Source organism: Pseudonaja textilis, chromosome 12 (genome assembly GCF_049901715.1).
Source record: "Pseudonaja textilis isolate UNSWEBS1 chromosome 12, rPseTex1.2, whole genome shotgun sequence".
NCBI classification, from domain to species: Eukaryota; Metazoa; Chordata; class Lepidosauria; order Squamata; family Elapidae; genus Pseudonaja; species Pseudonaja textilis.
The window spans coordinates 19,396,624-19,538,558 of NC_142001.1; the positions used below are offsets into that span (position 1 = coordinate 19,396,624).

At 43.3% G+C, this 141,935-nt stretch overlaps 3 protein-coding genes across 16 annotated transcripts in view; 2 read left to right on the forward strand and 1 right to left on the reverse strand.

Moving 5' to 3' along the window:
- Positions 1-37,016: 37,016 nt before the first annotated feature.
- On the forward strand, positions 37,017-99,032 carry ATP11C (ATPase phospholipid transporting 11C (ATP11C blood group)). Of its 6 annotated transcripts, none has more exons than XM_087941179.1 (30): positions 37,017-37,503; positions 59,421-59,540; positions 60,923-61,012; positions 63,094-63,174; positions 63,420-63,527; positions 64,268-64,396; positions 66,419-66,522; positions 66,712-66,762; positions 67,902-67,966; positions 68,208-68,289; positions 68,962-69,112; positions 69,218-69,415; positions 70,534-70,674; positions 71,496-71,653; positions 72,555-72,626; positions 73,721-73,794; positions 74,613-74,716; positions 75,572-75,753; positions 76,916-77,167; positions 78,916-79,090; positions 79,674-79,776; positions 80,717-80,862; positions 81,726-81,785; positions 84,449-84,576; positions 85,060-85,195; positions 85,466-85,531; positions 86,810-86,913; positions 88,543-88,696; positions 93,854-93,952; positions 96,742-99,032. In XM_087941179.1, the coding sequence occupies exons 1-29, from the start codon at positions 37,477-37,479 to the stop codon at positions 93,947-93,949; spliced, it is 3,357 nt and encodes a 1,118-aa protein (XP_087797305.1). In that variant the 5' UTR covers positions 37,017-37,476; the 3' UTR covers positions 93,950-93,952; positions 96,742-99,032. The 6 variants fall into 6 exon arrangements, with proteins under 6 accessions (XP_087797305.1, XP_026572468.1, XP_026572470.1 ...); XM_026716685.2 differs by lacking the exon at positions 37,017-37,503 and adding an exon at positions 53,694-53,903; XM_026716688.2 differs by lacking the exons at positions 37,017-37,503; positions 93,854-93,952 and adding exons at positions 53,694-53,903; positions 91,917-92,005 and having other exon boundaries at positions 96,742-96,839.
- Positions 99,033-100,783: 1,751 nt separating this feature from the next.
- On the forward strand, positions 100,784-139,819 carry MCF2 (MCF.2 cell line derived transforming sequence). Of its 8 annotated transcripts, XM_087941182.1 has the most exons (31): positions 100,784-101,403; positions 106,001-106,069; positions 106,956-107,070; positions 107,373-107,463; positions 113,348-113,467; positions 114,320-114,436; positions 114,869-115,022; positions 115,221-115,341; positions 116,104-116,218; positions 117,047-117,166; positions 117,294-117,485; positions 118,164-118,355; positions 119,652-119,823; positions 121,973-122,068; positions 123,161-123,249; positions 123,466-123,554; positions 124,253-124,319; positions 125,968-126,083; positions 126,179-126,248; positions 126,442-126,534; positions 127,301-127,393; positions 127,584-127,709; positions 129,288-129,509; positions 131,535-131,627; positions 132,111-132,189; positions 132,500-132,563; positions 133,511-133,617; positions 134,439-134,551; positions 134,858-134,970; positions 135,108-135,208; positions 137,920-139,819. In XM_087941182.1, the coding sequence occupies exons 1-31, from the start codon at positions 101,298-101,300 to the stop codon at positions 137,958-137,960; spliced, it is 3,456 nt and encodes a 1,151-aa protein (XP_087797308.1). In that variant the 5' UTR covers positions 100,784-101,297; the 3' UTR covers positions 137,961-139,819. The 8 variants fall into 8 exon arrangements, with proteins under 8 accessions (XP_087797308.1, XP_087797311.1, XP_087797310.1 ...); XM_087941185.1 differs by lacking the exon at positions 135,108-135,208; XM_087941184.1 differs by lacking the exon at positions 121,973-122,068.
- Positions 139,820-141,106: 1,287 nt separating this feature from the next.
- Positions 141,107-141,935, reverse strand: part of LOC148124799 (coagulation factor IX-like) — a 10,722-nt gene continuing 9,893 nt past the window's right edge. For both annotated transcript variants that reach the window (XM_026716692.2, XM_087941189.1), the window contains one exon: positions 141,107-141,666. In XM_026716692.2, coding sequence (XP_026572477.2) covers positions 141,119-141,666 — 548 coding nt within the window. In that variant the 3' untranslated portion in view covers positions 141,107-141,118. The remainder of the gene's footprint in view (positions 141,667-141,935) is intronic.

The window sequence follows — 141,935 nt, forward strand, 5'->3', positions numbered from 1 at the left end:
CTTCTGAAGAACTTTCCACGAACGTGCAAACTTTCTCGATGAATTGATTGAGATGAACATCGCAACACCGGCAAGCAAACTCTTCTGTATAAAAATCAAAATGTGTCATTTAATTTTAATTTGATTTGCTTTTTTTAAACTTAACTTTATTCTTTTATTTATATTAATGTATCGTATTCTGTATTCTTATTTTATTTTATTTCTTTTTACTTCATTTCATTTATTTTTTTTATTGGATGGATGATGGCTGCCCATTCGGACAAGGAGACAACTCCAAACCACGTCTCCCCTTCGGCGCTGTCGGAACCCGTCACCCAAGAGAGATTAATTGATTCAGCACCTTCGCAGGTTGTCCTGACTTCTTCTCTCCTCATTGTTCTCTCCTTCTTGCCCCACAGTCTTAAAAAGCCAGGAACAGCCTCTGTAACTGGGACTTCGTGGACAATGGAAAGCTTTGGGAGTGGGGGGGGGTTTCATTTGTTCCTCCTCTCCTTGCAAGGGGAGCCCCCACCTCGCTTCAGTGATTTGTAAACTAATTCTTTGCTTCATTAGTTTGTATTGCTATGTGTTGCCCTATTCAGCCACCAGATGCCAACAATTGGTATTTAAATTCCACCCCATCTAGAGCACTTTTAGTAAGGCTTTCTGCCCTGATGATAATCTGTAGGCAAATTTACTTATGCCCCAAACCAATTAATGAAAGGTGGGTTGGAGAGAAGGAGGTGTCACACACTAAACTGAAGCAGAGTTTGTTTAATTGTGATTTATCTATCTATCTATCTATCTATCTATCTATCTATCTATCTATCTATCTATCCATCTATCTATCTATCTATCTTTTTGGAATAAGTCACAATTGACCTTTCATGTCACTCAGCTGTAAAAAAAAAGAAAAGAAACCAGTTTACAAAGCATATTGGTAAGGATTCCGGGCTAGGTTTAAAATCGCTGAAAGCACAACAGGATGCCAAGAAGAGGGAGACTAAAATCTCTAGTGCCGTTGGCTTTGTGGAATAAAGATAGCTCACTATGGCTTATTCAGCAGATCATGGTTAAACAGCGCTGGCTGGGAGATGTAAAGGAGTTGCTGGCTCATCTATCTTTCTATCTATCTATTTATATCTTCTATTATCTATGTAATCTATCTCTTCTCTCTCGATATCTAACTATCATTTTTCTATTTTCTATTATCTGTATTTCTCTGTATTTTCTCTCTCTCTCTCTCAATCTATTTATTTATCTATCCTATCTTTCTTTCTTTCTTCTCTCTTGATATCTATCTACTTTCTATTATCCATCTCTCTCTCTCTTGATATCTATCTATCATCTATCTATTCTATTTATCCATCTATCTATCTTTCTTCTCTCTCTTGATGTCTGTCTGTCTGTCTGTCAATCTATCTATCATCTATCTATCTATCATCTATCTATCTATCTATCTATCTATCTATCTATCTATCTATCTATCTATCATTTATCATCTATCTTCCTTCTATTATCTACCTCTCTTCTCTCTCTTGATATCTATCTGTCTATCTATCTATCTATCTATCTATCTATCTATCTATCTATCTATCTATCTATCATCTATCATCTATCTTCCTTCTATTATCTCTCTTCTCTCTCTTGATATCTGTCTGTCTATCTATCTATCTATCTATCTATCTATCTATCTATCTATCTATCATCTATCATCTATCTTCCTTCTATTATCTATCTCTCTTCTCTCCTTCTCTCTCTATTCTCTCTATTCTCTCTCTCTTCTCTCTCTATTATCTATCTATCTCTCTTCTCTCCCTTGATATCTATCTATCTATCTATCTATCTATCTATCTATCTATCTATCTATCTATCTATCTATCTTTCTATCTATCTATCTATCATCTATCTTCCTTCTATTATCTATCTCTCTTCTCTCCCTTGATATCTATCTATCTATCTATCTATCTATCTATCTATCTATCTATCTATCTATCTATCTATCATCTATCTTCCTTCTATTATCTATCTCTCTTCTCTCTCTTGATATCTGTCTGTCTATCTATCTATCTATCTATCTATCTATCTATCATACCACAATGAATTTAATTAATTGTCCTTTGGAAGGCAGTGCTCCCTGAGTTGCCCATTTCATTTGCCACATTAGCTGGGTAACCAACTTCAGGCTACGGAGCCAATAAAATTAAAAGGGAAACTTGGAAGAGCCGAGTCCTCCTTTCTTATTGCCCTGGAATCTTTTGCGCCCCTCCCTCTCTGTCCTTTCCCCCTCCTCATCTCCCTTGACTAATAGGTATCATTTCAAATGTTTGACAAACTCCCACGTCTCGGATAAAGCAGCCCTTTCCTCTGACATCCTGGCTCTGATTGAAATCATCTGAGTGCTGATTTTATAAATTAGGCCAGAAACGAGAGAGAAAGGGAGGAAGACTGCCCTCCCCCCAACCAATGGCGGGCGACCACGCGAATTCCACTGTTGTTAATACTTCATACTTTTATGCTTCATTAAACCAATTTCATGGATGTATGACTCAGAAGGGAAGAGCAGGGCAGCTCTTTAAAAAGAGGCAACAATGGCTTATTGAAGGAAATGGGCCACGAGATTAAATTAAGTGCGACTTGAGAAATATGGAAATACAAAAATAATTCACACGTCGAGATGGAGGATAAAAAGAAAATGATAACTTTGACTTTCGGGTTCCAGAGAGAAGGGTGCTCTCCCCTCCTCTCCCTCCCTTCATGGGGGGGAGGGAAGAGATCATCTGCTAATAAATATTGGGGGGTGGGGTCCCCCAATTGAATGCCTTCATTGAACTGGGAATCAGAGAGCTCAGGTTGGTTCAACCTTGGAGTTTATGACAGCTCAATAAGATGACTACGGAAAATGTCCATCCAGGAACTTCTACTATAAGGGGCTGGTTGTTGGAGATGATGGTGAAAGTTGGACAATAGACAATTCCTCTTTTTTTCCAGTTATCTGGAAGCTGTGCAAGGCTGGTATCTCTATTGTGCTATGGATAAGAAGAGGTGGGAAAATTATCTACTTGGGTCGTCCCAAAGGCGTCTTTCCAAAAGACAACTGAACTTCCTTGGGTTTTTTTTTTCTTGAAAATGTTCTTGAAAAGCAAAAAAAAAAAAAAAAAGTGCCAAGATTCATGCAAATCTCTTTCTCCATTTCAAAAGAAAATGAGCTTTTATCGTTTCAGGAAAGAACACCGGAAAAATGAGAGAAGAATTGCGGATGAAACCTTGTGTGCTACCCAAACTTCTGAAGAAGTGTTTCTCGTTCCAACTGAGCACTTTGGATTTTATCATTCTTCATTTCCCAAAGATCTGAAAAAGATCTGGATGAGACAGAGCAAGACTAAATTTAGAATAGAATAGAGTAACAGAGTTGGAAGGGACCTTGGAGGTCTTCTAGTCCAGCCCCCTGCTTAGGCAGGAAACCCTACACCACTTCAGACAAGTGGTTGTCCAATCTCTTCTTGAAAACTTCCAGCGTTGGTACATTTACAACTTCTGGAGGAAAGTTGTTCCGCTGATGAATTGTTCCAACTGTCAGGAAATTTCTCCTTCCTTCTAAATTGCTCCTCTCCTTGGTAAACGTTAGTTATCCAACGCCTTTAGAAAAATACCCTCTCTTGTTTTTGACATTTTCCAATACCTTCTCCCGTATACACACAGACACACACAGACACACACACACCAAGCAGCATCCTTTTTTTTTCCCTTCCTCTTTCTGGCTGTCTCTCTAAAAACAATCCAAGTTTTCTCTCTCTTTCTCCCTCTCTGGTGACTAAGCTCTGTTTGTTTCATGGAACACGGAACATGTCCATACAAAGGGAAACATTCATGGAAGTAAGAAGCTTATGCATGCACATGGTTTTCTCTGTCTCCCAAAAGAAAAAAGCAACTCTGGAAGGTCTGCCATCTTAGCTTTTGGTTCCACAATGGGAACTTTGTGTAGATCAGCAACTGGGAAGGCATCCAGGCTCTTAGATTAGCAACAAACACACAGAGAGGATCATGGGTACTCTCTCTCTCTCTCTCTCTCTCTCTCTCTCTCTCACACACACACACACACACACACACACACACACACACACACACTTTTTTCCCTCATCCATTCTGACTCATTGCACTTCCCATGGCTTCCCATTTGCCATTCGGGAATCTGGAGGATCTTTCTCTTTTCACAAGTGACAGTTTCTAAACTCCCTTTTTCTTTAGGTCTTTATGAAATGAAGAATTATAAAATTGAAAAATGATAAAAGCCAAGGTGCTAAGTTGGAATGAGAAAAGGGAAACAATCTTCAGAAGTTTGTGTCTCTCTCTCTCTCTCACGCACACACATCTATCCGTCTGTCTGTCTATCTAATCTATCATCTATCTATCTATCTATCTATCTATCTATCTATCTATCTATCTTTCTATCTATCTCTATATCTTATCTAATCTAATCTTATCTATCTATCTCTATCTCTCTGTATCTATCTATCTATCTATCTATCTATCATCTCTCTTATCTATCACCTCTCTCTCATCTCTCTATATTTATCTATGTATCCACCCATCCATATCCATCTATCAATCTACCTCTGTCTATCTCTCTCTCTATCTCTCTATCTCTCTCTCTCTATCTGTCTGTCTGTCTGTCTATCTATCTATCTATCTATCTATCTATCTATCTATCTATCAATCTTCAATCTATCTATCATCTCTCTTATCTATCACCTCTCTCTCATCTATCTATATCCATCTCTATCTATCTATCTATTTATCTATCTATCTATCCAACTCTCTATCTATCTATCTATCTATCTATCTATCTATCTATCTATCTATCTATCTATCTATCTCCTGTCAAGGTACACTTGAGAGGTGCTTTTTTTTTTTCTTTTTGCAGTGGCAGTCACTCACAATACATTCCAGGAAAAGAAAAAGAAAAATGAGGATTTGATGGACGATTGGTTGTCATGAGAAGAGGAAACCATCCCAAAAATGTAACAGAGAAGAGTGGCGGTGTCATTCCAAGAAGAGTGGACAGTTTTGGTATCCTGGAGGGTTTTAGGATGCCGATGTAAACCCTGGCTGGGTTATTGTGAAGTTAGAAAGAGGAGAAAAGGCAGAGAATTTTTTGTAACAGGGGCTGGCGGGGTGGGGGTTTCTAGTGGTTAGAGCTGATCTTCCCCACTGTTTGATCTCACCGGCCTCCTGGGGAATTTCCTCTTGATTTCTTCCTAAAATGTTTTGCAAGGCATTAAGAGGCAAAGCCAGCTGGGAAGAGTCCTTCCTTACCCGGAGGGCAAATGGGGTCGGGCTAAAAAGAAAAAAAAGAAAAATAACTAACAATAAGACAAACTAGACAAAACTAAGGAGGAGCTAGAGAAGAGTGAGTAGAAGAAGCCTTGAGTTGGAGAAGGGAAATAAACAAAAGAAGAACTATAGCACAAAATAGATACACCATCAGAAGGAATCTGGGCTCACCTTTTCTGACCGATAAATTTCATTCGAAGGTTTTGTGAGTTGTTGCTTGTTTCAGCACAGAGGTAACTGTCAAAAACCTTCTAACTTTTAATTAAAATTTGTTAGTAGAAAAGATAGCCCTTATTCTTTTCCTCCTCCTTCTCCCCTCCCCTCCTCCTCCTCCTCTTCTTCTTCTTCCTTCTCCTCCTCTTCCTCTTCCTTTTCCTCTTCTTCCTTTTCTTCTTCCTCCTCCTTCTCCCCTCCCCTCCTCCTCCTCCTCTTCTTCTTCTTCCCTCTCCTCCTCTTCCTCTTCCTTTCCTCTCTTCCTTCTTCTTCCTTCCTTCTCCCCTCCCCTCCTCCTCCTCTTCTTCTTCTTCCTCCTCCTCTTCCTCTTCCTTTTCCTCTTCTTCCTTTTCTTCTTCCTCCTCCTTCTCCCCCTCCCCCTCCTCCTCCTCTTCTTCTTCTTCCTTCTCCTCCTCTTCCTCTTCCTTTTCCTCTTCTTCCTTTTCTTCTTCCTCCTCCTTCTCCCCCCCCCTCCTCCTCCTCTTCTTCTTCTTCCTTCTCCTCCTCTTCCTCTTCCTTTTCCTCTTCTTCCTTTTCTTCTTCTTCCTCCTCCTCCTCCTCTATAGACTGTAGGGTTTAAAAAAAAAACTCTTCACATTTTATATGTTTGTTGGGGAGCGTAGACAGATGATATTATTTCAACGTCCCCTTCTCTACCTGCATTGTGGAGTTGTATATTTTTTTACCCCTGTTGCAGTGCTGTTATAAAACCTGCTAAGTTGATGCAGAAGAAAACACTTCAACTGTTGTAATGCCCCGTACAAATACTCTTTGTCTGTCTGCTCCCCCCACAGCTGCATCCTTGCAAATTTGGTATGCTTGTTGAGTGTGGGGTGTGTTTTCTCTCTTTGCTGGGGGGGGGGGGAATCCTTGGTTGCATCATGGGCTTTTACTGCAGAATTTGGAAAGAGGGAGAGAGAGAGGGAGGGAGGGAGAGAAAGAGAAAGGAAAGAAAGGATGGAGGGAGGGAAAGAAGAAGAAGAAGAAGAAGAAGAAGAAGAAGAAGAAGAAGAAGAAGAAGAAGAAGAAGAAGAAGAAGAAGAAGAAGAAGAAGAAGAAGAAGAAGAAGAAGAAGAAGAAGAAGAAGAAGAAGAAGAAGAAGAAGAAGAAGAAGAAGAAGAAAGAAAGAAAGAAACTTGGTGTAATTCTGGGCCAAACCAGAAATTCTCCAATTGGGCTGCTTGATCCTACAATTCCCACGCAAATAGCAAAGTCTGATGTCTTATTAAAATACTCCCCCAGAAGCCAACCTGCTCTGCCCAGTTTCAGTTGAAATTGATTATTTTAATACAAAATTCCTGAATGAAAGAGGTTCTTGGCCTTTTCCTGGGCTGTTGAATAATGCATGTGAGAGAAGGCAAACATGAGCCCAGAGCTCAGCTGTGGGAACAATGGGCAGCTCACAGAGCTAAGGGGGCGCATCAGTTTCCCCAACTGTCAGTCCCAACAGCCTGGGAATCATACAAGGAAACAGCTGCCCAACGCACCATGAAAGTGACCAGGGCCTTGGTGAGAGATGGACACGTTTATACATCTGAAAACAAAATATTGATTTTTCATGTAAAGACAGAATGCCATGGGTTGAGAGAGAGGGAAAGAAGGAGAGAGGAAAGAAAAAGAAAGAAAGAAAGAAAGAAAGAAAGAAAGAAAGAAAGAAAGAAAGAAAGAAAGAAAGAAAGAAAGAAAGAAAGAAAGAAAGAGAGAGAGAAGAAAGAGAAAGAGAAAAAGAAAAAGAAAAGAAAGAAAAAAGAAAGAAAAAGAGAGAGTAAAAGAGAAGAAGAAAGAAAGAAAGTCACAACACTTCACCACCCCCAAATAATCCCAATCTGTTTAAACATGCAACTCTACAGACAGAGAGATGCTAAAAGAGGAGGGGGGGATTTTTGGGGGGGAGGGGGAGGGTAAATGCTTAAATAGGAGTGAAGTGCACTGATTCTAATTATTTCAAGAGGGCAGCGTGACATTCCCTGAGTTATTTATTTATTAATGTGTGTGCATCACTTTTCCACTTGATTTGTCCTCGGGGCATTTTGCATTTTGTCTGCTCAGTGTGGGGCAGACAATCTCTGTCTGATGTATTCAGGATTGGAGAAGAAAACTTCTCTCAATAGTTATCCTGATCAGCCTGGATTGGGCGGGGGGGGGGGGGGGAATCTTTCTCCTCCTCCTCTTTCTCCCTTTCCTCCTTCTCCTTTTACTCTTCCTCCTATTCCTCCTCCTCCTTTTTCTCCTCCTCCTCCTTTTTCTCCTCCTCCTCCTTTTTCTCTTCCTCCTTTTCCTCCTCTTCCTCCTCCTCCTCCTCTCTTTCCTCCTCCTCCTCCTCCTATTCCTCCTCTTCCTCTCCTTCTCCTTCTCTTCCTCCATTTGCCCCCAAATTTTTTCTATGTTTTCTTAAAGTTTCATGGGCTTAAGAAGAAAAAACAATAGAACATTAAAGTAAAAGATTAGATAACCAAACCACAGCTCTATTGCACCAAGGTTCGATACCTTTTTCGGGTAACTTTTTTGTCATTCAGGAAAGCCTTTGGAGAAGTCCTTTATGCCCCACTGAAGATTTCAAGGTCAGCTCCCAATTCTGCTGACACCTGGCCATCCATGAAGTTTTCCCACAGAAGAACTCAACCAGGTTTTGAAAGAAACCCAACTGCTTTCATCCTTCCTGGAACTAGATTTAAGCCGAGTGGTTAGTAAGGATTTCCTGTACAGATGACACACATTGTGGAAATGTGAAGGGATTAAAAAAAGAAGCGAGTAAGCAAGGAACAGAGGATTTGCGATGACCTCAGCTAGAAAATAACTTTCTGATTTTAGTTGAACTTCTCATCTTCCTTCGTTAAGACAATGTTGAACACTGACAAAGAGCTTCACAAACTTCATTCTCTGACTCAAACAGTCTTCCCATTGTCCAACTTTGGTCTGTAGGATCAATTCTTCTAGCACACTTTATACAACCCACACATTTGCCTATGGAGATTCTCAATCATCTGAAGAAGAAGCTACTCAGATGAGAAGTGAAATGTTCCCAAGGGGAAAAAAACCAAGGTAGTCCAGTTGCCTTTTGGAAAAGTACTTTTGGGGCAACCCACATGTTTGATCTTTGTAGCTTGGGCTTGTAGCATTCATGCACACCTGTGACAGAAAAGAGAAGAGGAGAGGAGAGGAGAGGAGAGGAGAGGAGAGGAGAGGAGAGAAGAGAAGAGAAGAGAAGAGAAGAGAAGAGAAGAGAAGAGAAGAGAAGAGAAGAGAAGAGAAGAGAAGAGAAGAGAATTCTTTATTGGCCAAGTGTGATTGGACACACAAGGAATTTACCTTTGGTGCAGATACTCTCGGTGTACATAAAAAATACATTCATCAAGAATCATAAGATACAATACCTAGTGATAGTTGTAGGTTGCTAATAAGCAATCAAATCATACGGAAACTAAATAAAACAATATACATTGCAAAGATACAAGCAGCATGATTATAGTCATAAGTGGGAGGAGATAGGTACCAGGAAGGATTAGAAGAAGAATAGTAATAGTAATAATAAATAGTACTAGTTTAGTAAATAGTTTGACAGTGTTGAGGGAATTATTTGTTTAGCAGAGTGATGGCATTTGGCAAAAAAAACCTGTCCTTGTGTCTAGTTGTTCTGGTGTGCAGTGCTCTATAGCATCATTTTGAGGGAAGGAGTTGAAACTGTTTATGTCTGGGATGTGAGGGTTCTGTAGATATTTTCACAGCCCTCTTTTTGACTCGTGCAAGATACAGGTCCTCCATGGAAGGCAGGTTGGTAGTCATTGTTTTTTCTGCAGTTCTAATTATCTGTCTGCGTCTGTCTTGTTGGGTTGCAGAGCCACACCAGACAGTTATGGGATACAGATGGGGCAACCAGATAAATGGGAGGCGAACTCTTAACATCTGGAAAATCACCACCTACCATGACTAAGAGTGGCCTCCAAACTCTCAGAGAGCTGCAACTTGTCACCTTTTGCAGGTATTTCACTATCTATCCACGATACTCCTCTGGAAATTTTAACCTTTAGTACAAAGGCTTTCCCCGTGGAAAGGTGTTTTTTTTTTTTAAACAAAACTTGTCACATTTCAGTTTTTGTAATGGTAGCTCCTTAAGTTTCAGCTCTCCTTCCCATTATTCCTGTTTACCCAACAGACCAGTAATCTTTCTTAATGTTGCTGCAGAAATAAGGTGGACAGTTATATAAGGAACGGCCATAATAACCTGGGCTATAATTTGGAAGCATATAATAATGCTTTCAGCTGAATTCAGCATGTAAAATATCTATATTTTTGCTGCTCTCTTAAAATTGTTGATAAATATGGCTAGTTGAGAGCCTAACAAGGAAATATGGTAAATTGTTGCCCTTACATCTATTGGCGTGTGTGTGTGTGTGTGTGTGTGTGTGTGTGTGTGTGTTTTAAATTCACAATCCTCTGGAGCAGAGCTCCCCAAACTTCTGGGAGTTAAAGTCCACAAGTCTTAAAGTTGCCAAGTTTGGACACCTCTGCTCTGGAGTATCATCAACACCTTTGGGTTGAGTTTATCTTCTGTCCTGAAAGTAAATGAATTGAGGGGCTTCATCATCTACAATCTTAGCCTCAGGTCTGTGGAACTTACATGGAGGACGGAGAAATTACGACTTTATTTTCACTAAGTTCTTCTTACAGTTGAAAAGTTGACACTCTGACATGCTATATAGATTAAAGGTCAAAATTTGATAGGTGAGGTTGAAACGCGTAAGGATAAAACTTGGCTTGATGACTGCAATTTATTCACACCTATAGCATAGTCCTACACAGTATATACTACTATAGGCACCAACACATCAAAACAATAGCCTGTTGTGCAATTGTCAATCACACTGCCTTCCAAAAGTGGCAAAATTTCTGTGCCATATGCTTGTTTACTTTCTTTGGAAGGGTGAGGAGATCCACATCAAACAAAACAAAAGAAAAACTTATTTCCTTCCTTGGCTGTCAAACCAAAGATGGGTTGAACTTTAATTAACTTAATGGAAGTAGCCAACATAACATTTTACACATTCCCTCTCTTCCCCTCCCTACTCAACCCCTCTCCCGGTTCGCAGAGGTCATATTGACATCCATCTTCTGGCATTTCCTTGCTTCCTAGATAAGATAAAGGCCAGAGGAAGCCTTTGGTTCCAGGTGAGTGCAAGACCTGTCTAAGGAACAGGAAGAAGATAAGAATGTTTGGTCCAGGTGGGAATTCATCCGGCACTTACCTTCAAGGCCCCCAGGGGTTGGTTGGCTGGGAGAGCTTAGGGCTGCCTGTTCAGCTTTGGTCTTGTAGCAACTAAGTTTTGGAGCTGGAAGGAGCTTTAAAAGCAATTGGTAGCTACAGGTATAGGTGTAGGTGAGCTAGAGATGATAGAGATAGACAGATAGACAGACAGACAGACAGATAAGGAAGGAAGGAAGGAAGGAAGGAAGGAAGGAAGGAAGGAAGGAAGGAAGGAAGGAAGGAAGGAAGGGTAGATAGATAAATGGACAAGATAGATAAAGAGAGAGAGAGAGACAGAAAGAGATGAGGAAGGAAAGAAGGAAGGAAGGAAGGAAGGAAGGAAGGAAGGAAGGAAGGAAGGAAGGAAGGAAGGAAGGAAGGAAGGAAGGAAAGAAGGAAGGAAAAGAGATAGATAGATAGATGGATGGATGGATGGATGGATGGATGGATGGATGGATGGATGATAGATGATAGATGACAAAGAGAGAGAGAGAGAGAGAGAGAGATGATAGAAAGATGACAGAAACAAAGATGAATATAAAGGAGACAGAGATGGAAAAGCACAAGAAATCTCCAACCACAGCAGGCAGGAAAGGATAGAGTGACTCCAGAGCCTTAGGCTAGGTTTGACCACATTCCTACCGTATGTTTGAACCCAACCCCTGAAAGTTCAAGGATAGGTTTACCTTCTCAGAAAATCCCCAAACTTCATTTGCACCAGGCTAAAAATGTTGCAAACATGCCTCTCTCTCTCATTCTCTCTCTCTCTTCTTTCTCTTTCTCCATGTGTGTGAATGTGTGTGTATCGAAGTTGCTAAAAGTAACTCTTTCTTTCTTTCTTTCTCTCTCTCTCTCTCTCTCTCTCTCTCTCTCTCTCTCTCCTTTTCCTGTCTCTTTCTCTCTCCTCTTTCTCCTTTTCTCTCTCCTCTCTCTTTCTCCGTGCATGAACTTGTATTTATTGAAGTTCTAAAAGTAACTTACTTTATTTTCTTTCTTTCTTTCTTTCTCTCTCTCTCTCTCTCTCTCTCTCCTTTTCCTGTCTCTTTCTCTCTCCTCTTTCTCCTTTTCTCTCTCTCTCTCTTTCTCCGTGTGCATGAACTTGTATTTATTGAAGTTCTAAAAGTAACTTACTTTATCTTTCTTTCTTTCTTTCTTTCTTTCTTTCTTTCTTTCTTTCTTTCTTTCTTTCTTTCTTTCTTTCTTTTCTTTCTTTCTTCTCTCTCTCTCTCCTTGCTCTGTCTCTTTCTCTCTTCTCTCTCTCTTCTCTCTTTCTCCCTCTTTCTCTCTCCCCCTCCCTCCCTCTCTCTCTCTCTCCTCTCTCTCCTTTCTCTTTCTCCGTGTGCCTGAACTTGTGTGTGTATCGAAGTTGCCAGAAGTAAGGACCCTTTGATAAACAGAATAACTCACAACCTTGATCAAGATATACCACAAAAGTAGCCAGCTATTGTCAGTGATCACAATAGTTAATGAGAAAAATGTGTTACCTCGATGGAAAAAAATATATACCAGTATTACTTGGATAAAGTACAATTATTACAGCCCGGCAAGGGGAAAATCTAACTAGAATTTTCAGCCAGCTTTTGTTAATAATAATAATAAAAAAGGACAGAATACTCTGATGAATGCCACTAAATGGTGCGGTGCTTGCTGAATTCTTTTGTCTGTAGAAAATGAATACCAAATTACCTCCAAAGTCTCAAGAAATGTGTTAACCCCCAAAAGTGGGGAAGGGGGGAATGAGGAGGAGGAGGAGGAGGAGGAAGAAACAGAGAAAAATCACAATCTAGCATTTGAGGGAGAGAGAAAGGTGTTTCTTTTTGACTATATAGCGTTTGCATAGGCTGATTTATATTTGAACATGCGATATATTCACCATACTATAGATTTTTCTTTTCTCCTTTTCTTTTCATGCGGCTGTTGATAAAAATAGAATTGCCAACGTCCGATGATGGATATGGCAGGAGGAGGAGGAGGAGGAGGAGGAGGAGGAGGGAGGAGGAGGAGGAGAAGAAGAAGAAGAAGAAGAAGAAGAAGAAGAAGAAGAAGAAGAAGAAGAAGAAGAAGAAGAAGAAGAAGAAGAAGAAGAAGAAGAAGAAGAAGAAGAAGAAGAAGAAGAAGAAGAAGAAGAGGAGGAGGAGGAGGAGGAGGAGGAGGAGGAGGAGGAGGAGGAGGAGGAGGAGGAGGAGGAGGAGGAGGAGGAGGAGGAATAATAATAATTACTGAAGAGAGAGTTTATCATTTTGGAGGGAAACAAGAGATATATTTTCCAGATTTCTCTATTGTTTTTGTTTTTCCTTTTTGGGGGCACCTCTCTGGTTAACAAAGTCGGGGAGATCTGATGGCGTTAGTGAAAGAGAGGGAAATTTCCAATCTGTTGCACACTTGTGATCCAGTGAAAGGGCTATTATTTCCCTCGGGAGAAAGGGGAAGGGTGTGTGTGTGTGTGTGTGTGTGTGTGTGTATGCATGTGTTGGGTCGCACTTCAGTCAAAATGGTACCCTGACAAAGCAAAGTAGAACCTCTTCAGATAGGAGGGAAATATTTGGCAGGGCAACAGCTGTCCAAGCGTCTAATTAGACTGTAGTTTCTCTTTTTTCTTTTTTTAAAGAACTCATTTCTGGGGGGATAGAAAAGAAGACACCCACAGAAATTGAGGGGAGGGGTTGCTTTTTTAATTATAACGGGCAGGTGTCCTGCTTGAGTAGGTCAGGTGAAGGAGGAGGTACACCTGCCACCGGGCCTCCACCTCTTTCCATGCCAGCATCCCAAACAAAACTCCAATTAAATCTGTGTAATTTATTCGAAGCCTTTTCGTCCAAAATAAAGCTGGTTATGGGTAGTCCTCCACTTACAACTGAAACCGAGCCCGTCGCTAAGTGAAACATTTGTTCAGTGAGTTTTACCCCGTTTTAAGACCTTGCTGGCCCCATTGTTAAAACCCCCATGGTTGTTAAGTGGCCTTATCAAGTGGTATTAACACTTCATGTGATCGTGATTCTATCCTTCTGTTTGTTCTATCAACGGTTGGATAACAGAAGCAGAAATTAGAAATTGGAAAAAAAATGCTATTATGTATGGTTTATGTTTAAGATATTATTATATTACATACTATTACGTTAAGCAAATGCACCCAGACAATACGCTGTTCATACAGTATTAAGGCACGTTAAGGAAAATACAGTATATAAATAAATTGTTAAAACAACACCAAAACCAAAAAAACTGCCCAGCTTCTTCTCACGCTGTTCCAGATAAAATATGGCCTGCTGTGTGTGTGTGTCTCTCTCTTTCTTGAGGGCCTGTGGCTAACAAACAGGCCCTTGTCCTTTAACTTTCTCCAGGCCGTGGTTAATGATTAAGTGGATTCAAAGGGTAATTCTCAGCAATGAGGTCTTCCTCGGCTGAACAGATGTTGGGAGTGTTTTAAGGCCATCTTCAAACTTGGTTGGCTGGCCTGGTGTATTGTTCCCATCACGCATTCCAGGACCACCTCTATGGAAATCAACATGCTCCTAAGGTGAGCATCAAAAAGAATGAAAAATACACGTTGGGGAGTTCAAGGTGTTGGGTGCCGTATATTGACGGTGTACTAGGCCAGAGTATATCCTGCATGTTCCTTAATGAGGAGGAAGGAAGAAGGAGGGAAGAAAGGAGGGAGGGAGGGAGGGAGGGAGGGAGGAAGGGCAGATAGATAAGTGGACAAGATAGATAGATAAAGAGAGAGAGACAGAAAGAGATGAAGGAAGGAAAAGAAGGAAGGAAGGAAGGAAGGAAGGAAGGAAGGAAGGAAGGAGGGAGGGAGGGAGGGAGGGAGGGAGGGAGGGAGGGAGGAAGGAAGGAAGGAAGGAAGGAAGGGCAGATAGATAAATGGACAAGATAGATAGATAAAGAGAGAGAGACAGAAAGAGATGAAGAAGGAAAGAAGGAATGAAAGAAGGAAGGAAGGAAGGAAGAAGGAAGGAAGGAGGAAAGAAGGAAGGAAGGAAGGAAGGAAGGAAGGAAGGAAGGAAGGAAGGAAGGAAGAAGGAGATAGGAGAAGGAGGAGGAAGAAGAGGAAGGAGGAGGAGGAGAGAAAAAGAAGGAGAAAGAGGAGGAGAAGGAGGAGGAGAGGAGGAGGAAGTAGTAGTAGTAGTACTAGCAGTAGCAGTAGCAGTAGTAGCAGTAATAGTAATAGTTGCTTCAGATCAAAAGAATGGTAAAACGGAGCCCAAAATAAATGTAAGAAACTATAAGGAGAACGGAAGAGAGGAGGGGAGGGGAGGAGGAGGAGGAGGAAGCGAAGGGGAAGGATGAAGGGAAAACAATCAAAACAGATTTGTCCCGTGTCTGTAGAGGTGCAACGTCTCCATCACTCCGAAGAGATGGAACTCATGGCTGAAATCTTTGCAAAATGTGAATTTTATGCCGGGCTCCGTACTTTGCAGGGAGGCCGGAATCTTCTCCCCATCATTTCTGCAGCTTTGTCTCCCTGCTGGAATTCTTCATTGTCCCACCTTTCAGCCAGCACAATAGCCTTGCTCGATTAACTGTTACACACATGCATCAATTAAAAGATCGTTTTCAAATCTGATGGATGAGCCCCGGGGCTTTGGTTCATTTTAGCCACCAGGCGGAAGAAGAGCCCAACTCTCTGGGAGAAAAAGAGGGAGGGAGGGAAAGAGAAAGAGAGAGAGAGAGAAGAGAGATGGAAAGAGAGAGAGAGAAAGAAAAAGAGAGAGAGGAGAGAAAGAGAGAATAGGGAGAGGAGAGAGAAAGAGAAAGAGAGAAAAAGAGAGCGGAGAGAAAGAGAGAATAGGGAGAGGAGAGAGAAAGAGAAAGAGAGAAAAAGAGAGCGGAGAGAAAGAGAGAATAGTAATAATAGATGACTATTTCAAAGGCTCTGCGTCTCTGGTTTCTGAGTTGTAGTAAAGTTGGAAGAGCCCTCCAAGATTTTCTAGTTCAACCTGCTGCTGAAGATTTGATTTGATTTCATTTGATTTGATTGATAGGCCACCTATCTCACCTTATCATCCTTGGGTGACCTCTGTAGACTTGAACAAGAAATTATGACATGCAAGTCAACAGCGTATCCCTTCTCTTCCCACCCTCCCATTTCACATAAACCTCTGAGCAGTAATCTGTTAATAAACATTCATTAATGGATGATTTTTTAAAAAAAAAAAGTGGCTTCTTAACGTGACTTTAATTGAGATTGGCCTCTCCAAGTGGTTATTGCTGCCAGCATCCACTGCCTTCCTTTTGGTTGCCTCCTGATGTCCTTTCTCAGATTAACAGAGTGGGAAGGGACCTTATAGGTCATCTAGCCCAACCCCCTGCCCAAGCAGGAGAAACTGCACCATTTCTGACAAATGGCAGCCCAGTCTCTTCTTGAAAGTCTCAAGTGATGTCATTTCTTGTAATTTAAAGAAACCCATGTCTCGTGATTTCCTCCTTTCTTGGTATTAATCAGCCTATTTGCCAAGCAAAACCTTGCAGTTACTTGAAATAAAAATCCCAGTGGCTTCAATAAAAGATAGTATTTAAGGTCACCTTCCTAATAAGCCTTCTTTCCCAAACATCCTATTGTGATATTGTGAACTTCGTCTCTTGTATTCTTACAATTTATATGGACTGTTTCCTAGTATGATTTGATTGCTTGTTGTACCCTCTGACTTTCCTTAAGTGTTGTCCCTGATGATTCTTGACTCTTGATGAATGTATCTTTTCTTTTATGCACACTGAGAGCATTTGCACCAAGACAAATTCCTTGTGTGTCCAATCACCCTTGGCCAATAAAAGAATTCTATTCTATTCTATTCTATTCTATTCTATTCTATTCTATTCTATTCTATTCTATTCTATTCTACTCTGAATTCTATTCTACTCTGAATTCTATTCTATACTGAATTCTATTCAATACTGAATTCTATTCTATTCTACTCTGAATTCTATTCTATTCTGAATTCTATTCTATTCTATTCTTATTGTACCCTATGACTATTATTAAGTGCTGAACCTTATGATTCTTGACTCTTGACAAATGTCTCTTTTCTTTTATGTACACTGAGAGCATATGCACCAAGACAAATTCCTTGTGTGTCCAATCACACTTGGCCAATAAAAAAAGAATTCTATAAAAAAAGAATTCTATATTCTTTGGAATTGACGAATTCTTTTCTTTTCCCCCCATTGGTTAGTATGGTTAGTAAGTGGTACCGATTATTTCTGGAACTATCTGTTGCAAATGGGATCTCTACCTCGCCTTGTTCCCCGGGTTTCACACAACGAAACAACTACAGCTGTATTAAAATTCAAATTTTGGAACTTGCAAATGCGGTGGAGATCCATCCTGGGCTTCGAAAGAGAAGGGCGAGTCCTGGGGCAGAGAAAGTTAACAAGCTGTACAAAATGTCCTCTCCTTGTTTTTTGGTTTTTTTTTTTTCTCTTCCCCAGATTATTTCAGTTTGGGAGGAGAAAAAGAAAAAAAAATCTCTCAGTGTTGAAAAGGAACTTTTTTGTAGCCTCAGGTTTGCATGTAATAACTGGTTAATCAGCCAATTAGGGGGGGGGGGGGACAATTGCAAATTGAAAAGCAGGCAAAAAAAGGACACACACACACACACTCACACTCACACAAACAGAAATAGGAAGAAAGGAAAAGAAAATTAGTCAAGGTACAACCTAATCCCTCCGAAGGGATTCTCGATGTGAAATCTGGAAGAATTATGCTGATAATCATATCTGAATTCATTTTCACACTCTTTTTTTTGTGTGTGTTTTTTTGCTTGTTACTTGTCAGCCTGGTTCTTTGGCCGATGAGCTAGCTATGACTGCCAATTATTTCTCTGAGCGCACTCACGTTTTTGGGGGTGGAGGAAACAAAACATATACACAAAAACTGGGAACTTTTTTCCCCCCCACAATGGATAGCATTCTTTCCCGAGGAACACCATCACGGCGGAGGGCGAGATAAAGTCTGGGTGCCTTTGATAAATCTATCCCAATTTGCAATATACAAACATCTTCCTTATCTTGCTTTTTGGCAGCAACCGCTTCAAATGAAGATGTAAATTTGGTGCCTCTGGAAAATAAAATCCCACAGATAACTCTCATCAAATCTGGGGGACTTTTGAGTTGATGCTCACTTTTCAAAGAGAAATCTAAGTCACTAACTTTGGAATCATTCACAGGAGGGGAAAAAATACCACATTTAAACTTAATTTCTTGACGACTTTATGGAGTTTTGTAACCTTGATGGATGGAGATGGGAAACCTTGGAGAACAAAGAGAACAAAATAAGGTCGTAGATTCTACAGTTTGGGGGTTGCTGACTTTTTGAGACCACACTTACCTAGGTTTTCTAATAAAATATATTGGAGAATCCCATTGGAAGGCAAACCCACTTACGGTTAGGATTGGGTCTCCAGGAATTTGGAGAGCAAAATGGACATTGCTAATGGATTCGTAGAGCATTGGCATGCTTAGAAGGATGTTGTATATAATCTGCATTGTATCTAGCCATGTTTCTCAGCCTTCGCCATTTTAAGATAAGTGGACTTCAATTCCTTGAGTTTCCCACCTGGCATGTTCCCTAGTTGGGTAATGAGATGTCTGCAAGAAAGCAACCAAACTCAGAGAGCGCCAAGGACCCTATAGTAGGATTTATCCTCCCCCTCCTCTTCCACTCCAAATGCCCCCCTCCCTCCTGGCACTGATGATGCTACTTAGTTGGGTCATGAAATGTTTGCAAAGCAAATATAGATTAAAGGAGTAAATAAAATTGGCATGTTGGTATACAGGTAGGACCAACGAGAAACTGTTGAAATCAAGAAATTGCCAGAAAAAGGAGATCTATGTAAATATTCATGTTTAATTTATAATATATATGTAGTTATACTTATATTGTATACTGAAAAATATATAACACATCTTCTCTTATGGCTATGGAATAGATAGCACAGTACATAGACTATAATTATGTAGATTTCTCTCTGATTTCTCTCTCTCTCTCTCTCTCTCTCTCTATCTATCTATCTATCTATCTATCTATATATATATATATATATGACATTTTTCTCTTCTGAACCAATGACCTATATGCATGAATCATTTTTTATCAATATTATTAAGGCACTGCGAATTAGTGTTACCAATACTATGAATAACTGTCAAGTATTAATTGTATGTATTGTATTTATTGTACTGTCAAAAAATGATGCTGAGAGATATTGACACATCTTCTATTGTAGAATTTTTTGTAAATTTTTTAATATTTTGAATTTCAATAAAGTGTTTAAAAGAAAAAAGGAAAAAAAGAAAGAAATGTCTGCAAAGCAAACAACCAAGCCGAAGCAGCGTCAAGAACCCTCCTTTCCTTGTTTCCTTCATAGCTGCATTTATTTATGTATATCAAATTTATACGGCTGTCCTTTTGTGATTTTCTGGCAAGGAAGGTCATGGGGCAGACAGGAAGCCGGATTGGCTTAACAACCGGGTTTAGTATCTTATGCACTGCAGGGGATCCAATTCACAATGGCGGCAAGAAAGATCGTAAAAGGCAGCCCAACTCACTTAACGAAGGTTTCGCTTAAATTTTGGGCTCGATCGTGATCGTAGGTTGAGGACTACCCTTATTGGGTGGATATGTCTGAACCCATGCATGGGCGCACACTTACACACACGACAAAGTGAGAGAAAAAGAAAGAAGGAAAGAGAAAGAGAGAGAAAAAGGGAAAGAAAGAAAGAGAAAGAGAGAGAGAGAGAGGAAGGGAGAGTGAAAGAAAAAGAGAGAGAGAGAGAGAAAAGGAGAAAGAGAAAGGATGGTGAGAGAAAATGAAAGAGAGAGAGAGAGAAAGAAAAAGAGAGAGAAAGAGAGAAAGGGGGAGAGAGAAAGAGAGAGAAAGAAAAATAGGAGTCAGAAAAAGAGAAAGAAAGAGAGTGAGAAAGAAAAGAGAGAGAAAGAGAGAAAGGGGGAGAGAGAAAGAGAGAGAGAAAGAAAAAGAGAGAGAAAGAGAGAAAGGGGGAGAGAGAAAGAGAGAGAAAGAAAAATAGGAGTCAGAGAAAGAGAAAGAAAGAGAGTGAGAAAAGAAAAAGAGAGAGAAAGAGAGAAAGGGGGAGAGAGAAAGAGAGAGAGAAAGAAAAAGAGAGAGAAAGAGAGAAAGGGGGAGAGAGAAAGAGAGAGAGAAAGAAAAAGAGAGAGAAAGAGAGAAAGGGGGAGAGAGAAAGAGAGAGAAAGAAAAATAGGAGTCAGAAAAAGAGAAAGAAAGAGAGTGAGAAAGAAAAAGAGAGAGAGAGAGAGAGAGAATATTTAATTAGAAAAACTTCTCTTTCTTCTCATCTTCCTCAACTGTGCAAGACCAAACTTAGACAACAAAGTCCTCCAACTTTTGACGAGCGGTGAAAACCTCCCAAACACATTGAAGCCTCCTTCACACCCCCACACAGAAACATACAAACACCCCCTCCACACACACACACACACACACACACACACACACACACACACACACCATGGAAAGAGCTGGAGGTTAAGCCTCCCGGCCCAGCCCATCCACAGGCTGTAAGTTCGACCCCAAAAGGAGGATAAAAGGTTGCTCTCCCTTCTTCCCTCCCCCTCTCCTGCCTTCTGAATTTCAATGAACGAAACACCTCCCCCCCCCCCCCCCTCGACCCAAGCAAGCCCCAAACCATCAGGATCTCTTCTTCTTCTTCCTAAGGGACGAGTGGAAGAATTTATTTTTATTTTTATTTTTTTCTCTCTTTCCCTCCCTTCTTTTCTGGCCTGGGTGAAGCCGCTAATTAATGCCGAGTGTTCCTTGCGGCAAATGCTTAGCGCATAACAAGTGGAGCAGAGGCGGTGGGACAGGAGGCCAAGCGGGAGAGAGAGAAGGGGGGGGAGGGAGGGAGGGAGAAGGAGAAAGAGGGGGAGAAAGAGAAAGAAAAAGTGAGGGAGAGAAAGAGAGAGAGAAAGAGAGGAAGAGAGAAAGAGAGAGAGAAAGAGGAAGAAAGAAAGAGGAAGAAAGAGAAAGAGAGAGAAAGAGAGAAAAAGAAAGAAAGAGAAAGAAAGCGAAAACAAAGAGAGAAAGAGAGAGAAAGAACGAGAGAAAGAAAAATAGAGAGAAATAGAAAGAGAGAGAAATGGAAGAGAAAAAGAAAGAGAGAAAGAGAGAAAGAAAGAAAGAGGAAAGAAAGAAAGAAAGAAAAAGAGAGAGAAAGAGAAAGAGAGAAAAAGAAAGAGAAAACAAAGAGAGAAAGAGAGAGAAAGAGTGAGAGAAAGAAAAATAGAGAGAAATAGAAAGAGAGACAAACGGAAGAGAGAAGAAGAAAGAGAGAGAGAACGAAAGAGAAAGAGAGAAAGAGAAAGAAAGAGAAAACAAAGAGAGAAAGAGAGAGAAAGAGCGAGAGAAAGAAAAAGAGAGAAAGAGAAAGAGAAACGGAAGAGAGAGAAAGAAAGCGAGGGAGAGAAAGAAAGAGAAAGAGAGGAGAGAGAAAGAAAAAGTGAGAGAGAAAGAAGGAGGGAGAAAAGAGAGAGAGAGAGAGAAAAAAAAGAGAGAGAAATAGAAAGAGAGAGAAAGAGAGAGAAACGGAAGAGAAAGAAAGAGAAAGAGAGAAGGAGAGAGAAAGAAAAAGTGAGAGAGAAAGAAGGAGGGAGAAAGAGAGAGAGAGAAGTGCTCAATGTTTGTGATGGCCCTCTGGAAGTTATGGGGAGAGGAGGGGGGGAGTGAGACCCCTCCTCCCTTTCTGGTCCTCCCCCCCCCGCTTCCACCTCCCCAACTTTACTGTCTGTTAAAGCAGACCTTTTGAAAAGAGAAGCCGGGCACAAAAGCTGTCAATCACGGGCTAACCCTCCGAATTGGAGTTCACAGGGACTCCCGTGACAGTCCTCCTCCCCCGCCCTCGCCCCCGCCCTTTCCTCATCCCCTACCGCCTTCCCTTCCCCCAATCCCGGGCCCCTCCCAAGGCATCAATCTTTTCTCTCTCTCCCCCGTCCCCGTCCGCCCCGTATGCGCCCTCGCGCCCATTGTGTGGGGCTGCAGGTGTTTAGGAGGGCAGCCGCATCTCCTCCCGATGGATGGAGAAGCGACGTGGGACAATCCGGGCCTGTGGGAAGAGGGGGCGGATCTGGGGAGGGGGGGGGGGGAGGAGGCCTTCGGGGAAGTGGGGAGAGAAGAAGAGCAGACAGATGGTGGAGGCTTTGGGGGATGTAAAGTCATTCCCAAGAATTGCCTGCTACTTTTAACTTTCTCCTCCTGGACTCTTCTTCTTCCTCCTCGGGGCAATTCTTGCCGTTTTTTTTTCCCCCCACGGGGCAGAATTTCTGCCCAAGTTTTGCTGAACTGGGACAGGGATTTTTGCAAAAGTAGACCCACCCCTGTCTCACCCCCCCTCCCTCCAAAGAAAGTTATATTCCTAAAAAAAAAAAAAAAACTTTTTAAAAAAGTTGCTCCTGTACCGCAAGGGGGGAAACGAAGCATATATTTTAGGGTCGAGGAACATTGATTTTCTTTTTAAAGGTTACATTTATATTTACTGAGAAAGAAATAAAGGGAGGCGAAGGGTAGATCTATTTCAAGGTCCTTAGCTCTCTTGTCAGCTAGCTGTACCCATTCTGGAATTCAAACCCCACATTTTTAGCTAACTGGATCGTATAGTTTAAGTTCCAGAGATCGTGATGTCTGTTTCTTCTTTGATAGCTACACCTGGAACTCATATTTTTAGGATAGTGTGCAATATCTATATATCTATATATCTATCTCTATCATCTCTATCATCTATCTATATCTATCTATTATCTATCTATCTATCTATCTCTACGCTCTATCTCTATATCTCTCTATTATCTATATATCTCTATCTATCTATCTATCTATCTATCTATCTCTATCTATCTATCTATCTATCTATCTATCTATCTATCTATCTATATCTATCTCTATGTATCTCTATCTATCGTTCTATCTCTATATCTATCTATCTACATCTACATCTATCTATCTATCTATCTATCTATCTATCTATCTATCTATCTATCTATCACTCTATCTATCTATCTATCTATCTATCTATCTATCTATCTAATCTACATCTACATCTACATCTACATCTACATCTATCTATCTATATCTGCTGGAAGTCGAGGTCTCCCTGTATTTTAAGTCAGAGAGTGCCTATGTCATTGGCATGTTTTTCTTCCTATTGTTGTAAAGAAATGTTGCTTTCAGGCAACTGAGGGCCCACTGCAGAATTTAACTGCTTTCCAGAAAGATTCCCTGTGTGTGTGTGTGTGTGTGTGTGTTTGTGTGTGTGTGTGTGTGTGTGTGTGTGTGTGTGTGTGTGTGTGTTCTTCTTCTCCTTTTTTTGCACACTCCTTGCAAAAACCGCAATGGCTTCTCTTCGAAAGTAGAGAAAAAACCCTCAGTTTTCCACCTCCTTTTTTTCCTCCACATTGGGAGGGGAGGAGACACCTTTTCTTTGTTTTTGCGCAGAAATTTGCACAGGAAACTTGTTTTGCACCAAGCAAAGAGTTTTTGCTGCTTCTTTGTGCAAATTGTCAGGCTGTTCCGCTTTGACAAAAAAAGGGAAAAAGGAAGCAAAGACCCTCGAAGGATCTGCAAACTTGGTGGGATGGATGCTTGAGGGCATCTCAATGGGTTAAAAATTCAGCCATAGGCCCTTCAAATTTATTTCTGCAGGTAATTAGGATAAAGCTGTAATTTTTCTCTCCCTCACACACACACACACACACACACACACACACACCAAAATAAGTTTTGAACAATTATAGAGACTGCTTTTCTTGTTTATAAATACTTGTCTTATTTTGTATCACAAATTCCATTCCTATATTGAACAGGGTGTTTTCTAGGTGTCCAAAGTGTTAAAATATACACATCATCATGATAATTGTGTACATACAAACATATATAAAAGATAATATCAATCATTATTAGAAAGTATACGATCTTCCATACTGACAACGATTATATAACCATTGAAATATTGACTTGTTTTTCTGGTAGCCGAAAGGAATCAAGAATGAACTACCTATGGCTAACATGCGTTTATTTGCTTTATTTATTAAATTAATACTGTGTATAGCACACCGTCGAGCAGCTAAAATCACGCAGATGCAAACCAGAAGAAAAACATAATATACAGAAGCCATTTGTTGTTGTTGTTGTTTTAAAAAAAACAAATGAGGACCGAAGGACCAAATCAATTGAATGTATGTATGTATGTATGTATGTACGTATGTATGTATTTGTGGGTTAAAAATGCAGTTTTCCCCATTGCTGCAATGTTAGAGTTGAAGAGCAGGCTATTGTGGGTTAGTTCCGAGGGCCCTGTAACTTTCCTCAAATGCACCTGTTGCCTTATTGCTGCTTAAAACATCCTGAGGGTGCTTTAAAAAGAGAAGAAGAAGAAGAAATAAAACGGAGGAAGGGTTGCTTTGGAGCAAGGAGACAAAGGGTCTCTTGCAGAGATGACAAAGAGGCAATCTGCATATGGATGGATCGGTTCCTTTTCTCCCACCCAGAGGGGGAGAGAGAGAGAGAGAGAGTGTGTGTGTGTGAATGAGTGAGTGTAGACAGGTCTATCCAAAGCATATTCTTCTTTCGGATTTAAATTCCTTGCCAGGACAGTGGCAGGAATTAGGTATAGCTAATCCGGTGAAAAGAAGGACTAGGGGTGACATGAGAGCAGCCTTCCAATATTTGAGGGGCTGCCACAAAGAAGAGGGAGTCAAGCTATTCTCCAAAGCACCTGAAGGCCAGGAAAGAAAGGATGGATGGAAGGATGGATGGAAACTCATCAAGGAGAGAAGCAACCTAGAACTCAGGAGGAATTTCCCAACGGTGAGGACAATTAACCAGTGGAACAACTTGCCACCAGAAGTTGTGGATGCTCCAACACTGGAAGTTTTTTTTTTAAAGAAGAGACTAGGCAGCTCCTTTTCTGAAATGGTATAGGGTCTCCTGCTTCGGCAGGGGTTGGACTAGAAGACCTCCAAGGTCCCTTCTAACTCTATTCTGCATTTTATTGGTGTAGGTCTGGATCTTTTCATTCCCCTAAGTAAGCAGCCTTGAAGTCTGGGAGCTTCTGCTTCACGAGCTCTGAAGATCTCCAACCAATTATTTGCTGCTGTTGTTAATTCCAGGTATATCCCAATTTTCTTTTCAAATGAATATAAATTATGGAGCTACCTGTCTGGTAAATATTCCCATAGTTGCAGAGATGCACAACGAGAGAAAAAGAAAGGAAGAAACTCCTATTTAGGGGGGAATGTCAAAACCCGAACTAATTTCTCCTATCCTTTTTTTTATACAGGCAACAAGGGCTCTCCATCATTAAAAGCTAAAAGCAGAAGAGCAAGCCATTTCATGCAAGGATCCTGGCCAGTTAATCTCTCTTCAGGATAAAGAATTGAAAGCTAAGTTTCTACCCCTCATGGGTACTTGATTAAGGGCCGATCACAACTTATTTTGCTGCACACTTGTGCATTTTGTGTTTGCAGTTTGCAGGGGTGGTTAAGTCCGACATGTTCCCCTTGCTGGAGACCAACTCAAAGCCCCAAGAGAATCGATTCACATTGGATTGATTGATTGAGCACCCTGGGAGGCGGGCTTCACCCTCTACCTAATCTTCTCATCCTTCCTGAACAAGCCAGGAAGGCAGGAGACCCCTAATCTGGGTTACAGCCCCCACCAGTCAGGAAGCATGAAATGCTGAGTTACAAGGTGTTTAATGGAGCATCCACGAGAGGATGATAGCATCTTTCCATACAGCAAAACCAGTCTTTTCCTGGGAGACTTCGTGAGTTCCGTTTTGCTAGTCAAAAACAACCTGGTTCAGGTTTCACGATATTTGGAGAGAGTGTGGGGGGTGTGGGGGTGTGTGTGTAAGCACAGGCCTGGCAACAAGTTATTTGAACTTTGCAGCCATTTGGGGAAGGGGAATTCCGAATGATTTCCCTTAAGCTGATCCATGTAAACAAGGAGCTGCTGATCCAGTTCTACAGAGGAATTATTGAGCCTGTCACCTGCACCTCTGTAACCGTCTGGTTTGGTTCTGCAATCCAACAAGACAGGCACAGATTCCAGAGAGCAATTAGAACTGCAGAAAAAACTAAATACTACCAGCCTGCCTTCCACTGAGGACCTGTATACTGCATGAGTAAAAAAAGAGGGCTGTGAAAATATCTACACACCCCTCACATCCCGGACATAAACTGTTCCAACTCCTTCCCTCAAAACGACTCTATAGAGCCCTGCACACAAGAACAACTAGACACAAGGACAGTTTTTTCCCCAAATGCCATCATTCTGCTAAACAAGTAATTCCCTCAGCACTGTCCAACTATTTAGTAAGTCTGCATTACCATTACTATTAATATTCTCATCGTTCCTATCACCCATCTCCTCCCACTTATGACTGTAGGACTGTAACCTTGTTGCTTGTATCCTAATGATTTATATTGACTGTTTCCTAATATGATTTGATTGCTTATTGTACCCTATGACTATCATTAAGTGTTGTACCTGATGATTCTTGACTCTTGATGAATGTATCTTTTCTTTTATGTACACTGAGAGTATTTGCACCCAAATTCCTTGTGTGTCTAATCACTCTAGGCCAATAAATAATTCTTTCTCTTCTCTTCTCTTCTCTTCTCTTCTCTTCTCTTCTCTTCCCTTCCCTTCCCTTCCCTTCTCTGTTCTCTATTCTATTCTATTCTATTCTATTCTATTCTATTCTATTCTATTCTATACATGGAAGGATCTGTGAAGCCCCAAAATATTTGCACTATGGATCTTCTGGGATCCCCAAGGAGCCATGTGAAACTTCCACCATGCGCCCATTGGAGATTTAGTCCAGGAAGCCCCAGAGCTGCTTCAACAGATTTAATCCTTCTCAGAAATCTAGGGATTAATCTGATGAAGGTTGATTGGTCTAATTGTCAGCCATCATCTTCACCATCACCCTCATGTCAAACTTGATAAAGAAGGACATCCTGGAAGAAGAGGTCCCCACGTATAAAATTGGTTCGAGGCAGAAGGGAGCCGTTGGTGAAGACATTTCACTACCATTGGACGTTTTTATACTGCTTTTAATTGAAGCAGGATGTTTGGATAAGGTTCTCTTTGGAGGAAGAAACCAATAATAAATCTGCGTACATAAACATTATTGCTTCTCCTTGCGAACACACCTAGACTGGGCTCTCCTAGAAAACATCAAAGGGTGTGTTTGGGTGATGTATCAAAAGTTTAGAGACAGAAATAGTTTACTTTTCCGACTATTTTCTCCCCAAGTTGTTTCTGTTTCTTCTTCTTCTTCTTCTTCTTCTTCTTCTTCTTCTTCTTCTTCTTCTTCTTCTTCTTCTTCTTCTTCTTCTTCTTCTTCTTCTTCTTCTTCTTCTTCTTCTTCTTCTCTCCTCCTCTCCTCCTCCTCCTCCTCCTTCCTCCTCCTCCTCCTCCTCCTCCCTCCTCCTTTTCCTCCCCTTTTCCTCCTCCTCTTCTTCTCCTCCCCCTGCTCCTTCTCCTCCTCCTCCTTCCCCTCCCCTTCCCCTCCTCCTTCTCCCCTTCTTCTTTTCCTCCTCCTCTTCCTTCTCCTCCTCTTCCTCCTCTTTTTTCTTCTTCTCACAGTACAAATCCATCCGACCCTAAATTCTGAATGCATGAAGACACTATCAGGTCATCCGTTGCAAGATAACAAGATCAAATATATTCATTACTTTTGCAGGGTATTTTTTCCTTCCGCTGCACCTTACCAAAACCTTATGAGAGAGGCAGCAGGCCAAGTGAATGCAACGGGCCTCTACGAATCCTTAAGAACGGGAGTTCAATTTCATCTACTGAAGAGCACTGGTCAACTCTGGAGAAATTCTCTCCTCTCTCATTTCATCAGTCAAAATTCTCATTTCTTTTCACCCAGCTTCAACCTCAGCCAGTTTAAATCAGTTGAGAAAACAGCACCCTCTAGTGTCCACCTTTTGCCTTAAAGTTTGACTCCATTGTTATTTTCCTATTTTTGTTTAACTTTCCTTCCCCAATTGCATGTCTCCAGCACGGTCAAAATTCCCCAAACATAAAAAAAAAAATCCAAAGATGAGTGTCTGCAACACCCACATAGATTCTGATGCACTAGGAACACAATCAAGCAATGCATAAATCAATATCTCTGTATATTTTCCCCTAAGAAGTTTGGCAGTTTCAGTTAAACAAGGAAAACTTAACAGAAGACGTGGTTTTCAAAATGCTTGTCCACCCTTGATGTTCATTGGCCAATGTTCAGGCATTTAGCATATTAAAATATGTTCTAATATTTTATTTATATGCCACCCAGATTCTCTCTGGAAAGGAGGTGGATAGTTTCAAAATCTGATTAAGAATGATAGATAGATAGATAGATAGATAGATAGATAGATAGATAGATAGATAGATAGATAGATAGATAGATAGATGGATGATAGATAGATAGAGATAATAGATAGATGATAGATAGATAAATAGATAGATAGATAGATAGATAGATAGATAGATATAGGTAGAGAGATAGATAGACGATAGATAGATGATAGATGATAGATAGATAGATAGATAGATAGATAGATAGATAGATAGATAGATATAGATATAGACAGACAGACAGATAGATGATAGGTAGGTAAGGTAGAGATAGATAGATGATAGATAGATAGATAGATAGATAGATAGATAGATAGATAGATAGATAGATAGATAGATAACAGACAGAGAGTAGACGGATAGATGAATGGATGGATGGATGGATGGATGGATGGATGGATGGATGGATGGATGGATGGTGAGAGAGCTTAGATGAGAGAGAAGGTAGAGATTAGATGGATGAATGGATGGATGGAGAGAAAAATTAGATGAGAGAGAGATTAGATGGATGGATGGATGGATGGATGGATGGATGGATGGATGATAGATAGATAGATAGATAGATAGATAGATAGATAGATAGATAGATAGATAGATAATGTGACTTGGTAATGTAGCTTTTTGAAAGAGGTTTCAGGATTTAAAATGTTTGCAAAGAAGTACAATATGCCAAAATGTTACTGACAAAATGGGAAAAATAATTATGCCTGAATCAAAAATTTGATTATTATTATTATTATTATTATTTTGGTGTAAAACAAATACAACTCTCCAAGCAGGAGGTAAATATAGCTTTTTACTGTCAGCAAAGAGGACCATGGAGACTGTTCCTTGTATCCTTTTGACTGCAGGCTCTTCAAACTGGACGGTGAATGAGAAAAGGCAATTAAAATATCCAGTTGATAAGGCTCTTCGCTGATCATTCTGTTCTTTTTTTTCTTGTTCCTGGACCCTCGGCCTATCCTTCCTTCCTTGGTTGCCATTCCTTGTTCACTGACAGTCCAGCTGTTCGGTCCATTTGGATTTCGGTTAAAATAAATAAAATCAATTGCCATCATTAGTTTCCATGTCATGAATTAGAGGGTTCTCCCCCCCAACTGCAGTTATCTTTATTCCTTTTAATTCCTCAAATAAGTCACCTCCTTGCCCGTATTAGAAAATTAGCCTTGGGTTTCTACTTGCAATGACCAGTCCTTCTTCTTCTCTACTTGGAGCAACATCTTAGGAGGCTTCCAAAGCTTTCTTTCTTTCTTTCCAGAAGAAAAACAAAGTGACAAGGAGGTTGGCTTCCCATACACTTCTCCAAAGCGTTAGTAGAGATGGAGGCCAGCCATCGATCAGGGGCCCTTTCAACTTGGTGTAATGGCAGGAGCTGACTCCTCTCCCCAAGTCTAGTGCATGGCATCTACGGAAGCCATGGAAACCAGTCCAGTCTACCAGTCTTCCTGGAGTGGCTGGTCTCGTTCGTCACATGGGGTGGACAGTGCAAAGTATCGTGCTTCCTGACTCGGTACTTCTCTCACCATCTTCCTCATGGGAGTTCCTACTCACGAGAGACTCCTTTGAATCACTCCAGTTGGAGCTGTACAAATCCAGGAAAAACTCCAGCGAGCAAATGCTTTCAGTTTCATCCAAGTGGAGACTTTCGGAGGAAGGGCTCTGATACACGTCGCTGATGGAAGTTTTACGGTTGGGTATGAGCTCCGGCGGTGTGGAGCTCCGGGTTTCACACTCCGTCCCTGTTGGTTTCACTGGGGCCGTCCTTCTAGAAGAAGTCAACTGGTTGGCCTGAGAAGGAGCAAGGACAATCTTTGTCTCCACACAGTGGCTCTGGATGGTGTAAGATTTCAGGTCCTCCTGCAAGGGTCTTCAAGCAGACAAGAGGAGGGAGAACAGCACCATAAGACACGATTTTCTGCAGAACTTCAAGAGGAGAAGATGTTTCCACCTAGAGGTCCTCCCATGGACCGCCTCCCCTGCTACATTCCCATCAATAGCCCCAAAGCAGGCAGCATCAAAGCTACCTCCATCCCATAAGAATAGATAATCTATTATGTTAAGTCAAGGTTTGCTTCACTGCTCTGGTTTATTAAACATGGGTAGTCCTTGACATAACCCTCATTTAGTGACTGTCCAAGTTACAAGAGCACTGAAAAAATGACCAGGTCAGTTTTCATGTTTATGACCATCACAGCATCCTCACTATACATGATCAGAATTTGGGCAAGTATTTGTGACAGTTGCACTGTCCTGTTTCGAAATGGTGGTTCTGGCTCCAATTGTGTTGTAAGTTAAGGACTACCTGTAAACCATCACTATCTGGATCTGTTTAACATCAGATATGCTTTGCAGAGCACAAGAGTGTAGTAACAGAGGAGATCCTGTAGATGGTGCAAGCAGCACACTGCTGTGTCTAATACAGGGGCCTCTTTGCATGATCTCACTCCCTAGACTGGAAAGTCCTGGACTTATATGTGATCTCACTTTACTAACATCACCACTATTCTTATGGATTGGTTGGGAGTTTTTAACCAATGCTGTATCCGTTCTCCAATTCAAATGTTGTATCTATGTTACTCTTCTTTGCTTGTAAAAATAGTATAAAAGTAATAAACACTATGTGGTAGCCAGACATCTTGGCATTCTGCACAATGACTGGTCTTTGAAATCCATCACAAGAGCCCAACTCATGGCACATCTAAGGGCAAAATCAGATGGGTCTATGACAATTTGCCATGGTCAATGCACCATGGCCAATGCACCATGGCCAACGCACCATAGCCAATTATTTTATTTTTTGCCATTCCCATCTCATTCTGCCCCTCTTTTTGCATCCTTTTTTAATGATTGTATTCCACCATTTCTTTGACATTAGTGTAACTCTTGTCTCACAGCGAGTTGGCTGTGGCAAGCTGGGTCTGGCGAGTTGGCTATGGTGGGTTGGCTGTGGTAAGTTGTCCCACTCCGAAACTGGACTGAATTCCCAGCTTGGTGGTGGAGATGGGTGAATCCATTGGTTTGCAGGTAGGCCTGGCACCACTCTGTGCTCGCTGATGAATGAACCCATTCCTCCCATTCCAGGGGCCAATAAACAACCTTCTCCAACTTAATCTCTTCCAGAACTGTGATGAGACTTGGAGCACCTAGGAGCCCAGGCCAGATGTATGTCCAAACAGATTTGGAGAATTTTGATCCAGAACACAATCAAATTGTGTGTCCTATTTTTTACCAGAAATGGCATCTGGGAATGTTTTATGAAGATCAGATGCTCTGCTGGCCAAGTGAGGTCAAGTAAGCTTCCAGTCCTTGTGGTTCAAAATGAAGGAACCCAATAAGTTTCTTCATACTAAATCAGATTACTGCTCATCTCCTTCATGCTATAAATACTATCCAACAAAACTGACCCATGATGTAAACCATGATTCATTCCATAAGCCATAGATGCTGCGTTCTCACCCTTTCTCACACACCCGTTGTTGGGTGTTCATACTCACATGTCTTTACTAAAGAGTCTAAAGTGGAGAAAGAGGCACCCAACGACCAGAAAGATCAAGAGGACCATGAAGAGACACATAATGCCAATGAGAAGATCTAACTTGACTCTCTGCTTCTCCATGGAGTCATCTAACAAGAGAAAGTTGGTTGAAAGCACCACTTAATTAATGAATTAGTTAATTCATTGGACTAACTTTTCCGTCCGTATGAGTTGGAAATCAAAGACACACCATAACAAACATCTAAAAATATGAATGGACACAATAACCCTTCAAAGCATTTCCAAAGACTTGGCTTTGGAAGGGGGAATCAAGACTACTGACTGGAAGGGGTGGAGAAGAAGACTTCACTCCTGAGCTCTGAATGCAGGGACATTGTTAAGACAGTCTTTCCCACAGACCTGAAAGTCTGAGAAGGTGTGGAGAGATGGAACCCCTTCCTACAACTTCACCCAAGGTATCCACCTAATGACCAGTTCCAGAGATGGAACCATCAGAGTGATTCTGAGATTTCTAGTCTTCTAGTGGACCATTCTGATTTGGCTATAGAAATGAAGATATACTCCAGTGAAGTTCCATTCCTGCTGACCTCATGAGGCATCATGGCACATCTGGGCAATTTTCTCAACCACATTATGGAAGGGATTTCTTCTTCACTTCTTGTAAAGGCCTTAGTCTTCAATTTGCTCCTGGTCTCCAATCCAGGAATTAACTTAGTCCCAGCCTACTTAGCTTCCAAGCCCAGCTAATGTTGCCATCTGCTAAGTCTTGTCACTATATGTGTCTTTTGAGGAAGACTACAGGAAGTTGCATCCTTCCCAGCAATGCCTTTGGTCCATCCACCCCAGGAATGTAAATAAGCAGGAATCTTCTCCTGCTGTATTAGGAAAAGTTGGGAACGGACTCTTTGGGTTGCAAAGCCTTTATTCAGCCAGGTTCAGTTTTGTCTGAATTTATATAAAATTTATACTAGTGTTACAGGAAGCTTCACTGGCCAAGATTTCTGATTGAAGCCCCCTTCTTGGTGTTAGCAGAGCTCTCTAATAGTGAGAACTTCTATAACCTTAATGAAGACCCACGTCCCCAAACCCTTTAGGACAGGGGTCTCCAACCTTGGCAACTTTAAAGACTTTTGGACTTCAACTCCCAGAATTCTTCAGCCAGAAAAACTGGTTGAGGAATTCTGGGAGTTGAAGTCCACAAGCTTTAAAAGTTCTAAGGTTGGAGACCCCTGCTTTAGGAGAAGGAAGCCATGACACTTCATCTCATATCAGGTCAAGAGAGATGTGTAGGCTTACATACCTCCTAATTCCACAACCTCATTCAATACAAGGTTATCTGCTGTGCCTATGTGCCACATCCATAAAGCTTCCCTTGCACCATTGGGGGCCCCATCTTGACTTTCTTTGACCACATCCTGTGGAAACCCCATCTTCATAGACATTGGAGGCCAAATGGCTTCCTGGAAGCAGATGTTGTGACCTACCAGCCGCCAGTGGAGCTGGCAGCAGACTCAGACAGTGAGGAGGTTGGGGAGGAACATGGCCAGTCCTGGGGTCTGGGGAAGGCTGCTCTGTGTCGGAGGCAGAAATGAGACCAGGGGCATCTGACAGTTATCAGCTGCCTTCAGAGTGGGACATCAGCGGGGCAGAAGAACAGCTGGAGCCTGTTCCCAGTGTGCTCATGCACAGAGCTGCCAGGAGAAGGGAACAGCTAAGGAACAAGGGTCGACTCGGGAGTAAAGCCACAGGTGGACAGTGAATGGCCCCTCCCATAGGGAATAAAGAGGAGCAAAACAGAGTGGTGTTTGCAGAAGACCATTCGTTCAATTCATTAGGGTGAAGATCTGTTCCTGACTTCTTGCCAGGTATTGTCTGCTACAATAGGGCGTTTGGAAGATATCAGCCTGGCAGCTCTCCAAGCCTGATAAAGGTCTGTAATTGTGAAATCACTTTAAAGACTGTTGGCCAGGACTTTGCTGGAGAGGAATTCACTGTAAACTATATATAGGGGTTTTTATCAGAACGAGGAGTTGGCTTTGTGCTTTTGGGAAGCCTAGATCAGAAGAGCAGCAATCTAGAACATCTGAAGACCTGAAGTGGTCCAGTAGCTAAGATTGGACTTGCCAAGCAGAAGACTCTCTCTGCCTGCTTTCCCCTTCTGAGGTCCCCTACCTTGACATAGGTGTGGTCTTAAAAAGATGGAGAAAAGTAGGAAAGTATTGGAATAGCTGGTCATGGTTTCCTCAGTCTTGACTTCTCCCCATGCTGACTTCATAGCGACTTTGTCTTGGGAATCCATGACACGCCCAGCATTCTTAACAACATTCTGACAGCATAATCTCTGCCCAATGGAGGAGACCGGAAACCAGGACCTCCTGTAGCTGGAGAAGATCCCAAACAGGACATCTTCTAATAGGTTGACCTTCTTGAGGCGGCACCTCTTCCTGCTTCTTCACACCATCATTCCTCCTAGTTCCTCCTCAGCCACTGATGGTGGTTCTCTGAGTCCTTTGAGTCCCACCGGCAGTTGATGGAGTTGGCAGCAGAGATGGACAGCAAGGAGGCTGGGGAGGAACCTGGGCCAGTCCTGGAGGCTGAGGAAGGCTTGGACAAGGGCTCTGCATCAGAGGCAGAGATGGGGCCAGGGCAGGCTGGCAGTCATCAGCTGCCTTCGGGCTCAGACAGCAGTGAGGCAGGGGAGGTTCTGGAACCGGTTCCCAGCCTGCGCATGCACAGAGCTGCGAAAAGGAAGGAACAATGAAGAACTCAGGGTCAACATGGGAGTAAGGCCACAGGTGGATGATGAATGCCTCCTCCCATAAGGATTAAAGGAGGAGCAAAAGGGGAGGGGGGCTTTTGCAGGAAGCAATTCGTTCATTCATTCGTTCCAGCCTCGTGAAGGTTTGTCTGTGTAACCTAGAGACTCTTTGCCCAGCCCTTTCCTGTCAGCACTGCGTGTGGAAATATTTACCGGGCAGCTTTCCAAGATAGATAAGGTCTGAGCTAAAGATTACACCTTTGCGAGACTGTTTGCCAGGCCGTTGGCCGAATGTGATTGCAATAAATCCACATTCATTTAATAAAAGAGATTTTGCTGGGACTCAAGAGTTGGCTTAGTGCTTCTTGAGGAAGACTAATAGGACAGAACATTCTGGTCCTTGGGAGCTACAACCCTACAATGCAGGTCAAAGGACCACAAGGCCAAGGTACATCTGAGCAAAACAAGAATCCAGAAGAAGGGGCCCAGCCCATCTGGTTCCAAGAAGGACTTGCTAAAACCCCTTGGAAATCTTTGCAAAAAGTCCTAGGAAGCTGCACCACCACCGCCAATTTTGCAATTCACACAGAGATTAGCATTTGAACACCTTTCTTCCCCCCAAAGACCAGATGATGTTTGGGTCCTCCCCGTTTAAATCCCAATTAAACTTTTGACCCTGGCCGCATTCCAAACAGGGTTTTAATGGTGGGTTGTGTTTAAGAAAAAGAGGAGTGTGCGTGGAGGGCCTTTTGTCCACACCTGTGAATTCTCCAAAGAGAATTTCCCTCTCAATCTTAGATAATGAGAAAGATTCCTTTCCACTTTCTCTCTTCCACTTGGGCTGCCTCCTTATCAGCTTATTCCCTTTTTTTGTGTGTGTTCCTTTTAGGAGGGGGAAAAAAAAGGGAATGGCTTTTAATCCTTTGGGAGGGGGTCTTCATTGTAGAATCAACACTCCCAGTTTTGTAAGGAGATTCTGCCTTGATGAAATAATCACTCGAGCTATGGATTCCCAGCCCCAGATTTAGGGTTTGGAATTTATTTCTCTCTATATATTCATCTTCTCCATTTTAACTTGTTTTCTTTCCCAACCATTGATAAAATAGATCCCATACCATGTAATATTCAGTTTCCTCTTTTTTACCTTTAATTGCCAATGTTAATCTATTCATCTCTGCACATTCCAATATTTTCTCAGTCACTTTCCCTTCTGCTCGTATTTTATCGCTTTTCCAGTGCTGACCCAATAAAATCCTAGCTGCTGTTAATATATGAATAATTGAATGTATTTCTTCTTTGCTGCAACATTCAAGTACCAACCCTAATAAAAATAATTGCCTAGAGAAAGCTGGATAGTAAGGAAGCATTATTGCTCTTCCCGTGCCGGGGTCTCGAGTTCCGTTTCTGGTCGACTCCTTTTCCTGGAAATTTTGCAGCATTTTAGGCAAAAAGGCTTGGTTTCAGTTTAGATCAAAACTTGAGGAATCGCTCCAAGAAAGTTAAAGCTTTGGGTCTCTTGGAAGACAGAGTAAATACATGATTCACAAGGGTTTGTTTGCACAGTTTGGGCCGGGCAAGTTAACAAGTGTGGATTTATGGCCCTTCTGGGTTGGCAGGGAAATCTGCTCATTGGGCAGTGAAAGAGGAAGAAGCACCTAAATGATCCTTTCGGAGGGTCATCCAAGCACTTGGCTATTTATCTGTGTCTTCAGAGTCACCTCTGTGGTGCAAATGGGCAGCCTCTCTCTGGGGCAGCCCCTCAAATATTGGAAGATGCTCTCCTGTCTCTCCTGGTCCTTCTCTTCACTAAGACTAGCCAAGCCCAGTTCCTGCAACCATCCATCAAGACGTTTTGCTTATCATCCAAGAAGCTTCTTCGGTTCTCACTGAAATTAAGTTCTCACTTAAAAATAGACCTCCAGTAACTCAGCCACCCAATTCACTTGCACATCAGGGGATTAATTCTCACCCAGAACCATCCCTAAGCTGCAAGTATTTTGCTGCTATCTCTGGATAGACCTCCTTCTCCCTGTGGCAGCCCCTCAAATATTGGAAGATGGTATCCTGTCTCCCCTGGTCCTTCTCTTCACTAGACTAGCCAGGCCCAGTTCTTTGTCCAGTCGCCTCTTGGGGAAAAAACAAAACAAAACCTTTGGGACACCTTCCGAGTCTTTCCTTTTTTTGTCGATTTCGGACCGAATCAATTTCGGCTCGGCTGCCGAGGGTCAGCACCGCGACGAGGAGCAACAGCTCCCGAGCGGGAGAGGCGAAGCGTGCGGCCAAAATCCTTGCCCGAAGGCGCAGCTCTCCAGTTTTACGCACGGGGGCGATCCAAGAAAGGCGCAGGGAGAGAATCCCAAACCGCGCGTCCCGGGACAGCAACCCCCGCGCCACACCTCCCCAAACTGCCTCCCGGCTCGGGATGAGCCAGGACGGGGCGAGTAGAGGCGAGGGTCCGCCCCAAGAAGCGGTGGGCAGGCTGTGGAGCTTCTGGGCGGCGCGCCAGGCGCGCTTGGGAAGGAGGTGCCCGGCCAAAAGGGGACGAACCGGGTTGGGGAGCCGCGCCTCCGCCAGCAGAGTTCGCCTGAGCCTCGGCCAGCCTGCAGGGCGGCGTTCCGGCCTCCGAAACGCCGCCTTTCTCCTCCTCCTCCTCCTCTTCCTCCTCCTCCTCCTCCTCCTGTTTGCACGGAAAGCAAGCGCGCCTTTCTCGGCGCCCCCTCCGCCGCCTCTCCAGCTATGCTGGCCCGCAGTCGCCTCCGGCCAGCCTGAGCTCTTTGACTCGGCTCGGTGCTCCTGCAAGGGGGCTGCGGCTCGGCAAGGCGAGGAAGAGGAGGAGGCGAAGAAGAAGAAGAAGAAGAAGGCTGCACGATGCGGAAAAGAGGCAGCGCGCCGCCACGCCGCCGGTGACCCCGGCCCGGGGCCGAGCGGAGGCTTGGGGTGGGAACCCGGCCCGGGCCGCTCCGGGTCTCTTCGCCCAGGCTGGGCACGCCTCGCCCGCCAGGCCCGCAGCGCAGCGCAGCGCCGCTCCTGCGCGCCCCTCGGCTCTCCCCGCCGCTGCGGCACTTCCACCATGCTGCGCCGCCAGCTGAACCGCTTTGTAAGTTCCGCCGAGGCCGGGCAAGAGGGAGGGTCTCTCCCGGGAGGGGGTCGTCGTCTCCTCTCCCCCTCCCCAGCCTTGAGAGGCCGGCCTGCGCCCCCATCCAGGCTCCCCTGATGGGTGGCGGGGCTGCGCTTTCCTTCCCTACGGATTCTTCCCGATCTGTTGGAAGAGGCAGCTTCCTTCCCAGACTCTCTCCCGCAGCCGTGGGGAGGGGGTGAGGGTTGAACCCTCGGCTGGAGTCCCTTTCCTTCCTTGGCCCTCTTCCCATTCACCCACCCCCGGATCATTTTAGTCTCTTCGCTCCCTCTCCCGCCCTGCCGGTTCCTTTGTTCTCCGTGGCTTCCAGGGAGCAGATGGGAGAGAACGTGGGTTTTTTTTTTTTTTAAATCCCTCCCCTTATGTGTATGGAGAGGGTGGGGGGTGTGGGGGGTTTCCCCGCTGGCTTTCCAAAGCTGCCCTCTCCGTGCCATTGGGGGCGGAGGGGTTAAAAATGAGCTGTCAGGCTGGAGCAGGGGCGAAGATTTTCCCTGCTCCCTGCCCGCAAGACTTGAGCCCTACCCCAACGGCGTGAGAATCGGTGACAACGGGAGATAGGAGGTGTTTGCATTTCTGTTGCAAAGTAGAAAGGTGGCAAAGGGTGTCTCGTGGCAGCTTGCTGGAAGAGAGAGAGAGAAAAACGGCACTTCCTTGCAAACCGAGAGCTAGTCCATCAGCAACAGGCCTCCCTGGGAAATAAAAACAAACAAACTGACCAGCTAGCTCTTTGACTGCAGGGAGATTTGCTTTCTCTCTCTCCACCAGGTTGCCTTACAATTAAAGAGGATATTTGTGTAAGCGCCAATCCCTCGTATTCTGGCCCCTGTCCCTTTTCTTCTTTCCTCCCTTTGCTGCCGAAATGCAAAAAGGTGTATTTTGCTTTTGTTTTGGGACTCTGTTTGGCCCAGCAGGGGATGGTGCCTTCAAAAGAAGAAAGTGGTCACACTTGAGAACCATAAACACACACGCGGGCTTGTTGGGGGGTGGTGTAGAGGTGTAGCAATCTGCCTGCAAAACTCTGCTTTTTTTAAAAAAATTGAAGGCCTTGTCAACCAGGAGAGAAAAGGGATAGTGAGCCTCTGTAAAACACCTTCTTGTCACGCCAGCACTTCCTTCTCACAATCTGTCCTTGGGGGAAGTTTTGATCAGCTGCCTAAACAGACGATGCATTTTTTTTATTTTATTTTATTGACTTGTAACCTATCTTTTACGATTTGTTTGCAAATCGCTCAAGGTAGCAAACATGTCCAACACACGTCCCAAAGGTGCTTTTTCTTTCTTTTTCTTCAAGAGGTAACTGGGCTTTCTTGGTTTTTCTTGAAAGACGTTTCGCTTCTCATCCCAGAAGCTTCCTCGGTTTCTCTCAAAAGCTGCTTCAGCTTCTCTCGGAGCTGAAGAAGCTTCTGGGATGAGAAGCAAAACATCTTCAGAGGGAAAAAAAATAGAAAGTCCAGTCGTCTCTAGAAGAAGGGAAAAAAAGCACCTTTGAGACAGCCGTGCCCTGGATGGCTGAGAATCTCCATAGACGTATCCAACACATCTTCCTCCTCCTATTTTCCCTACAACAATCCTGTGAGGTGGGCTGAGAGAGGGGGAGGGGAGAGAGATGGAGAGAGAAATGGAGAGAAGGGGGGAGATGGACAGAGAGAGAGGGAGAGAGAAAGAGAGGGAGAAAGAAAGGAATCAGGCCAAAGTCACCCAGCTGAGGTTTGTGCATTGCTGCCCATGTAGTACACTTAATCCTCCACCTATGACTGCAATAGAGCCAACAAATTTATGTTGCTAAGTGAGACATGTGTTAAATCAGCTTTGCCCCTTTTTACAGCCTTTTTTTGCTGCTGTTGTTAGAAGAAGGAAAGAAAGAAAGAAAGAAGGAAGGAAGGAAGGAAGGAAGGAAGGAAAGAAAGAAAGAAAGAAAGAAAGAAAGAAAGAAAGAAAGAAAGAAAGAAAGAAAGAAGAGAGAGAGATAATTTGTCCTAATACCAGTTTTGTGAGCCAAAGATCCTTGTGTCATGCCCCTGTCGGAATCTAATTCGGAGTAGGAGGCCAAGCAGCTGACAGGGAGTGGGAGTGTGGCTCTGTTGGCTGTGGAGGAAACTGGGGAAGGGCAAAGTCCGGCTGGGCAAAGCAGGAGGAAGTAGAATAAGGGAGAGGTAGTTCAGAGGAAGATGCAGGCCCACCTCCTCTTCATCCTAGGGCACACAGGGAGGAACGTAGAAGGGAGCAACGTGGGTTGCATCGCTTACAGGGGAGGGAAGGGCCTTGATTCCCTTCATTAGCCACAGCTGCGAAGAGAGTTTAAAAGAGATGCATGCCGAATGCAGCATCTGCTGGGAACAAGCGTGAGTTTACCTTGTGTTGACTTTGGTTATCTGCGTTCCTGGCTTCTTCCCAACTGTGTTGAGTTATTGTCATGCTTTCATGCCTGGAATTCTTTCTCTTGCCCTTCCGGACTAATTACCCTACCTTGATTAGACTTTTAGTTACAGTTTGTGTTGACCATGTTTTGGACTTGAGTCTCTGCAGCCAAAGGCTGTTCCTGGGAAAGTTTTTCTCCAGCCCAAAAGGTAACCAGGACATTGGGGGCAAAGCTGGAGCTCAAAAAGGGACTCTGATTGCTTATGACTGTGTGGCCTTTGTGCCACGCCCCTTTGGGTCATCACACCTGAGTTCAGTTTGCGACATCTTCAGGTCTCCAGAAAAATTCTGAAGACCGGACTTCCCTGAACTAAGGAGAAGGAAGGACAACTGAACTTACTCTTTCGCAGTATTACATTTTGCAACAGTCTTCAAACTTGCTACTTTCATTGTGTTGCGACTTTGGGTTTGTTTATGGCGTGCCTGCTATTTTTTTTATTTTTATTTTGCGAAACACAACTCAACATTTTAACCTGAAGCTAAATAAGGTTGCCGTCGGGCACATTAAGAAATGCAAAAGAATTTGGTTCTGGATTTGATTCATTCATTCATTGCTTCTGGAAAAAAGGAAACAGAATGCCTGCAGAAAATTAGACCTAGTATTTAATTCTTTCAAGGCCTCCAATTAGGGTGGGGCTATGGATGTAAGGTGCTACCCGTTCTGTGGGATTGGCCTGTATAAATTTATTTTGCCCTTTAAATACACACACCTGACACAGTTTGCCAACAATTCTGTTTCTTTGATCTTTTGATTCTTTTATTTAAACGAACAGTGTTGAGTTAAGGATTAACATTTAAACAAATGCCATCCCATGTGGGGAAACGCAAAAGCATCGAATGCAAAAAATTATATGTGATAGAATGATGTGTGACTTACAGATTCGGGAAGGGTACCTGTTTCTGAAAATGGGTTTGCCTTTATTGTGAAGCCAGATATTGTGTACATGCTGCCAGGAGTTTGTGTCTTTATTTGCTTTGTTGAGATTTGAAGGATTGGTTTTCCTTTTTAAAAAAATCTATATGCCTAGTGTTGTGAATGTTTGATACCATATTGGAATATTTCATCATAATTGACTTTTTTTGCAATTTTCAAATAGCCTCTGTGGTGATGGAGGAGAGAGATACGTATTTCCAAGCCAGATGTGTATGAAACCGTGATAAATATTAGTGTGTTTAATGGCAGGCCCTGGTTTGTCCTTAATTTTCCCTTCCATGCAAGACCATTAAATCTGTCCCATCCTTGAGGAGTTAATTGGTGGATAGGAAGATGGATTTTTCACTCCCAAGAATGATCCGTATTGTATATTCTTAACCCATTTCCTCTATTTAAATCGTGTGTGTTCTGGCTGGGATTCCGTGGCTTGGTACTTCCAAAAAGTTATGAAAAAGCTGGATTTCTCCCAGCGGTGATAACTCTTCAGCTACCAAGGCTAAATGAGAACTTTTATGGAATACAGGAATCACAGAAACAAGTTTTATTTCAAATCGAACCCTGTTTTTGTGGCTTTAGTTCACACACACACACACACACACACACACACACACACACACACACACAGAAGATTGAGGAGTAACATTTCATGTGAGGTTAGTGTTTTGCACATCTGGCTTCTTCATCAAACCAGGATCCAGTCAATTAGAGCAAATAGAGTAGAATAACAGAGTTGGAAGGGACCTTGTAGGTCATCTACTCCAACCCCCTTCTTAGACAGGAAACCCTACACCACTTCAGAAAAATGGTTGTCCAGTCTCTTCTTAAAAACCTCCAATGTTGGAGCATCCACAACTTCTGAAGGGTAACTCTTCCACTGACTAATTGTTCTTTTTTTCAGGAAATTTCTCCTTCGTTCTAAGTTGCTTCTCTCCTTTACTAGTTTCCATCCATTGCTCCTTGTCCTGCCTTCAGGGGCTTTGGAGAACAGCTTGACTGCCTCTTCTTTGGGGCAGCCCCTGAAATATTGGAAGACTGCTATCATGTCACCCGCTAGTCCTTCTTTTTATCAAACCAGTCATCCCCATTTCCAGCATCCGTTCTTTCTATGTTTTAGCCTCCAGTCCCCTGATCCTCTTTGTTGTTCTTCTCTGCGCTCTTTCTAGAGTCTCAACATCTTTTTTACATCGTGGCGACCAAAACTGGATGTAAAGGTTCCAAGTGTGGCCTTATCAAGGGGTATTAACACTTCATGTGATCTTGATTCTATCCCTCTGTTTATACAGTCTAAGACTGTGTTGGCTTTTTGGGCAGCTGCAGCACATGGCTGGCTCATATTGAAGTGATCCTAACCTAGGAATCGGAGGCCATCCAAAGTTTTTCTCAATCCTGGGTAAACTCATGACAGAAGATTCTTTGGTGGCTTCGGATAATCCGAAAATCTGTTCCTGTGGGTTGTGAGTTTCCTCCATGCCAGTTGTTGGCTCCAGAAAATTTCTGAGATTATTGTTGAGATGGGAGGTTCCCTTGGTCTTTTTAGCCTTCCCATCTGTGTCCCTTGTTTAGATGGGGTAGTGACCATCCGGCCACGTTCAAAGCGTGAAATATTCCACTTGGCTTTCCAAATTTTCTTGAGATAAAATAAAAATCGAGGGGGAGGAGGGGGAAGCTATGGATTGTTTCCCATTTTATTCTTCCAGAGAACGTCATGTCCATTGGTAGGAAAGCTACAATCCTCCAGATGCTGGCATACTCTACCTCTTTCTTATTATGGGTGGTCAGCAGAAAGCCAGACTTCTCTCCAGTCATGTGTGAATTCAGTCGGTTGCACCCTGTTGTCTGGTCTCACCTAACAAGGAGGGGTGATTCACTCAAAAGTGCAAGGTTAGAAATTGTTGTCTAATTAATTTCTAAACTAGCCTTACTGACTTATTCTGGTCGATTGGTTGCTTCTTTCCTAAACTGCTCACATTTTAAGTCATCCCTTTTCCCCTTTAAATGTTCCTTTCAGCTTTTATTTCTGTTTTATATTTACCCGCTGTGGCTTATTTTAGGCCTTCCAGCCTTACTCTGAAGTTGTTGTCACTTCTGTCACTTAATTTAATCCTTTTAGTTTCGTCTTTACGCTTTCTGTTCTGTTTGCTTTGTGCTTGCTAATGACCCCAATAAAAATAGATTTGATTAAACTCTTAGCTAGCCAGGGGATGTTTCCAGTCTGTGTGCTGGGCTCTTCTTCTCTTTTTCCACTGGTGTGTGTTTTGTATTTATTTGGCCTGGCTTTTCCTTACCAAAGCATGGTCGTCTTTTACCTCCTTTGTATACAATAGAATAGAATTCTTTATTGGCCAAGTATGATTGGACACACAAGGAATTCGTCTTTGGTGCATAGGCTCTCAGTGTACATAAGAAAAAAAGAAAATACATTCACCAAGAATCATAAGATAGAAACACTTAGTGATAGTCATAGGTTACTAATAAGCAATCAAATCATAGGGAACAAATAAAACAATATAAATTGCAAAGATACAAGCAACATGGTTATAATTATGAGTTGGAAAAGATAGGTAATAGGAAGGATGAGAAGAATAATAGTAATACAGTCTTACTAAGTAGTTAGACAGTGTTGTGAGAATTAGTTGTTTAGCAGAGTGAAGGCATTCAGGAAAAACCTGTCCTTGTGTCTAGTTGTTCTGGTGCACAGGGCTCTATAGTGTCATTTTGAGGGTAGGAGTTGAAACAGTTTATGTCAGGGAGTTTAATTTTGCGGAAAGCACCGAGCAGTAGAAATTGGAAGAGAAACCCCCGTCCCCAAAAATGGATGATGGAAGAGGCCGAGAATTGGAGGAAGAAAGCAGCAGGGGATATTCTTTGGGTGGGGGGGGGTGTGTGTGTGTGTGTGTGTATTTGTGTAGATTGTCTGGTTTGGCACTGCAACCAAACGAGATAGGCACAGATTTCAGAGGATAATTAGGACTGCAGAAAGAACAATTACTACTAACCTTCCTTCAATCGAGGATCGGTTTACTGCAGGAGTCAAAAAGAGGGCTGTGAAAGTATCTACAGACCCCCCTCATATCTTTTCCTGGGTCACAACAAGGAGGAAAATTTGGGCATTGCAAAACACTTTCACTGAGACACACTCAACAAGCCCATGAGCGGATTGCAACTTGGCTGCTGTTCAACCTCAAAACAAAGCAATATTTTGGAAGTGGCGATTTTCCCCATTGAAAATGGATGGCTGAAATCTTTCTCCTCTTCTTACTCAATTTCTTTTCCCCCCCCCTTCTTTTTTTTGTTAGTTTGCTGGGCCTTTTCCATTCCTCCTTGCCAAGTTCCATTAGAGGCCCTTCTGCTCCTTTAAGACGCAGCAGATGGATGTTTCCTGAAACTGCATTTGCAAAACCCGGTTTGCAGCTCCTGGTTAGCCCTGGGAAGATAAAAAGAAAACTTGGGATAGGCTAAAGTTAGCTTTGCAAGGACAGGAGATTGGAGAAGTCGAGATAGAGAGGGTAAAAGAACAAACATTTTCCACCTCTTGTAAGTCTTGTTTCTCCCTGGATTTCAGAATTGTCGTCTTGGTGTGATGCACATAGTTGTTCCGTTGCTTTGAACACCATTTTTGCAGCCAGGAAAAACAAAAACAGGGTTATATTTTTATCACATTTCTTCCTTCCAGGGCTGAACAGCGTAGAAAAGACGCAAAAATAGTCCTTGAGGAGAACAAAAGTGAGATAAAACAAGAGTCCAACGTTAAAACCAAGACAATCAACTTTGGTTTGATTCACACACACGCACACACAAAATAATTCAAAACAACACAGCATAATTTTAACAAAATGGCCGGCCTGGCTTCATGATTCTCTGTTGTTGGGCTCATCTGCCCGTTGAGAAATCGTGCATAATTATCTTGACCTGCCATACAGCAGTGGTAGTATTCAGCCGGTTCGCACCGGTTCACATGAACCAGTAACCAGGATTTGGCATGGGTCGCTGAACCAGTAGTAACTTTTGGCTGGCCACGCCCCCAACCCAGTTGCCCGGTCACTTACTTGCCCCACCTGCCTGATGCCCGATGCTCCCTCATCCTGTCCACACGATGCTTGCTTGGCCAGTCACTCCTTAAGGTAATTTTTTTTAACCTCCCAACAATCAGCTGTTCCTTGCTTCTTACTGCTTGGGGCCCCAAGGAAGCTCCCTGGGAGAAAAAAACACAACCCCCCCCCACAAGGCTCCCCTTAGGCCAGGAAGGCCCCCAAACGGAGCATGGATGGGTGTTGCGTGCCCCTCCTGTGCTCCATTTTTTTTTCTTCCTGAGCTCCAGGGGAGCCTTGTGAGAGCAAAAATACCCCCCCTGGAGGCTCCCCTGAAGCTAGGAAAGCCCCCCAAAATGAGGAGTGGATGGTGCTGCAAAAAAAAAGCCACGCCCACCTAGCCATGCCCACAGAACCGGTAGTAAAAATTTGTGAATCCCACCACTGCCTCACAGGACTGTCGTAAGATATAGCTATGAAGGACCTCAGGTATTCCTCAAATAGTGGGGTTTTTTTGTAGTTGGGTTGTCATTGAAGCCAGGCAGATTAGACCAATCTTCCAAAAACCTTAAGGACTAGCACCTTACAGAGTAAAATTGCAGAGGGGCCTGAATCCTACTCCAAAGCTACCCAATCAGACCCGAGTCTAGATCAGGAACTTAAAAACTCAAGAACATCCTGAGATGCCTCTCTTTAGTTTAGATCTAAAGTTATTTTAAAAGCCAACCAACTTCCATTTGTGACAAGCCAAAATTCTCCATTGCAGGGGAACTATGATAGACTTAAGGCTTCAGGTTGGCTGCTTTCGTTAATCTCTTGCAATTTCCAGGTCATCAAGTATTTATGGGGTGAATTCCTGCAACCACTTTGTTATTTATAGACTTTTATCAAGGATGCCTTTGTCTAACCCTTTCTGTCTTGGGTGTTCCTAGAAAGATAACATAACTGACAACACTTGGAATTGGCGAGTGATTTCAAAAAACATGGCTATTGAAAATTTTAGTCTCTCTCTCTCTCTCTCTCTCTCTCTCCAACATTTAACTATTCTGAACTTGTACTAAATGTACCACCCAAGAATCATCCATCCTGTTTCCTTTCTCGTCATGCTGTTATCTTGTAGCCTGTTGCATAAAAAAATACTTTTGCTCATTACTCAGCACAGAAATATTATGTGAATAAGAAGAGCATGGAGAAATAACGAGTTCCAAATTATTGGAAAATATTTATATGCCCCTCACATCCTGGACATAAATTGTTTCAACTCCTACCCTCAAAACGACACTATAGAGCACTGCACACCCGAACAACTAGACACAAGGACAGTTTTTTCCCAAACGCCATCACTCTGCTAAACAAATAATTCCCTCAACACTGTGCAACTATTTACAAAGTCTGCATTACTATTAATCTCCTTATCACTCCTTATCACTCCTTATTCTATTCTATTCTATTCTATTCTATTGCTGTGATGATATAGAATGAAACCACAGATTTTTGCACTGGCTCTTTCTTATTGACAAGCTCATGAGTAGTTTACAGAGATCAAAAGTGAGGCCAGAAAAAAAACCATGTACATGTGTTGGGCACATGCTATCCCCCTCCCCAGTTTCTAATATTTCACAGAAACAGAAATATGTTTCTGGAAAGAAAATATTTCTGGGACCCCTGGCGTTTAAGACCTCTCCATCAGCCACTACTCAGATAAGCAGGGATTAACACCAGACAAACAATCAAGCAGTAAACAATATAAGGAACTATGAAGGAGAAAGCCATACACTACCACACTGGCCAGGCAAGCTATAAACAGAGAGCAAACCCTATTCCCTACTAGCACTGATGATGTTACCTAATTGGGTCATGAAATGTCTGCAAGAAAACCCCCGAGCACCAAGGATCCCACAGTTTAATATTGTTCTTGGGTTTGGCATTATTATTTTTTCTTCACGCAAAAATCTACTTCTCGTTAGCAGTAAGTTCCAACTTTTAGGGACTTTCTCTCACTAATAAAAATGACCAGCATAAAAAATAAAAAACCCCACACTTCCTGAAAGTGTGAAGTTCATTCTTCTGTTTTTTTTTTTGGGGGGGGGGAATTTGTTTGAGATTTACTTTTCCTTTTGCCCCCATTCCATTCAGAATGGAATCTTTTCCTGGCTTGACCTTTAAAACTACAGAAAGGATTGTCATGGAGAAAAAAAATATATTGTGTTCATTTCTCAGATCTGATGTTGAAACCTTTCATGCTTTTGCGTTTGGCTTGATTTGAGAATGATGTTAATTGAGGGACCTAAAAAACAGATTGGCATAAAATGGCTTTTTTTACATACTTTGCAAAGGATATATCTTTGGTTTCTTTTTTATTTTTTAGAGGCATAATCGTCTCAGAGACCCAACAATTACTTTCAAACTATATTTAACTGCCATTTTATCTGTTCATTCATGCACAACCTTGTACAAAATGAGCTGTTAGTTGAAAACTTAACTTTTATTTGCAGAAAACTACGGAAGAGGCAGAAACTGTTGGGGGGGAAAATGATCAGGACACATATTTTAAAAAAGCAGAGCTTCAGTCGCATCAGTGCAGCTGCCATGTTGACTTTTTCGCCATACCCGTCCCTTTCAGGCAGCTGCTCAGGGCAGCATAGAATCTGACTTTTATTGTGGTTTTATCTGCACGATTATCGGTTAACGGAATAACAGAACAGAATAACTAAGTTGGAAGGGATCTTGAAGATCCTCTAGTCCAATGGTCACCAACCAGTGGGCCGGGGACCACTGGTGGTCCGTGAGAAAATTTTAGTGGTCTGCAGAGAAATGCCACCCCCAAAGCAATTAATCCAGGCTGCATAGGAACTTAAGGCTGTGCCACCCACATGACCCATGGGAACACAAGGCTTGCATCGCTTGCATTGCGAACAACACAAAGTAGGGAGGAGAGGGGGAAAAGGGCGGAGTGAGGGAACTTGCCCCACTCGCCCCACGCGCCTGGCCTGGCCACCGGGCTGCTTCTTTCCACTTCTTTCTTCTGCTTTTGGCTGCATGCAAGGAAAGCAGCCAAAGTCTTTCTTTCTCTCCTCCAAACTCCGCCAGAAATGAGTCTTTGGGACCCTGCAAGGCCTCCTGCTCCAAGAGGCTGCGCCAGCAAAGACTCATTTCTGGTGGAGTTTGGGGGAGAGAAAGAAAAACTTCTGCGGCTTCTGCTGCTTTCCTTGCATGCAGCCAAAAGTCTCTCTCTCTCTCCTCCTGAGAACGGAGCTGGAGACAGTATCCTGCGATCCCAAATAAGGAATGATCGATCGGTAGGAAAACGGGGCAGGGAACTTTCCTGTAGACTTTTTGGGGGGATTTTCCCAGGGTCTCTGCTGCTTTCTGCAAAGCCCCTGGGAAAACGTCGTTAAACTACCATCAGTCAAAATTCATATTAGTGGTCTGCGGGATTTAAAATTATGAGTTTGGTGGTCCCTGAGGTCCAAAAGGTTGTTCTAGTCCAGCTCAGACAGGAGACCTCGTACCATTTCAGACAAGTGGTTGTCTAGTCTTTTCTTAAAAGTGATGGAGTACCCACAACTTCAGGGGCTTTGGAGAATAGCTCGACCCCCTCTTCTTTGTGGCAACCCACAACGAAGACAGTTCACAAACCACAGAGAAAAGAAGGTTTGTGTTAAGAGGGTTCTTTTCTTTTCTTTTTATGGCTATAAGAACAGCTGGGGTTTTGGATTGCAGCAGTAAATAAAGGAGAGAAAGGCATAACAAGAAATAAATAAAGCACTTTTGTTCTGTTGGACGGCATGCTAAGAACGGCTTCCTACCAGTAGGAGAGTAACTCTGCCCTATATTATTAATGCTACTCCTTTTTTTTACTGATTACTCTGCACCTAGTCAATGATTTAAGGAGATTTAAGTGGGTAGGATCCCCATGCCAGTTGTGTTCAGAGGAAGACTTCCACATGTGTCAGTGTGTGTATGTCTTTCTGGGTTCTAATTGGGTTGAGAACGGTATACAGGTAGCCACAACAGTAGAATAGAATAGGATTAGGATTAGAATTAGAATATGGATTAGGATTAGAACAGAATATGGTATAGGATTAGGAACAGGAACAGGAACAGGAACAAGAACAAGAACAAGAACAAGAACAAGAACAAGAACAAGAACAAGAATAGAATAGAATAGAATAGAATAGAATAGAATAGAATAGAATAGAATAGAATAGAATAGAATAGAATAGGAATTAGGAATAGGAATTAGGAATTAGGATTAGGATTAGGATTAGGAATAGAATAGGATTAGGATTAAGAATAGGATTAGGAATAGCAATAGAATAGAATATGGATTAGGATTAGGAATATATGGATTAAGATTAGGATTTAGAATAGAATAACAGAGTTGGGATAACTCTTAAAAGATGTTGTGAGGCTAAATCAGAAACCAAGAATAACAGAGTTGGAAGGGACTTTGGAGGTCTTCTAGTCCAACCCCCTGCTTCAGCAGGAAACCCTACACCACTTCAGACAAATGGCTGTCCAATCCCAGTTCATTTAGTGGCTGTTTCAAATTAGAAAGGTGACTATTTTTCACACGACCGTTGCAACGTTCCCAAGAGTCACGTAATCAAAATCCAGATGCTTAGCGACTGGTTGGTATTTATGATGATTGCAGCCTCCCGTCTCACGTGTGTCACGTGATCGATCCCTTTTTGCCACCTTCTGACAAGCCAGATTCACTTAACAACCATGTTACTGACAATGGCAATGACTCATTGGACCAGAGAAGATGTAAAATGGGGCAAAACTCACTTAAAACAAATGTTTCACTTAGCATCGTTAAATGTTGAGCTCCGTTGTGGTTGAACATCAAGGGCGATCAGCCTAATCCTCTATTCTACCAGGAAATCAATTGGGATGCATTCGCTGGCATTTACTTCTCCCTCCTTACTACAGCTGATAAAATATTTGTTTTAGGAAATATAAGCCAGGAATTTATTAATGCAGCTTGCTGATCAATGGAGACTTCTGCAAACCACTGCATGCAAAAAAAAAAAAAAAGGAACATTGAATGTAACAAACATTCCCCTTTTGAGTGATAGGTGTCATTTCTGTGGAAACATATCCTGACACAGAGCAAAATGGAGTTCAGCAGCATTTGTGGTTTTTTTTAGTACAGAAGAGATTTGCACTGATTAAAACACCTTTGACTCTGCATTGCATGAGAATTTTTAAATACACACCGGGCTATAAATACCCCGAATATCACGGACAAACCAGTCAAACCAGATAGTTAAAATATAAAATTGAGTAGAGAAAACAGTGTGGTTTAAAAGATTGGGTTAGGTTTGAATCCACCTCTGTTACAATAGACTCTGGGTTTTCCTCAAAAGGGGTTGTTGTAGGGGGAAATTATTTGGTTCCTGTGTAGAAATGTGATGAAAATGAATAAACGAAGTGCAAAATGCCAATTTAATCTTTAAAAAAAACAACAACAGGAAGACAACTCTTCCAAAACTCTGCAAATAGACTTCATCAACCTTGAGGCTTATTTTCACATCAGAACCTTCGTTGGCTACTTTTGGAATGGAAACTTTGTTCTCTAGATATAATGAAATCTCTCTCTCTCTCTCTCTCTCTCTCTCTCTCTCTCTCTCTCTCTCTCTCTCTCTCTCTCTCCATCAGCACTCAAGTGTTAGAACTGAGTTAGAATCGTCCTTCGGCTTCCTTCCTTTATCAATTTAAAATAATAATATTTATACTGACCTTGGTTTCCCAGAGGAAATGTTTTTGTGATGGATTTTGTGGAAGCTAATCTTTTAAAATCACCTCTTAAAGTGTCTGTTTGTGATGGATAGAGTAACATTCTCCTTTGCAAATATAGTGACTGAATCCACACAAGTTAAGTCCAAATTACAATGAATGTTAACAACTAGTGCACTGTGTAAGCGTAACATAACAGTTCTTTGCTTGCAGTATAAAGCCCTAGGTGTATTATGTGACTGCCACAAGTATGTATTGTTGGAACTACTACAAGAACTAAACCAAAAGCTCTTAAGCTGAAATATAATTATCCAAAGAAAATGCTATTTTGGTTCAGGGACATCAGCAGTTCTTGATGACCAGTAGGTAGGAGAACCATAGGATTCAGATGGTCAACTCAAGCCTGTAGCAGAGGTGGTATTCAGCAGGTTCTGACCAGTTCTGAAGAACCGGTAGTGGAAATTTTGAGTAGTTTGGAGAACCGGCAAATGCCACCTCTGACTGGCCCCTCCCCCATCTCTTCTCTGCCTCCCATTGAGTCCCAGCTGATTGGCTGGGTCTTCTTTGGTTGCCCTACACAGGAGAATGGAGCTGGAAAGCAGGGTAGTGAGGTGGGGAGGAAATGGGATTTTGCAGTATATCCTTCCCCCAGGAGTGAGGTGTGAATGGAGAATTTACAGTATCCTCCCCCTGCCATGCCCACCAAGCTACACCCACCAAGCCATGCCCACAGAACTGGTAGTAAAAAAAATTGGCCTGTAGATCTTCAGAACTGAGATGTTTTTTTCCCCAACATCCTGACTTCTTGAATAGTTCAACAGTGAGGGGAAACTCTTGGCAATCTTGGGCTATGCAGCTCTTGGGGGGCAGGGGCAGTCTAATACTTTATGCTACTAAGCCCTGCAGTGAGACTATAAAGAAGAAATAATTTGATCAACTTCTTCCTTCTTCCTCTATTAAAAACCCAGTTCTGGGAACTGGAACTTATAGAGCACATAGTGTTCTTACCTTAGAACTGATTCCTTATCTTTTACTTTTTAGTTCTTGGAAAACATTTGTTTTACTGGGTGTGAAGCCAAAGAACCCATTTTTGTGGGGGTGGAATCTAACCCTGGTGTTGGATTTAAAAGAACCTGGGTGTACAAAGTTTATGGAGTTCCTTTGGTTTCTCTCCTAAGAACGAAATATGTATAATCGTAAAGGAAGAAGCAAAAATCAAGAATTTCAACGTTCTTTGAATCCCAGGTTGAGTCAACTTTCGGTCATTTCATATCATCGTTTGCTGGAGTTAATCAAATCCCAGATTGCAGATGCTTGTGGAACAAAGGTCAAGTTGGCTGCTCAGTAAAATGCAGCAGTTAATAAATATTAGAGAGACAAGCTTTCAAAAAAAAAAAAAAAGGTCTTTAAAAGTAAAGTCACTTTTGAACCGAATTTAACTCCTGCAGACTCCCAAGACAGGATTCCATGCGGTGTTCTTAGCAAATATCCAAGTGGTTCCGTTCATTTTTAGAATGTTTTTTTAAATTAAAGTTTGTTATAAGATAAAATACAAACAGAAACAAAAGTCAGGAAAGATAAGAAAGGTGCAAAGACAAAGAAAGAGAGAGAGGGAGGGAGGGAGGGAGGGAAGGAAAAGAAAGAAAGAAAGAAAGAAAGAAAGAAAGAAAGAAAGAAAGAAAGAAAGAAAGAAAGAAAGAAAGAAAGAAAGAAAGTCTGATTTTTGTCAATGAAGTAAAATGCAAAATTTACATATATATATATTCCAATTCTCCCTCTTCCCCAGAGCTGTTCTCTTCTCCAGCTGTCTCTTATCTAAGTACCAGGCAAATCTGATCATGCTCAGCTTCGGAAAGTATGTCAGTGCCTCCAGATACAGAGAATCTCTGTCCATCTCTCTCAACCCTGGAACATTTATGTTCTTTGAGAAGATGGCCAAGATATGCCTGCTCTGAGATTTTCTGCTTAAGGCCGCTTACTAAGGGCCTGATCTTCCAAGACCCGGAGAGAAATTTTGGGGCACATATTAAGTGTTGCTTAAAGGAGGTGAACTCGACGCTGGTGGAAAATGGCTTTCGTAGAACTGGCGTTTTAAGACGGGAAACATGCATGTAGAAACATGACCAGGATATAGAATTGCACTGTGTGATTGTTGGTGTGTGACTCACGTAGAGCTGCTCTCAAATACGTTGCTTCACTTGGTAGAGTCAAAGTTCTATTTGCATGGTTCTTGGAGTCTGTTTTAACTTTTAAAGTGACTTGATTGTGCAAATAGAAGCTTTTGTCTTTAGAGTTTCAGTCGAACAATTTTCAGTGTACTTTAAATGCAGGACAATATTTTTCAACCTTAGGAACTTTAAGGTGCGTTGACTTCACCTTGAGAAGATCTAAGTGGACTTAAGCATAAGAAGACTTTAAATTTTCATCTCAAATTTCATCTTTAAAGTTTCATTTTAAGGAAACCCTTGTCTAGGAGCTCCTTATATTAACGTCTTAGAATTGAAGGTAGTATTTTATGGCACAGATCAATGCTTTCATTCCTTGGGTGGGCTGTGCTTAGTTATTGTGCTACAGGGTTTCCTGACTAAACGGGGTTGCGCTAGAAGACCTACAAAGTCCCTTCCAACTCTATTCTATTCTATTGGCCCATGATAAATGAATTTGCAGATGACACTGCAACTTGAAATGTGAAATTTTGATTCTCTATAACTAAAACATGTTACACAATCGATTTACATTGATTTGTTCCTAACAAATTCTTTTAATGTGGTTTATTTACTGTTGCACATAAAATAGCTAATGTCAGCCTGGATATATTTAATAACAATTTATGTGTTTAACATCTTGCATACAACTGATTGTTGAAATGCAACCTTTTGGGGAAAAATTATCCCCAAAGAGGTGCCTTTAAAGTTGTTTGTAGTGTGACTTTTTATTCATTTATTAGGTTCCCTGATTGTAGGATTGTAGCTTTAAAACACAACCCAGGTTTACTCTAACTCATAGCTCCTCCTTCTAGAAGGGATGTTTGTTTAAATTGAATGCCTTCCAGCATAGAATGATCTGAGTTTTTGGAAAGCCTATTTGCCTTTTGGCTCTTGGTAGGGTCAATAAATCCATTTTAGATCTTCGCACTCTTGTTTCTTCTCTTCCCCTGTGAAAAGTATTTGGCTGTCTTGTGAGAAATGGAATTTTCTTTAACCCCAGATGTGGTATTGAGAACTTGGCCAAAGTTGGTAAGTTTGTTTGGGGCGATTTTCTTCGGTCTCGTTCTGCATTTCGCTTCAGCGGGGTCTGGAATAGGGCAAAGATTTAAATTTTTATAAGCCATCCAGACTCACCTATGTGCAAGTTGAGCGTCTAAATAAATTTGTTGATATAAATAATTTTTAAAAATCTATCTCTCATTGTTTACACTCAAAGGAAATTTCCAGGCAAACAAACGCAAGTAGTAGCTAAACCAGAATGCCTGCTTAAAGCATCCCCCTCACCCACCCTTGAGCAAAAGGGAACTTTTAAAAAGAATTGCAAATGAGTTACTTGCTTTAAAAATATGGGTTTTTTCCCTCCTTCTAATGAAAGACTAATTGAAATGTCGGCATTAGTTAGGCAATCTTTTAAATTCAATTTCCTCTTCTTTCTATTCATTCTGTTAAATTGGTTTCCTTTTCAATATGTTGGATGGGTTTAATAATTATTTGGGAATGAACCACTTGGAATAAGTCACTTTTTTGATCTTATTAAGAGTCATCTTGAGTCCTGAGTTCTGCCTGTAACAATAGATCTTTATATTATGCAAACGTGCTGTCAGTAAATTAGACTTTCCTTGAGGTTCAAAGTGTACTCTTAGTATGAAAAATACGTTTTCTGTGTTGTTTCCCCATCAATTTTTATTTTTAAGAATTAATTTAATGCAAAAAAGGATGTTTTTTTTCTTCAGAAAATATTTTCAAGAGTTAAAATAAATATGCTGGGTGTGTAAACATGCATAGGAGAAAGTCATGTGTTCATTTCATTGTCTATTTTAATTAGAAGAGATTAGCTTCTTCCAAGGGATGTTTTTCAAACAAAAATGTCCTTTTTTTCCTAAATAACTTATTCCCCACCCCTTCTACCCCCTCAAGTAACTTAGTTACAGATCTATGGGAATGATTTCAGTTTGCCTTGTTTTTAATTTTGGACTTTTGTTTACAATCACACACTACAGTTATGGAGTTAAAGACAGAGGTGTTTTGAAAATTCATATTTCTCTATTCCAAATGTTTGAGATGGCTCAACACCCAACGCCCAGATTAGCAGGGATAAAAAAACTCCAGACAAACAAACAAACGGTAAACCATACACTGATCTTCACTCCTGCCAAAACTGGCAAGGCAGGTTACTATATATAAACAATAAGCAAACCTCAAGTCAAACTGATGTCACCTAGCTGGGTAACGAGATGTCCAAGCTCAGAGAGCACCACAAACAACTATTCCTATGAAGTCTGTTCCAATAACTTGCTTCGGTAAATTCGGATTAAGTATTGAAAAACCTTTCAGCCTGAAAATATTGAAAGTAGTAAGAACCAAAGGACAACTTTGTCCCGATTTAAAAAGCCACTGCTTTCAAAAGAAAAGAAAGGACAAACTGAATTCTGAATTTTTGCTGATCTTTAAAATAGCCATTGCTGGGTTGGAAATTATTTTTCTTTGTCAGGATATATTTTTTTGCAACTTGCTCTTTAGCAATCTCCGTCTGAGAAGGAAGCTTATTAAAAGCCTCATTGGCTCAATATATATACCAAGCTGATTTGTATGTGTTACAAATTTGAATTAAACTGAACTCAGCACAAATGTGTCCCTGTATCTTTTAATTTAAAAAAAAAAAAAAGTTTCCTACGGTCATTTCCAGATTTTTTTTTCTTTCTCATGCTGGATGTTGGAATTCCACAGCCAACTGCCAGTCCTGGGCTGGCTGGTTGTCATGGGAACGCCTCCCCAGGAATAGCATCTCTCCACCTTGGCTGCTGCTGGACCAGCTTTGTGGGCTCTGAGTACCCCAGAGCAAAGGTTCCCCCATTGCTGTTCCAGAACCTTCCATGGAGCCCAAACCACCAGAAGTGGTAGGCGCTGAGATCAAAGTCATTGAGATTGTTTTTAACAAGCATTGTTTCTGTTCTGTATTATATGTAAGCCGCCTTCCCATCTTTGGAAGAGTTGAAAGGCGGACGACAATAATTAGGGTGGGATAGATGAATTAAATGGCGTGTGAATCGGTACAAGGGGATGGGTTGATACACTGACCATGGGGGGGGGGACTTGGTAGTCCTAACGTAAGATGGGCTATGTAGTTCCCTTGGGTGTTTCAGACTGTGGTTTTGTCTGCTCTGGTCAGGCTGTTGTGGCTTATGGGAACTGGAGCCCAAAATTTTGGGGCTACTTATTAAACAGAGAAGGGAAATATCTGATCTCATTTTATATTTGTGTCATATTAGTCAGCGATCACCTTCATAATCTTAACTGTGATTCTGATAGAGACTTTGGAATATAATAAGTCAGAGATGGAATTGATGTGTTTTAGTAAACCAATGTTTGCTTCTCTGGGTTTACTGGCAGTCACAAATGCCTGAATTCAGGCCTCACACTGAGCCTTAAATCATGGCTTAAATTGTGTTAGATACAGTTAGCAAGCTACACATAAACCAAGCAGACTACGGTTTGGCTTAGTAAGTAGCCCAGAACTTACCAGCATCAGGTCCAACCCATTTATTTGAAGCTTAGCTTCGAACAAACTGTGATTAAAGCAAGCCAAGGATAGCAGTGTGTGTGAATCCAAGTTTGGAGTCCAAAAAGTTTGTCGCCCTCAATTTTATGGTGTTTGGGCATCCAACATCCTGGTGGGTGGGTGGAGAGATAGATGATAGGGAGGGAGGGAGGGAGGGAGGGAGGGAAGGAAGGAAGGAAGGAAGGAAGGAAGGAAGGAAGGAAGGAAGGAAGGAAGGAAGGAAAGAAAATAGAAAGAAAAAGAAAGATAAAGAAAAGTGAAAGAAAAGGATAGATGGATACACTAAAATACAGTTTCTACTCTAGAGATGAAAATTGGCAATCTGGAAATCTGTGTGAGTGTTTATGTGTTTGTGTGTTTCCGTTCCACATGGAAATATCTTGGAAGGCTCTTCAAAGAATTTAATATTCACAGTTTTTTTTAAAAAAGACGGGTTGGAAGGAACAGGAATGTCCAATGACAGAACCATGAGGAAATCTGACCTCGCCTCACACAAAATGTCCAGGGTTTTGTGTTGACATAGATCTTCCTGTTCAGGATGCCCTGGAGAGCTGTTGGCGCGATGGCTTTCCTTCCACCTTCCCGGCAACCCCGCTATAATTTTATCACTTCCACGAATCCTTCCCTCACCAAAGCCAAAAGAGGAAGGGCATATTCTTAGACTTTTTTTTTTTTAACGGTTCCAAACAGCTTTTTCCAGAGAAGCATTTGAGAGTGTATGCTTAAGTCACAAAAATATTCTGGAGCTTTAGCCAATCTGAAACCAGAGAGACTATCTAGGTCATAGGAAAGAAAAAACTTTACTGCAAAGTTTCTGCCTTTTTATCTGAGTCCTTTTCCGTTTTCCATTACGGACTGGATAAAGATGGACTATGAATCAACAACAGTAGGTCTCTCTCTCTCTCTCCCCTTCCCTCCCTCCTTTCCTGGCACTTTAAAACCTAAACCTACCATGTGGAAACTTTTCCGCAACTAGGAAAGTTTGAATCTCTGAAACCAAACTTGATTCTGGGGCAATTTTTGAGCTGTACAGCTTCAAACCCACATGCATTCTCTACAACATGCCTTGATGGCTATCTGTTAGGGCATCTTGCAGAAGAAAATTGGTTTTTTGTTTGTTTTTAGTGGAACATCTCCTGTTCAAAATGGGTTTGGCACTGAGGAACTTCTGCAGAACTTAACTAGAGATGCCTCCAGAATGGTTAGAAAGCTTCTGGGGGAGAAGGTGCTTGCGTATAATGCCGGGGAAGATGGTTTTGGTGAAGATGCTTCTGATGTACAGCAGATATTGTCATGAGATTGGAGTCTGTTATGTTGGTGGTAGAATTGGGTCTTCTGGGCAGCCTTGTTGGGATTCAGGCAGGCTTCTGGGTGGATTTCCATTTGATCTAGAAAAGTCCAGAATTGTCCGTTTGTTCTTTCGGGTCTGCTGTGGGGTGGTATTACGATAATTAAAATGGATGTTCTCTGGATCTTTAAATCCGAGTTCTTCAGAAATCGGTAGTTTATCAAATGAACTGTTGCCCTTTCACTTCTGACCAGCATTCCTGTTCATGCTGGAAGTCATAACTAAACCAGTTATGCCATCCGGTTGAACAACACTTGTCGGTTCCCATGTTTATGTTGTTTTCTTGACAACGATGTGGTAGTGGGTTGCCTTTGCTTCCAGATTGTTCTTTTGAATTTCCATCTTAGCATCTAAACAGGGGGGACAAGAGATGAATGGGGCCATCTTTTCCCACTGGATGTTTTCCAGATCAGTGAAATGCATACATAATTCAGTTTTCAGAGATTGGGGAATTCTACTGACCTCTTTCATTTTGTTACCTCTGCAGTTTGGAAGCTCTGTGTGGGAATGTTTTTGTGTTTGTGTTTGGTATTTTCAAAACATTTACTGTGCTAATTCTTGGTTTGATGTTGTTCTTTGCTGCCCTGTGGAGTCCATTTGGATGGAAAGGCAGGATACACATTTCTTTTTTAAAACAGAAAAAAGAAGGGAGGGAAAAAAGGGTGGGATGGCTCGGTTAGAATTGAAAACGGGAGAGAAACACCGCCAATTTTTGGCACAAGGTTTTCTGCTGTTGAGGAAAACCTGCAATTACTACCTATCGCACAAATGTTGCAACAGGAAAACTGCATAGTCAGAAAGACCAAAATCATCCAATGCCTAGAAATTCTAGACACTGCTTTAAAAGAATAAAAATAATTCAGAATTAGTGCTGTTTGGGAGAGAGAGGAGCTTCTGCTGGATATCTCAAGATTGGAGAGACTGCTTTTCCTCGGATGTGAGAACGGTTGGACATTTTCCCAGAAATCAATGTGAACGGCATGCTCAACAGCTGCTGTTTAAACCAGATGCTTCCAATGTGGTGTTCTGTCAGTGCATTGATGTGGCTGTCCATTCTTGGCCTACACATCTTAGCTGACAAATGCGGGATTTGTTCTCTCTGCACAATATGACAGCACCAATTGGAGAACGCTGCCTGTCAACTCGTAAAGCATGCCTGTTTCCGAGTTGCCATAAGGAGAGGGTGGGGGAAACCAGAGGCACATTCCATGCTTATCTTATAAAGATTGTAGCCTAGGCTACCGGATCTTCTGCCCCTGAAAATCCTTCATTGGAGAGTGTGATTGATGGCACCCAGCCCATGAACATGCTTTGTTGGAGAATCTGATGTATAATACCCACAAAGGGGAGGGGGGAAACAGGGTCACAAGTGACCATAAATCATGTGTGTTAGAGTTGGTTTCAAGTGGGATAACACTGACATGTTACTCCTAATAAATCTTTGGGATTCTTTTGAAGCTTGGCTCGAGGGTCATGATTTAATTAGGGCGTTGCCAGAAATCACCGCCTTTATTAATTGGTAAGGAACTTTCACGCATAAATCTGCATTTGTGGAAGATCCAATTCGAAGAACACTAACACACACAAACATATGGATCATTGCCAATTTCATTGGGTTTTTTCTTTTCTTGCTTTTTAGTTCGCTGGGGAAGAAAAGCGATTTGGGACTCGGACTATAGTGGTTGGCCACCACTTGGTTCCTCATATTGAAGCTTATGTGCCCCAAAAGTTCTGCTCCAATCAAATTGTCTCCTCCAAGGTATGGATTGATGGAACTTGATTGGTTGGATCCTTCTGCGCCATGGCCAGCTCGAGGGTGATCCATGCAATGCCTCCTTATATCAAGATTAGAAGGTCCTTCCACAACAGGTTGCCTTCCAGGATTTCCCAGGTTATAGCCCATGCTGGTTGGGAATGATGGAAGCTGTAGTCTGACTTAAGATATGGGGGTGGTCCTCAGATCTTCACACTTGTTGGTTTTGCAATTCCAGTATTGAAAAGTTTAGAGCAAGGTTGTCCAACTTTGGCAACTTTTAAAACTTGTAGACTTCAACTCAATGCAGCCTTAGCCAACTATTCCTCAGCATGGCTGGCTGAGGACTTCTGGGAGCTGAAGTCCACAGGTCTTAAGGTTGCCAAGATTGGACACCCCTGCTTTAGAGTCTCAACTTGATTAGTGAACCTAACCCTATTGTTTTCTGATTTTAATTCCAAACAGTACAAAATCTGGGGTCGCATAACACGCTAAAATGTGGCTTAGTTAGCACAAGCTAAAGAATAACTCGTACAATTAATAAATATCTCCCCTTTCTACTTATTTGAATGGTTGAGACCAAGCCAGCTGCATTCAAACAATAGGTTGGCCTCCAAACAGCCAGATTAAATTTTGGCTGAACCCAGCTGTAGAACTGAGACAGTATCCAGACTTCCCAAAAGCCTGCAAAGTTTTCCGATTTAGAAAAGGACCAGCTTGGACAATCTTGTCTACCACAGTTAGTAGAAACCTGCTTTTTGCAATCTTTTTTTAGGCTAGTTTTCAGTGTAACTGCTGACTTTTAATTTTATTTCAGGAAAGGTCAACTCTATATATGTATGTGTATTTGTATATATGTGTATTTGCATTTATGTCCATTTGTGTGTTTAATAAACATTGGGTTAGTTCATTTTCTTCCAAGCTTTATACCCTGAGGTAGTTTATTGAGTTACTTTTCCATTTTAATGCGGCACTTCCACAGAATTGTCCTTTTTGAGGAAGCTGAGGTTAAAAATCTATAAACAAATCAAACAGTTCACCCCATCACACTTCCTGATCTCCTTTTTGGGCCAAAAATTTTGCAGCATGTTAAATTCATATTAAATATTAAATTTAGAGCATATACATTCATTAAGGTTTGCATTTCTATTTTTACTTTTTCAAAGTCATTTTGAAAATGGTATTTTTTCCCTGGCGGGCTGGTAATAGTCTAAATTAACAGAATTCGTAGGGTTGATGGATACATTCTCAAAGAAATCAAGAATGCTTTAAAAAAAATTTGTTTAAAAAAACCCCACACATTTGGAGTTCAGCAATTCCAGAAGAGTTCTATAAAATCTGCCCTTTTGTGGTATTAAGATGTATCCCATCTTGTTTCTGCCTTGCAGTATACAGTCTGGAATTTTCTTCCCAAGAATCTGTTTGAACAGTTCCGAAGAATTGCCAATTTCTACTTTCTTGTCATTTTCCTCGTCCAGGTAAGACTACTTTAAAAGAAGGAGAGCACCAACAGATATGGTTTGGGTTGCTCTTCTCTTCTCCTCCTCCTCCTCCTCTCCTTCTCCTTCCTCCTCCTCCTCCTCCTCCTCCTCCTCCTCCTCCTCCTCCTTCTTCTTCTTCTTCTTCTTCTTTTCTTCTTCTTTAAAAAAAAACAGTGACCTTTAGTTTTTGTCCTCAGTTCTGGGTTTAGATTCTGTTAACAGAGTTGGAAGAGACCTTGTAGGTCATCTAGTCCAGGGGTCTCCAACCATGGCAACTTTAAGATTTGTCGACTTCAACTCCCAGAATTCAAGCTGGCTGAGGAATTCTGGGAGTTGAAGTCCTCAGTCTTAAAATTGCCAAGGTTGGAGACCTCTGATCTAGTCCAAACCCCTGCCCGAGCAGGCGACCTGACACCATTTCTGACAAATGGCAGCCCAATCTTTTCTCACTGCACCCCAAAGAAATAGAGTTTCAGCTATTTCCTGATAGGTTGCCATGGTATCACCTGGCGTCTTCCCCGATGCCTGGAAGGCTTTGAAACAAGTGAAGGAATCTTACATAACTTGAGATAAATCAAGTTCTGGGTGTGGATTTCTCATGTTTTCCATGACAGGTAGCTTAATCTAGAATTTATTAACCTGTGGTAGAGAACCATGCCAGAAGGGACGCGTGGCTATTTGCATAATCTTTCTGTCAATGATTTGATTTTGATCAACCCTCTGTCATAATTGTGTTGGGGCAGGCCAGGTGCTTTTAGGGCAAATCGTTAAGAAATGGTGTTCCCACATGAAAATTTGGGGCCAAAAAGGGATCTTTTGACTCTTAAATGATCTGGGATGGATGCTTCCCAAGATGCCTTCAACTGGCAGATTCTTCAGCAAAATCACCCTGGAAGACCATCACAAATTCCTGATGGTCTTCCAACAAGCAAATAAGAACCCATCATATAACAGTGGTCACCAACCGGTGGTTCGGGGACCACTGGTGGTCCACAGAGAAATGTTCCCCCTCAAAGCACCCGCCAAAGCAATTCATCCAGGCTGGGCAGGGACACAGGGCTGCACCTGCCACATGGCCCACCCACCCGCTGCCCCCCACCCTTCAGCCAAGCGCAAACCTTACCTTGACTAGAGCCACATGAGTTGGAACTGGAAGGTAAGACCAACGGCGGGGAGGGAAATCCGCCCTGCGGTGGCTTGCTGACGTTGGTGGGAAAGTCGATCCCATATTCCAGAGCTGCAGGAGTCCCAGGACTGGCCCTTCGGTCATCCCGGAGCAGCTCCTCCAGTCCATGGCAGGCTGGTACACCCAGGTGGAGGAGCAGCTGCTCCGGGATGACCAAAGGGCCAGTCCTGTGACTACTGCAGCTCTGGAATATGGGACCGACTTTCCCACCAATGTCAGCAAGCCACCGTCAGTCAAAATTCGTACTAGTGGTCCGCAGGATTTAAAATTATGAGTTTGGTGGTCCCTGAGGTCCAAAAGGTTGGCAACCCCTGCATTATAACATGCTTGGGAAAGCTCTTTGGACTTTGGATCACCTCTTCGCTTGTTGGAGAAATGCTTCCATCAGTTGGCACCCAATTTAGAAGGATAATCAGGGCTGGGCTGCTGGGGGTTCACAGGTGATCGGGAGAGCCCCTAGCTAAGATTCTGTGCAGTTTGGAGTACCCCAATAACCCACTCCTGGCCACCCCATACTGTTCCTCCCGGGATTTGCCAGGTGGCCTGTTTTGGATGCAGGTAAGTGCAGGGCATGCACAGAGGTTCGGGGAACCCGAAAAATGGGCCTCCTGGAAGTTCAGGAAGTCCAGAAATGGGCCCATTTCCAACTTCCAGAGAGCGCCTGGAACCGAGGGAGGCTGTTTTGGTCCTCCTGGAGGCTCGAGGAAAGCCTTTGGGGCCCAGGGAGGGCAAAGACTCCCCTTGCCCCACCGTGGTGCAGGAGGCTGACTAGGCCATGCCCATCACGGCCACACCCACCCAGCAACCGGGCTGAGAACTTGTTGCTAAAATTTCTCTCAAGCTGTTGCCTTTAAATTGGTCCATCCTGTAGCTTTTCTGCATCTTTGCTTAGGTGATAGTGGACACACCAACCAGCCCGGTGACCAGTGGCCTTCCTCTCTTCTTTGTGATTATTATTACAGCTATTAAACAGGTAAGTCTTGCTCCTTATCCCCAGCAAACAGAGGATCGTTTCTATCCACTCCTTCTGAACCCACTTTCTTGATATTCCAAGTTTATCTTGCTACAATTGGGAGCTCCTGTAGCTAGAGAGAAAGGGGTATGCCTCTGGAAGGCTGTTTTTAAAACATGTGGAGCCCATTTCTTCTGTCCCTTCCATTCTGAGATTGAATTTTTCTGGTTTTCTGGTCTGTATATTCCACCTGCTTGCTTCTTCAGGGATATGAGGACTGGCTGCGGCACAGAGCGGACAAGGAAGTCAACAAAAGCGCAGTCTTTGTGATTGAAAATGGAGACAGTGTGAAGAAGGAGTGCGAAAAGATTAAGGTAACAGGAAGGGGCTAAGTTTCTCCTTGGTACTGAAGAATAATACTGTTTTTAAGATGTGTGGGCTTCGGTTCCCAGAGGTTCCTTGCCAGGAGTTCTGGGAGTTGAAGCCCACACACCCTCAAGTTGCCCAAGATAGACAGGCAGACACTGTTTGGATGGATGGATGGATGGATGGATGGGGGATAGGTGAGGGATAGATAGATTGATGGATGGATGGATGGATGGATGGATGGATGGATGGATGGATGACAGACAGATAGATAGATAATGGATAGATTGATGGATGGATGGATGGATAGATGATGGATAGATGAGGGATAGATAGATAGATTGATTGATTGATTGATTGATAGATAAATAGATGGATGGATGGATGGATGGATGATGGATAGATGAGGGAGGATGGATGGATAGATTGATGGATGGATGGATGGATGGATAGATAGATAGATAGATAGATAGATAGATGATAGATAGATGAGGGATAGATTGATGGATGGATGGATGGATAGATGATGGATAGATGGATGGATAGATGATGGATAGATGATGGATAGATGATGGATAGATTGATATAGATAGATTGATTGGTAGATTGGTAGATTGATAGAGAGAAAGACAGACAGGCAGGCAGGCAGGCAGGCACAGAGGCAGAGAGGCTGAGAGACTGACTGACAGAGAGACTGATGAACAGACTGTTGTTACAAAAATTACAACTCCCTGTTTTGGCTTTGAAGGTTGGCGACATAGTAGAAGTGCTAGCAGATGACACCTTTCCTTGTGATCTAGTTTTACTGGCCTCAAGTAACAAGGAAGGCACCTGCTACGTCACGACTGCCAGTCTAGATGGAGAATCAAATCACAAGGTAAGCGGACAAGTGAACCTGCCCTTGCGATTTTCTCGGCAAGAGATCTGGATGCGGCTCGCCCTCGTCTCCCGCTAGAACTCTTAAGAGTCTCCTGGTTTCTAGAGCTGGTTTCTTAACTGCTGGTTTCCAATGAGTTTGCTCCCTGCAGGTATCTTAGAAAACAAAACAGATCCAAATACGCGGAAAAGATTGGGTATAAAATGCTTTTTTTAAAAAAGTTTTGTTTTTAAGAAAAAGTATTTCCATCATAGGTGTAATTGTAGGATCTTTGAGCTCAACCCTCGCTTGTAAAAATTATTTCCTTCCTCATATGTGATTTATCATTCCCCGCTTTTATCATTTCCCAATTTTTTCTGGCAAGAGAAATATGTCTCATTCAACTGAAAAGGAGAAAAATGTCAAAATAATGAGCATGGGATACATTGGTGAGAGTTCAGTTTATGAAGATGGATTGCCACTAGAGATCTTGCTGACAGAACTGATCTATAACTCCTGAGCAGTTTCTGGAAATAGGAACTCCTACATACACACACAAACACACACAAAAGAGGAACTTTTAAATCCCGCGTTACCTTCTTAAAGACGTTTCCTGATTACCTGCAAGGTGTGAAACCTCCTTTTCCAACATCATTCTGAAACCTCAGTCTCAGACAATCCTGACCATCTCAGCTTCAAGTTCTTGAGTCCTTTTTAAAAAGAAATTTGAGATGTCTCCCATGATCAGTTTGCAAGGCCATTATTCAGTCCTGAAATGAGTTGGGCCCCCAGATATAGAGTCAAAATGAAGGATGGTATAAGCATCTGGTTTATCTTGGAGGATTGTCCCCACGAGGTTTAGCCAAGCTATGAGGGGAGGGATGGTGCCTAGTAGACACATTTATCGATTTATGGATACGGAGAGTTTTGCAAAATGGTTGACCTGGAGAAGCTTGTCTTAAAATGGCCGCTGCGGTGAGGGCAGAGCTGGTTGCCAAGTAGTCCTGTCTTAGAAGCAAAGCGGGAGGTTGCTCCCAATATACCTGGTATCAGCTTTGTGAGATAGTCCAGACAGGAAGCATGGCCAGATGAACTAATTCCACTTTATTGTAAGGTTGCAGTAACAGAATCTTGCAAATCTGAAGCTCTCCTCTGTCTTCACAACTCAAGAAACTAAGACGCACCCCTTGTAAGATGTTTTCCACACTCCATTACTTCTCTGGGCTCAGCTGCCTCTTATATGATCATGGCCTACTTTGTGGCTCTTCCCTCCCCATCCCCCAAGGCCATTCTCACAAACCATCCAACCCTCTAATCCACCTAGATGTCCTTAGTTTTCTCTTCTGGGCATCCTTCCAAACAGAGCAGTGGGGTCTACAGCTGCTCACTAGAGATATGTCAGAGAGAGGGTGAACTCAGAGACATTCATGGAAATAAAAGTGATACTAGAAGATGGGCCTTGCTTTCTCCTACCTTTTTTTTTTTTTTGTAGTTCCTGTGTTCCTTGTAAATGCCTAAAAATCAGAGTGGAACTGAGCGTCTAATGAACAGCCAAGAAGTTTGACATTAATCATGGAATGGTTTGATTCCCATCATAAAGTTTGTTCACTCATTGCTGCATAAAATTAACGCCTGCATTTCTTGGGTGGATCATTAAAAATCGTCTCTTCTTTTACTCTAAAGAGCTCTTAGATGAGAAAGCAGGAAGAAAGACAAAGGAAAAAGAGAAACAGAAAGAGGAAGAGAATAATCAAGTTTTCCTTTTACTTTATATCTTTCTGCACCTCCTTTTCTATCTCTCTTTTTACTCTTTGTCTTTTTGCCTGATTATTAGTTTAAGTTAGTTTTTATTTGCACATTTTTGTAAAAAAAAAAAAAGAAATCCAATAAAATGGCCGTGCAGCTGTAATCTTAAAAACCCGAAGCAGCTGACAAAATACAAATGAATATCACTCAACGATGCTTCAAATTGTGGATTTAAAATTAGCAGGAGTTGTTTGGCTGCTGGTGGTTCTTCAGTTTTGTGTGTCTTCGCTTTTCTAGACTCACTACGCTGTGCAAGATACAGCCAAGATGAATACAATTGAAGCCATGAACAGTTTGGTTGCCACTGTCGAATGTGAACAACCCCAGCCAGATTTGTACAGGTGAATTTTGACGTGGAGGCCTTCCCTTTTTGTGGAAAGCCCAACGGATGGATCGTCTTTATTTCTTTACCAAGCCTGCTTCTCCACTCCTCACTTCCTTCCTTTAAATTTAAACTGCTGTAACTCCCGTATGAAAACGAGACATTGACAGTAGTACATCAACATCCTTCTCTGTGCATGTCCCAACAGGTTTGTGGGCAGAATTAACATCTACAGCGATGAACCAGAGCCGTTAGCCAGGTGGGTTCCTTCGCTTGATGGATTGGGATTTAACGTCTTGTAAAATAATTAGCTGTAGTGGAGGATGGAAAAGACCTGGAAGAAGGTATAGTATGTGTGGCAAGGATGGGGGAACACGAACTTAATCTGGGAAAACGGGAAGGTAAGGAAGAAACTCAAAGCAGCTTCACCTTGATTCTCTTTGGTATAAGTGCAACGTTGTTGGGCTTCCAGTAGTGTGTTATTTTAGCCTATATCCCTAAAGTTCTAATATTTCTGATAAGATATGTTTTCCTATCTTCTCTATTTCAAAGGGCTGGCACAGCTTCTTTTTAATATCAAGGGTTATCACATTGAGGGTAGAGAAATCCAGATGATCCCTTAGATATCAGCTGTGAAATCCAGGTGATCCCTTAGATATCAGCTGTGAAATCCAGGTGATCCCTTAGATATCAGCTGTGAAATCCAGGTGATCGCTTAGATATCAGCTGGGAAATCAAGAAGAGCCCTTAGATATCAGCTGTGAGATACAGACTCTCACTTTGGATGCCATGATCTTAGTGGTCGTCCAAATTTTTGAAGTAGTCCTGTAATCCCTGCCTCTGATTTCTCTCCCTCACCTATTAATTTTACACATTCCCCGTATACTGAGTTGTCGTAATGGACTTTGTAGCTATGTCATGTTCTAAATAGTTGTGGATTTTTTTTTCTTCCACCAATGGTTGGCCGTCGGAATTTTCCATTTGCTTCCTATCCTTTATTAGTTCATAATATGAAATTCTCCCGAATAGAAAAGAAAATAGTGGGAAAGTAAAAGAAGGAGAAGAGAAGGGGAAAGTGCAGGGCAAAGGGGAAAGAAAGAAAGAGAGAGAGAGACACAGAGAGAGAGAGAGAGAGAGAAGGCACGGACTTTTGCAAAATAATATAAACTGGCTCTTTCTATAACTGCAAATGTTATCTAATCAGTAAATTTTCATATATTTTTTTTTACACCTCAAGCACAAAGTCCAGAAGCGGTTTCCAACTAAAAACAAATGCAATCGTGTTTTTTTTTTCCTCCTGTAATCAAAGCCATTTAATCATCTCTGCTAAATGAATTCAGTGATTCATCAGTTGCTTCTCTTCTTACCAATGATCTGATCCTCCATTTTCGTTTTTAGACCGTTGGGTCCCGAGAACCTTTTGCTGAAAGGAGCAAAATTGAAAACCACCCCAAAGATTTACGGTGAGCATTTTCCTGCTTTTCTTTCGCATCCATTGATTTCCTTGAGAGTTGCGATCCTGGGCGTGTCTGGGATTTCTTTTGGAGTAGGCATGTTGAAGATAGATCATTGTGCCTAACCACGTTGCTGCCTCTTTCTCTCTCTCTCTCTCTCTCTCTCTTTCTCTCTCTCTCTCTCTCTCTCTCTTTTCTTTTCCTTTCTAGATCTTCAATGGTTCAGGAGCTTCTCTCTCTTCTTTTGCAGGAGTTGCTGTATATACTGGGATGGAAACCAAGATGGCATTGAACTACCAAGGGAAGACTCAGAAACGCTCTGCAGTTGAAAAGTAAGCTGAATGTATCTCCCCCGCATTCTTTGTCTTTATAAACATTGGTTTAAAGCAAAACAAAAGAGATGTTTATTTGAGCCTGGGTTGTGTACAAAACATAGCCGTCTCTTCTATGCCCTCCTCAGACCTTCAGGAGGGGATTACTATTTACAGATGGCCTAGCGACTTAGGCCAGGGGTCCTGTAATTCCTGAAGTTGGATCCTTTTCAACCAGAGGTGGTATTCAGCCGGTTCGGACAGGTTGTGGAAAACCGGTAGTGGAAATTTCGGAGAACCGGCCAATCCCACCTCTGACTGGCCCCACCAACCCCATCTCTTCTCTGCCTCCCATTGAGTCCCAGCTGATTGGCTGGGTCTTCTTTGGTTGCCCTGCACAGGAGAACTGAGCTGGAAAGCAGGTTATTGGGGTGGGGAGGGAATGGGGATTTTGCAGTATCCTTCCTCCCCTACTATGTCCACCTTCACCTCCATGTTGGTTCACCCCTCCACAGCAGTCCCAGTGTCTCATGTGGCCCGTTGAGGAAATCCATTGCACATCCCTGGTTTCGATCTAATGTCTGTCAAGCCAGTGCTTTGACATTGCCAGGAGCAAGTTCTCGCATCCCCTTGTGCGTACTGTTTGTGAAACGCCGGGCGTCGCCCTAACTCTTGGAACGTTGGACTTTCCAGGTCAATCAATATATTCCTGTTGTTCTACTTGTGCCTGCTGGTGAGCAAAGCTATCATATGCACTACTTTGAAATACATCTGGCAGAGTGTCCCATATCACGACGAACCCTGGTACAACCCCAAAACCCAAAGAGAGAGAGAAGCTTTCAAGGTAGATCAGTTGACTTGTGTTGGCTGACGGTTGTCTACCTTCGGATTTGTTCCATTTATGGGTGCTTGATGCCTCTTGCTCAGTGTGTTTCTGTGTCCTTTTCAGCTGCTAAAGATGTTCACTGATTTCCTGTCCTTCATGGTCCTCTTCAACTTCATTATCCCGGTCTCCATGTATGTGACTGTCGAGATGCAGAAATTCCTAGGCTCCTTCTTCATTACCTGGGACAAAGAGATGTATGATGAAAATATCCAAGAAGGCGCCTTGGTGAACACCTCTGACCTCAACGAAGAACTTGGGCAGGTGAGTCACGTCTCCCTGTACTTCCTACCATCCGACAGAGGCAAATATTAGCTGGTCTTCTCCCCAGGGTGGGATTCTACTGGTTCGGACTGGTTTGGGTGAACCGGATGTTAAATTGACATCTGGTTTGCTGAATCACTAGTTGAACTGACCGGCTGGCACCGCCCACCCTGTCCCGCCCCTCCCAGGAGTCTCCACGTGGCCTGTTTCGGATGCAGGTAAGTGCAGGATCAGCAGGAAGGAAAAATGGGCCGAACCGGAAGTTCCAGAGGCCCAGTAACGGGCCTGTTTCCAGCTTCTGGAGCCCAGGGGAGGCTGTTTTCGCCCTCCCAGAGGCCCGAGGGAAGCCTCTGGACCCTGGGGAAGGCAAAAAACGGGTCAAACCAGAGGTTCCAGTAGGCCATGCCCACCCAGCAACCAGGCAGCAAACCTGTTGCTGGGATTTTTGAATCCCACCCCTGCTTCCACTTTTCTTGCCTCTGGTCTTCTGCAGAAAATGCAGATGGTATCTGTTGTTACCAAACAGTAATGGACACAGATTGGGAAGAACTCCAAGGTGCCTTCCAAGTCCTATTATTCTGGTGACTTCTTGTTACCAACCAAAACGAATCACGGTTCTCAAATCGGGTATAGGTCTAATGCTATCTTACGGTGGGTATGTGTCCATCTGGTTGAACTCTTCCACCATAGCTGCTTCTCCAAAAAGAAGCTATCTTTGTGGACTTGAACAAGGAGACCTTCCTCTAGAGAAAAGACGCTCGTGAGTTGGAATTCTTTGGTTTTAGTCTCCAGTTTCAATTCCGATTTAAAAACAAGATTTGAGTTTCTCCCTCTGCGACTTGAAACACAATATACACATTTAAAAATTTAAAAAGAAGGAAGGGAAGATGGAAAGGGAACTGAAGATGGCACTGCTTAATTTATTTTTTAAAATTACTTCCCTTTCGTGCACAAGCGTTACTGCTGACTTTGTTTTATTTTAAAGGTCAGTATTGGGAAGTGGGAAAAAAAAACCCATAGATGCTCTGGCATAAAATTGTGCCTGTCTAATCTGTTCTAAAATTGTGCCCCTCTTAAAAAAAAGCAAAAAGCAAATGGTCTTCTATTTTTCCTTCTAGGTTGAATATGTGTTTTCGGATAAAACAGGGACTCTAACGGAAAACACCATGGAATTCATTGAGTGCAGCATTGACGGCTACCGATACTGTGATTCCTTTTCACAAGTGGATGCAAAGAGGTCTACAGGAAAAGCAGACAAGGTACAATGTTCCCCTTCCACATTTCCAGAACTGGAGGTTGGAGAACAGAAGACTTCTGGGCTTCTTCTGATTTTTAGATTGCCCCTTTTTTTGTGGGATTCATAGCTGCCTCTGCTTGGCCTCTCTAGATCTCTACAAAGGATTTAAGTCCTTGTTCAAGAGAACCTCTAGTCAATAAGGAAGCAGCAGAGTGCTTCTTGTGAAGTTGAAGATCAGTAGCCCTTGTAGGCAGAGATGGTATTCAGCCGGTTCTGACCAGTTCTGGAGAACCAGTAGCGGAAATTTGGAGTAGTTTGGAGAACCGGCCAATACCAGCTCTGACTGGCCCCTCCCCCATCTATTCTCTGCCTCCTGAGTCCCAACTGATCGGCTGGGTCTTCTTTTTTTGCCCTGCACAGGAGAACGGAGCTGGAAAGCAGGTTAGAGGGGTGGGGAAGGAATGGGATTTTGCAGTATATCCTTCCCCTGCCATGCCCATCAAGCCGTGCCCACAGAATCAGTAGTAAAAAAAAAATTTGAATCCCACCACTGCTTCTTGGATAGGCCCTGACACCCTTGGATTTATACCTGCTTGCATTAACCATTAACCTGGGTGAGGAGAAGGGACACTCTATCCGGTTAATTTTAAGTTAAGCTGATTTAATATTTTACAACATATGGCAGGGCTAAAAATGCTGACGCGCAACTGCCCAGCTCGGTAGATCAAGGGTGAAGGATACAGTAGGACAGTTGGACAGTTGGAAGCAGCCATCTTGGACTGTGGGACCTGAACGTTCTCCCAGTTTAATGTAGGTCCTTCTCTTGGTTTACCTCCTTTCTAGAAACAAGAAGAACTGTTCCTTCGAGCATTGTGTCTCTGTCATACGGTTCAAGTCCAGAAAAAGGACGAAATCGATACCGTGACGTTGCAGCCCAAAACGACCCAAATCTACGTTGCAGCTTCTCCAGATGAAGTGGCTTTGCTACAGGGGGCTCAGAAGTAAGGCCATTTCCCCCCACTGTGTTACTTTTTTCCCCTCCCAGGTTCACTTCAGTGTCATGCAGGCAGTTGACAAACGGCCAATTCCATCATCGGGTGCTGAGAATGTTGATATCTTGCACGATTGACTCACCAGGGACATAGGTTCCCATGCCCCCAGCCTATACATATATAGTTCTTGTCTTACAATCATAATCGAGCCCACCACGATAGTGGTCATTAAGTCAGTGTGAGGGAACCACGCCCGATTTTTCATACTTGTTTTGTGGCAGTCATTTCCAAGAACGCCACAGCAGTTACGCGAAGGTGATTGTTAAATGAATCCAGGTGGTTTTGTGCCAGGAACAACATTGCATGGACCGCAACAAAGATGGCTTTGGGTTTGATTCAAGAAACTTCCTGTATAAACCTTCGTGTTGGTGCAAAACTCACGCCAAGCAAATTCTGAACTCCCCTTAACACCTGGCAGGGTGATAGGTTTCCCAACAGAAGTGTAAGTGTAGGGTCTGGCACTCGTACTGATTGTGCTTTCAGGCTTGAAAGGTTAAAATCGTGTGCCTCACTTTGAAGTGGTTTCTGATGTATGAGGGCAGATTCTCCCTTTTTGACTTCGGAAATTAAATACAAAAATGTCAACTCAAAATGTCAACTCCGTAGCCTATGAACAACCCCGTTCCAAATCACCTCTCCGGTCAACCTCCCTCTTCTGCAATCTTTATTTTACTTTGCTTTATTTAAAATCCGCTGGTTTGTTTGTTTGCTTGATTGTTTCGTTTTGTTTTCTTGTTTTGGTACCTAAAGGGTGTGCCTGCGTGATGCACCGACGTGAGCGTGTGTGACTGTGTGTGCATTGGTTTTTTTTTTTTTTCAACGCCATTCTGTCCTTTTTGTTCATTGACAGGTATGGTTTCACTTTTCTAGGACAAGAAAATAACATCATGGCGGTAGAGAATTCCAAAAAGCAAATTGAGAGGTAGGTCCGTTTGCAGGTTAGGCTCCTCCGAGGAAGCGGGTTTAGTCCCAGGAGCACGAATTAAGTTTCAGAAAGGATCCAGAATTGAACCGGCTGGTTTAATTTTGGTATTTTTTCCCCCCCGCTCTGATTTATTTAGCCGCATTCATGCTAAACTTCTCACCTTCATTTCTGCTTCTGCAAGAAAGGGTTGTTGAAGGATGGACCAGTCAGGTCCACCCGTGAGTCCATCCATGTTTTCTCGATGAAACCTTTCACGATACATAACTCAAACTTTAGGCAGGGTTTGGAAGCAAAGCGGCCCGTCACAATCCCTCTTGAGATTTGGCTCCTGAGCCCCCAACTTGGTAAATATGATTGTGATCATCACTATCCAAAAATGATGACAGAGAACAGAATAAACAGAGCCGGAAGGAGGCCTTCTACTCCAACCCTCTTTTCCAAGGAGGAGATCCTGTACCATGGGTGTCCAACCTTGGCAGATGAGATGATGGTGATAATGGTCATCCAAAAATGACGATGGTAACAGATCACAGAATAAACAGAGTTGGAAGGACCTTCTACTCATGATCATCGTTACCATCATCCTCATCAAAACATCAGGGTTCTCAGATGAAACCTTCAAGATTTGAAGGAAGCTTTTAGTCTTTTCATTCATTGTGGTGTCATACCTTGGAGCTGAAATCCATGAAATTCCAGAGAAGTTCACAATATTTGGGACACCATTTTTTTTTTTAAAAAAAGAAAAAGCCAGGTCAAATAGTGTCTGAGGAAAAAAAAAAGATATACATACAAACATAGCTTTTTAATACCGTTTCCCTGGAATGTTTCTGCAATTCTGTTCTGCAAGTAGTCTTGCTTGTACTTTGCTCTTTTCTTTTTAAATGGATTTCCTCACTTGGAAACCTGACATACACATTTTAAATTATTCCAGTTATGCCTGTTTATTATAATCGGCTTCATTGGAACAACACATGGTTCTGATTTCTTCACGCTTGGCATTTTTCTTGTTTGAGCTTGACGGAGGTTAGAATTTCCATCAGTTCCTCACCACTAAATATTCTTTCTCTTCCCTTTAAAAAAAAAAAAAAAAGATACGAACTTCTGAACATCCTTGATTTTGACTGCGTCCGTCGCCGGATGAGCGTTATCGTGAAGATGCCGGATGGTGAGTAGAAACCTGGGATATCCTCTGATATAGGAGGAAAAGTGCGAACTAGCCGTGTCATCTTCCCCGGGAGAAATGTTCGTATGGATCAGAGGTCTCCAAACTTGGCAACTTTAAGACTTGTGGACTTCAACTCCCAAAATACTGGAAGTTGAAGTCCACAAGTCTTAAAGTTGCCAAGTTTGGGGACCCCTGATATGGACAAACATTCAAAGAATGGCTGCAGGATTTGAGTATGGGTAGTCTGGAGAAGAGAAGCTTTAGGGGATGACATGATAGTAGTATTTCAGTATTTGAGGGGCTACCACAAAGAAGAGGGGGTCGACCTATTTTCCAACACGCCAGAAGGGAGAACAAGAAACAGTGGATGGAAACTAATCAAGGAGAGAATCAATCCTGAATTAATTAAGGAGAAACTTCCCGAAGGTGAGAATAATTAATCGGAGGAACCACTTGCCTTCAAACGTTGTAGGTGTTCCACCACTGAAATGGTAAAGGCTTTCCTGCCTTCCAGCTCTATTCTGAATTTGAATTTTGGATGTAAGCAAGGGGGCATAAGGAGTTTTTTTTTAATGACCCTCTCAGCCATAACTATCTATTTAATCAAATCTTCAATGCTGACCCCATTAGAATATCTCCAACGTTGACATCAACAGATCCAATGCTCTAATTCAGGGGTCTCCAGACCTGGCAACTTTAAGACTTGTGGACTTCTCTGGGCTCCTCTGCCCTGTTTTCCTCAGAGGAACATGAGGGGGTGTGGACGTATCCCTTGTACTTTAACTAACATCAAATTGTTCTGTTTCCCTGTCTTTTAGGAAAAATATACCTATTTTGCAAAGGAGCGGATTCTTCAATTTTCCCAAGGGTCCCTGAGGCTGAAGCACAAAAGACAAAAGTCCATGTGGAACAGAATGCAGTGGTAAGTTCTTCAGACCAGCTGGGGTTGTAGATGTTCAGGATTCCATCATCTTCAACCTAAACCCCAAGAAAAGACATTGGTGGAACCCTTCTCCTCCTCCTCTTCCTCCTTCTCCTTCTCCTCCTTCTCCTTCTCTTCCTCCTCCTTCTTTTCCTTCTCCTCCTCCTCTTCCTTCTTCTCTTCCTCCTCCTCCTTCTCCTCTTCCTTCTCCTCTCCTCCTCCTCCTTCTTTTCCTCCTCCTCCTCCTCTTCCTTCTCCTCCTCCTCTTCCTTCTTCTCTTCCTCCTCCTCTTCCTCTTCCTCTTCCTCTTCCTTCTCCTCCTCCTCCTTCTCTTTCTCCTTCTCCTTCTCCTCCTCCTCCTTCTTTTCCTTCTCCTCCTCCTCTTCCTTCTCCTCCTCCTCTCCCTTCTTCTCTTCCTCCTCCTCTTCCTCTTCCTCTTCCTTCTCCTCCTCCTCCTCCTCCTCCTTCTTTTCCTCCTCCTCCTCCTCCTCCTTCTTCTTTCCTTCTCCTCCTCCTCTTCCTTCTTCTCTTCCTCCTCCTCCTCCTTCTGTTTTCCATTTTCCTTCTCATTCTCCTCCTCCTCCCTCCTTTTTTTTCCTTCCTTCCTTCCTTCCTTCCTCTTTCAAAAGGGCATATTTTAGAATTAAGAGGCAAAAGGCTTATCAGATTAGCTCTGGCCGTGAATAAGATCAACGCAGGGTATTCTCTGCATCTTCATGTCATCTTAGCAAGTAGCAGTCCCAGCCAGCTTTGAAAAGTCGCCATATATGGGCTATATTCTGGAACGGTTTTGGGTGTCACTCTCCTGGAATGACTTAGCTTCAAGGATCACATCTTCTGCTCGCTGTCTCTCAGGATGGGTATCGGACACTCTGTGTGGCCTACAAGGAAATATCACCCGCCGTCTACAAGGTCCTAGAAGCCCAGATTAAAGAAGCCACTGTGGCTCTACACAACCGAGAAGCCAGGATGGCCAAGGTCTTTGATGATATTGAGAAGGACATGCGTCTGATTGGCTCCACTGCTGTAGAAGACAAGTAAGCCCCACTGGCTAGTTCAGATAACCCATCGCGCCTTCCAAGGCAGTTGAAGTCTCAACATATTTTAATCAGTTTTGATCAGATGGTGGTGTGGTGTGCCCAGATTATTCTGTTCAAGTGGGAAACTTTTAATTTGCCAGTTTATTAGCCCCATGAATAATGGCACGCTTTGTAGACCATTGTTCCTCAAACTTTCTGCGTTCAGAAAATGTGGGGACAACCCAATTAAACACCCCTTCTCTTCTTTTTTGTTCAAGGATCAGAGGGCTTTGGGGAAGGAAGGGGAATAAGCAAGGTGATACCTTTTAAAAAGCCTTTTAAGCTAAATTTGGTACCCAAAAGGGTACTGCAAAATTAAGGATGTGTTTACCATTTGAATGGCCTAAAGTATCCCACACTGTAATAGCCACAACTATTCATACCAGCCAAGAATGCTATGATAGAAATGTTTGATAGGTTGAGTACCTCAGCTAGCTACAGAAGATGGGACTTCCAGATCAGAAGATCAGGTGAGGGAAATTGGCAAATAAAGCTCAAAAATTGCATTTGTGTGTGGGAAATCCAGTGATGGTATGCTAGCGGTTTGGACCGGTTTGACTGAACCGGTAGTAAAAAAAAAAAGCCGCCTACAATCTGCTGAGAGGAGGAAAAAATGCCGGAAGATCAGCTGAGAGGAGAAAGAAGAGAAAAGCAAAGGATCGACCCGCCCCACCCACCCCTGTGCTTTTGTCTTCTTTAGCCTCTCAGCTGATTGGCGCTGCAGGTCTCAGCTGGTGTGTGGAAAGCTGCACGCGTGCATTAGGTGCAAACACAATCACCGAACCCGTAGTGGGACAAGTAGGATCCCATTGCTGAAAAAAAAATCCCTCTAAATTGTGAACTGGAGAAGTGGATGGAGAAGACCCACTTTTAATTGTGCGTTGGTCCAGATTAGAATTCTTCTACACGTTCTTCTTGTCTTTGCTGTCCTCGGTGGTGGGTTGCTATAAGTAGCTCAAGTGCTTCCTTGCTACATATGTGTTCTGAAGGGCCCATTTCCTAAAAGGAAACCCAGTGATTTGTCATTTTGTGGGGGAGGGAAAAAGGGGGAAAATAAGAGAGGAAGCTTTGAGGAAGATCCCGCTGGTTGGTTGAGTCCTTTTCACCGATTTTCCTGCAGACTCCAGGATTTTGCAGCTGAAACCATTGAATCCCTCCACGCAGCAGGCATGAAGATCTGGGTGTTGACAGGGGACAAGCTGGAGACGGCCCAAGCCACCTGCTATGCAAGTCGCCTCTTCCACAGCAACACAGAGCTACTGCTCTTGACAGCAAAAATGGTGGAGGAAGGTGACAGAAAAATGGAGCGGCTTCACGAACTGCTGATGGAGTACCACAAAAAGTTGGTGACCGACGCGCCCCCAGGGAAGAAGTGAGTTGGATACTAAGCAGTAACTGAAGCACTGTTTCTCAACCTTGGCATCTTTAAGAGGTGTGGACTTCAATTCCCAGAATTCCTCAGCCACAGGTGCAGGCTGGGGGATTCTGGCAAATGAAGTCCACACTGTCAAGATTGAACCGCTTAACTTCTTCTGAACTTCTATCGCTCTTCAACTTGCCACTAGGATGGAAGGGGGAAATGGAATGCTAAGATTTTGTCTACGGACTGTGAGAGCCAAGGTCACTACTGCAGGTGTTAGATGGATACATGGACTGTTCCCATAACAAAAGGACCATCCATTGTTTAACTAAGCGAGTGTTTACATGAGAAAACCAGAGCTTGTTTTGCTTCTGCAGTTCCGAGATGATGTATCCAATAAAGTTATAGTTTTGGGAGGTGTCTGCTTTGTTTGAGTTCGCTATTTGGACCATTCACACACACCTCTTAAAATTCCTGAGGTTGAGAAACACCGGTCTGAAGGGTTGGGAAGATGGGACAGTTGCCTTTGTGGCACTTTGCAGCAATCTAGGGTGGGCCCTCCAATCTTGACAACTTTAAGACTTGTGGAATTCCACCCCCCCCCCCCCCCAGAATTCCCCAGCCAGCATCCATGGCTGAGGAATTCTGGGAGTTAAAGTCCACCACTCTTAAAAGTTGCCAGATTTGGAGACCTCTGAAGGTAGCCAGAAGGGAGACCTCCATGAAGTTGGTCTTTTGTAGCCTGCGATATTTGGAACCGACATTATTCCTAGTGCATCCCCTTATATTGTAAGGGCTGATCTCAGTTGGACGTGCCTTGGTCCCATTAAAAACTACATTGCTTGATATCTTGAGTTCTCCTTGTTTTTCTGCCTGGATGTCTTCCTTGCAGAGAATCCAGAATTGCTATGTTTTCCATCTCTTCCCTTCCTTCTCAGCTAAAGAAGGGTAAACTCATTGAAGTAGCACATAAAACACATTTTCTTTATATAGTAAAAATTGAAAAAGATATTTGTAAAATAAATTAAAATAAAACACATTTTCCCACACATCTGACTCTTAAAGGAACTAAAACAGCCAGAAGGGTTGCTACTCCTTGAGTTTCACATATCCTCAACTAGCTCGATACCCGTACTCTACTAAGAAACTATGAGGTTGGGCTTAGTTTTTTGGGAGGAAAATAAGGGTGTGTGTGTGAAATATGCCTCTGCCTACCACCATGTGAAAGAGTTGAGGGCTGTTTGGAAACTAAAGCAGTATTTGGTGTGGGAGCAAGAAGGAAACAGCAAGGAGCCTGGGCGTGGCTTAACTCAACTGTTCTGTACTAAAGCTGCTTAATGCTGTGAAACTAAAACTCCTCTGCTTGTGTTTTGCCTTTGGAAGAGATTTCTTTTCAGTGGGAAGGGGGAGTAGAACTCCTTAGCATCAGAGCATGTTAATAATAATAATATAGGAAATACTAATGCTCTGATGGTCCTTTTGAAAAATCCTTTCTTAGTGAGCACCTAGAAGCCAAGAGAAACATACATGCCAAATTTCAAGTTTGTAGGCTTTACAGTTCTGGAGATTTTGTGATGATGCATAAGTGGTATTTCGCTTTTATATATAGAGATTTTATTTATATATTTTTCTTTAGTAAACATAAAAACTCAATACCTATTTCACTTTTATATATATAGATTTTTCCTCCTTGGCTCTTCTGACTACAGCTTGGGTCATACCAAGGTCTCCAGCCAACAAGTCACCTTTCTCTCTTTCAGAAGCTGGGTATCCAGTTCAGACTACGGACTGGTCATTGAAGGGGCCACCCTTTCCCTGATCATGAACCCTTCTCAAGATTCCAGCTTCTCCCACTACAAGAGCATCTTCCTCCAGATCTGCCTGAAGTGCACCGCCATTTTGTGCTGCCGGATGGCCCCGTTGCAAAAGGCTCAGGTGTGTTGCTGTCCTCTGTAAGTGAGCCAAGCCACGTCCTGTCCCAGCAGAACCTGGCACGACATCCTTTCTTCCGCGTGAATGTTGGAAGGCACCAGTGGTGGGATTCAAAAAAAAATTACTACTGGTTTTGTGGGCGTGACTTGGTGGGTGTGGTGTGATTTGGTGGGCGTGGCTTGGTGGGTGTGGCAGGGGAAGGATACTGCAATATCCCCATTCCCTCCCCACCCCACCAACCTGCTTTCCAGCTCCGTTCTCCTGTGCAGGGCAACCAAAGGAGACCCAGACAATCAGCCTGGACTCAATGGGAGGCAGAGAATAGATGGGGTTGGTGGAGCCAGTCAGAGGTGATATTTGCCAGTTCTCCAAATTACCCAAAATTTCCACTATCAGTTCTCCGGAACTGGTCAGAACCTGCTGAATACCACCTCTGGAAGGCATCTCTTTTGGGAAGCCAATGACCATAAATATCTGACCTGCTGTTGAGTTTGGTCTTCAGAGTGGTGTAGTCCCCAGGAAGCCGGCTCAGAGTTGGGTGAGGAATATCTCCTATCCTGATCCACCATCCATCTCTTCCCCATAGATCGTCCGCATGGTGAAGAATTCCAAAGGCAGTCCCATCACTCTGGCTGTTGGAGATGGAGCCAATGATGTCAGCATGATTTTGGAAGCTCACGTGGGCATCGGTAAGAGATGCTTTGACCCATAGTGAGGTCTTCTCCCTCTGGAATTGTGTTGGTCAAAGGCAGGAGCCTCCAAACATGGCAACATGCTGGCTGAGGAATTCTGGGAGTTGAAGTCCACAAGTTTTAAAGTCTCCTAGGTTGAGAAACCCTGGACTAGGTCGGGGATCTACAACCTTGGCAACTTTAAGACTTGTGGCCTTCAACTCCCAGAATTCCTCAGCCAACAAACTGGTTGAGGAATCCAGCGAGTTGAAGTCCACAAGTCTTAAAGTTGCCACAATTGGAGACCCCTGGACTAGGTGATCCTTCTGGTCACTTCCAACTCTATCATTCATGGCTGGCTGAGGAATTCTGGGAGTGGAAGGCCACAAGTCTTAAAGTTGCCACGTCTGGAGGCTCCCATGTCAAAGGAAACAGCGCACAGGAGCTCCACAACTTTTAGGAGCCAGGCTGAGAGAGCTTATATAAATTCTGGATGACCAGGATGTTGCGGCCTCTGATGTACAAGGTGTCAACTCATAAAATATTTCTATGGTCTTTTTAGAGCTGCCAACAGAAAGGGAGGGGGGGAGCAGTTTGGCAGCTTGGAAACCAAAAGTGCATTCCATAAATAGTTTTCAAAGATAGTAACTAGGTGACTGAAGTTTCTGCAATGCAAATATCTAATTGGAGAACATGATGGATGATTCTTGGCTATGGATGGGTCCCATTGGAGAATATGAATTACGATACACCCAGAGGGTGGGGGAAAACGAGGGTCAAGGGTGACAATGAATGATGGGCCTCAGAGTCGGCTGCGCCCAGGCAGTGCTGGCATTGTTAACTCCCAATAAATCCTTTAAAGTTTTGGAAGTTTGGCTCGAGACTCATGATTTAAATAGGGGTAACTGCCGGAATCCCGACAACAAGGTTGACGTGCTCCATTCTTCTCCTTGGCCAGGTATCAAGGGAAAAGAAGGACGCCAAGCCGCCCGGAACAGCGACTACGCCGTCCCCAAGTTCAAACACTTGAAAAGACTGCTCTTGGCTCACGGGCATTTGTATTATGTCCGAATATCTCATCTTGTACAGTATTTCTTCTATAAGGTAAAGGGAATGGCGCATTGGTTTCGTGGAGGCCGAGAGGAAGGCGGATAGGGGGTGCGGGGCCTATGCCACTGCCAGGCCTTGCAGGATGCTTAGCAGAAGGCTAGCAGGGAAGCAAAATGCTCTTGGGAGGAGGGGGCAGAGCCAGCGGTATCCTTGGGGTGGGGGGTGGGGGGCAAAACGGGAGAGGTGGTGGACAGAAGGGTGGAGTGAAGGACCTGCCCTTTTGGGGCATCATGTTTGGTGTTGAATTACTCCATTCTACAGGTAATCCTCGACTTAAAACCACTTGCTTAGCAGACTCCATTGCAGTCATAGCTCGAGGACCATTTCTAGTCTGTTCTTCTCTGTTCTCCTGTTCTGTTCTATTTTATGTTCTGTTCTTTTCTATTTTCTATTCTACAGTAATTCTATTCTCTGTTCTATTCCATATTCTGTTCTGTTCTTTTCTATATTCTATTCTCTGTTCTATTCTGTTCTGTTATTTTCTATCTTCCATTTTCTTCTATTCTATTCTATTCTATTCTATTCTATTCTACTCTACTCTACTCTGTTCCTATTCCTATTCCTATTATTCTATTCTATTCCTATTCCTATTCTATTTTATTCTACTACTCCTCTACTCTGCTCTATTCATTCATTATTCTGTTGCATTCTACTCTATCCTACTGTACTCTACCCTGCAAAAAGTACATAAAGATATTAGAAAGAAAGATATCAGAATTGAATTGGTATGGATTGTTGTTTTAATTATATTATATATTTATAATTTTTTCTTCTTTCAAAATACAGTATCTTCTGGTTTTATTATTAATATGTTTTTCCCCTTTCTCTCTTCCCTCCCCCCCCGATTCTTTTTTTAGAACCTTTGCTTCATTTTCCCACAGTTTTTATATCAGTTTTTCTGTGGCTTTTCACAGCAGGTAGGTTGCCATCGGTTGGGTGGGTGTTGATGTTGATGTTTTGATCAAAACAGTGGTGGGATTCAATTTTTTTTACTACTGGTTCTGTGGGCGTGGCTTGGTGGGCGTGGCAGGGGAAGGAGATACTGCAAAATCTCCATTCCTTCCCCACCCAACTAACCTGCTTTCCAGCTCCGTTCTCCTGTGCAGGGCAACCAAAGTAGACCCAGCCGATCAGCTGGGACTCGGGAGGCAAAGAATAGATGGGGACGGGGCCAGTCAGAGGTGGGATTTGCTGGTTCTCTGAACGACTCCAAATTTCTGCTACCAGTTCTCCAGAACTGGTCAGAACCTGTTGAATGCCACCTCTGGCTCAAAACTGGTTACCTAATGATTGTTTGAAGAAACTATCCAAAAAGTTACTGATGTCCCATCGCAGAAGTTACAACTGCTGTACTATCCCTCCAGTCACACAATCGCATTTTAGGTGCTGGGCAACCATCTCACATTTACAACCAGTTGCAGCGTCTTGTGGTGATGTGATCAGGTTTTTGCAACACATTTTGCCATTTTCCCGCACCAAAGATGCCCATTGCATCAGTTGGATTTGGACTTAACAACCAGATGGATCACTTAATCATGTGATCCATCGATTGATAAACAGATTAACAGAGTTGGAAGGGACCTTGTAGGTCATCTAGTCCAACCCCCCCTCCCAAGCAGGAGACCCTACACCATTTCTGACAGATGACAGCCCAATCTCTTCTTGAAAGCCTCCAGTGATGAAACTCCCACAACTTCTGAAGGCAACTTCTGTTCCATGGGTTGATTGCTCTCCCTGTCAGAAAATTCCTCCTTATTTCCCGGTTGAGTCTCTCCTTGTTCAGTTTCCATCCATTGTTCCTTGTCTGGCCTTTGGGGGCTTTGGAAAATAGCTTGACCCCCTTCCTCTCTGGGGCAGCCCCTCAACACTGCTATCCTGTCTCCCCTGGCCCCTTCTCTTCACTAGATTCATTTAACACCCAACCTAAAATGGTTATAAGATCGAGTCCAGTCCCGTGGGGATTCCACAGTTGCAACAACTTCACAACCAAAATTCCAGGATCACTGGTGGCCATAAGTCAAGGACTACCTGTAATTTGGGGTGACAAAATTCTTGTTTTCCTTGCACATTAGGGGATTGGATGGTTTGGTAGTACTTTTACGAAGGAGAGCCAGCCTGTATCCCTTCCCAGTTTGGACGACTGGGAGAAGCAGCTCCCACCAGTCATGTATAAACCACGCCTTTCATTTTGTCTTCTTTTGGGGTGTGTGTGTGTGTTTTAAATGGTTCCTCTTGCCAACCCCCGAGAAGTGGTCCTTCAGCCTCCCTCTTTGTCCCGCAAAAATGCAGCTGCTAGCAACTCCCTCCCTCTCTCTGCCCTTCCTCCCTCTCTCCCTTCCTCCTTTTGGGGGGAAAAATAGACACCACCCCAGTTACAAAAGAATCCCCTCGCAACCCAAACCACTCCTGCATTGTACTTAAACTCCTGCAAGGGGCAGATGTGAATGGATGAAGTGGGGGGAGCTATTTGTGTGTGTGTGTGTGTGTGTATATATATATATATAAGTCCGAACGACTCCAGGTTTCAACGATTGTTTCCTGAATGAGCGAGCAGCTGTCCCCCATCATCTCGGAGCAGGAGGAAGTGGCCTGCAGCTGCCTTCCAAGGCTTCCAAGTTTTCGGCTCCATTCACCCAGAAGGAGTCCTTCTCCTTCTCCTGCCAGCCTGATTGTCCTCCTTAGGCGAGGACCACTGGAGCCACCTCATTAGCTAGGGCTTGCCAATGAGCCATTGTTGCCGAAAAATCTCCGCTGGGGGAAATAATGAGCAAAACGGACGGGTTCCGCGGGGTCCTCTCCCAGCGTGTTTGGTCCAGCCGGACTCAACGAGTGGCATTTTGGTGCTTCGAAGGGCGTCGCTTTCACCTTTCCAATGAAAAACCCGCTCTGCTCTGGCTGCTTTGGCTTGTCCCTCCAAAATGTTTTCAGGCATTTTGCCCAAAATAATCACAATCATAATAATCATAGAGTGATTGCCTGGCCCATTGGGTTGGTGAATTGTTGCGTGTCTGTGCTAAGAAAAGAGTCTTATGTGTTGGAGGCAACTTTTGTATTTTCCTCACACCTTTTGCCCTGATCATTTCAGGAAACCATGAATGGGGCTTATTTATTTATTCGGTAAATTTATTTATTTAATTTTATTCAATAAATAATTTTTATTCAGTAAATCAGATTATATCTCTGTCTGTGTGTATGTGTGAGAGAGAGATCAATAATTCTGATAGATAGATAGATAGATAGATAGATAGATAGATAGATAGATAGATAGATAGATAGATAGATAGATAGATAGATAGATAGATAGATATGGAATACAGGATGGTCAAATAGTTATATATTCTGATTCTTATTTGACCATCTTGGATCTGGGTGAGACCAAAGCCTTAAATCAGGGGTCTCCAAACTTGATAGCTTTATGACTTGTGGACTTCAGCTCCCAGAATTCCTCCTCCAGTCATGTTAGCTCAGGAATTCTCGGAGTTGAAGTCCACAAGTCTTAAACTTGCCAAGTTTGAAGACCCTTGCCTTAAATCAACAACAGGAAATGATTGCTCAAGTCATTCTCTTTTTTTCACTCCAGCCTCTCTATGATGCGGCTTACCTGACTATGTTCAACATCTGCTTCACCTCTCTGCCAATCGTGGCCTACAGTCTCCTGGAACAGCATGTCCCTATTGATGTATTGATGACTTTCCCAAAGTTGTATTTGTGAGTATGAGAAGAGGATCTTCTTCTTCTTCTTCTTCTTCTTCTTCTTCTTCTTCTTCTCCTTCTTCTCCTTCTTCTTCTCCTTCTCCTTCTCCTCCTCCTCCTCCTCCTCCTCCTCCTCCTCCTCCTCCTCCTCCTCCTCCCTCTTCTGCTTCCTCCTCCTTCCTCCTTCCTCCTCCTCCTCCTCCTCCTCCCTTCTAGCACTGATGATGTTACCAAGTTTGAGTAATAAAACATCTGCAGGAGAACAATCAAGCTCACAGGTCCTCAAGGACCCTCACAGTCATCATCATCTCCTCCTCCTCCTCCTCCTCCTCCTCCTCCTCCTCCTGTCAATCTTGCAGGTAGGGACAGAGTTCCTTTGTCTTGACATCCTTTCTCAAGGTCTTCCTGACCTGCTACGTTTCTCCTTTTGAAGTCTCAGCTTGCATTTCTGATCTCCTGGCAGCATTTGAGATCTGAATTTTGTGTTTTTCTTGGTAGGAATGTTTCCGACAATGCTATGCTCCAGTTGAAGCCATTCGTCTACTGGACCTTCTTGGGCCTTTTCAACGGTTGCGTCTTTTTCTTTGGTGCTTACTTCCTTTTTCAAAATGCCTCTATAGAAGACAATGGAAAGGTGAGGCCCCAAAGACCGAATTCTTTGCAACGGAGACTGGGGTGTGCTTGGCATGTGTGTTTGTATATGGCAACAAAGGCCGTAATGTGACCTCCGTCTCTTTGATGCTTCTCTAAAGGAATAAGCCACCCAGCCAATGATCCTTGGGGCTACATCTTATTTTAAAATGTGTTTATTTTAACCTGTATTTCTTTTAACAGGTACCATTGTCTTCAAGGCAGTATCTAGCAGTATTTTCTTAATTGCAAATTTTGTCAATATGTTTTTCAGATGGCAGGACTCTGGACGTTTGGAACAATGATTTTCACTGTCTTGGTCTTCACAGTCACACTAAAGGTTAGCGTTGTTCTTGTTGTTATTAAAAATACTCATCTTTGACAGGCTGGATCTGATATCATAGATCTTGGTGAGATTACATTCTTGCCCTGATCTCAGTGATGCCCATCCTTAAGGCCAACTAGATCAGGGGTCGCCAACCTTTTGGACCGCAGGGACCACCAAACTCATCATTTTAAATCTCACGGACCAGAGAATCTGGGAAAATCCCCCCAAAAGTCTGCAGGAAAATCCCCCACCCCGTTTTCCTACCGATCGATCGTTCTTTATTTGGGATCACAGGATACCACCTCCAGCTCTGTTCTCAGGGGGAGAGAGAGAGAGAGAGAGAGAGACTTTTGGCTTCATGCAAGGAAAGCAGCAGAAGCCGCAGAAGTCTTTCTTTCTCTCCCCCAAACTCCGCCAAAAATGAGTCTTTGCCGGCGCAGCCTCTTGGTGCAAGAGGCCTTGCAGGGTCCCAAAGACTCATTTCTGGCGGAGTTTGGGGGAGAGAAAGAAAGACTTTTGCTGCTTTCTTTGCGTGCAGCCAAAAGCAGAAAAAGAAAGAAGCGGAAAGAAGCAGCTCAGTGACCAGGCAAGGCAGGTGGGGCGAGTGGGGCAAGTTCCCTCCCCGCCAGCCTTTCCCCCCTCCTCTCACTACCTCATGTTGTTCACAATGCAAGCGACGCAAGCCTTGTATTCCTGCAGGCCATGTGGGCGGTGCAGCCTTGTGTTCCCACGCAACCTGGATTAATTGCTTTGGGAGGGTGACATTTCTCTGTGGACCACCAAAATTTTCTCGTGGACCAACAGTGGTCCCCGGCCCACTGGTTAGAGACCACTGGACTAGATGACAGGAATGGCCAACTCTCGATGGGTCCAGACTAGGAGTATTGGTGGTTTTGATTAGGATCAATAAAAACCAATGCAATATGAATTTAAGGTAGGAATGAGGGGCTGCCCCAAAGAAGAGGGAGTCAAGCTATTCTCCAAAGCACCTGAAGGTAAATCAAGAAGCAACGCGTGGAAACTAATCAAGGAGAGAAGCAACTTAAAACTAAGGATAAATTTCCTGATAGTTAGAACTATTAATCAGTGGAACTCCTTGCCTCCAGAAGTTGTGAATGCTCCAACACTGGAAGTTTTGAAGAAGAGATTGGACCACCATTTGCCTGAAGTGGTGTAGAGTGGTGCCGAAGCAGGGGGTTGGACTAGAAGACCTCCAAGGTCCCTTCCAACTCTGTTATTCTGTTCTAATGTTGAATTTCTCATTTCTGTCTTTTTTTTTTTTTTCCCTAGCTGGCATTAGACACTCGGTTCTGGACATGGATGAACCATTTTGTCATCTGGGGCTCCCTGATTTTCTATGTCTTTTTCTCCTTCTTCTGGGGAGGCTTCATTTGGTAAGCGAGCCGTCGCGGTTTCCCCAGCCCAAAGTGGCCCCATCCGTCAAGTCCTCTGCAGAGCCCGAACCTTTAAGCCAAAGTCCGTTTGAAGAACGGATGGGCGCCCCGACTTCAATACGCATGAGCTATTGGGTGGGGTTTAGAAGGAAACGGTGGAGGTGACTGTTCTTCTTTCCTCCTCCAAAATGATCCCCCCCAAATTGAAACACACACACACACCCACACACACACCATCTCTGGCTTCAGAGGTGACCGTCTTCGAGGGCTTGTGGGAATGTGTTGCCTTTATGGGGACAAAAACATCCCAGCCAGACGAGCAAATTCTACCTTAATGTATGTTCCCACCAGTGGGTGGGATTCAAATTTTTTCACTACCAGTTCTGTGGGCGTGGCTTGGTGGGCGTGGTGTGGCTTGGTGGGCGTGGCAGGGGAAGGATACTGCAAAATCCTCATTCCCTCTGGACCCCGCTAGCCTGCTTTCCAGCTCCATTCTCCTGTGCAGGGCAACCAAAGGAGACCCAGCCGATCAGCTGGGACTCGATGGGAGGCGGAGGATAGATGGTCTTGTTTGTCTCAGATGCAGAATTGATGCACATGTCTCTCTCTCTCTCTCTCTCTCCCTCCCTCCCTCCCTCTCTCTGTTCCTCCCTTCTCTCTCCCTTTCTTTCTCTCTCCTTCCCTCCCACCTCTCTTTCTGGCTGTTCCCCCTCTTTCTCTGCCTCCCTTTCTCTATCTCTCCCTCCCTCCTCTCTTCATCTCTCTCTCTCCCTCCCTTTCTCTCTCCCTCCCTTTCTCTCTCTCTCCTTCCCTCTCTTTCTCCCTCTCCCCTCCCTCTTTCCCTCTCTCCCTTCCTCCTGTCTTTCTCTCTCTCCCTTCTCCTCTCTTCATCTCTCTCTCTTTCTCCCTTTCTCCTCTCTCTCCCTCTCTCTTATCTTTCTCTCTCCTTCCCTTTCTCCATCACTCTCCCTTCCTCTCTTTCTCCCTCCCTCCCTCTCTCTCCCTCCTTTCTTTTCCCTCTCTCCCTCTTCTCCCTCTCTCTCTCTCTCTCTCTCTCTCTCTCCTCTCCCCTTCTCTTTCTCCTCTCCTTCCCTCCCTCTTCTTCCTCTCCTTCTCCCCCTTCCTCCTCTCTTCCTCTCCTCCTCTTCATCTTCTCTTCTCCCTTTCTCCTCTCTCTCCCTCCTCTCTTATCTTTCTCTCTCCTTCCTCTCTCTCTCTCCTTCCCTCTCTTTCTCCCTCCCTCCCTCCTCTCTCCCTCCCTTTCTTTTTCCCTCTCTCCCTCTCTCTCCCTCCCTCTCTCTCTCCTTCTCTCTCTCTCCTCTCTCCATCTCCCCCTTCTCTTTCTCCCTCTCCCTTCCCTCCCTCTTTCTTCCTCTCCCCTCTCTCCCCTCCCTTCCTCCCTCTCTTTCTCTCTCCCTCCTCTTCATCTCTCTCTCTTTCTCCCTTTCCCCCTCTCTCTCCCTCCTCTCTTCATCTTTCTCTCTCCTTCCCTCTCTTTCTCCCTCCCTCCTCTCTCTCTTCCTCTCCCTCCCTCTCTTTTCCCTCTCTCCCTCTCTCTTCCTCCCTCTCTCTCTCTTCCTCTCCTTTTCTCTCTCTCTCTCTCTCCCTCCCCTCTTCCTCTCCTCCCAGGCCTTTCTTGAAGAAGCAAAGGATGCACCATGTGTTCGCCCAGCTGCTCTCATTCGCCTCTTCCTGGCTGTTGATTTTCTGCCTGATTTTCATCTCCCTCCTCCCCGAGGTCGTCGGCCTCGTATTTAGACACTTAAAACGGAAAAGCAGCGAGGTAAGAGAGGAGCAGAAAGCCTGTGAAGTGGAAGAATGGATCCCGCTCTTCTAAGCCAGGCCTCAAGCGAAACCGTGGACAGGTGTTCCCTGCGGTTGTTGTGTTTTCTGGGGATAAAAAATTTTTTTTTTATTTTTATTGTTTTACTTTCTCCTGAATGTTTAAACAATTCCCGTCTGGTTCAGTTCGGCTACAGCGGGCGAGCAACAGAAGGGTAGCTAGTGTTTAGCAGTCTGTGGAGGACCCCATTGGAAAAAAAAATAATCTCCCCACCCTTCTGCCTTGATAGGTTAGCCATCAACCATGTCACGATGGGAGGATCCATCCCAATCAGGACTAAGTCTGAAATGGAGAGGTTTTATTTTTTTCCAGAACGACACTTTGCCAAGCCTCCCATTTCACACCCTGCCTTCTAGAGAAATTCAACCGGAAACCAAGTCCCGGGTAGATATTTCTCTTGTCGTGCGTCGTTTTAAAGAAAGAAGAATTTAGTCTTACGAGGCCCTCAACCAGTTGACGTCTGAATGCTTTCTCTCTCTCTCCTCCGCAGAGGAGCCATTCCCCCAATGGGTTTTTAAAGCTGGTGTCCTTAGAGGCTGAGTTTCTCTCTCTTTCTCACCATCTCCTGCTTTGCAATGTGCGTTGAAGCTTGAATCTCAGTGAAAGAGTCCCTTGCCCGTGTTCGTGATTTGTGGGGATCAAGCTGCCTTTTCAAGGAGGTTTTATTTCTTTCAGATTTGGGGTCCTGGAGACAAAGGAACCCAAGAGAACCGTAGCTGAAAGCATCCCTTCTGAAATTTAGGAGCCTAGTTATGGCTGGGGCATTCATTGATTTCCTTCTCCTTATCTAGAGTTGGAGGAAAAGGAGGACCTTAGTTTGAGGGAACGTAGGTAGGATGACCAACTGGGGTCACACCTGAGAAGGAAGAAAGGAGGAGTCCATGTAAGGTGTGGTTAGGAGAACAAAAAGCTTTGAGACTGAAATCTTAACTGGTATTTCACTAAACTAAGATCAGCATTTTTATATCAGTCCTGTTACAATGCTTGTTTCGTATTGGTGCTGTGGTTTCGGTCCACACGGTGGCACGAATGCAAGAATTATTATTATTATTATTATTTTTAATTATTATTATTTTGTCTTGTAAGGTCTTGCAGTTGGGCCTGTCCTGAGGAATTTTGTCTGTTTGACGTGTTAGAGGGGTCTTTTTGGGGAAGGAGTGGGTTGAATTTATTACAGGGAGTTGTAAAACGAAGACCTTTTCTTTGTGTTGTCTTGTAATGTAGTTTTTCCAGTAAACTTTATACACAAAATATATTGGAAGAGTAGTTTTTGCTAGAGCATACCATGAGGATGTAACTTCTCTAACCGAAGACAAAAGCAGTAAAAACCATAAAACAGGAAGAGGGGAGAGCAAAGTGGGAACACAATCAATTATATATATATATATATATATATATATATATATATATATATATATATATATATATATATATATATAATTGCTTTTGAAAATATATATATATATTTGCTTTCGAAAAAGAATTAAGGTTCTGGAAGGACTCTATATAGTATGACTCTATCTTCTCTTCACAGAGACAATGCTAATTTCCTTACATTTTCAAATCTGAAAACAGGCAAGAGAAGAAGAGAGGGGTAGCTGAGGCTGCAACACCATCTTGCAAAACTTGCCACTGGAGCAACGAGGGATGCTTCCCATCCAGAGGTGGTATTCAGCCGGTTCGGGCCGGTTCTAGAGAACCGGTAGCAAAAATTTTGAGTAGTTCAAAGAACCAGCCAATACCACCTCTGGTTGGCCCCACCCGCCCGCCCCCGCCATTACCTCTCCTATATGCCCTTGTTTTGAAAGGCGTAGCAGTAGCTACACCTGGGTTGATGGGACCTGTGCACCCTGGAGACCTGTGAGGTAAAGCGTGAAGCATCTGACAGAGATCATCCGTTTATCAAAGTAAGCAGTCTCTAGGGCTGATCCACACCTTTCTCAATTTAATAGCCCCAAATCTCCTCTCCTTGGTTTGGAGTCTCCAGATATTCCTAGGACCAGAGGTGGTATATTCAGCAGGTTCTGACCAGTTCTGGAGAACCGATAATGGAAATTTTGAATAGTTTGGAGAAATGGCAAATACCACCTCTGGCTGGCCCCGCCCCCCTACCCCCGCCATTACCTCTCCTATATTCCCTTGTTTTTATCTTAGCTGATTCGCGTGGCAGAGCAGATTGCCATGCCTCAGCTGAACCAAAAAACAGCTCAGCTCACCAGCATTTACACTCTTTGTGCCCTGTGCGAGCGCGCAAAGCAGGAAGAAATTTGGAAACCCACCACTGTTCCCATCCCTTGTAGAAGCATCTCTGGTTGAGTTGGGATGACCTTCTGGTAGGAGGTACGGATGAAAAGGAGGGCTCCTGGCCTGATCCTACTACCAACCTGAAATTGACGGTGGCCACCAACCTAGTAGTCCTTTCAGATGTTTCTGGTGTCCCAAAGGTGCTTTTTCTTTTTTTTCCAAAAGGCAACTGGACTTTCTTGGTTTTCTTTCTTTGGAAGCTTTTCGCTTGTCACCCAAGAAGCTTCTTTAGTTTGTTTTGAAGTTAGAACTGAATGTTTTCAAAGAAGAAGAAGCAAACCCAAGAAAGTCCACTTTTGAAAAAAAAAATGCCCTTGGGACAACCCTGTCCTGGATGATGGAGACTTTCCATAGGCTCCCTGACCAGTTACAGCAGGACAGATCTCCCGAACCTTTAATAGATCCTCTCTGTCCAAGAGCACGCTTTCCTAGGCGTGAGATAGATGCCTCTGGAGAAGCTGCCTCAAACGTCTGGCTTCCCATTTGACCGACCGCTCCAAACTCTGGTTTTTCAGAGAGTTAATTTCTCAAGTTTGACTACGGCAATCGAAGGAACACGCTGCAGGAAAAAGAACCGTTATTTTTCCTTTTTAGAAATCAGCATTGTGATGCCATAATTATGGACAGCGGCTTCTTTCTAACAGGTTCCCTCCATTCTCGACTTTTATTATCAGTACTTTTCCGCTATTAAAAAAAAACACGCACAGGCGTTAAAAAAGAAAAGAAAAGAACTAATTTGTAATATATTATTTTTTTGCCCTGCTTTTTCCAGCCGCCTGATTTCCTCTCTCTCTCTCTCTCTCTTTCTCTCTCTGTTTCCAATTTCCCACTTTCCTTTTGTCTCGTTGCGAACCAGGTAACCCGGCGCCTTCCTTCCTCGGGAACATCTACTATCTTCGTCCTCTCTCAAACCTCCAGTAATCACAGTTTCTCTGAATGAATAAGGTGATTTTCTTCTTTTTAATAAGCTGCCATTCTCCGCAGTCGCTCCTTTGCTTTCTTCCCGGGCACCTGACCTTTTCATAATGTGCTTATCGACTGTCTCACATGCATTCTGCTTTTCTTTTTTCTTTTCCCCCTTTTCTTCTTTTTTTTTTTAAAAAAGTAGGAACACTTCATATATTTCAAAGTCCTGCTTAATTGCCATTCCTTTTTTTAAAAAAAAAAAATCTCGCGTCATCTCTCCTTCCCTGCTCATGTCGCCACCGATCAGGTTGCTGTTTTGGAGGGTAGCTGAAAAATCATGATATTGCAATTCCAGTTTGTGCAGGAAGCAGCCCGCCTCTCCCCTGATTTCCCAAAATTATAGGTGTTCTGGATGGTTTTGCTGGGGATCAGTTGATAGAGCCACCAAGATTACCTTTTGTGGTAAGAAGCACTGATGGAAGTGATGGGACCACTCCAGGATGGAAGGCTAACATCTTACCATTCTGGAAGCATTTTTTAAAAAATGGGGAGTGGGCTTTGCTAGTTGAAAGTTAGCCCAGCAAGGCATGGACAGTAGCTTTTCACCTGGATGGAGTAGCTTGCCAAGACTAGATTCCTGCACCTGCATCTTCAACAGCTGGAGACATCTTCCTTACCGCTTCCAGATGTGTGAAATTGTGAGAAGCTACGTCAAGAATCTTCCGATAAACAAAAGTGAGGTTTTGCGTGCGTTCAGAAGTGGTGCTGAACACCGTCTGAATGCAATGGTTTGCTTGTAGTCCAGTAGCCCACGAAGCAAAGGTAGGTTTGAAGGACCCCAAAGGTATTGTCCCAAAGCTGTGATTAGAAGATTGCTGGTGATTTTTAGTAGCGATGGGCAATAATTAGCATGATCCAACTAGGAAGTTTTGCAAGTTCCAGAGTAAACTTCTTGAGTTATCTTGAATCAGTTGTATGTCCTGTTCTGGAGAAATGCACCATCAAACGTTCCCACAATCTACACAAATCAGAGAAATGCTTAAAAGTATGAATGAAAAAATGATCACTCTAACCTTAGGCAATAATTTGCCAAGCAAGAGAAAATTAAAACTAAGCTACCGGTGGTAGGGAGACTTCGCTTTAGATAGAGTTTAGCAACCAAACATAGAGGTAGAAATGTTGCACAAGAAAGCCAAATCTATTACGGAGAAAATTCTCTTCTGTTGATTGTGAATGGATGGTTCCTTTTTTAGGTCAAGCTCCAGGCAATCCAGATCCTTCATAAACTGGCCAAGCATGATGGTCACTGTCATGCTTTGCTGTGATCTGAACTAGTCAGTTCCTGTTAAGCTGCCAGCCAACCTGTTGGATTGGGCTCCATCCAAAAGAAAGGAAGGTTGGAGTTTTGGGGCAAGCTCATCATTTCTGCACTGATAGGAACTCAAGATATCTAAACTCTCGGTTTCCCGGTCCCATGTTTCGCAACTTTAAGATGGGTGGACTTCAGCTCCCAGAATTCCCCAGCTGGCTGGTTGGAGAATTCTGGGAGTTGAAGTCCACCCATCTTAAAAGTTGCTTAAAGTTAAGAAACACTGTCCTGGCCCTTTGTCGAACCAAGAAGTTCTTCCCATCCGAACAAAAAGCAAAGTGGCTACCAAGGATCTCGTGGCGGTTCGGGATCTTCAAATATGTCTCCGGTTCCAAGCAAAAGGTCGATCTCTTTCAAACATCCTATTGTGGGTTTCTTTTTTCCCTAACCATGCATTTTGAGCTCCTTTTAGTTTCCCACTGAGGAACCAAATGTCTTTTTCAATGCTAAACCTCCCTACTTAAAACAGGAATTCACCGCTCATATCCTTTATTTTATTTTTGCCTCGCTGTCTGCAGAAAAGTCCCCACAGAAAAATGGCAAGGGATTCAGCACCATCTTCGGTCAGGCCTCTCCTTTTAAGAACGTTCTCAGAAACGTCTAATGTATCGTAACAGGTATTCCCCTTCTCCCAAACGATACTCTGGAAGGCATGGAAATAACCCAGTGATTCCTGGGAATCAGTTGAATCCTAGCGACGATTCTAGATGTGATTCTTTAACCTCAACTGTCATGATACTGTCTTAGCCCAGCAGAACACATCACCTGCCCTAATTTTATAATAAAAAATTAAAACAGGAAGGGCTCATTTTCATACGGACTTGTATGGACCCAACAGAGAGCATCGAAACTTGTGTTCGGTTTTTGCAACCCCTGGGTTGCACATAAAAGGGGTTTATTGGCTTAAGGGTGGATAGATGGATGTGTTCTGCTGACGGCTGAGAAGTTCAAGGGACATGATTGTCCACTTTCTGCTGTAGGTCCCTCCTTTTTTTTTTAATGTTTACCTTCTGTGCCAGTTCCTCAACCTTTCCTCTCTTCAACCCCTCCTCTAGTTGACCATGCTCGCATGGCATTTCCAACGTTTTGCCATCTCTAATCAAAATTAATCAAAAGTAATCAAGGTAATTAAATCAAGGTAATCAAGGGGCAACGAAGATGGTTAGGGGACTGAAGGCTAAAACGTAGGAAGAATGGTTGCAGGAATTGGGTACGCCTAATCTAATGAAGAGGAGTAGTAGGGGTGACATGATAGCAGTGTTCCAATATTTGAGGGGCTGCCACAAAGAAGAGAAGGTCCACCTATTGTACAAAGCATCTGAAGGCAGGACAAAAAGTTTGATTTTCTTGGTCCTACCATGCCTGGAGATGCTGTTTGTGAAATTGTGGTGATCTTGGGGCAGATACCTGCGCTCTTTGAGGATGGATGTGAAAGATTCCATTAATAATTGTTTCGGACCAAAATATTACTATAAGGCAGAAGCAAATAATAGCTATTGGAGTTTGGGCATCTATGGTACTGCTGGATGTCTTGGGAGCTAAACTTCAGAACCCATTACTTTTTTTCATCCCATCAGAAGAAGGTAGGTCCATCTGATACGTTGTCCCCTCCAAATTCAGAGAAGGTACAAATTTGAGGGAGGAAGAAATAGTGAGGAATCAACTCTTCCAAAGTCAAAGGCACCCATTTGTTTGAACAAAACAGTGCAGGGTTTGGATTTGTGTCCAACTTAAAGTCAACATGTCAGTCAAGCTAAAGAGTAGTGCGGTGGCCTAGAGGTATAGTTCTCACCTCACAATCACGAGGCTGTGAGTTCAATCCTAGGTAGAGGCAGATATTTCTCTCTCTGGGTACAGTGGAACTATATCTGCTGGGGGGGAAAAAAACTCCATACTGGTGACAGGAAGGGCATCCGGCCAGTAAACACTGCTAGCTCCAGTCAGTTGCCCAGACTCCACCCTGCAAGGGATTATGGGAATGATGATGTCAGGCAAGCTAAAAATGAGCATTTCAACCGTAGCTCGCATTGATTGATTTTAGCTTTGTCCTCCTAGGACACGATCAATTTCTCTGAATTACCGGTCGACCTTAAAAGGAGCTAAATATAAATTGGTAGCTTATACAGAAGCGAAATGAAAAAGGCTTCATATCCATTTTTCATTTCACATGCATTGCCTTAATCTAGAGTTTGTTCTGAATTAACTACTTTCACGGAATTAAGAGAAAAGAATGCCAAAGCCATGACATTGCAACCCGATTGCAAACTTTTTCTGAGTAGATACGAACGGGGCTTCTTATGCACTTGGGTTACATGATCTATCCAAGAGGAGAAGAATAAAAGAATAAGTTTTCTCAATTGCACAACTCCTGTTCCTCCCCTGGATTAAAGTTAAATAAATAAAATGTTGGCAGAGGAAAGGAACATGATGAAATCCATGAAGTTATTTCTTTGAGTGCGGCATGAAATATGTTGCCTAACTTTCTTATTTCACTATATACGTTGAATTTAATAATACAGAAAAGTTCGGAAAAACTATGCTTCTGAGCACCACTTAATCTAGGATCTCTGGATCGTGGCTATCTGTATCTGAGAAGTCTCCGTTTTCCTTCCTTCCTTCCTTTCTCTCCAGGTAGCTTTAGATGCTTCAGTTTAAAACTCTTGTAGATCTTGGCATTAGACACGTCCAAAGTTTTGCTGCTTGAGAAATTTCTACAGCTTTGCTCTGTTTTTTTCCAATCCCTGTTTCCAACTCCTTCATTTAAATATGACAGTCTCTATTTTTGTCACCTTCCTTTATCAGCTTCTCTTTCTATGAATCCCTCCTGGAACCCAGGAGATGGTGCTGTATTTTATTTTCTGGCAAACTTGATTATTTAGTTCATTAATGCATGCATCTTTAGCACAAATAATGCAATTCCTAGAAATAGGAATGCTTTCATACTAAGCCTAGTTCTTCTCTGATTTCCAATTTTATATATCCCTCTGTAAAAAATTCCACTATCTACCTGTAGAGCAAGACAATGCTTCTATTTTTGTAGTATAACTTAGAAAAGCTCATACCGTAGCTGTTTAGTTCAGCAAACCTCTGAACTGCCTTGCCCAGAAGTTAAAAAAAAAAATCTCAGCGCTTGTTCGATAAAAACCCAAAGATTCATTCCACACTTCTACATTTTTTTTTGGCATTCTTTTTTCCTCCCCTTTTCTTTGGAGATTACCATATTCTTTTCCTCCAAAAATCTTAGAAATCTAATATATGTGTTGGCTGCAACCCGCATACCTGATCATTTTGTGCATCTTTGCAAACCGCGGTGACAGCAGCAACAGCAAGCACTGTGGCTAAATGGCTCTCTTTCCCTCTCTCCTGTGTTTGTGTCTGTGTGTGTTTGTGTGTCTGTTTTAAACAGCCCAACCCTTCGGAGTTACCAATGCTGGTGTCATACAAGCAGCTAGAGAACAGCCATTCTGCAGAAATGAAACCCAGAGAGACCCTCGCTCACCTGGCTGAATGCCATCTCAGGATATTTCAAATGCAACAGTTATAATTCTGCTTTTTTTGTTGTTGTTGTTGTGATGCAACGAGTTGTCCGCCCTACCCGAAAGGAAGATGCCATTTAAAGAAAAAAAGAAAAGAAAAAGGCGCATGGATTTGTTTTTTCTTTTTTTGCCTTTTTTTAAAAAAAATGGTGCAAAATCCTTGAAGGCTTGTGGATGAGTTCTCTTTCTCTCCCACTCCATCCTCCTCATAATGCCAGCCCCGAGAACCCCAACTGGCTGTTTTGATTGTGAAAAATGGAGAGAGATTTGGGACCTTGGAAACGAAGGACGCAGCTTCTGTTTTGCAACTGGCTGTCGGACAAGGGGAATAAAAAAGACCATTTTCCAGCTTTGGGTTTTCCCTTCTGAACCGGTAAAAGAGCACAGATTTTCATTCTCATTTCGCAAGTGTAAAGTTGGATTATTGTCTCTTGCCTAGCCTGCTTCCTTGCACCCTACAGCATTTTTCCATTCTTTCTACCAACAAGTGGAGTTGTTTTCTTCTTTTTTCTTCCTCTTCCTAATCAACTCAGCGGTTCAATGAAGGAAATGAGGATGGACGTGTTGGCTGCTAACTGAACTTTCTCCACAAGACACCAAGGAGGATGTCATAAAAGCCACTTTTTTAATACAAAAAAACCACACACACAATGGGGAAAAATCAGAAAGCTGATGAGATGCACCGAAAGTTCTCCCCTCTCTCTCTCTCTCTCTCTCTCTCTCTCTTTTTTTTAAATGCAATCCTTTTTTTCCCTCTGGCTTGAAGCTTTCATAATCAAGATCCATTTAATTTCAGAAGAGTCAAAGTGCCTGAGCTTCAACCCTCTTTTTTTCCCCCTCACTGGACTATCCTGGTTTTGTGGAACAGTTGGAAGAACTTTGGGTGTAGAACATCAGGAGTGCAAGACTTGGCCAGTGGGCTTGTCATCTTTTGCCGTGCAAATTCTGTTCCCTTCTAAAACTTGTGGGAGGTTCCGATAGGAGATAAGGTCATACATCTCCATTGGGCTATACGGGTTGATTACCACCAACCCTAAAAAAAATAAATAAATATCTTGCGTACAAAAGGGAAGAACTAATACTTTAAGCAATACATTCTGGATGTGTTAGCACATTGCTTTGCAAAACCATCTGGGATCTTCAACTTCAATGTTTGGTGTGAAGACTAAAACATCGACAGAGGTCAAGTTCCCAGAGGCACCCTGTTTTTCTAAGACTTTGCTCGGAAAGAAAGGAGCAGGTGACTATCTGGTCACCCAGGTGAGACAATATGGATGACCAAAGGAGTTGAGTTAGACCCAAACAGCCCCAGTATTCATGACCTCCCTGTATTCATCTTTTCAATACCCGTTAATCTCCGTTCATTCATCCTCCTCAGTCTTTGGATTAAAACGTTCACCTGTTCCCTGCATCCCAGTTTGGGCTGCTTAATTCAAGACCCATCTGGTCAACTTTATCTCCAAGGCATGCCACATCTAACAAGCCACCTCTGCACATCCTCTGAAGAAGGTGTCCTATAAAATCTTTTGGCGCACCTAAAACAAAAACAAAAAAATTCCCTTATTTGCATGAACAGAGCAGCAAAGCATGTATCTACGGGCAAAATTGGCAGACGTCTTTGCAGCATGAAAGAACCACAACAATCCCACCTCCTGACACCAAATGGTGGCACATGAAATTTCCTCAAAAGTGTTCGTGGCCACGAGAGCCGTGATGGAGGAAGATCTAAGTTGGGTTTCAAAGGAGTCGAAGTTTGGATGTGTAGATGCAGTTCTCGCCCAGCAAAGCAAGGCTGAGAAGATACTTGAAGTGCATCGGTAGTAGGGCACGGATAGGGAAAGGTCTGTGTAGCCCTGAAGAACAAGTTACTATGAGTACCTTGAACACACGTACTTATTGTTGAAATGGAGGCAGAATGAACTATCCTTCTGTTGCCACCTCCCCTTAGAAACAAAACATACACACACACAATCACCCGAGAGCAATCTTATTTTCAGCGTGCTGACCAATAAGCTGCATTTTTTTGCAACCTTGCAAAAGGTTATCAAGAGAAGAACAACCTGTTGTCTTATTTTATTTTTTATTTTTTTTTTTGGCAAAGGAACAATGGAGACCAGAACCTGAGTCCAAATAGCTCTTTAAAAAAAAAAAAAAGGAAAAAGCTTGCAGGATGTCAGCTACAGCCACATTTTTTTCCAACTTAAAACAAAGAGGGTAAAATATGGTTGGTCTTTTTTGATGTTTACATGATTCCCTGATAATTGAAAACCATTCCTGCATCCATTTTTAATTGGGGAACAGGAGGGATGGGTTATTATTTTTAAATAACACAAACAGTAATACTCAGGAGTTTGAGAATTAGCTTTTCGTTGAAACCAGGAGAAAAGCTCATTCAGTTTCCATTGTCTTCCTATCCAAACAGAGCGAGGTTACAAATAGAGAAGCATTTTTCCTGGTTTTTGCTGCATGACAAAAAACAAAAATGCAATTATATCATTTTTAAAACCACGGCCTTGGAATGAAAACCTGCCCATCTCTTTGGGGAAAAACACTGACATTTTTGCTTTATTTTGCTTTATTTTTTTAAAAAAATAAATAGGATAGCTGATTTCAATCAAAGCTTTTCATTCGCCCAGATAAACAAACCATGGTTAATATTGGATGGTGGCATGAGCGAAGATGTTCATTCTGACTTGTCACAATCAGGGATAATTCTGTCACCTCCAATTTGGGTTGTACTGACTTTTCTGCCCTAGGTTAAATAATGAAATTTGTTTTGGGTGTAAAATCTGCTCTTCTATGCCAGTTGGTTAGTTAACTGAAGATTGTATATCCTGGTGAGGTAAAATAACCCTAAATTCAGTTGTGTATCAGTGCCCAGGTAGGCTCCGGAGATTAGTTCTCAGTTTGATAGTACTCAGCTGACAAAACCAGCAATGGATCTTTGCAAACTGGAAAGCAGAAGGAAAAATTATATAATATGTGTATGTATGTATATAAAAAAGAGGATGTGTAAATACGGGGAACAGTCAGAACTGGGATGTAAAACATTATATAAGGATTTTAAGGTGCATTTTTCAGCTTGCAAAAAAAAAAAAAAAAACAACAACAACCCGGGAATACGTTAATCACTTCAACTGTGATTTTATATATTCATGTTGCTTTATACAATACTTGTGGAATGTTCAATTTTATGAATGCAATCGGCTCTTTTTTCATTACAATTTTTTTGAGTTTTCTTTTGAAATGATCAATAAACTTTGGTATGTTCTGATGATGAGTTTAACCGCCTCTGTCACTTCCACATGGCCTCGGTTTGAGGTGGGGAGGGCTGTTGGGATGTTGTGGGCAACGTTGTTGTATACAAGCCACTGTTTTCACGGTAAGTGTGAAGTCCGGTGTGCGAAGCCGCAGGTATGAAGTCATACGTGTGAAGTCAAGAAAGCCCTTGTGGGACTATTTCTCTGCCTCTTTTATGGGCAGTCCACATCACTTCAAATTAAGGATAACACAACAAAACAATGGAATGGAATAAGCAAGCAAGTTTGCAAATCTCTCATAAAGTTTACTGGCTTTTAAGCAGAGGTGGTATTCAACCCTCTTAAAAGGGCCTAAGGAATTCTGGGAGTTGAAGTCCACCCCTCTTAAAGGGCCCAAGGAATGCTGGGAGTTGAAGTCCACCCCTCTTAAAGGGGCCGAGACTAAGGAACTGGCTTTCCAGGCACCTGTGCTATTTAGCCTTGCAGCTCTTCCCCAAAAGGGATTATTCCCCAAGGGATTCCAGCAAGCTCCCAGATGTGCTGGGACTACACTTCCCAGAATCCCCAACGGCCAGCCCAGCTTCGACCGGTGACAGCCTGCAGGACCAGCCCTCTCTGGAGAGCGCCCAGTTGGAGAAGGGCTAACCAGTCCAGTCCAACCGGTCCGACTCCTTGTAAGGCAATTTCCTGCTTCCTTGGTTGCCAATCGCCGGCCGCGCGCAATGTTGGAGCCGGCGGGACCCCCGCGGGGGATGAAACCCACCTTCCAAGGCCACCTTCGTCCCCTTAAAGCGGGGCGGGCGGTCCCGACGTGATGCGGGACACGCGGGAAGCAGGGTCCGGGTCCTTTGGGGAGGGTAAGGACGAGCTCCTTTTGGGGGGGGGTCTCCCCACCGCCTTTGGTTACCCCGCTGGAAAGTTGGGGACCGTCTCCATCCTCGCGTCTGAATCGCTCTCCATCCAGCTGGGCGCCCCGGCGCTGCAACCGGAGGGGAAACCGAGGCAGGACCCGACCCACCGACCCCTCCTCCCGGCTGCCCTGCGGAACCAGCCGCCCCCGGGCCGAGCGGGGAAGGAGGGACCGGCGGAGGCGGAGTAACCCAACCCAGCTAAGCCCAGCCCGGCCGGGCGCGCCGCTGCAGCCGCCCGCCAGACTCACCGGGCCGATGGCTCTGCCCGCCCGGCCGCCCGGCCGCATCTCCGAGGCCGAGATGGCTCTATACTACCAGCTGCTGCGAAGCGCCGCCCGCGCCGAGGTGCTGGCCGGAGCCGGTAAGCCGCCCGGGCCGGGAGATGTGGCGGGGCGCATCTCTTCTCGGTTCTGATGCGCTCCGGAGTGGCTGCGTTGCAGAAAGAAGGAGGGAGGGCAGGTGGGAAGGAAGGGGGTTGCTGGGAGAGGGGGGATTTCCCACCTCGCTTTCCCCTCCCTCCTCTTTATATCTCTTGCTCGGCATCCCCGTCTAAAGAGGTTTGGGGTACTGCCCCATCCCCAATAAACAGGGGGGTGGAGAGAGAAGGAGAGAGGGAGAGAGAAATAGAGAGAGAGATGGAGGGAAAGGACAGAGGAGGGAGGGAGAGAGACAGAGAAAGAGAGAGGGAAGGGGAGAGGAGAGAGAGAAAGGAGAAAAGAGAGAGAGGAAGGGAGGAGGGAAGGAAGGGACGGAGGGAGGGAGGGAGAGATAGGATAGAGGAGGGAGAGTGAAGGAGAGAGAGAAGAAGAGAGGAGAGAGAGAAAGAGAGGAGAGGGAGAAATAGAGAGAGAGAAGGAGGGAGGGAGAGAGAAGGAGGGAGGGAGAGAGAAGGAGGGAAAGGACAGAGGAAGGAGGGAGAGAGAGAAGAGGGCAAAAGAGAGGGAAGGAGAGAATGGGAGAGAGAGAGAGGAGGGGGACAGAGAGAGAAGGAGGGAGGAGGGAGAGGAGAGAAAGGAGAAAAAAGAGGGAAAGAAAGAGAGAAGGAGGGAGGGAGAGAGGAGGAGGGAGAAAGAGAGAGAAAGAGGGAAGGAGAAAGAGAAGAGAGGGAAAGAGAGAGAGAAGAGAAAGGAATTTCGGGGTTGACCCCTGACCGGGAGGAAGTGTCCCGCACTCTGGGGCCTTCATTGCTCTCGCCCAGGGGTCCAAGGGATGCTTCCTCTCCCTTGAGAGGCTGCAGAAGCTTCCCCAGGTAGGAAAAACGGAGGAGACGGCTGGCCGAGAAGCTGGCAAGGGCCATCCTACAGCAGGGGTGTGTGTGGAGGGGTTGGCGAACAGTTTCGAGACAGTCTTCCACTCTCTCACACACTGACAGGACACTAGACAGATGAATATTGATGGATGCGGGTAGGCAGAGGCACAATTTTCCCCCCCTCATTTTCCTCCCCCCAAATTAAGCCCCACCGCATAAGTTTCGTAGCAAAGCACGTGTATCCCGCTAGTATTTTATGAAAGTGTTTGCAGGTGGGAAAAATCTGATTTCCTCTCTGTATTTTTTTTTCTCCCTCCCTTTGGTCTTTTTTCAAGCACTTTCTGAATTCTGGTCATTGGGGGTTTCTGGCTCTGCGGCCTGGTTTACCCAAATGCGTGGAGCTTCCATGTACAGGGACTGTCTACACAGGCAACAAAGTGTTCAAAGGGTTTTTTTTCTCCCGTGAAGCAAGAAACACCCTAGATGGCTGATAGCAGTGGGTGACTTATGGCAGGTTTACTTTTTAAATTGGGTTTTAATCTTTCGTCCACAAAGGTGTGTCGAAAGGGTGGACGTATTTATTCTTCCAGGCTCATTAGCGTTCGATCCCCTTGATCCCAATTTTTAGAAACCTTGCACGCATCCTCTAGAAGAAACCAAACTAAATCTTAGAAGGGCAAATCCTCAGTTTTGAAGGGGAATCCCCTAGATCTGCAGAAGCACAAAAAATAATAATATTTAGGTGTACAGATATAAGGAAAAAATCCAAAATGAAAACAGGGTTTGGGGGTTTTTTTGGGGGGCTCAGAATGGAGAATTTATTCCTTGGCAGGAGGTGATGGGGGACAGAAAATTCAAATTTACAACAGGTGGTAGCTGGAATCCTAAAACAGCAGCATCTCACCCAGCAAAAGCAAATAAATTCGCCTCCGGATCTTTTATCCGCTTTAATTCTAGGTTGCAAATGCCCGAGTAACCTGCAGAAATAATGTAAGGTCTGCTCGGGGCAGGGGGGGTTGGACCAGATGACCTACTACAAGGTCTCTTCCAACTCTGTGAATCTGTATCTGCATTTTTCTCCCATCCATGTGGCAACCATCCAGCAATTTCTTCTTCCACCACAGGGAGGGGTGGAAAATGTTGTTTTCACCTCAAAAAGAAGAGATCCTTTTTTTGTGTGTGTGCGAAGGATGAAAATCCAGTTTGACTTGAAGTAATTAAAACTCTTCCTCCATCATTTGGAAATCCATTAGAGGATTAGAGGAAGGGAGGGCCGGGAGGGGGGAAATTAATTACAAATCCTATTTGGCAGCCCAAGGCTGCTCATTTCAGAATCCCAGGGATGGATTTTCCTTAAGATTAATTTGCTGCTGTTCTTTTTTTTTTTTTTTTGAAAGGAGAAACCTTGAAGATTAATGAATCATTGTGCAGTTCTGTGCATTTTTCAGGAAAGGCAGCTGTCTCTAGGATTGCAAACTTAATGGATATGCGTTGTTGGCTTCCCTTACATACCAGCATCTAGTAAATTCCCTTAGGCTCTCTGGATAATGGTGTAGCCTTGGTTTCATTTCAGTTTGACTTTCTATGAATTTATCAAAGCATAAAATACAAGCGTGTGAAGAAAAATGAACTGCCTCACAGTTCATTAGGAACTCAAAGCTAAGCTGGCCAACTAGACTTTGTGTTGGGTTGTGTAAATACTGCAACGTGTGGAGCTTTTTGTTCAGGAAGCAAATCATCAGGTGTGTAAGCTGGCATTTCTTTTCCATATCTTCTGAGCTACTGGATATAAAAAAAAAGAACAAATAACCATGCAGCTTGGAACAGAAAGTTCTGCTGGGAATTGTAGTTCTGCTATATCTGGTGGAGTCCATAGGACTTATTTTTTGGGCTTCTCCAAGGATATTTGCAATATGTTTGTGGGCTTGTGCTGTTGATGTGTAAGGGTTGGACTGGAAGTGTGATGATATTTGTTGATATCAACCCCTTTTCCAGGTGTATCAGGGGCTCCCTGGTTTTAAAGACAGAACTTCTGAATTGGTGGCTGAATTCATGGTGGGAACAGTGCCTAGATACACCATGGGGGTTCGCGCAAACGTCCCAGCCACTTCTACAAACAGTTCAGTGGAGAAACATTGATGGGGCCACATTCCAGAAGATCATTTACAAACTGTCATGATTCAACCGTGTCTTTGGGGAAGCAGTCCATGAAAACAGAAGATTCATTGATCAACTCTTGAATGAAATCTTGACTTGGAAAGTTTCTTGGTGTACAGACCATAGCTTGTTCCCTATTTTCCAGGTTTTGTTTAAAGGATATAATATTGCTTTTGTCTACAATATTTCAAGCTGTATTGTCTTCTACCAGCCCTGTGGGGAAAAGCTTGTCTTTTTTATTTATTTTCCACTTAGTCTGGAGATCCTGGATATGGAAAGTTGTTCCATGCATCTATAAAAAGAGCTTTTGTATTTGGAAATGATGGCTGTGTGTGGCATCCTGGAAATCATTTTTGCCCAATATTATAATTAATGTTCAGCCTCACGAGCCAATGAAGACAGCTCATGAGCACTTTAATTGAAAAGTTACATATCAAAGATGTAAATTTATGATGAGAGTTGTTGCAACTTATTGGATTGGTGTTGGCCATCATCAGGTTTCTGGTGCTGATTGGCTGAATTGAGGTGGCATCATGGAATGTTTGGTTACTTTGGGAACATATTTTGGGAGGAAGAGAAAACTGGGGTGGGTGGAGTGAATGGAGAAATGTTTTGGGGGCTGAGGAAAGCTAAGGAAACCCAGAAATGTGAAGAGTCATGATGAGCACTGAGCAGACAATGGAGTGAATTCAAATTTAAGTCCAGATTTATTCATTATAGTGAACCACCCCCAAAAATATATGAAAAGCTCAGCACTGGTGGCCAGATATAAGGCAGACAATATAACAGACCTTTACAAATGCAATCCTAAGAACTGGACGAACAGAAACTTGAATAAATTACAAGAAAAGAAAAAAAAACTTTGGATAAAATAGAAATGGGGTAAAATGCAGTAAAATGAAAGAAAAGGAATAGAGAAGGGAAGGAGGAGAGATGGGAAGAAGTGAGAGTAGAGATGGACAATCTCCAGGAAGCCAAGATCCGTCCATCACATTTGATGGAGCTGAAGGTCATCTCACAAGTGGGCAAAAGTTACTTTTCTTAAATGTGGTTTGCGATTTTAGGACTTAAATTATGTTTTTGCCTCTCCCTTCCTCCAACTGGCAGGAAGTTTCCAAGGTCAGCACCTGCTAGGGGTTCCCCTGCTCTCCAGACTCCCAACCCTTCACTAAGGATCCCAAGATGATCAAGAGGGACTTGGAAGATGTCTCACCATACATGAGGAGACAGGATGGAGGAGGAAAAAGGAGAAGGAGGCTAAACTGATTTCCAGCAGATTATAAAATCAGGGACAAGCTATTGCCCAAAAGGACCTCCAAATTGCCCAAAGGGAGACCCCAGGACCCAGAAGCTATGAGGGTGAGCTGCAGTGGTGGGATTCCAATAATTTAACAACCCGTTTCTGCACTAATGATTTCTTCCAACAACCAGTTCAACAAACTGCTCAGAAAGTTAACGACTGGTTCTCCCGAAGTGGTGCGAACCGGCTGAATCCCATCACTGGTTGAGTTGCCCAGCCGGTTCATTCACACCTTCTGCATGTGTTTCCTAGAATCAGCGGCCCCATCGCAGGCCAAGGAGCTTGGAGAGGACCTGAGAAAAGGAATTGCATTTCTTTCTGGTGAGTGGAATCGGGATTTTTTTTTTCTTTCTTCGTGCCCATTAGAAAGTCTCTTTTGAGAGGGGTGGACTGACTGTCAGGACACATAGACTTTGTCTTCCTAGAGTTGGTGCAGCTTGAGAAGCAGAGAAATGCATTTTGGGAAGTGGGAAGGAGGTCCATCGGGTGACTTGGCCTTATTGGCCTCGTTCTCCAGAGACTGAAGGTTGGAGGTCAAGCCCTATATTGACTTCCCTTCTTATGAGTCTCAAACATATATGAGCCAGAGCTGTCTTCCCGTTGCATAGAAAGGAGGGAGAGTAGGAGTTGGAGAAGGAGTAGTAGTAGTAGTAATAGAAGTGGAGGTGGAGGTGGAGGTGGAGGAGAAGGAGAAGAAGAAAGGGGAAGAAGAAGAAGAAGAAGAAGGAGAGGAGAAGGAGAAGAAGAAGAAGAAGAAGAAGAAGAAGAAGAAGAAGAAGAAGAAGAAGAAGAAGAAGAAGAAGAAGAAGAAGAAGAAGAAGAAGAAGAAGAAGAAGAAGAAGAAGAAGAAGAAGAAGAAGAAGAAGAAGAAGAAGAAGAAGAAGAAGAAGAAGAAGAAGAAGAAGAAGAAAGAAGAAGAAGAAGAACGGGCATCTCTTTTTCTGTCTTGTTCTCCAGATGCCAGGAGAGGAATCAGCTGGGGAGGAGAGATTTCCATTCCTCATTGGAGGGAGGGAGGAAAGAAGGAAGGAAGGAAAGAAGGAAGGAGGGAAGGTAGGAGAAAGAGAAAGAAAGAAAGAAAGAGAGAGAAGGGAGGGAGGGAGGAAAGAAGCAAGGAATGAAGGAAAGAAGAAGGGAGGGAGGGAGGAAATAATAGAATATGGTATAGTGAGCGGTTTTGAGTCCCTTTTTCATTTTTCCCGTCCAGGTGGGAGAGGAAAAGGCAAGGAGTGGATTGTCACATTTCCAGAAAATCCCACTTTCAGCCAAGTGCCCGAGGAGGTCATAACGAAACTTCTAACCTACCTGGCGTGGATCCCAAGGTATACCTCTTACCTTAGAGAAGTGTTTCTCAACCCTCAGCATGGACCTCCTTGCCCAGAATTCCCCCAGCCAGCATAACCACGGGTGAGAATTCTGGGAGTTGAAGTTCAGACCCCTGGAAATTGCCAAAATTGGGTATCCCTTCTTTAGAATCCCGTTGCAATGAAAATGTTTGCCTCCCAAAAGCAGTTTTGTTTTGTTTTTTTAAAGTCTGGTTTTGCAATTCAGTGTAGATCTGATCCCTGCAATGTTAATTTTGTGCTGTCAATGGGTGTCTTATTTTTTTCTTCTTATCCTCTAGCCAACGCAGACCAGAAAGCAAATTTATCCTCATCCTGGACAGAAGGTTAGATACCTGGATGTCAGTCAAGATGGCTCTCCAAAAAATAGCAGTAAGTTCTTGTGGACTTTGGCTTCAAGGACTAGCATTGAGCTGCGAGGTCCTTGATGCTCTCTGAGCTTCCTCGTTTTCTTCCAGACATTTCCTTAGCCAGCTAGAGAGTTGAAAGCCACGTGTCTTAAGGTTGCCACGATTGAGAACCACTAGGCCAATATTGTCAATATTGTACAAACCAGCTGCTCCTTTCCAAGGTTCAGATGAAAGTTAGGTCTCCCATCACTTCATATTGCCACATTTTAAGTCGGAAAACCTATAGACTGAATCCAGATTCTGTACTTCTTACTCTCAGGTTGAGTTAAAAAGGCCTTCTGGACTAAAATCGAGTAGAGTAACCCCTATTCTTCCAATCAACCATGAATAATCATCTTCAGATCTGCCTGTTCCTGCCTACTTTCATAATGTTACTATAATTTCTTCTTCTTCTTCTTCTTCTTCTTCTTCTTCTTCTTCTTCTTCTTCTTCTTCTTCTTCTTCTTCTTCTTCTTCTTCTTCTTCTCCTCCTCCTCCTCCTCCTCCTCCTCCTCCTCCTCCTTCTTCTTCTTCTTCTTCTCCTCCTCCTCCTCTTCCTCCTCCTCCTCCTTCTCCTCCTCCTCCTCCTTCTCCCTCTTCTTCTTCACCTCCTCCCTTCTCCTTCCTTCTCCCTTCTCCTTCTTTTTCCACGGCTATATTCAGAGTTGTCAGACACATCACGTGCCTTCTAGCCACCAACCATCAATGGTACATGTGTTCTACCAACCTTTCAGGTTGTAGAAAACACCAAGAAAATGATATTTTCCCCCTCATTCTGGAAAAAAAAAGACTTCTAATGCTCTGGGCAGGTTGGCTTCTTGGAAGAAGCCCATTTCTTCCATTGAGAAAAGGAACTTCTGCATTCCACCTTAAAAATGCACAGCTGTATTTGGCCACCGAGTGTCTCTCTTTTTCTCTCTGGTTTCTCCCCTTTCTCCTTTCCGTCCTCTCTTTTACCGGTAGCTGGGCCAACAGCCATTCATTCCTCTCTTTTTCTGGCACGTTCGCTGGCTCTGCTTTCCCCAGCCTCAGGAATTCAGATTATCTGACGGGGCCGTTTTTGAAGGGATGAACCTCTGATTATGGGCATAGGTGGTTTTCCCTGAGTGAAATCCTGGGGAACCCAGTTTTGCTGGTGCAAAAGCCCAGGGAGAAAATCCCAGCTTCATGCTGGAGCCAACACTTTTGACAATGCCGCATTGACATTTGGGCAGCAGAGGCCGGCCGGCCGGCCGTGTGGGTCGCTGTGGGGGAGATGGCCGAGGCAGGTTCGCCAAGAGGCATGATGTGGTGCCGAAGAAATGCGGTAAGAGCCTGCAGGCTGGTGTCATTTTGTGTTCCTTTGCAAACGCCCGGTTGGAAGGTGGCTGGTCTTTGGATTCAGCTGCAGGCATCCGGGCTTAGCATCTTCTATCTAGGACAAAGAGAGGGTAGAACGTGAGGCTCGGAAAGGAGGCAGGAAAGGAACAGGCAGCGGAGGCTTCCTTGCAGCCGACCTTCCTCTCTGTCCTCCTTGGCATCATCCAAAGGGCTTCTTGCTGGGGAGGGGTGACCTGGGCAATTTGGCATCCAGGTTGAAACGTGGCATGCTGGAAATAATCGTCTGACTCTTTCTTTTTTTTTTTAACGTTCTGCTTTTTACCTCCTGGGAAACACGGATGCATTTGGAATTTGTGTGTGTGTGTAGAGAGACATAAATGAGAGAGAGAGAGAGAGAGGAGAGAGAGAGGTGATAGATAGGAGAGATAGAAAAAGAGGGAGAGATGATAGGAGAGAGAGATAAAAGGGAGAGATGATAGAGAGAAAGAAAGAGAGGGAAAGATGATAGATGGAGAAAGAGAGATGATAGAGAGAGAGAGAGAGAGAGAGAGACAGAGAGAGACAGAGAGATAGAGATAGATAGATAGATAGATAGATAGATAGATAGATAGATAGATAGATAGATAGATAGATAGATATAGATAGATAGATAGATATAGATAGATAGATAAAGATAGATAGATAGAGATAGTGATAGAGATAGATAGATTAGATAGATAGATAGATAGATAGATAGATAGATAGATAGATAGACAGAGAGACAGATAGATAGATAGATAGAGAGAGAGAGAGAGAGAGATGATAGATAGATAGAGAGAGAGATGATATGGATGGAGGAAGGGAGAGAGAGGGGGGGAGGGACAGAAGGGGGGACCAGTGTAGGAGACCAATGACTCGAACACGCATTCTTCTTTTCAAGGCCTCCTGCACTCATAAAATAAAATCAGGCCAGGCTTTTTAACCTACTCATATAGAAGATTGCATGTAATATATTCTAACTGGCTTTATTATTAGACTTCATTATTGCTACTACTAGGAATAAACCTTTTTTTTCCCCCTGCGGGTTCTCCCACCCCAATGTTTGAAGAAATGGCCTTTTCTTAAAAATAGAAAAAAAAAGAAAAGAAAATTATTTTGGAGGCTGGTTTTGAAAACTTGATTTAGCCTGCCCTGAGGCGTGTGCCTGTGGAAGGGAAATTGGACAAGCAGTTGAGAGTAGAATCTCCCAGCACAGTATTCTCTCTGGCTTTTGGTCTCATCTCTATCTTGCAAAGAGAAGGAAGGAGGAGGGAGGGAGGGAGGGAGGGAGGGAGGGGATGAATGGATGGAAGGATGGAAGGATGGAATGGATGGAAGGAAGGAAGGAAGGAAGGAAGGAAGGAAGGAGTGGGAGGAAGGAAGGAAGGAAGGAGTGGGGAGGAAAGGAAGGAAGGAAGGAAGGAAGGAAGGAAGGAAGGAAGGAAGGAAGAAAGAAAGAAAGAAAGAAAGAAAGAAAGAAAGAAAGAAAGAAAGAAAGAAAGAAAGAAAGAAAGAAAGAGGAAGGAAGAGGAAGGAAGGAAGGGAAGGAAGGAAGGAAGGAAAAGAGAGAAGAAAGAGAGGAAGGGAGAGAGGGAGGCAGGGACAGAGGGAGGGAGTAAAAATCACAAACATCTTTATTTTCATTTTGGAATAGTGATCAGGCCTTATACTGGGACTAGTTGTATCAGATACCCTAGATGGGAGGAAATCCCCCTTCACACCTCCAGGCTGTGTGGTTCTAACTCCCCCTCCCTCAATTAATGTCCAGGTAAAGGTGAACTGGAATTGACACATCCACTTCCCATCCACTTGTGTCTGGCTAATCTTCAGAACTTTCCTTTTGTGGTCCTCTGGGGATGTGGTGGCGGTGGGGGGAGAACTGGGGGCAAAGATCCTCAGGTCTCGCCTTTGCAAACCATTCCTGAGCCTCCACTGATGAAGGATGAATGGCTGAGCGGCTGATTCCTCCCACGCTGCAAAGCATGAAAGAGCCAACTGGCAAAATTCCCGCCGGCTTAAATTGGACACTGTTATCAATTCATTTGCATCCGCTCATTAGTTGAGGCTTGCTTAAAAATAGCTCTTGGGAGCGTGATGTCTTTTGAGGGCCAGGATGGAAGTGGTCATGACATCATTATTAAGCGAGGTCATGTATAATGAATGATTGACGGAACTGGGTATGTCTAGGCTAACAAGGAGAAGGACTAGGGGTGACATGATCGCAATCTTCCCAGACTTGAGGGGCTGCCCCAAAGAAGAGGCGGTCAAGCTATTCTCCAAAATACCTGAAGGCAAGAAGCAAATGGATGGATCCAACCTAGAATTAAGGAGGAATTTCTTGACAGTGAGAACAATTACACCAGTGGAACAGTTTGCTCCATCACTGGAGATCTATGGAAATACTCAAGTCTGAACAGGGATGAAGAAGCTTCTTGGATGAGAAGCAAAAACTTCTTCAAAGAAAAAAAACAGAAAGCCCAGTTGCCTCTTGGAAAAAAAGCACCTTTGGGAGGTCCATCATTGGAAATTTTTCAGAAGAGACTGGACAGCCATTTGTCCAGAATGGTATGGGATCTCCTACTTGAGCAAGGGGATGGATCAGCATTCACATGTTCCTCTAATCCAGGAGTTGATTTCTTGTGTTCTGAGGAAAGCAGAGGATTCGGTTCATCCTTGCTGTTGACATTTCTGTTGACTGTCGATGGGTCTTAACAGATTTACAGAGTTGGAAAAGGCCTTGTAGGTCATTTCTGAGAGATGGCGGTCCAGTTTCTTCCGGAAAGCTTCCAGTGATGAAGCTCCCACAACTTCTGAAGGCAACTTCTGTTTCATGGGTTGATTGTTCTCACTGTCAGAAAATGTCTCCTTATTTCCAGGTTGAATTTCTCCTTGTTCAGTTTCCATCCATTAATCCTTGTCTGGCCTTCAGGGGCTTTGGAAAATAGCTTGACCCCTTCCTCCTCTCTGTGGCAGCACCTCAAATATTGGAAGATGCTTTCCTGTCTCCCCTGATCCTTCTCTTCCCTAGACTAGCCAGGCCCAGTTCCTGCAATCATTCATCGTATGTTTTAGCCTCCAGTCCCCTCATCATCCTGGTTGCTCTTCTCTGCACTCTTTCTAGAGTCTCAACATTTTTTTATAGTGTTTTTTATAATGTCTGTCAGATCAGAGTGCTATTCTACAAATGATACGAAATTTAAACCTTATTAGAAAGCAGAATTCAAACAGTGAGGGAATCCAGCTGTTTTGTTTCAGTGGAAAAGGACTGAAATGCAGTATTTTGGCACAGCGGGTGAAAGGAAAACGTGCATTTCCGTCTGGATTTCTGGTGTGAGGTCTCACGCTGGGGCACAATATCAATTGCCAATGATGTGAAACTTTAATTCGTGCTCATTAGCATTCCTTTGCCAAAGTGTTCGTGAGAGGGCCACCCTTAAAACCTTGTTGAAATGAAAATGTTCCCTTAAGACTTTTCCCCCTCCTCCTATTTTTTATCACCAGCTTTTCTCTGTGTCCCACAGAAGAGTCATTAGTGGCTAAGAATTAAAGTGAGGTTGAGGCTGCTAATTTGCTAAAACTTTTATTCCAACGTTAGAAAATTCTAATAGGAGAGAATAACGGCAGCTGAGAGGTGAAGGGTGAGCTTGGTTGCTGTTCTGACCCATGCTCGTTTCCAACAAATCAAACACAATCCAAAAGGAACAGAAACCTTGCAATGCAGTTACAAAATCATTCGCTGTGATAAACACAAGCCTTGCCAAACTGTGCGAGACTTGCCAAAAGATAACAGACAAGAAATGATTTGCAAAATAAGAATCTTCAAATACAAACTCAGGATACTGGAATGTCCATGAGGCTGGAGTCTCAAAACGTCTTTGCCTTCTGCAAAGAAGGTTTGTTTCACAGATGGCTTTTATCTTCTTTGAAGGAGAGGCCGTTACCTTGCAGCCTTACTCCCGAGTTTCCCGTGCTGTTGTAACTGCTCTTTCCTGCTAGCAGCCCTGCACGCACGTGCACTGGGCACAGGCTCCTCAGGAACCTCCTCATCGCTGCTGCTAGCCCCCCCCTCCCGCCCCATCTCTGAAGGCAGCAGCCCACTCCCTGGTGGTTCTGGCCCCTCATCTGAGTCCTCGCTCTCCTCAACCTGCTGCCTGCACCTGCTGCCAGCTAACCACAACTGTTTCTGTGCAGACGTTTTATTACCCTACTAGGTAACTTCATCCGTGCAAGAGAGTGTGAGGTTTGTTTCCTATTCATACACAGTAGTTTGTGCTGCCAGCATTGATGGGGGTGTAGTTTTCTCCTTGGTGGTTCCGTGATTAGCATATTTTTTTCCCTACTTGATTGTTTGTCTGGTGTTAATCCCTGCTTATCTGGATATGGGCTGCTGGAGAGGATGTGTTCTGAGCTATTTAGTTTTTTATTCTCTCTTTTGAGTGATGTAAAACCTTCTTTCTGTAACTGGTTTAGGATTTGGTTCTTATGGGGAAGAATAACATTTATTTATTCGTCTTTCTTTCTAACTCCAGACTTCTTTCCCTGGGAATCTCCACCTTGTGATGGTTCTACGTCCCACTGGGTTTTTCCAGCGCACTTTTACCGACATTGGTTTCCGGTTTAGCCAAGAGGACTTCCTTCTCAAACTTCCGGTGAGATTCCCTGTTGCTTCAAATTGCATTTAATGCCGCAGCTTTGGAATTTGGGGATTTTTTTTTTAACCAAGTGGGAAATTTTAGAGCTATTCCTCATTGTGCAGTTTTAATTGTAATAGGTATAAAGGTGGAGGCAATATCTTGAAGGACAGCTGCCCTTCATTCAGCAGTATCCATATCAGTTGTACGAAGCTTGAGATGTCCTTTGCCCAAGATGACTTCTTTTAGACAAGAGAAAGAGGAAGAAAACAGAAGCAGAATTTAATTACAATCCCGTCTCTCGGCTGGTTCTGCCACGGCTCGGGATCCCCAGAGAATTGTAGCCTGATTTAGCTTGGAGGCTTTGCCAACTCATTGGTTTTCTTTTTAATGTTCTGCTTGGTGATGCTTAGAAGCCATCAAGTCCACTGACTTTTCTGTTTGCTTAGCTAGACCCTCCTATGATCCGTCCTTGAGATCTCCAATAATACTTTCAGTGCTTCTGTAACTGAGTCCATCTGCTTTGAGGGAGAACCCTGAGTTGATTTGTTCAACGATCCATTTATTTCTGTGGTCTTCTGAGGAGATCTTCTACAATACCAAAGCTCAAAGGCATCGATACTCTTCCTCTCCTGCTTCTTCAGAGTTCAGTTTTCACTTCCATGGTGTGTCCCAGGGGAATAACACAACGTACACGACTCTGATCTTTGTGCCCCAAATTGTCTCTGTCTGCTCCTCAGGCTGAATCCAATCAATCCACGAACACACCCACAGTGGTCTATCAAATTGAGCTTCGATGCTAAATGGACTTCATGAGGACGAGCAACTCTGATTGTCTTTTCTTTCTCCCACTCCCTCCGCCTTCTCTAGGTGGTAATGCTGAGTTCCGTCAGTGAACTACTGACATACATCGATGAAAAGCAATTGACACCCGAATTCGGAGGCACCTTGGAGTATTGCCATAGTGAATGGGTCATCTTCAGAACGGTACGTTTATGAGGTTAACATTTTTATACCAATATTCTGGGTTTATGACTCCATATTGGCAACAGGAAAAGCATCCGGCCAGTAAACACTCAGCTTCACTCAGTTACCCTGACTCCATCCCAATGCAAGTGATTACGATGTCATTAAAAGACAAAAAAAAAATTCTGAGTTTATTAGCTGAGCCTCCAGGGCACCACGTCTACACCTGAATAGACTGGAAGGATATGGCCAGAGTCTGCATATAAAAACAACAACCTAGCCTTGCCTACATAATAAGAAATATTCCTTGTTGTCTGGAAATCATTGTCTGGAAATCAAACCAGCACTTTCTAAACACCAGTGAAGGGAAGGTGGGATCCATCAGCCTCTCAGGGGGAACCTTAATCCGATTTTACTGAAGAAATGCCTAAAACGACAATGTTTGCTTGCTAGGCTATAGAAAGCTTTGCACTCACGGTGAAGGAAACCGCTCAGATGTTGCAATCTTTTGGCATGGAGTTAGCTGAAACACAACTGCCGGATGAAACTTATTCCATCGAGCGCATCCTGGCCCTGCGAACAGAGAAATACTATCAGCTAAAGGCAAGTTGAAAGAAATCGTAGCCATTTCCTTACTGTTCCGGTATTAATTTGCCAACCTTCAGTCCTGGCTTCGGTTCATCAGTCATGGCAAACCCTAGTTTGTTGAGTAAGACAGGGGGAGTTGAGCCCCTCCTAGAATAACCTTCATAGTGGTTGGGGGAATCATCTGGATCAGAAGACCTTTGCTGTCTTTTGCAGGAAGACATCACTGCGGTTACCAAAGAAGGGAAGATGTTGTTGTGTAGTTTAGAAGAACCAGACATGGAAGGTCTGGAAGAGGACAAGCAACAAGAGAGATCCAGCGACTGGGAGACTGTTCATCGGTGAGTATCGTGAACCTGAAGCTTAGTTTTAGGCTGAGTGACTAGAAGTTCAGGTGGAGTTGCCCAAAGCAATTCAAAGGAGAACGTCAGGTAAACATTGGCTGAGTCAAAGAAGTCATCTTAAGAGATATAACGTCACAGAAGACTAGGACAAGCACCTGGTTAAAGGGGGCTTAAACTCTCTTTAATTCATAGATCCCGGCCAATTGCCTAAGTGTAAAAATTTCATGGGCCATCTCTGCTCACAGAAACCTTGGTTCTTGTTCTCACCACTTCTTCCTGGCCTCTGTCCAGTTTGTGTTTGTTAAGTTAAGGGCTAGGAATCAAACATGGTCATGCAGGCCCAGGTCAGGTCCTTCAAACACCAAGGTTGAAAGGTTGTAGAGTAGTAGATGAATTGGAAAAGGATAAATGGCCAATTTTGCTGGCGATCGTGGAAAGAGATGGTTAAAGAATGGAAAAACTCCTTCAAATTAACACAAAGTGGTGTGCTGTGCCCCACAACCCCGATTTATGGGTGTTATTTTAGCCTTTGTCTACAAATCAGCCGCTCTTCCCCAATTCCAGTTTTCACTTAAGAAGGCCAGAAATTGGAAGGCTATGTGATCTCAAAACTGGTTGACATCAAAACCAAGATAGACTTTCCAGACTGAGCTGTGGGTAAATCCCTGTGAGTCCTTTGGATAGATTTAGGACAGAAGACATGGAGAAACGTGCGTGGATCCACCGAGTGACTGGCTTTGTTTGCTCCTGCGAGGAAAGCTTGCTCACCCAACTGCACGAGATGGAGACCGCTTTTGATGGCTTCTGGGAGAAACATCAGCTGAAGATGGAGCAGTACTTGCAACTGTGGAAGTTTGAGCAGAATTTCCAAGAGGTGAGAAGAAAAGAAAAGTGACTTTGGTCTTTCTGAGAAGTTTCAGAGAAGAAGGAGGTAGTTTCTAATGATTTCAGAAAGGGAGAAAATAGCTTTCTAGTGAGATTTTCTATCAGAAGAGGAACATTTTAATAATGAATTATTTTGGTATTGGAGGATTGCAAGAAGCCCATTGATAGCCGGTATAACCACTGGGCTGGATCTAATATTTTTGCCTTGTTTCCTCCATATCTCTTTCACTCTCTCTCTCTCTTTCCCCCCTTCCTTCCTTCCTTCCTTCCTTCCTTCCTTCCTTCCTTCCTTCCTTCCTTCCTCCTTCCTTCCTTTCCTTCCTTCCTCTTTATTTTCTTTTTTCCTTCTTCCTTCCCTCCCTCTCTTACTTTCTTTCTTCCTTCTTTCCTTTTCTCTCCCTTCCTCCCTCTTTCTTTCTTCCTTTTCTTTTTCCCTTCTTCCTTCCTTCCTTCTTTTTTTCTTTCCTTCCTTTTTTCTTCCTTCTTTCCTTCTTCTTTCCTTCCTTTTCTTTTTTCTTTCTTCCTTCCTTCCCTCCCTCCTTCTCTCCTTCCTTTCTCACTAAAATAGCACACGCCAGTACTTAAACCAAGTATTTTTGATAGAGGTTTTTAATATATCCCATTTTTATCAATGCCTTTTGGGGATGGGAGGCACCAGATCTCACCCCCCACCTCCCCCCAAAAAACAGAGGTGGACCTGAATTTTCAAGCAGTGTGAGAGCCACGGACTGCTTTGTGCCTGTTCTAAACAAATGGTGCCACCCTCTGTTTGTTTTGAGTTTATTTCCTTTGAAAGCAAAGTTTCTCTCTTTTTCAGCTCAGTAAAGCCCTGGAATTCTTAACAAACCAGCAGCGGGAATTGTTAGACACGGGAGAAAACCTCGCTCAAGTGATGCAAAGGCTCTCGGAGTTGGATAACTTGGAGCAAACAGCACAGGTGAGTCCTGTTGCCATGGAAAACAGACTTGTGAATATGGACCAGCCGTACGGAAGGTGACTTGGCCTCGTGATTTTGACAATAACTCCATCTCCTTTCCCCCTTCCACCACCGTTGTCGTTAAAAGGATTTAACAGCAAAAGCTCACGTCGTGATTCTTCACGGACACCAAATGGCGGCCAACCACCATTATGCCCTCAACCTGATTTGCCAGCAGTGCAACGAGTTGCGCTACCATTCAGACATCTTGCTGGAGGAAATCAAAAGGAAACACAACAGGCTCCAGCAAACATCAGACCTCCTCACTTCTCTGCAGCAGGTAATCCAAGGATGTAAATGCAGGAAGTCATCGCTTCAACCACCTTTCTCTTCAGTAGGAAATGGTGGAGATGCATATATATATATATATTTGTTTTCTGAGGTTCTCGCGGGTATTTGTATGTGGATCTTTGGTTATTCAGGTTTTCTCCCGCGTAAGATTGGCAGTATCTAGGCAACGTTTCGATGAAGTCTCATTCATCATCTTCAGGCTTCTGTCTTCGGCTTCATCACTCTGAGAAGCACAGAGCCGAAGAAAGAAGCCTGAAGATGATGAAACGTTGCCTAGATACTGCCAATCTTACGCGGGAGAAAACCCGAATAACCAAAGATCCACATACATACATACATACATACATACATACATACATACATACATACATTTCTGTTATTGACCCTGTAAATCCCTTGCAGGGTAGAGTTGGGGCAACTGAATGGAGCTAAGTGTTTACTGGCCAGAAGCCCTTCCTGTTGCCAATGCGGAGTTATATTCTCATCATACCCAGAGAGAGAAATATCTGCCTCTACCTAGGATTGAACTCAGAGCCTCCTGATTGCGGAGGCAAGCGTTCCACCTCTAGGCCACCGCATGGTAGAGATGCCAACGAAGATGGGATGATTGTTCGGAGCTTTCTGATTGACTCATAGACCTTCTTTATCCACCCTGTCTCTCTGTTAGGCCCTGGAATGTTGCGATGAAGGTGTGTATCTTCTAGCCAACCAACCCCTGGACAAATGCCAGTCCAGGGAAGGGGCTCAGAAAGCTCTCCAAGACATAGAGAAGTTCCTTGAGAGGTCTTCGCTGCATTTAAACATAGATCCTCAAGCCCTAGCTTCTAATTTTCATCTCATCTTAACACCGGAACTCAAGGTACGTGTAGAGGTCCTCACACACAATCAGTGACTGTTACACTAATGAATCCTAGGTGCAAACTGGCTGCCTCCTGTGGAGAAATTGGCATGCCCGAGTTAGACTGAAAGCACCCAGCTGGTGGTCAAAGAGCCAACCAGTTGAAGGCTCCAGAGTTGTTAAGCTTGATGGCCTTCATATGAGGTCATGGGAGCTCCTACGTTGGAGCAACTTCAACGTTTGAGTATCTCAGGTCCATTCAAGAGAAGCTGCACCCTGGTGGTCAGAACTGAAGAAGAGAGACCCTAATTGAAGTAGGATTTGGAACAGTTCAAAAAGCAAAACTTAGATGTACCATTTTGCACTCATTTTGATACATCTGCTTTCCCCGAAAGCGTCCCTCTGGCTTCCTATTTGTGCCTCCCAATATATCAATAGAATAGGGGGACCAAACAGCCAGGTTCAGCCATTCTAAGTAGCATTTTGAAATTGGGAGGGGGCCAAGGATATGTTCTTGTCCAGATTCCAACTCTTTAACCCCTAAATAAACCCAACTGAGCTGAAAAAAGAATCTTCAATGAGTCCCTTTAGCAACATCCCAAGATAGTTTTCTATGACCTCCCAGAAAGTCAAGAAGCTCCCAACCACTTAGATAATTGCACAGTTTTGCTTTTCCTATCGCTCTTCCACTATCCATTGGTGAAGCAGGAGGAATCGCTCTTCCAGATGTCCTAGGTAGCTATTTTGAACCAGTAGAAAGTTCCTGACGAAAAGCACCTATTGATCTGGAGCATCAACAACTAAGATAGTCTGGAAAGACAGATCCACTGCCCTGAATCCAGTGGTGGGATTCAGAAATGTTACTACCAGTTCTGTGGCTTGGTGGGTGTGGCTTGGCTTAGTGGGCATGGCTTGATGGGGTGGCAGGGGACAAATACCGTAAAATCTTCATTCCTTCCCCACTCCTGGGAGAAGGTTATTGCAAAATCCCCATTCCCTCCCCACCCCACTGACCTGCTTTCCAGCTCCGTTCTTCTGTGCAGGGCAACCAAAGAAGACCCAGCCAATCAGCTGGGACTCGGGAGGTGGAGAAGAGATGGGGGCGGGGCCAGTCAGAGGTGGTATTAGCCGGTTCTCCAAACTACTCAAAGTTTCCTCTACCGGTTCTCCAGAACCGGTCAGAACCTGCTGAATACCCACCTCTGCCTGAGTCCAAGCAGTCTTCATCTACCTTGGACCTGGACCTGATGAAATGTAAAACCCAGTTGCGATTGCTGCTTTTAAGATTCTTATTTTTTGGTGGGGGGGGATCCACAGGCTCGGGTACAGATGGTCCAGATCAAGCTGGAGAACGTGCGCAGCATGTTTGAGAACCGGCAGACTTGCTTCAGAAAGCTCGCGGACAAGCAAGTCCGTCCAGTGCAGCTTGTAGCACCCCGGCCAGAATGTCCAGCCCGGTCTAAATCTCCGCTGTTTTCCCCCAAACATGGTAACGTGCATTTGAGTTCCATCGTCCAGAAATATTCATGAGTGGGAAGAAGGAATGGGATTGTGTGGAGTGGGGGTGTTGCATGGGGGAGAATTAATCCAGCGGGCTGTATTGGAGAGCGCCAATGACATCCCTCCGCCATCTTTTCACCTCCATTCTCCAAACTTGTCTTTGCCCCATTTTGAAAAGAATACCTCAAAGGCAGTAGTGGGATTCAAAAATTTTTTACTACCGGTTCCGTGGGCGTGGCTTGGTGGGTGTGGCTTGGTGGGCATGGCAGGGGAAGATTACTGCAAACTCCCCATTCCCTCCCCACCCCACTAACCTGCTTTCCAGCTCTGGTCTCCTGTGCAGGGCAACAAAGAAGGACCCAGCCGATCAGCTGGGACTCAATGGGAGGCGGAGAATAGATGGGGGCGGGGCCAGTCAGAGGTGGTATTTGCCAGTTCTCTGAAATACTCAAAATTTCTGCTACTGGTTCTCCAGAACTGATCAGAACCTGCTGAATACCACCTCTGCTCGAAAGTCTTGTAGATACCACAGAAATGCACCGAATCCACTGAATTACTTACCAGGTACATTCTGTCACATGTGGTGGATGTGTAACTATGCAAGAAAATATTGGAGATAGATGCAGACATGGGTGGAACAAACGGTGGGACAGCATATTCCATTTAAACCAGAATTATTTCTCTTGGGAATAATGACAGAAGATTATAGGAAAGGTACAGCATATTTAATAATATGCAGTATGTATTGACAGTGGCGAGAATGACATACACACAATATTGGAAGAATGAAATCATACCACCAGAAAGAGAGACAATAGGGACAATAATGGCTTGTGCAGAATCGGATGGGCTAATCTCAGAATTGAAAAACCAGGGGGAATCAGAGTACTAGGAAACATGGAATGCGTTTGATCAGTGGTTGCAAAAAAGAAGGGAAAGTCAGAACAGAAATATACCAGGATGAATAGAATTTAAAAGTAAATGTTGTACCAATAATATGAATGTTAAGGATCTAGTAATATTTTTGCATGTATGGCAAAAGTTGCGCCAAAACAGTGGCACTGTGTTGTATACTTATAGTTGTAAATAATAATAATAATAATAATATATATATATATATATATATATATATATATATATATATATATATATATATATATATATATATATATATATTTTTTTAAAAATGCACCAAATTCACAAATGGGATTCCAAGGTCCTCCTCCTCCTCACTTCACTTCCATGTGGGGTGAAGGAAGCCCTAGAGCAGGGGTCGCCAACCTTTTGGACCTCAGGGACCACCAAACTCATCATTTTAAATCCCGTGGACCAGAGACCCTGGGAAATTCCCGAAAAAGTCTGCAGGAAAATTCCCCACCCTGTTTTCCTACCAATCGATCATTCTTTATTTAAGATCGCAGGATACCGTCTACAGCTCCATTCTCAGGGGGAGAGAGAGAGACTTTTGGCTTCGTGCAAGGAAAACAGCAGAAGCAGTGGAAATCTTTCTTTCTCTCCTCCCAAATTCCGCCAGAAATGAGTCTTTGCCGGCGCAGTCTCTTGGAGCAGGAGGCCTTGCAGGGTCCCAAAGACTCATTTCTGGCAGAGTTTGGGGGAGAGAAAGAAAGACTTTGGCTGCTTTCCTTGCATGCAGCCAAAAGCAGAAGAAGAAAGAAGTGGAAAGAAGCAGCCCAGTGGCCAGGCGAGGCGTGTGGGGTGAGTGGGGCAAGTCTGCCCCCCCGCCCTTTCCCCCCTCCCCTCACTATCTCGTGTTGATCGTAACGCAAACAATGCAAGCCTCATGTTCCCGTGAGCCACGTGGGTGGCGCAGCCTTGTGTTCCCGCACAGCCTGGATTAATTGCTTTGGGGGTGACATTTCTCTGCGGTCCACCAAAATTTTCTCATGGACCACCCGTGGTCCCTGGCCCACTGGTTGGTGACCACTGCCCTAGGGAACTTCCTTCACCCCACAAGGAAGTGAAGTGAAAAGGAGGAGGAATGTGAAGTCCCATGTGTGAATTTGGTGCTTTCTGCAGTATCTCCATCGACCAGCTCCTCTTCCCTTCTCCCCACCCCCTGTCTCTCTCCTAATCCTGACCTAATTTGTACCTTCTTTTTTTTTTTATTCTTGCAACAGCACACTTTGACGATGAGACAACTTCTCTTCATATCTGTTTACATTCTTCTGCATCTGTTTTTCTCCCTACCTCTTTTGCCCATTGCTACATCCCAGGTGCTTCTTCTATATACCTGATATTTCAACCTTAAAATAACAGCAAATTAGATACCGATCGCATTTGCATACTGCTCCTTTTGTTCCACCAAAGGATTTTTTTTCTTTTTGTTTAATTTGATAGACATTAAATCTAGGAAAAACAGTGGGGTGGAATGGTGAGGTCTTTCATGGCATGGCTGCCTACCTCTGTTCAGGCGCTGAGTCCATTATGTAAAATTGGCCTCAATGTTTCATTGCCCAGGTGAGCTGCCCCAGTGAATAATTTCATGTTGGACTCTGTTTCTCCTGTCAGCTTTGGATTGTAAACAAGACTGGACTTGTTCCTGTTCACTGGGCTCATGTCCTTAATTGTCCTAATTTGGTTTGGCTCCCCTGAGAGAACTTTGACCAATCTTCATATTGTCTAGGTAGAATGTTGTCTGATCTTCAGAGTTCCTTTTGGTAGATGAGCAGCTGTATAAAATTTATTTAATCAGTAGATTACTACTGGCCTTTTTTGGACATATCACAGGAGGAGAGACAATAGACAGGTCGGAAAAACGTATGGAAGGATAGATGACTAGCTAGAGAGATGATAGATAGATAGATAAATAGATAGATAGATAGATAGATAGATAGATAGATAGATAGATAGATAGATAGATAGATAGATAGATAGATGATAGCTGAATGGATGGATGGATGGATGGATGGTGGATGGATGGATGGATGGACAACTAGAAAGATGATAGATGGATGGATGGATGGATGGATGGATAGATGGACCAAAGGAGCAGCTGACTGATGAACTGATTGACTGATTGATTACTCCTGGGGGGAAGAAAGAGAGAGAGAGAGATACCATACACATACATATTCATGCATATATTCATTCTTTCACTCATTTCAAATCGTTTGATTTTTCCCCCCGACTTTTTATTTTATTTCAACATTCAACGAACTCACCCTCCTTTGGGGTGACTTTCCCCCCCTCCCTTTTAAACATTCCCTTGGGAGGGGGGAGGAGGGATCGCTCCTCCCTCCTGCCATGACCGAATTTACTAAAAGAGAGCAGTTGAACAAGAAATGATCCCTATCTTTATGTCCAAGGTGTGGATTTCAATTCCAGTTTGAAATTCTCCTTCGATATCTCTCTACCGGGCAAGAAAACTTCAAGGAAATCTCAAAATTCTCGCAAGGTAGGATATACATATAAAACCAATGAAATGCCAGTGGAAGCCGCTACAATATTTTGTGCTGGCTAGAGAATTCTGGGAGTTGAAGTCCACACATTGTCAAGGTTGAGGAACACTGGCTGAAGGGCAGGATTCTAATCCATGAAGGGCATAATGCAGAGGCAATCTTTAAAAACGAGCTATTGCTTAATTGTCTCTCTTTCTATCTGTCCTCTCCAGATTGAAGTCGTCCACAATTACCAAGAGAAAAGAAATTCCTTGCAGTACTACATCACGGAAAGTGAAGACAGTTTAGACATGTTGAAAAGGTGTGTTGGCTTTTCTATTTATCTCCTATCCATCAAGTTTGCTTGATCCGAAGGGAAAGGTTAGCAAACCTTAAACAAGCAAACTTTAAACACGTGCCTTGGGTCCTACTACTTAAATTCTTTGATCCAGACAAAAATCCACCAAGATGACCATGAGCGTGAAGGTTGAAGTCTTTTATGGTTTCTACCAAAAGCTGGATTCAGTTGCTCTTCTTGTTTTATCAATTAAACAGAATATTTGTAGCTCAGGGTTGAAACGAGAGATCTGCGGTGCTCTCTAGCTTGGTTGATTTGTTGGAGATGTTTCATTACCCAGAGTAGGTAATGCCTTCTGTGTGGGAAGAGAGGAGGAGGAAGAGGAGGAGGAGGAGGAGGAGGAGGAGGAGGAGGAGGAGGAGGAGGAGGAGGAGGAGGAGGAGGAGGAGGAGGAGGAGGAGGAGGAGGAGGATATAACTGTGGGATCCTTAGTGCTCTCTGAGCTTGGTTGTCTTCTTGCAGAAGTTTCATGACCCAAACTAGGTAACATCATAAGTTCCTTAGATTAGCATTGATGATGTTACCCAGTTTGGTCATGAAACATCTGCAAGAAAACAGCTAAGCCCAGAGAGCACCAAGGAACCCTCTTCTTGTTTTGTTGTTGATTTGTGAAATAGTTGTACAGTCATCTGTTCCTGCTTTTTGGTTTGATTTCATTCTAGCCATGTCATACACGAACTGATACAAACAGAACGAGTGTACGTCGAGGAACTTTTCACAGTTTTGATGGTGAGTCTTTATTTATCTGATTATTTTTTTTGCACACATAAGGTCGCACAACTCTAGGGCAATTTCTCAATCGTACTGCTCCATTAAATGTATCCAGTGTTCCTATCCTACTTCTGTGCCCATCATCCAAGAAGCTTCTTCAGTTGAAAAACTGAACTGAAGAACTTGAATAACTTCAACTGAAGAAGCTTCTTGGATGAGAAGCGAAACATCTTCAAGGAAAAACAAAGTCCAGTTGTCTTTTGAAAAACCACCTTTGGGACAACCATGCCCTGGATGACTGAGAATCTTCATAGACATTTGGCCACCATATCATTCTTTTTTTTCATCTTAGATCACTTTGGGAACAGATTTCAAGTATCAAATTTGATGGCATCCCCATCTTCATCCATTGGTTGAAAGGTTGCATTTGCAGTGGGCAAACATTTAGTTGACAGTAGATGTTTAATTGTTGGACAGTCAAGGTTGATAGAAGAAGAAACCAGAACCTCTGGTTCAATGTATGGATTTGAGAAGGTTGGGCTTTCACAGAACAAGATAGCTGAAGAACAAGCTGGCTGGCGTGGCCTCACAGTCTAGCTAGCAAGACTTCATCTTTTAAAGTAAAGGTAAAGATTCCCCTTGCACATATGTGCTAGTTGTTTCTAGCTCTAGAGGGCGGTGCTCATCTCTGTTTCAAGGCTGAAGAGACAGTGCTGTCTGAAGATGTCTCCGTGGTCATGTGGCCGGCATGACTAAATGCCGAAGGCACACAGAACGCTGTTTCCTTCCACTATCAAAGTGGTCCCTATTTTTCTACTTGCATTTTTACATGCTTTCGAGCTTCTAGGTTGGCATGAAGCTGAGACTAGTAACGGGAGCTCACTGCGTTATGCGGCACTCGGGATTCGAACCGCCGAACTGCCGACCTTTCTGATCAACAAGCTCAGCGTCTTAGCCACTGAGCCACCGCATCCCTTTCCTCTCTTAGCAAATCAAAATAATCCTGAAGATCTCTCCAAGCAGCTGAACATTATATTCTCCTTGAATTTAATTACTGAAGGGTCCTTGCTACTCTCTGAGCTTGCTTTCATTACCCAAACTAGATAACATCAGCCCTGATGAGGTTACTTAGTTTGGATAATGAAACATCTGCAAGAAAACCACCAAGCTCAGAGAGCGCCGAGGACCTCTCATTTCAATCCTGAGCTACAAATATTCCCCTTTATTTAATCTAGTTTTCCAAAGAGGACTTGACTTTGGCTTACCCAAGTCAAGATGATCTTGACTGCCAAGTGCTGGAAACTATCAAGCAAAAGACCAGGAATTTTAGGGAGATGCGAAGTCTTGGCTGCAGTTCAAAAGAGAGGCAGTACAAATATTTGCCACAGGAGTGGAATGGTCTGAATTATGTGCCAGTGTTTGAGCAAGCCAGCTGTCAACTTGGACTTCTCTCAGTGTATTTGACACAGCCAAGGGAAATTAGATCTCTTGGAATGGTTCATGGGTTCTTAGGAAAGTACTTTTGGATTAAAAAAAAAGGATTGTTAAATGCCACAAAGCCAGATATCCCAGCACTGAAAAAGGTTGTGTGTCTAATACTGCTTTTTGGCTCAGAGTCCTCAATAGTAAGGTTGCCTAATGCTAAATTGGGTGATGCTGTTGGCAGGGGTACCGAGCTGAGATGGACAACCCTACCATGGCCTTCCTCTTACCTCCCCTTTTGAGAAGCTGCAAAGATGTCCTCTTTGGAAACATGCCTGAGATCTATGACTTCCACAACAAGTAAGCTGGCACACGCTCTTCATGTTTCCCCTTTGCCTTCGCCACCATTTCAGGAAGTTGATCTCTTCACCCTCCTTCTTTTCCCTTTTGTGCAGCATCTTCCTCCATCATCTGGAGAGCTGCCTTGAAGCTCCAGAGAGAGTTGGGTGCTGCTTCTTGGAAAAGGTTTGTGAGCACCTTTTTCAAGCAGATTGTGGGGTCCCCTTATGCCAAGGCTGGAAATCCACTAGATTCAGAAAGGTCCAGGGACACCACTGACATTTCTCCATTTTTGCTAACTCTAAAACCTCCCTTGCCGTCTTTGAACGTAGATGTTGATTTTTGTCTTTATATATATATATTTTGTTCCCTTCTGTAGCGGGAGGATTTTCAGATGTACGAGAAGTACTGTCAGAATAAACCACAGTCAGAATCTCTCTGGAGGCAGCACGCCGAGAGTCTCTTTTTCCAGGTATTGTGTCTTTCTACAGCGAGTACAATAAATGGAATACATTTTGAGGCTTTCCGTGGTTTTCCATCTGCTGAGAATGTGGGTGGAGTTATAACTGAGTTTTGAGAGGCGTGGTTTTTATTTTAGGGGCTCCCCTGAGACATTCTGAGAAACGAAAGGCAAATTCTTCAAAAGTTTGCATGCACACCTGAACCATTAAGTTGCAAGGCATTTCTTTGTTGTGTGTGTGAGAGAGAGAGGCAGAGACAGAGACAGAGAGGGAGAGAGACAGAGAGAGAGAGACACACAGAGAGAGAGAGAGAGAGAGAGACAGAGACAGAGACAGAGAGAGTCAGAGACAGAGAGAGAGAGAGAGAGAGACAGAGAGAGAGACACACACACAGAGAGAGAGACAGAGAGACAGAGAGAGACAGACAGAGAGAGAGACAGAGAGAGAGACAGCGAAAGATAGAGACACAGAGAGAGAGAGACAGAGAGAGAGAGACAGACAGACAGACAGACAGACAGAGACAGAGAAGGGTTGAAAACCCTAGTCTGCGGACTGAGAAGTTGAATGTTTCAAATATATATATTGGGGAGTGTGGGGGGAATGGAAATATGTTGTTGTTCCTGCCCTGGCTATGTTTCTGGATGGGGGAGTCAAAGCATTAGAGCCCTACTAATTGAGAAATTTGGGGATCTGCCTCCACCCATTTGGTGGATATCCAAATTCAAAGAAATGGATGTCCGTGTTCCAAATGGAAAATAAGTAGCGTTTCTTCTGCAGGAGTGCCAGAAGAAGCTAGAACACAAGCTCAGTCTGGATTCGTATTTGCTCAAACCAGTACAGAGGCTAACCAAGTACCAGCTGCTTCTCAAGGTACGGGGACCTCTTGGCTGAGATCTGTCAAAGGGGCCCTGGATCCACGTTGAACTGGAGGATTCTGGAATCTACTAGAAATTCCCTTGAGGAACAGCTAGGGGGAATATTTTTCAGAATTATGTCTTTGGGGGAAAAAAATTAACCAACTCTATTTTTGTTCTTGTTTTTTTTTATTTTTTATTTGCAGGAGCTGCTGAAGTATAGCACGAGCTGCGAAGGTGTGCAGGAATTGCAAGAAGCTTTAGTTGCCATGCTGGATTTGGTCAAGTCCGTCAACGACTCCATGCATCAGATTTCCATCACTGGCTACGATGTGAGATGTTCTCCATGGTAGATCAATTCAATAGGAGGGGGATCTCCAGATAGCTTCAGTCTTCCGACTCAATAAATTTAAGGAGATGCAGCACAAAAGGAAATAGAAGTAGAAAGAAAATTCAGTGAATTTTACATCATATATCTCTGTATAGCTATCTGTCTATTTACCTATCTCTCCAACTATCATCTCTCTCTCTCTCTCTCTCTCTCTATCTATCTATCTATCTATCTATCTATCTATCTCTCCTATCTATCATCCCTCCCTCTCTCTTTCTCTCTCTTTTCTATCTATCATCTCTCCCTCTCTTTCTCTCTCTCTCTATCATCTCTCCCTTTTTTCTCTCTCTCCTATCTATCATCTCTCGCTCTTTTTCTCTCTCTCCTATCTATCATCTCTCTCTCTCCTCTCTCTCTCATTCACTATCCACTATCATCCATCCATCCATATCTGTCTGTCTATATTTGTCTGTCTGTCTGTCTCTCTCTCTCTCTCTCTCCACACACATACAGAAGGAGAGAGAGAATATAAAGCATAGAACACAAAACATAGAATCATAGAGTTGAAAGGGTCCTTGGAGGTCTTCTAGTCCAACTCCCAACTCAAGCAGGAGACCCTATACCACTCTGGACAAATGGCTGTCCAGTGTCTTCTTGAAAGCCTCCAATGACAAAGCACCCAGAAGTATATAAATACATATTTAAAAGTTTTAAAGAGAACATAACAGCTAACCCAAATTAATACAGAATAAAGAAAACAGAGAGAGAGAGAGAGCAGAAAAGATAAACATCAAAAGTGCCAAACAAACAATGAAAGAAACAACAGAGACTTCTAATACAAGAAGAATTGAATTGCTTTATGCAACTGTTCCAAAGGTATTTTTTCAAGAGGCAATGGGACTTTCTGTTTGTTTTTTTTCTTTGAAGACATTTCACTTCTCATCCCAGGAGCTTCTTCAGCTCTGAGTGGATGGTGGAGAATGGAAGGATTTATACTCCTTGCAGACAGCTTGGTCATTTGCATCCTTTTAAGAGTTGTTGAGGCCACTTGGTGGTTTTTCTGTGTGAAGTAGGCCATCTAGGTCCAATTCGAACAGGCCTTTCTCAACAGAGGGGGAGGAATACAGCATCCTCTATCTCCAGTCTACAACATAGTCCTTTCAGCAGCTCCAAGAAGGCTCTACACCCATTTGCACTACTCAGGTGACTCTGAGGACACAAATAAACCTCCAAGCGGCCTCAACAATGTGCTGAAAAACACAAATGACAACTGTCTACAAGGAGTATCGATCCTTCCGTTCCCCGCCATCCAGTCAGAGCTGAAGAAGCTTCCTGGATGGGAAGCAAAATGTCTTCAAAGAAAAAAAACAAAGTCCAATTGCTTCTTGAAAAAAAAAAAAGCCCATTTGGGACAACCATGACCTGGATGACTGAGAATCCCCACGAATATTCTGCAACCGTTCCTTTATCTTCTTAATGCCTTGTGCTCGGGGTCTGTTTTCTGCAAACGAGGCATCTCAGAAGGAAGCCCAGCCTTGGAAAGCAAGGGCCAGGTGGAAACCTTTCTCCTTTCTTCCAGGGAGACCTTGGTGAGCTTGGCAAAGTCTTGATGCAGGGGTCCTTCAGCGTGTGGGTGGGCCACCGGAAGGGCCCAACAAAGATGAAGGACCTGGCTCGCTTCAAGCCCATGCAAAGGCACCTGTTCCTCTACGAGAAAGCCCTGGTCTTCTGCAAGAAAAGAGAAGAGCCCTGTGACAGCTATGACAAGAGGTCGTCCTACAGCTTCAAGCACTTTTTGAAAGTAAGGAAACGCCGAAAGCTCTGATACGGGTGGCTTCCGGCATCCTGTTTGAATTTTCAGCGGTAGGATAGGCAACATCAACTCCAGAGTGGAGTTTTTAGATTTTAAAACCCAGAATAAATGTAAAAGCAATGCAGGATATGAAGAGCAGGGGTGGGTTAGCATTTCCAAACTGGGAGTTATACCATACGGCCACCTCGTTAGTTTGGTTGAAGGATTGGGTGAATTTAACTAATAAAAGAATACTATTTTTAGAAGGCCACGATTTACAAAGGGGGTGGCACGCCTTTCTATGGGACGTAGGGAAAACCAATCAAAAATATTTCCATAGACATTTAATTAGAGATGCACTTTTAACAATTTGGAGGAAAATAAGGAAAAAACATTATACAAAAGATTTTAAAAAGACATGTAGCGATAGCAATCGCACTTATATACCACTTCCCAGGGCTTTCCAGCCCCCTCTAAGCAGTTTACAAGAATCAGCCTCTTGCCCCGCAACAATTTGGGTCCTCATTTGACCGACCTCGGAAGGATGGAAAGCTGAGTCAACCTTGAGCCTGGTGAGATTCGAAACTGCCAAATTGCAGGCAGCCGGCAGTCAGCAGAAGTCCCCTGCAGGACCACACTCTAAGCACTGCACCACCAGGGCTCGTGTAAATCACACTGTGTTCCATAACAATGGAGAACTCCATTCTACAACAAACTGGACATGGAAGATGTCCCACAGGAGGGGAATGGGGAAATTCATCAAAGCCAACTCACCATGGGACAATGCGCTGCAGGACAATTGTAACAATTCAATGTCATTATTTAAAATAAATTAAAAATGTATTTCTATTGTCATACACATTTCATTCTGTCCTCCTTGTTGCATCCTTTAAGGAGTCTATTCCATTTCTTTGTAACTGTTGTCCTGCAGTGCGTTGTCCCATGGTCAGTTGCCCATGGCAAGTTGGCTGCAATGCATTGTCATAAACCCTCCTGGAGAACTGTTGTGAACCAGATGAAAGTGCTTCTCCCATGCAGAATGTTCTCGGCTTTCCCCTGTCCTCTTTCTGCAGTCCTGAGGACTAGAATCTTGCCCACTTTTCTCAGGGCTGGCTTGCTAAGTGTACCTCCTACAGGGAGTCCTTCAACTTACAGAATTGGGACCAGATTTTCTATTGCCAAGGAGGATGTTGTTAAGTGACACCCATGTGATTTTACGATCTTCAACCACAACTCGATGCCATTATTGAATGAATCACACGGTCCTTGTTTTTCCTGCTTGATCTGCCAATGAAAACCTGAAAGTTCTTTCTTGGAAAAGGGATAGAATTGGCATTTTTTATCCCGCCTGGCTGTTTTTTTGCATCTGGACACGGAGTCCATAGCTCTGTCAGTTGCTCATCCAGCTGAGGATCTGATTTGTTTATCCAGCCATGCCTGGAAAGCTCATTTGCAGAGACAACATTGCAATTGGCCAAGGCTGTCCTGAGATCGTCTCTCACAGTGGCTGAAAGCAATGTCCAAAGCAGAGGAGAAAGAGACAGTAGACGGTCTCCCAGATGGTCCCATTTATTTAATGCCTCCTGCCCATGTTGTTTTGTGCATGCAGGCGGTACAAGATGTCATTCGGAAGCATGAGAGAAGCTCTGAACATTGCCATTCATATTTACAGGGAGCCTTGTTTATCTGAATCGACATTCGAGGGTTGGGGTGCAATGAAGCAGCTCTGAAATGCGGGCTGGAGGGCCATGTTTGCATGACATGACTCATCAGCCGTCTTCTGCCCTTGGCCAATGACTCAGCCTCACTGGCAGCCTGCAATTTGGAATAACTAGGCCAGTCAGGGCGACTTTTCAATCTTCCCAGTTTTGCCTTGCTTAGAAAGAAGAAAGGGGAAGAAGAAGAAGAAGTTGCTACTGTAAGGAAGACTTGAAAGGGAGAGTCAGTAGTCATTTGGAAAGGTCACACCGGATGGTGATGACCAGCTAAAGTTGTTCATTCAAGTTCTGCGTGTGAATTTCTTCTTTCTTTTAGATGAATGCTGTTGGAATCACAGAAAACGTGAAAGGAGACCCTCGCAAGTTTGAGATCTGGTACAGCGGCCGAGAAGAAGTCTACGTTGTGCAGGTAACCTTCCTGGAACATCTGGAATGTTCACATTGAGGAGCAAGAATTGAGGGACAAGTTTCTGAAAACGAAACCCAAATTTCACCTCTTGGAGGGGAACCAGCAAGTTCTTGGCCCTTCCATAGGATGAACAGCCCTCAAATAAAGCCGGCACGATATGAAACTTTGCTAATTAAGTTCTATAAAGTTGAATGAGCTTTTGTCACCATTTGCATAATCGTGACCATTTCATTGGTGTGATTTTGACTTGGCTGAGTGATGCCCACATCCAACACTGATGATGTTACTTACCTGGTAACGTCTTCAAGAAAACAGTCAAGTTCAGAGAGCACCAAGGACCCCTCCCTTCAACCCTGAGCCATAAATATTCTCTTCTATCGATACACACTACCCCCGAGAGGAAAATAAATTCAGGTCCTTTGAATGTTTCTACCAGATTCTAAAGAGGAATTTTGATTTTAAAATCTTACCATCTTCTGTTAGGCACAAACTTTTGACCTGAAGATGACCTGGCTAAATGAAATCCGAAAGATTTTGTTCAAGCAGCAACAGCTTATCAAAGGTAAGCTATCCTAGTTTAGAAAGTCCTCAAGACATGTACAAAACCTGGATGATTTTAGCTCTAGAGTCTGAACTGGGAAATGCGTGTCCATTTTTGGAAAGCTAAAAATTTAATCCATCAAGAAGATATCCTTAATGGTGGGGGCCTTTTGTAAAGTTTTTTTTTTTTTATTTTCTGGACCAAACCAAAAGATCTAATCCTGAATTGTCTTCCCAGATCTGGATACTGATAAATTTCCCCATTTCTAACCATGAGAACATTTGGTAAACAAAAGATATGGAACTAACACAATGTTGAATCGTGTTCACAGATGAGAAGCAAATGTCACCTTTGTGTACTGATACAATTCAACTTTCTCCTCCACTGAGTGATGGGTAAGTCATGGAAAAAGAAAACACCCAAGCAATTTTCAGATAATTTATATGTTTTTTCATAAATCACTAACGTTGAATTTCTATATCATTCTGACTTTTGGAAAAAAAAATTCCCAACCTGTAAAGTCATTATTTACATATGCCAACAATTCCAGTACAATGAAAATTTTATCAGGCTTCAGTTTAATGGACACAGCGTGGAACAAACCAATATTCCATGCTAATTACTATTATTGGCCTAAGGACACGATTATCTAAATGACAGACTAGCAGGGCAACTTCCTTCCATAAATGATGCAAATGGCATCGTTTGTTCCATTTGCATAATGAAGTCCTTATGCAAATGCCCCAAATTGCTCAGAAGGAAATACACTTCCATTCAGTGAATATTTGAGATTAAAGGATGGTTTCGCCTTCCTGCACTGCCCTTCCAGAAAGAAATTTCAATATATATGCATTTTTGCCTGGAAAATTTCATAATGGGCACATTTTGCCTCTCAATTTTTTTAAAAAAAATTCATCCATTTTTCAAACGGAATCCTGGATCTCAAAATCTGAGAAAAACCTGCAACCCAGAGCTAATTGTGATCCATTTTGACCCAGGAAACATTAATTAAGTCTGCTCTGTAAAAGAAGCCAAACCAAGGTTTTAACCTTGTTCCTTCTGATCTCCTGAATGGACTTTTGTGTTGTTGTTCGTCGTTTAATGACCCCATAATCCCTTGTGGGGTGGAGTCGGGGCAACTGAATGGATCTGAGTGTTTACTGGCCAGATGTCCTTCCTGTCACCAGTGCGGAGTTTTGTTCAGTAGATATATTCTCATTGTGCCCAGGGAGAGAAATATCAGGCTCTACCTAGAATCGAACTCACAGCCTCCTGAATGTGAGGTGAGAGTTCCACCTCTAGGCCACCACATCACTCCTGAATGGACTTTGTGTGCTTCCAGGAAAAAGCCCAGAGCTTCTCTAAGCTCAGAGGAGAATGATTCTGAACGTACCAGCCCCGTAGTGGTGGAGAACTTAGCTGCCTCTTCCCAGAGCAAACCTAGCAAACGTATGTATCTCTGTAGATTCTTCTTTTTTTCCCTTCTTTTTTTGTGGGGGACTGATCATCTTCGGGAATTTGGTGGTACTGTGGTTTGAGGAGGATGTCAACAACAGGAGGTACAATGCACATTTTGGGGTGGGGTGTAGCATTTTTTGGAGGACTTGTGAAGCTCAAGGAGCAACGAGACGTCTAGGACAGAAGTCTTCAAACTTAACAACTTTAATACTTGTGGACTTCAACTTCCCAGAATTCCTCAGACGGCCATGCTGCCTGGGGAATTTTGGGAAGTTGAAGTCTAGAAGTCTTCAAGTTGCCAAGTTTGGAGACTCTTTTTTTCTAGGGCAACTTCTGGTTGCAGAGATTGTCAAAGACCAAGGAGAACACTTTTGTAGCGTTCTATAAAAGCAAGCTTTAGTGAGCAGAGAAAACAGATAATAAACATCTAAGAATCTTTCCAGTGACCTTCCTGTCTTCCCATGGATCTAAATTGGAACCTGTGTTTTCCTAATCCTTTTATCACATGTAGAGGCGAACAATAAGGAAAAAGGGAGAAAAGTACAATACGGAGGTTGCAACCAAAGGGAAGGAAGAAATGGGCCATGTGTTAAGGATTCAGAGGTGGAGCTTGTTTCCCTTTTCTGGAAAGAAATTCTAAAATTGAGGTGGCACCACAAAACCATCCCTCCTCCAACCATATTTCTTTGGGCTGATAATACTTAAAGCTGGAGATCCTAAAGTGGATCCTAGGAGTAAAGTCATGGAAAGAGATGACCCTTTCCGTAGCTTGACATCTTAAAACAAGGATTATTTCTTCTCTTCTCATGCAGCTTGGACAGGCATGTCCCATTCATTAGAAATCTGTGAAGGTCTTGAAGAGTGGTCCAGTCACCATTACTTCTCAACCTGCTCTGACACTGAAGAAGAAGATGGCAATCAACTGGTTAGTGGGCACGTTGGGTGGGATACACATTGGGAATTGTAGGCCAACGTAACTTCAAAGCAATAGGTTGAGGAAGGTTATCCTAAACCAGAGCTAGGCAAAACATGGGATGTTTAACATGGAATGTTAACATGGAATGATCCAACTTGGAAAAGTGTTGTTCTGAAGGTCACAGGGACGATGGGGCCTTCTGTACCATGGTTGGACTGGTTTTGGATCACTCCGGAGAGCCAATTTTGAAGTTACATTTTAAGGTGGAGGGTTATATTTCTGGTCTAAATCACATATTCATTGTTCGTGCTTTAGTCTCCAGGAAAATATAAAGCCTTAGCAGATTGCAAGAAGAGAGGCTCAGATGAACTTCTGGTGAAGAATGGGGATGTCATTCAGCTCTTGCATGAAGATGGAAAGGGTCAGTGGTAGGTGCTCCAGAGGTCGAAATTCTGGTCTACCAAAAAGTAGGCAAGAAGAAGGGTGAGAGCGTTCTACAGCTTTACAAAGAGCTTTTTCTGGCTTGTTTCATCTTCACCATCTCCTCCCTCCCTTTATCTGAAAGGTTGGTCAAAAACCTCAACCGAAGTAAAGAAGGCTGGGTGCCCACCAACAGCCTGCAGATAATCCTTGGGGACTGTAGGTTTCGGAGCACCGGAGTCACAGGTATTCCTGTGAGGACAAGTGACTTGCTCACCTGGACTGTTTTGGCATTAGCATGTGCAGGAGTTTGGAGGCCTGGGCACTGCTTTGCTTGCTTGCTTAGAAGAAACCTGACTTTTGCTCAAATATAGCAGAGGATGTGGAGAGATTAATAATCTAATATGTTTCAGGAAGTTATATTTAGCAATAGGCACTCTTTCTTCACTTTTCTCCTCTTTGCTCTTCCTCTTCCTCTTCCTCCTCTTTCTCTCCCTTCCATTCTTTTCCTTCTCCTTCTTGTCTCCCTTCAATTCTTCTCCTCCTCATCTCCCTTTCATCCATCCTTCACTTTCTTTCTTGTCTCCTTTCAACTTTTCTCCTTCTCATCTCCCTTCCATCCTTCTCTTTCTCTTCTTGTCTCCCGTCAGTTCTTCTCATCTCCCTTTCATCTTTCTCATTTCCCTTCTTTCCTTCTCATCTCCCTTTCATCCTTCTCCCTTCTATCCTTCTCATCTCCTATCCTTCTTCTTCTTGCCTCCCATCCATTCTTCTCATCTCCCTTCCTTCCTTCTCCTTCTTCATCTCCCTCTTAATATACTTCAAGAAATTAGCATTTAGCAATAGTATTAAACACTTACATACCCTCCACTCTCCCTACTCTTTCTTCCTTGTCCTCCTCCTTCTCTTATGATTTTATTTGGAGGACAACAGCTGAACTGATCAAGACTTGAAAAAGAAACCTACTTGAATGAGAGGACATAATGTCCAGCCCAAACAAGCCATATCTATGACTTGCCGTTGGGTATAGCGGATGTGCCTATGAGAATTGCTACCTTTTGCCAAATCTGGATGCATGAATTATGTTTTGGTCTGTAAGTTATGAGGGTTAGAAGCATGCTTGCTTGTTCAGACTGGGAATGAAGATGGTTTGCTAAGATCCTGTGGCAAGAAGCTGAACCTGCATTTTTTAAATTAAAAATAAAAAGAGGGGAGTATATTGTATTTTATCATCTCCATTGTTGTCATGGCCGTAAACATCCCTAAAGGGGGTATCAGGTTTGACAAGAGAAAAATAAATTTAATCATAAGAATCATGGATGATAGAAACCAAATCTTGGATGTTACGGAAAGAGACTAACTCTATTACTCTGTGGGATAACTCCAGTGACATCCATCATTCATTACTCAAAATATTTTAAATCATTTCTATACCTTTAAGAGCATTTCTTTCATGTATTCAGTTTTTCACAGTGTCCCAATCATTTACAACTCTCAATGGTGTACAAAACCATTTATTTGCTTCCATGTTAGGTATTGTAAGATTGTTATATTCCTGGTTTATTTTCCTTCTTCATTGATATGGAAAAACATTTTCCCCTTTGCTTCTGGAAAAACAAACAACAAATCTCACCAATAAGATACTCCTTTTATAATTCTCCTAACTAGGGGATTTTTGATGTTTACACATCTTAAAGTTGCCAACGCTGAGAGACAGTGTCCTAAAAAGCACCTGGTTTTGCCAAATCTTGCCAGACCATCTTCTGTTGCCCCACCAAAAATGTTTGATTAAACTACTGATGGGAAGTAGATTATGCAAGACTTGGGGTTCACCTTGTCCATTCTTGATACGGAGCACCTCAAATGGAAGACCTCTAAGGAAGCATCAGTGGGAGGAAACTTCCTTTGAGAATGGTTGATGGCATGACTTTTCTCCTCAGGGTTCAGGATAAGAAGGTTAATAAGCCATGGTCTAATCTGGTCTTCTGATAACTTCCTTAGTATCATCCAAAGACTGCCAATCCAAAATTACCTCCTTTGAAACATCTCCAAAGGAGACCAATGATGAATCCACCTGGATGAAGAACCCATCAGAAATGTCTCAAAGGTGCTTTTTCCAAAGGCAACTGGACTTTCTGGGTTTGTTTGTTTGAAGACGTTTCGCTTCTCATCCAGAACTGGAGAAGTTTCTTGGGTGAGAAGCAAACATCTTCAAGAAAAAAAAACCCCAGGAAATCCAGTTGTCCCTTGAAAAAGCACCTTTGGAACAAGCATAACCTGGAGGACTGAATTTCTCCCAAAAGAAAAGTCAGAAACTGACTTTTCAGAACTGACAAAGTCCAATTAGAGATTAACTCCTTACAATTACAAGAGCTCAAGTCATTTAATGCTTGCTGGCCCATGAGCTGCTAAGAAATGTCTTAGAGAACACATTGCTTTGTCTCTGAAATTGCCAGCCATAGTCACTGGCAAAATGTCAGGATACCACATCATCAGACCATGGCTAATTAGCCCAGAAGCTAATCACGGTTTGATTGACACTGACCATGAAAGCCTGCACCAGTAGAAATCCAGCTTTTTTTCATTTACACTAGAGTTGGGATGGAGGAGAGACCTGAGTTTCAACTTTTTGCAGGCTTTTTGTGTGGGTGGTGGGGTGGGATGGGGAATTGGGGGAGGGGGAGTGAAGAGGGAGGGTGTCATTGTTCCAAAAATTTATCTGTAGCCTTGCCAAGCGTTCAGTTGCACTTCCTATGCACTTTAAAGATTTTTCTGTTAGGAGCTTGTGTGCAAATAGCCTTAATTTAGATCCTGTCTTGTTGTCTGCTAAGGTAGCTTTAAACAACCACACTTGTGTTTATGATTCATTCATCCCTTAGCTAGGAATTTCAGGAGAAGCCATGCGTTCTAGGATCCGTGCCTTCTGATGTTTAATGTTGCTCTCCGTTGCTTTTTAGACGCTGCCCAGGATAGGCTGAGGAAGTTAAGCTCCCCCTGAATTTAATGAATTAAGGCCCAGCCCTTTGTGAATTCTCCATTGGAGACCCTGGAATGGTAACAAGGGACAGAGTGGCCAATTAGAACTTATTCGGTCATCTATCATCCTAATTAAGGGACAGCCCTTGGCTGTTCTGGTCTGGGCTCAGAAGCTAAGCAGGATCGAGCCTGGTTAATCCTTGGATGGGAGAACATCAAGGGGCTAGGCTAGAGGGGAAGTTGGAAAACCTTCCAGAAGAAGACGATGGCAATGTGGTTGAGGAAACTCTATGGACGTATCCCTGTAAGCATCACAAGTTGACCTCAACTTGAAAGAAGTGTTACTTTTTCTATCATCAAAACATCACATCCTCACCAAGCGGGGCCATGACTGGCAGCCATTCTTTCCTCTTCTTTTTCATTTTCCTTCCTCCCCTTACTTCTGGGGAACCTCCATTGTTTTTGACCCAAGGATGAGACCTCATCTTCCCCTCTACAGCATTCCTTTGAGACGGCATTTATTTGACGGTTCCGTGGCTTTGGGGCAGGTTGAAGGATGAGGTTCTGTTTTTTTTTCCAACCACCCTTTGCTGGGATTGGCTGGTCTTGACTAAGATCTTGTGGGGTCTCAAGGAAGCCAACTTGGGTAGGTTTTGCAGGAACTTGGAAGTCAGTAAAATGCCCTTCTGTTTTTTGCTATCGAGAGTCTAAAGAACTTGGCATCCATGGGTTGTGTCTCAAGACTTGGTCATTTGGCAGTTCCATATTGTAGACATTTCACTGTGGATTCTGTGGCCAAGGGTCTAGCAAAGTTTGCACGGGGATTTTTAAGGGGTTGGGGGAAACATATGTGCCATAACTAAACCCAGGATCCCATTTGCACTATATGTATTACAAATGTCCTTGTTGGTAGTAAGACTATAAGCTTTGGCTCTTTAAGAGCCCACTTGTACTTAGGGAAGAATTGAAGGCTTTTTAAAAGAGGGACTTTCCATCATTTATTTTTGGGTGCACCTTCAGGATTTTTACATTTTTCTTTGTAGGCTCAGGTAATTCGGTGTCTACAGACAAACGGTTACAAATTTAACCTCCCAAAGCATTTCTAATCACAGGGTAACTATTGTGACAGGCTACTCATAACCACTCAGGGCAGTGAATGGTGTGCGTAAAGGCAAAAAATAATAATAATTTTACTGTCAATGTAAGTTGTCATTGATCTGTTTTCTTTGATGTGTCACATCCAGTTTTGGGACAGAGGTAGATTATTTTGTTTCAAAAGTCCAGATTCACCTGGACCTCTGAAAATGTTGCTGTACTTCTCTTAATCTCCATTTATACGTACGTTCCTAGTCTGCTGAAGATCACACTGTTGCTGCTACAACAAGCCATGTTCACACTCTTCCCCTTGTACGTGAAACACCATTGAAATCGTGGTACTACACTTTTAAAATGAGGATACATTTATTAAAGTGGGATGGCCTGGGGAACCCAAACAAACGTCATTTTTAAAAGTGTTCATCCTCATGTGTACAGCACAGTTTGGTCTTTTTAACTTTTGTCTACCAGGTTCTAAGCTGTACATGCTTCAGTTCACCTACGTAGCAAGTCTGAATCTAATGTTTTAGGCTGCGCTCAGAGATCTACTGCGTGTAGGATCGCACTTCTAAACTCCAAAAACTTTGCACAAACCTTCAAGGGCCTCTTAAAAAGAGGCTGGTGTTAAAATGTCAACGCGACCCTGAGCTGTGGAATATATGCCTTCCCTGTCCCAATTATTTAACGGATTCTGTAAATGCCATTGTAAGAATGAGCTGACTCTATATTTAAAAAAAAAAAAAGAATTATGAACCTTGTTAAATAAAGAAATAGACCTGAAGACTTTTTGTTTGGTGCCGAGAGTTTTGTGTCTGCTTCCTGGATTCAGAAGAAAGATGCGCCTTTCTTTTCATGTTGCAATTCATTTGCTGGTTTTATTGCGGTTCATCACAAAGCATTTGCACTGTGAGTTAATCTGGTGTTGTAAATGCACATGCCTGTTAATTTTGCCATGTGCTTTTCAATGCTGTATTTAGCTCTGTTATCAACCTTGTGAAACTCTCTTTTTTTTTTTTTTAAGGTAGGGAACTTAGGAAAATCCACGTTGGGTGGAATACACGTTGGGAATTGTAGCCCAACGTAACTTCAAAGCATAGATAGAGAGAAAGAGAGACAGCTAGAACTTCTTCAAAGTTAGCGATCCAAATGAAGTACGCACTGGGTACTTCACCTTCTGAAAATGTTGCCGTACTTTTCTTTTCTTAATCTCCATTTCTACACTCTTTCCCAGTTACTGAAGATCACGCTGTTGTTGCTGCTGGGATTCCTTGCAAGAATTCCCAGACAAGCCATTTTTATTCCTTTCCCTCTGTGTTTGAAACACCAGTGAAATCACGGTACTCCATTTTTAAAATGAGGGTAAGTTCATTGCGGTGGGAAGCCCTGGATAACCAAAATTAATCCACTGGGTTGATATGCCACGAATTTTCTTTGCTCTTACGACTAGTATTTCCCTTACATTTTTTTTTTTTTACTCTTTCTGGTAGACAGGATTCCAGCACTGAGCAAAGGGCCAGACTAATAGATCCTTTTCAATTCTTTTATACAATTGTTCTATGATTTTAATTCCCTCAATCTATCTCTGGGAAGCAATTACGGTGTCAGGATTCTGGCACTTAACCCCAATTAAATCATGAGTCTCGAGCCAAACTTCCAAAACTTCCAAAAAGGATTTATTGGGAGTTAAAAGGTCTGGCATTGCCTGGGTGTAGCCGACTCTGAGACACATCATTCATTGTCACCCTTGATCCTGGTATTTCCCCCCGCCCACCCCCTGGGTGTATTGTAATTCACATTCTCCAATGGGACGCATTCATAGCCCAGAGTCATCACTCATGCTCTCCAGTTAGAATTTTGCATGGCAGAAACGTCGGTCACCTAGTTACTATCTTTGAAAATCTACGTATGGAATGCACTTTTGGTTTACAAGCTGCCACGCTGCTCCTCCCTCCCTTTCTGTTGGCAATTGTAAAAGACCATAAAAATATTTTATGAGTTGACATACAGTTGTGTGTGGATACCCTGCTCCATAATTGTATGGTTCTTGAGAAAGGAAGAGGCACGCTATTTGGATTTTGGATACATTCATTTATGTAGTTTGGTGGTCTCTCTTATCCACTTAACGTATCTGGAAATGCGGGTGTAGATTCCATATTTATCCTTCTTGGCACATTGCTCCCCCCAACTAGTGATCCCTGTCAGAAACCACACGTGTTCGATGTCCGTGGTATATGGACCCCCGCTGTCCCCCTGGCAAGTATCCTTGGCGCCATCGGGGTGACCCGCACAGAACATATTTGCCAAGATGGGATAACTGCTACTCCTCAAACAGGTTGGTCGGTCAATGAACCGGATTTGCAGGACCTGAAGGATGCTAGCCTCCCGGCCTTGGTAAGCCAGTTTCCCCCATCCGCTCACGGTGCCTATTCCGAACTTAAGGAGGCTGTTGGTGAACTCTTTGTCACCAATGCAAATGGGGATGACATAGTGGTTGAACTCCAGAGGGGCGTCCAACTCAAGGAGGGCGATGTCGTTGTGGTACTTGTTAGTGGCGTTGTATGTAGGGTGAGGGATTGCTCTTACCACATTGCGGTACTGTTCAGTGTTGTCCACAATGTAGACATTGTGTTCACCTGGAGGAGGAAGAAAAAGAAAGAGGAGGGAGGGAGAAGGAGGAGGAGGAGGAGGAGGAGGAGGAGGAGGAGGAGGAGGAGGAGGAGGAGGAGAAGAAGAAGAAGAAGAAGAAGAAGAAGAAGAAGAAGAAGAAGAAGAAGAAGAAGAAGAAGAAGAAGAAGAAGAAGAAGAAGAAGAAGAAGAAGAAGAAGAAGAAGAAGAAGAAAAAGAAACAACTTCATTAAAGCAGAAAAGGCAAATCTCTTAACATGCTAGATGCTAAAAGCTA

Bases quoted from the DNA above. Each gene is read 5' to 3' on its own strand.
- ATP11C (XM_087941178.1), top strand. From the start codon at position 53,853: ATGGAATTTTCTTTAACCCCAGATGTGGTATTGAGAACTTGGCCAAAG. The intron at 66,523-66,711 runs GTGAATTTTGAC...ATGTCCCAACAG, and splicing joins CCCCAGCCAGATTTGTACAG to GTTTGTGGGCAGAATTAACA. The intron at 85,532-86,809 runs GTTAGCGTTGTT...TTTTTTCCCTAG, and splicing joins TCTTCACAGTCACACTAAAG to CTGGCATTAGACACTCGGTT.
- MCF2 (XM_087941181.1), top strand. From the start codon at position 101,298: ATGGCTCTGCCCGCCCGGCCGCCCGGCCGCATCTCCGAGGCCGAGATG. The intron at 116,219-117,046 runs GTGAGAAGAAAA...TCTCTTTTTCAG, and splicing joins TTGAGCAGAATTTCCAAGAG to CTCAGTAAAGCCCTGGAATT. The intron at 126,249-126,441 runs GTTTGTGAGCAC...TCCCTTCTGTAG, and splicing joins GGTGCTGCTTCTTGGAAAAG to CGGGAGGATTTTCAGATGTA.